Here is a 144,179-nt window from a genome sequence, read left to right as displayed (position 1 = left end):
AAGAGTCAGAAAAGAGAGAATAAGAGTTGTCTACTATAACTGCAAAAATATGTGTACTCAGGGTACTGACCTGGTCACAGTAGTCACTGTTACTGCCTAGTATAAGGTTACAATGACTTAGAAATGAGGGGGAAAATGAAGGAGCTATTAATGGAATGGTGGGAATAGTACCGCATAAAGGGCAAGAGCTGCAAAAATATAGGCTGTTTTCAAGCCTAAAAAATTCACTGAGAATAATATTTTTGAGAAAACATTCCTTCTAAAAACACTGTATAATATTTATAATTAAACATACATGGAACATGCAGAAATGGGCAATTTAGTTGCTAACATCAACCTTAAAAAGCCTACTTACCCCTGTGCATCCTTTATCAATGACTCAGAGTTCCTATATGCCAACCCACCTTATGGGCCAGAGACCGCCTAAACGTCACATTCTCCCCATCTAAAGTGATTTCCAATGTGACCTGTAGTCTTCTGTTTTCTTCCCTCTTATGTTACATGGTGTACTATCCAATGAATTGCCACCTATCCAACAGATAGACGTGGAAACCTGTACCATCTCTGGACAACGCAACTGTGATAAGCCACGGCTCAAAAAATCTTGCATCTTATCATCCTCTTACAGGCCAGAGATGTCACCACAGTGTGATAGAAGAGAGATCCCACTGAAGCCCTCGCCACTCTTCTACTGCAAGTTGGGGGCTTCCTAGTACTCCATTCACTTCCTAATATTGGCCAGAGAACCTGTCTCCTTGGAATGGGCCAGAGATTTACCTGTACCTATACTTTCTATAAATATGGACTTCAGCCCTCATTTCACCTGTGTAACTTCTTCCTGGATTTGAGCTAGGTAAAAGGTTTGAGTGTAATTATTCCATTGTACGGCTAAAGGCCATACTGTTGTAATTCAGATATACTCCAGTGGGTGGCTCTGGGTCAATAAGTGGATGTATGATAGAGCAGTGAAACCTCATACCAGCAGAAAAAAGTGATAAAGAGAGCTATAGGCCCAGCTAGTGCCATGCTGCTGTACCTGCAGCCCATGCCAGGCCAGGAGGATGAAGAAAAAGAGAGAACGTGGCTCAGTTTAGGGCTGACTGGTGAAAAGGCAGGAGATAGCTCTGCCTCTCTGTACATAAGGGGAATTTCACTGCAAATTTGACAGCTGGGACAGCTGCCAAAGGAAAAGCACTAGATTTCTGACTGAGAGAGACTGTTGGGGAGCATCACGCAGTAAGTGAACTTTATTTTTTGACTGTAAGGATATTGTGGGACTAGGATCCTCCAACCATACATCTGCCCCTGACCAGAGGGACCTGAGGCCATGGCATGATGCTGCAAAAGATCCAGGTGGGCCACAACAGAGTATTTGGATGATGGGGCCCTGCGGTAAACTGACGAAACATAGGTAGGTCCTATTCCAGGACAGTGGACTTTGATTGTCTTCTGGAAGAGGAATCTTACTAGTGTTGCTTCACACAGGGCCCTGGACTGGGTCCTGGTGTAGAGGGAGGGCCTGGGTCCCCCTACCACACCTCCTTAAGGGTTGAGGCCCAGATTCAAGTGGAGGCCTAAGGTCAGGAACTAGGCATTTCTGCTGCTCAGTCAAGAAAACAAGGAACCAGACATCAGGTGTGCTAACTGCTAGGTTGCTTGGCTCTCCAACCACCCTATCACAGGAGGGTTTTTGGAAATGTGGGGTATAGTTAATGTTAGCATTAGGACATTAACTGCAAATCCACTCATCTTTTGAGCAATTTTGGGTATGTTGAGGTTTTTGTTTTTAATTTATGATTTTTGTTATGTACTGTAATTGTTAATATGTAGCTGACTGCTTAACCTATGCTAGTGTCTCAGATTCTTTTTCTTGTAGCTGGAAAACACTTAACACTTGTGAGCATAACAGTGAAAAAAACAGAGGCTTCAGAGAATTTGGGTAAATGCCTTTCAATGGGGCTAAGGTGCCTCAGTCACTTAGGTGCTTTTGAATATGTTATCTTTTGTCCCTTGTTGAGACACCTATTTTGGAAGCATATGAGAAATTACATGCTTAATTGGAATAACCAGGAAAAATTGTAGTGTTCATGAATACAACCTTCGACTGAGGTCTCTCTCCAACATTGTACTCATGGAGGCTATATAAACTCAGCTGATGGATGTTATAATTTCCATAAAGGACTCTTATGATTATGGCAAATGCTGACTGAAATGATAAAATTAATGAGATTCCTTTGGTTATGCCAGCAGATAATATAACATTAGTGAAGCCTGAAATGTGATGCTTATGAGGTGAAATGCCTCGTGGAACTTTCAGCATCTGTTACTGTATCCCACAGTGGTTGTAAATTTTGCTAGGCATCTGATGACCTCACAGAGTGGCTCCAACACTAGCAGCCTTCTCCATCATGAAACCTCAAAGGGTGATGCATTCACCTCAGAGAGAAGATGTTGGAAGAGAAAAGTAAGAGTTGCAGAATGAAGGAAATAATAATAATTGCTTTTCATCAGTAGATCTCAAAATGCTTTACAAAGCAGGGGGAACATTCAGCACCTTTAGTCTTTTCTTCTTCTTCACCAGATAAGCAATCATCCCATCAACCCCATCTACAGTGGATGATTTCAATGCATTTCATGACTTCCTTAGGAGGATGGTTGAAACCCTGGAAAAGCCACTAGAAGTGCTTCAGGAAAAATCATATAAACTGTTTGATATTTTACCTCCCATCACATGGAGATGGAGAGGGAGTGTGGGACCATCTGTTAAATAGTGCCTATTAATGAAGGTATTTTAGGCACACACAAGGATCTTTGGCAGACCCACACTTCCATCTTGCAATGTCCAAATAAGTGGACTGCGGATACCTAGTCCCGTCAAAAGGATTTGAGTATTTTTATACTCATCCTACCCCAGGCTCATTGGCTGTGAATGAAAATTGAGATAATTTCATCCATTAAAGTCTATCAAAGGACACGGAACAGAAGAGTTTAGATTTTTGGGTGGGAAATTATAGTTTTGTCTAATTTATAAATCATAATAGCCAATTATTAGTCTTCACTAGTCAACTATGACTTTTTACAGTGGGCCAGAATTTCCCAATTCTTGGAGAAATGTCCAGTTGAATCTAAAGAATTCTGTATGCTCTGAGGGGTAATTAATTGTCAGGATATCTCTGCAAGCAACTCTTGATGCCTCTGATACATACAGCCACAAGATCAATGTCTACTGGTGTCACATCACTATGAGAAGATTCTCTTTGTTGGTTGTGCCTGGTATCCATAAGATATCTATCTAAGAACAGATTACTTAAATTTTGGAGCACTATGATTTATTTAGCTCTAAGACTGATAAGATGTTACATTTACTGAAGGACTCAAGATCAACACCTTTGGTCTTTAGGGTTATATACACCATCACATAGGAGGATGAAATTTAAACTACAGGTGGCTGCAAGACAAAAACCTATCCTCTTCCTATTTCTATAATCAGAAGTCTCCTGACTCATTCAAAAAGAGATCATGCTACCAAAAAAAAAAAAAAAAAAAAAAAAAAAAAAAGGCTGTTGCTTCTTAAACCATAGCATCATAGTCTGCACTCAGCCAGAGACAGCAAAATGGATGGCATGCGGGTTCTGGACTAATCTGTGTGGATCTCTACTCCTCCTTTTGTACCTGCCCCTTAATGCTAGGACTGGAAATACAACAGATCAGTGGGCCCCCCAAGTCATTCAAGAAGGCACTCTTATCCAACTCTAGTCTCTTCCTCCACCTTAATTCCTTCTGTCCTCAGAGAACATTATCATGAGGTTCTGCTACAACAAGAGGTGAATTCTCTGCTTCATGTGGGTGTGATAGAGACAGTGCCTCCTGAGCTCTGGGGGAAACAGGTTCTATCCTCTTTATCTCTTCATTCCAAGAAAGAAGTGAATTTGGCAACCCCTCCTCAATGTCAGGCATCTCAACAAGTTATTAGTGGCATCAAATTCTGCACAGTAACTCTTGCTTCCCCATCATACTTTCCTAGATCCCATGGGAATTCACAAAATGTTTCTGTAGTGACTGAAAGAGGATGACAATCCACTAATGCAATGTAGACCAGAACTAGAGGGGATGAGACACACTCTTCCACTTGGTTTCACAGATATTTGTTGACAGCTGAGGAATGGTAGATTCAAGAATCTTGGGTTCCATTCCAGATTCTGGAGAGGAGCGTGCTCTAGTGAGCACAGACTCTTGTGCCTCTTCCACCTACCCATCCCTGAGCTTGACTCTTTCTGACCCATCCCCTCCACCTGTCTATGTCCCAGATCCATCTCTTCCTCTCTCACAGTTCCATTTCCCATGTCCCAGTTCCATTCTCATTTTCTACTCCTCAGGCTTCTCATCCCATCTCCTTACCCAGTCAATCCTAGTCTCCTACTGAAAACTAACTATCCCAATCTCCTTGCCCAGCCAGTCCCAATTCCCCCCTCCTGGTTCCTTGCCCAATCTTTCTCTCCTCTTCCCTCCACTGGCTCTCAGCCCTAGTCTCCCTTTCTGGGCTCCTCATTCAGTCTCACTCTCCCCACACAAACACTCCCCAGCTCCTTGCCCTGGTCTCTTTGTCCAGCCTGTCTCTCCAAATCACAGATCCTTGTCAGGTCTGTCTCACCCCCCCTCCACTGGTTCCTAGTCCAACCAGTCCCTCCTCTCCCACCATCAGTGTTTCCCCCCCAAACAAATGGCTCTGATATCCTGTACCCCTATCGCTCCCTACTGACCCTCATCTCCATTCTCCTCGCCCAACCAATATTAGCCTCCCCCTCCGATCTCTGGCTCATAATCCCAGTATCCTTGCACAGCCAGTCCCAAACCCGGTTGCTGTCTCTCCTCCAGTCCCACCTGACTTCTTGTCCCAATCTACATCTTTGTCCCCTCATCTAGCTTTTGCCTCCTCTGCACTTGAATCAGATGGCTTCTTCCTCCATGCTGCTGGGGTGCCAGCAGGTGTGTCAACAAGAGCACAGTAAAGAGAAGCTTTCATTTGTAGTGCCTGCCCCCATCATGGCCCAGAGCAGCCATACAAGGAAAGTCTTGCTTTGCTCCCATATCCCTGGTCTGAAGCATGCTCAGTCACTCTGTGGGGAAGAATGGCACAGTCTAGTCAGTACTAGTGAGTCTTGAGCACGTTCAATGACAAAATCTTCAGAGATTGTAGCTACTAAAATTGAAGTTTCTACTAAACATGAACTGTGTGCCCTCCCCCCTCCTATAACTGAGCCAAAGTAAAGCTGGTTTTCACAGGGACAGCAAAAGGCACATCACTAAGATAAAGCTGCCCTCTCCAACTTGTAAAATTTCAAGTCCCTGCTTCAAAGAATGGGGGTGCTGAAGCTGTTAAAAGTACAACTTCTGGAAACATAAAGTAATTGTTGGAAATAATAGTGGAGCAGAAGTTTGAAATGCATAACATTAGCAGGAAGAGGTTAGTGCTTTATCAAAATGTATTCAAAAATGTATTAAAAAAAATTTTTTTTTTAAAGCAACCAGCTGATGTGTTGTCTCTCAAGAGAATGTCCCCTCAGTGTCAGAAATGGGCAGTAGGGATTTGACTGGGCCAGCAAGGGAAAGAAAACCTTTGGCCCATTTAGTGACTTTACTCCCCTCTTAGGTGGCTTAAGGAAGGAGTGTCTGGGGTGACTGGTTGGACAAAAGCTTGCAACATTAGACTTTTGGATTCCGCACACACAAGCCCTGCATTTGGAAGTCCTTCTTTACCCACCCCTTGGCTGCCATTCTGTGCTGGGAAGACAAGGCAGTTGTAAGGAAGCAGGCAGCAGAGACATGTGCCATGATTGCATGTGTTCATGGTGCTCCCAACAAACTCTCTTTGAGGTTGGGAATCTTCTGAAGTATAATGGTGACCAGTGGGTACACTGAAAGGACTGGCTGTAGTTTACCCCAAGTGGTGCAGCTGGGACAACCAAAGCAGCAGTGGAGAGCATGTGGTAACATTACAAGGGCTAGAGCTTACTTAACCATCCTTCTCCTAGTATTTAAACACAACACCCATAGAAAAGCACATGGAGACCCAGAATTCAATCACTGAGGATTTTCAGCAAGGGTTGCACTACATAACAAGGCTACTGCATCAGCTACATACACTATCTTCAGTAATACATAATATAAATAAAACAAAACAAATAAAATCTAGACAGGTTAGTCCCCACAAACAATTAGAAGAAACTCAGGTCTAAAAGCTTAGCTTGAGTTCATCCGAGTCCATCAACTCTCTATATAGTCATTTGAGTCAAAAGCACCACAATATCTTCCCTTCTCTTGCTTACAGAAATCTCCAATTAGAAGCTCATGCAGACTTTCTCCTCCTCCTGCTGGACTGTGAAATCACTCAGTTATCTAATCAGCTAATTAATTAAACTAATCAGCATTAATCAAGTGTGTAAATGAGTAATCCTGTCACAAGAAAAATGAACTGAGAATAGCAAAATGTAGGTGACTCTTTCCCTATCATCACGTTTAAGTAAGAGAAGAGCTGGCAAACCAGACTCATTAAGGCAATTTGACTAAAACAGTTTGGCTAAAATCAAACAACATTCAAGATATACAATTAAAATGAAAGAAATTAGTTTTCCCTCCCAATTTCCTCTTTCTATAGCTAACCTTGCCAAGGCTATCTGTGTTGGAAAACTACCAATATAACCACCCTGTTACAAAATGCTTTAGGGTTAGGCAAAAGCACCCTGCTTTCTGCTCCTGCAGTTCCACTTCTCCCAACCCATGTAGGTCATGGTCCTTTTTGTAAAGCAGCAGCCCTGACTACCTACTCTCAGTGCAGTCTGAGTCTAGCTCCAGGGAATCTATCGGTTGATTCTATCTATTCTATTAGTTGAATGCTAATTGTGTATCTGCCTAGCAACAATAACTCCAGCACAACTCATTCCTGTCCCCCTTCTCCCTAGATCTCTTAAAGAGATCTCTCTGTATTAGGCAGATGGGTTATATATGAACATTATCAGGCAGCTTGTGCTGGGTGGTGTAGCAATGGTGGTGAGGGGCTGGGATCCTAGCAAACAGAAGGAACCATACATGGGGTCAGGTCTCCATAACTGCTTCTTCATTAATCTAAAAAATGGCCCCCAAGGGTCTGGCAAAACTCCTCACCCCAGAATACATGCTTAGGAACTATCCTAAAACAAGTATCCTGAACCCCCTGGATACAACACATTCTGCTCTCATCTGTTGGTTGCTTCCTCAGGGTGTTGCTGCTCTAGAATCACAGCCAGGAAGTCCCCACTACAAGCAGCTGCAGGTGCTGCTGCTGTTTCTGGGATGATAGGAAGAGCTGCCAGTCATGACTGAAAGAGATTCTGTGACCTAGTTGGAAGGGAAGCTGGCACAGTGAAAGGAAAGGGGTTGGTCTTGATGGGGTGGAGCCAATCAGGACTTTGTTCAAAACTGTTAAAATGCAGGAGAAAATGATGATCCCTTTAAGGAGATGGACAAGGTATGTAACAAAGATGGAATAGATGCTAATGAATAGGAATACTGCAAAAGCCTCTAATGATGCAGATACAAACTACAGTACGTACATGGTCATGAAATACTGAGTGGTGCCAAATGTCTCAACTCTCATAGGTCTTAGTGAGAGTTACAGGCACTTAGTACCCTGACAAATGCATTCAGCACCTCTCTAGATTAAGTCTGAAACTTGGTGCAAGAAAGGGTTTGTAGTCAATACCATGACAAAGTCTCCATAGTCATGGGGACATACTAGAGTGATCCTTCTAAACAATGTTCATATTTGTCTGACTGTCTCTTGACAATGTACTGCGCTGCTCTGGACAACCCATACATCTTCTGAAATTGTCAAATACAGTTTTGTTTTTTAAATCAGTCATCTGTGGCAACCAGCTGATGTGATTGAGAGGTCATGCAAATTTCTTCCCAGAAGGTAGTTTGTTCACTTTGCATAATTCATCTAAACATGCATTTCCCTAGAAGGAGCCATGTAAGGCAACAAGTAGTGCATATCAGTTGAACTTCCTATTGATTTACTTACTCCATTTTTGTCTTCTGTTGGAAATTGATGGAATCCTATTTATTTTGCAATTGATATAGCTGGGGGGTGGGTGGGACCCACATTTTTACTGAGAAGGTAGAAAAGAACAACAAAAACAGAAATTAGCACTTCTTGTTATGCAAATATTCAGAACAGATAGCATTTCAGTGTTTTTAAATACAAAGAAAGTAGACATGTAGCCAGTTTCTGATCTCAGATATATTGGTCTAAATAGCCCTCTAATGTAATTACTCTCTATGGACTGATTCTAGATTGAGGCCATTGTAAATCAGATCAGAATCTGGCCATAGTATAAAATATTTTGCATTATGACTGGGATTTTTCTTCTTTTATGTTATATTGGCATACAATCTAAAAAAAATACTTTGGAATAAAGTTAGACTAACCCAGTAGCCCTAAAGATCACAAAATAGGGAATATGGTGTATTGTGCATGTAGTTGCAAAACTTCAGGGGTGAAGAGGCTAATAGTCCTCATTCAGACATTTGATTGACAGCAGTGTTGGAAGGAGGAAAGTATGGTTTTCATTAGTGACAAGCACTGAATGATGTTAATTTCTGGTAAGAAGATTAAGCTTTGCAAGCTAATACTGTATTTGAGTAGGATGGTAAATGGTATGTGTATATGGGTATCTACTATGCAAAACCAAAAGTTTTACTAGGTGATATATTATTTAGAGTTGATCTTATAAATGTTCCTTGAGGAGAGGCTGGAGTTTGTTGGCAAAGCAGCCAGTGAGTAATTTATTAAAACAAATAAAGATGTTAATGGGTTTGCAAATACAACCCATGTATTTTGTGAGGCAAGTTATTAGGAGCAATAGCAAACTTAAGTAGATTGTATTAATGCTCCCATATGTGCAAAAAACAAATCAACAGTGTATTAATGCAATTTTAAAAAAGAATCTTTGTTCCACACTTGTAAGAACATAAGAACAGCTATACATGGTCAGACCAATGGTCCATCTAGCCCATATCCTGTCTTCTGGCCAATGACAGGTGAATTGTAGATAAATCTAGTTCTTATAGAGCTTTAATTTAGCTGTCATAAACAAAAATATTTCACAACCACAAATTCTTCTGATCATCCTTTCCCCTCTGTACACTTAAATAAATAATTGTCTAAATACTATCATTCTTCCAACTACTCTTTCCCAAAGGCACATTTCCCAGCCCACTCTTCACTTTCTTCAGTCTTTAACAAATTTGATTGCATGTTGTAACTGCAGAAGACATCCACATTAGCTCCAAAAATGTCTTTATCAACCTTGTTAATGTCAAAATTCTAGAAGATCCACAAAATGAAGAGTGTGTGTGTGTGCGTGCATGCGTTAAAGAACTAAGCTTTTATTTCTTTTTTCTACCTATATCTTGTTGTCAATGTGTGTCTACAAGCAATGTAAACCTGAAAAATTATTTTGCTCTTGTTTATAGCTAAATAGTTGACAAATAGCAGACATATGATTTACAATGTAAAGGCTCATCTTAGAATTTTGATTCTTGACTTATGAATGTACAAATGTGCAAATTCATCTCTGTGTAACAGAGCATTAATTTTGCCAGAATTTAAACTAGCAATGGGATGGATATGGCTCAAAATGTCTTTATGAGGTGAACACACAGTTTTATTTTTACTTTCTGGTATTAAAAGTATGTTCTGGTAGTAGCAATCTGGAGAGGATGAAAAATTCACTTCTTTATCTATGCCATGATTTGAAGCATAAATTAGTTAGCGTCATTTAGGTTGTGGAACAAAGAAAAGGTTACTGTTGTAAGCAAAGTATTCATTTGAGTGGTTTAACGTAAGTTTCCAGTTATACCAGGTCAAAAGAAGTTTGTATCTTTTTCCCAGATATCTATTTTTAAATACTTTTGCATCTACTCTACTATATATTTAGAGACTGTCCATACACTAGCAAAACCATAAGTAGTCAGATATGGAAATATATGTATGAAGTGACAGTAATTAGTAATTAGCAATTAGTTGGTCAGACAACATTATAATAATTCCCAACATTAATCACATTGGTGTTGTCATTTGCAGTTGTCCTTAACGTGGATAGGCAATTTTCCATAATATACAGATTTTTATTTCTGTAGGGCAACATTTGTTATGGTGCCTGTAAGGCTTTTAAATTAAGTTTTTTTTTTTTATAATGCTAAATAGATACTGTATCAGTGTCTATCATGCCACTTATCATATTATAATCTTGTGTGTCTGTTGTATTGTGTTTAATTCTGTATTGGGAGTACACTGTACGTTTTGAATGTCAAGATGCATTGCACTGGTTTGGGGGTATGTTCTGACTAGCGGTGTATGAATAACAAACAGAAACTAAACATTTCATATTGTTTTTGAGGGGTTTTTTTAAACTGGTTTTTAAAGTAAAATTCTAAACAAAAAGTCATTTTGAATACAAAAAAATCAAAATATTTCACTTAGAAAATGTTAATGTTTCTTTTGAAGGTTTGTTTGGTTTGGGGTTTTTAGACTGAAACAATTTGGTGAATTTGTGAAATGTTTCAGTTGACCCAAAATTAATTTTCTCAGTGAAAAAAAAGTTTTAGCCAAAACATTTGACTAGTTCTAGTTGTGATATCCTTCTATACCATGCTCCCAAATTGTTCTGCATCTGCTTCTCCCGCTGGCTGCCTTTCAGAGCTAGCAGAATGCATCTCTTTCTTTGCATCCTCTGCCTGTGTCTCTCTCCTCCTCCAATGCATGCCCTACCCACTTCCACATGGCCTGGGTTGTCTTCACCACTTACTTATGACTCCGTGCTATTTTTCATGTTTCTTCCTCTCACTACCCAAGCTGAGGTTGACTGCACAATCCACCACTCGCTGAGACAGCACCTTGGTCTACAACCCAGAAGGGAACTTTCAAGAATACCTAAAACTCTTCTGGCTGCTCAAAAAACTAAAAAGGCTAGTAGGCAAGATGGTGTGAGTAAGGAGAGGGGATAGTTTGGAGGCAGTGATAGGAGGGATGGAAAAATTAGAACACTTTCGGGATGATAGAAGGACGTTTTGAGGGCAATGGAAGACAAAATGGAGGAAAACCAAAGTCCCTCATTTTCGATGTCTGGGTCTCTCATTGCAGCATTAAGAAGTATGAGCCTGGTTGTTATTATCTTATTATTATTATACTTTAATGTTTATATTGTGGCAGTGCTTAAAGGCCATAAACAAGTTGGGCATCATTTTCCTAGGTGCTGCACAAATATATAATAAATGATTATGAGTATATGTTTCAAATTTGGTTCTATGCTTTTTCATTACATGGAAAAGGATATAGGGAAATATATATACATTATATGGGAAAGGGACGGTTTATACAAATTAGTGTTGTTTTTTTTTTTTTTTTGAGGGAAACAAACCAGAGATTGTGTTTCCTAAATAATTATATTTACTCATGATCTTGTGCATTTAGTTCCATAGCTATCAGAACATGCACTAAACAGATGGATTTTTTTTTCTTAATTTGGAAACAAGGTCCAGAATAGGAAAGGTCCAGAATTCAAAGATTTCTTAAAAATTAGTGCAGTTAAGAAAGTCAATTTCTAAGCAGTTGCTGAGTAGACATTATTTACCTAAAAATAATTGTCCTAAAAAAACTAACATGGCATAATTCTACATGCAAGCCTGACTTTTGTCTAATAAAATAGCATTTCAAAGAGCACAGAATCTGTTACTCTACACCATTGTACAGAAGTTTGACAGTTGTCCATTTAGGAACACTGATTCACCCAGTCCTGTTTGCTGTCTTTTAAAATCTGGTCCATTTTGCTCATCAAGATCGTTTAAAAGCTCAAAAGGGAGGAATCATCTCACAGCCCAAACTAAAACTGACCAGAAATAAAACATTTAAATTATAATGGGCATTTGTATGCCTATTAGTGGTGGCAACCGTCTTGCTAAAATTTCCTTTGTGATATGTGCGGTATAGGAGGCCAGTGTAAGGCACTGTTTCAATCCAAGTATAATAAAGATGTAACAAGAAAAACTCCCTTGAGAATTGCCATGTCATCATCATACATCATCATCAAGAGACATTCAATGAAATTGAAAAGAAAAAAAATTAAATTGATAGGATGAAATAATTTTCTGCACAATATATAATTAACTGGTGGAACTCATAGCCACAGGTATCATACAGAGCAAGAGCTTAATCAGATTCAGAAAAGACATCAAAAGGATTAGATCTTTATATGGCTAATGGGAATCTCCACAGCTATATTAGACAGTAGAAAAAGGGTTTCCTCTGCTTATTTTTATGTGTGTTTACTCTTTATTAAAGAGACAGAACCTCTCATGCTTCAAGGCATAAGTGAACCACTAACTGACAGGGTAGGAATAAACTGCCCTATGCACAAGTTATTTCATAATTGCCCACTATGGGTTTGTTGAACTTCTTCCTAAAGCAGCAGGTACTAGTCCTGACCATCATAAGAAACAGGACACTGGACTAAATGAAGCACTGGTCTAATCTAGTATGACAATTCTTATGTTCCCCACATTAGTATAATTACTTCTCCCAGAAGAACCTAGAGAGTGGCAATGGATAGTTGTTTCTCTGTCTCAAAATTCCTCATCTGTGGAGTTCCACAAAGATCTATCCTCCCTTTCTACTCCTCAGGCTTTAATTATTTACTTAAGACCTTTTGAAGAGGTCATGAGATGTCACTGAGTCCACCACCATCAACAGATAGATGACAATTTGCTGCATATTTCTGTTTCAGCAGGATTTCATCAGAATGTCACAGTGACTACAAGGGGATCAGCATATGGATAAAGAACAGATGGCTTAAGCCAAACCCATTCAAGACTAAAACGTTACTGGTCAGGAGTGGGAAACATTCTGAGGAACTAGGTGGCATGCTGACCTCCACTCCCATCAAAGGATCTCCCTCTTTTCTCCACTCTGGTATGAAGCCTTGGTGTCCTGCTGGATTTATTACTGAAGTTGGATCACCAGGTAGAACCACTGGCAAAAAAATGCCTTCTTGCACCTTCAATTTTCAAGAACTCCTTCTCAGAAAATTGTGATGCGCATTGATCCAGGCATATGACACCATGCTGGATTACAGTAAATCACTGTATTTTGAACTGCAGATGTAGGCAAGTAGATGCAGAATGTGGTTCTCTATGTTTCAAGAGAATGTTTTTTTGGGAGCATACCATGCCCTATGCTTTTCATCCTCCATTAGTTCCCAATCTGCTTCTATTGCCAACTCAAGGCTCTGGTTTTGATGTTCAAAACGCTCAGAGGGTCAGGACTCATCTACAATAGTGATTGCATATCCATCCATGGTTCTCATGCAGTTGCAATGAAGATCACAATACCTAAGATGACATGAGTGAAGATCAGAGACAAAGCGTTTTCACTGAAAAAGGCTCTGTTATCGTGTGAGTTATCCGAGGAGATGAAACTAGCTCAAAATCTGAGTGCCTTTAGAACAGGCTGCAAAACCCACCTTTTTTATAAAGTTTTCCCACTATAACTAGAAGAGGGGAAAAAACAGCATAAAAATGCAGAACAAAAAATGTTCTCCAGGAAAATCTTTTTAGAACATTGTGAGAAAAAGAAAAAGATACTCTTGGAAGTCCACTATGGGCCTTCCACAGCTGATCTAAATTACCTGGGTAGTGCTTATATACTACTTTGGGATGCCTTATAGAAAACCCTAAGATATATATGTTAAAATATCCATATTTAAAAAATAATATTTTCATAGGATTTCCTTGAACATAAAACTGTTTACCAAAAAAATTAGTGTCAAACAATGTATTTTGTAAATTTTCAAATCAGTAGTTTAGCAGGGTTTACTAGGTCCAAAAAAGCTCCTTAAACATCAATCTAATTTAGATGCTTTTATCAACTTTTTAAAAAGTGTTGGGCTGCATTATTGACAAGATAATTTCCAAAGCATTACTCATGCTATTTCACTTAGTCCTTGCTTTTGTTTTTTATCCCTTTTCGGAGACTTTTAAAAACTGAAATAATTACCTAAATAACAGAACACATGTTTCTAAAGTGTAGAGAGAAAAATTGCTAGTAATAAATTAAGTGTATGGAAAGCAGAAAACAAGATTTACAATATATGTGTGAGCAATTATGGTTGATGTTTGTTAATTGCAGTCTGAAAAGTTTTGATGTAAATTGTGTAAATAATGCAAATCATGGCATATACATGCCATATTTGCAAAATGAGAGAAGGTTGAAAATTGAGATAGTATTAAGAAAGGCTTCAGCAACTTCTTAGCACTATGATAGTTATTTCTATAAAATTACTTCAAATATTTCTTCAAGAAGGAAACAATTTGGAGTTCAAGTTGAGTAGCACAATAATAACTGAAAATGGATATCAGTGCTGTTATTCCCAACACTAAACTGTAGATTAGAGTCTTTGTCAGTGTTGCCATTATAAATCCCTATTCCCATGGGTGTGTAACAATCATAAAAATTTGCTCAGGGCAAAGCTTTGAGGTATGTTCTCCAAGTGATGCATGGGGGATTGGTTTACAACTCCCACTTGTGTTAATAGGAGAGATCTGGGCAAATCTCTTATACACTGATAGGAGAATAAACCCCAGAGCATAAAATGTCTCAGTCTGAAGATTTTTTGGTTTTAATATACATTTTCATTAAAAATGTTTTTTAAAAATAGAACGTAGAACAGAAACCTGGAAGCTAGTGATCTCAGGTATTTGTTGAAATAGCTAACATTCAGAAAGCTTTATTAAATTGAAATTCCCGTGACCAAGTTCACAATATAAACTATTGTCTAATCATTGACTCTGCAGTATTTTCAAATCAATAAAAATATTTTTAATTCATTATGTGGAAAATTCTCTAACGTATCTGATACTGGCTACTGTCAAATTCAGAATACTGGTCTAAATGGACTACTGACATTTTCTCTATTCCTGTAGAGTAGAGACACTGGCAGGGTTTGTGAATCTGCAGCTCGGTAACTCCACTGGTAGCCCCACTTGCACGTGTGCACGTACGCACGTGCACACACACACACACACACACAAACAAAGGTGTACAGCATGCAGCAGTTGAGTAGTGGTGGCAAACCAGCTCACTTGTCCTTCATCATCTGGGGAGAATTTCATTCCTCTGATTTCAACAGCTCAATTGTCATTTACTCATTCAGTGGACCAGTTGAAGAATTTTAACCTTAATTCATGTGCTGAATTACCACCTTGACAAGCGAGCCAATAAAGAATCTGGCTCATTTACACGATATATGTTGTGGCAATGAGGGCCACCAACTTAACCCCTGTCGTCCCTGGATGGTAAGATAGTAAAGCACAGCTGAGACCACCATTGCAAAGCAAATGATAGGAAACTACCACCCAATCTATAACATACAACCGTCCGATCTCTTCTGAAGAAACCATTGCTCAGTGATATCAAGTTCACAAACTAGCATGCAATATTTTACTTCTGTTTCCTAAGCAAGCTAATCCAAAAGCTAGGAATGTACAGGGAGCTTGGCTGAAGATACCTGAAGAAGGCCTGAACTGAGACAGAAATTTCAGGAAGTAGTGATGTGGAGCAGGGCATTCTTAGGATGAGGGCAGGTCATGGTCTAGGGTCCCAGGCTTCCCTCAGTAGAGGCAGATAACAGCCTCCCCTTCTCTCCACATGACACTTTCTGGAGACATATCCCTGCACTGAGAGATAAAGGACCGTAAGTCCAGGGAGGTTAAAGGATAAATGAGCATTACAATAGGGACTGTAGGAGAAGGGGAAAACCAATGTCAAGGTCTGAAGAAACTATTTAGCGTGAGGAAATAAAGCCATAAAACCTGGGGGGAAAAACAGTCCACCGGCTTAGCAATGTAAGTTAGTGTGAACACATCACCTTAGTGCTCCATTATCTACATATTCAAGGCTTCTGTCATGATATTTAAAGCCTTCCATATAGGACTGGCCTGAGCTACCACTGCTCCCTTCATGACCATCCTGGATAGCAGTGCTCCATTGGAGCAATGACATAGTGAAGCAACAAGGGAGGTTCTTGAAAGCAGAAGACAGAACTTTCATACAAGTTAGATTGTTGAGCTCACTCCCACAAGACATAAGAGTGACCACAGACCTCATAAAACTCATTTATTTAATTCAACTCTTATTCGATACATTCTTATAGAATACACACACAAGCAAACAAAAACCCTACCTATTTCTCAAGCTACTGCTTCAAGTGGATGGATAGGAGGACAGAGATTTATTTCTCATTTTAAATACTTGGGAGACACTCAGATATTATAATCATGGGAGCTGTAATACTCTTAACTTTGTAAAATTTACAAAAAATTATTAGGTTTAAAAATTAACACTTAAATAACTTAAATATTTATATCCTGATTTAACTGTATAAACAAAATAAAATGCAGTAGATCATATCTGGAAAAATTATAATGCCTAGCAACTAAATTGTGAAAGATATGACACAAATCAGTACATTTCAGAATGAAATCTGAGAGGCCACGTGTGTTCAATGGGCCTATTCATGTGCAAAGTGTTTGCAAGATTGAGGCCTAGGTGTGCTAACAAATTTAGAAATAGAATGTAAGCCTTGATTTGCTATTTTTTACAATGAGTTTTAGGTTTAGAGTTTTTTTTATGGAACTAAAATGGTACTAAATTTCTATGAGGAAAAGAATTCTGATATTACATGAAATTAAGGCAAAGTTTAAGATTAAATGTTGCTAGTAGTCAGGGGAAAAACATATTTCAATAATCAGGAGAAAATTATAATGACATTACATTTTGCTAACCTCTGGTTTGCAACGGATAGCATTTAACTAAATACATAAATAAAATAATTGTGAATATTTATAGGACATATGCTTTGAATACAGTCTATCAAATTTAAATGAGACCATGGATTAAAATGACAATTTAAAAGATTAAAACTGGAGGGGCTTATTTTTAACCTGAGGACAGCCCAGCATTTAAACACGACCAACTGCAACAGGGAATGTATGAAAGCTTAATTTTATTAATCTCCTTATATTGCTGCTCATTGTTCTGAGTCACCAAAATATGCAGTTTTTGAAGAGCCTGACTCTCTGCTTTTCTTTCCATGCTATATTTTAAGAAATACATATCATGTATCGTGTGCTAATGCTTTCTGTGGGTGGAGATGAGTAATTAAGGCTTGTGAAATCAGCGCAGCATACATTTTTATAACTGATAACATGAATTCAGTGGATTACTGCAATTCAGCAAAGGGCTAAGCTTCTGGTATTTTGTAAATAAGCACAGGAAACACCTTTAAAATTAAATTGTCAAGATTTTCAAAAATTATTAGTGATTTTTGGGTGTTCAAGTTTGAAGGGTTCTGATTTTCAGAGCATAGGTGCTTGACAAAACAGACCCCTTGAAAGTGTCACAAGTAGGGCATCCAAAAATCATTAATCACTTTTGAAAATCTTGGCCAGATGTTTTTAATTAGATATACCTTGAAAAGGGAGGGACTGAACTTCTAAGTTTAAAAAAAAAAAAAGTGGACTGTATTGTTTGTTAAAGTACCTTTAGTAGTTTTATTTTTAGTGTTAAAGTATGTATCTGTAATAGATACATTTAAGGCTAAAAATGACAGCCCTCCTTTTTTATTACTACTCAGTTCCAGCTTGGCTTTGAGCAAGTGTCTAAGAATCACTGACTTTCCCAAATGCTTGTGAGACGTGAGGTAATGTCAATGAAGGTGAGGAAATGGTCTTGCGGCAGCAGTCTAGGGTTTATAAGTAAGCCAGTAGTGGTGACCCCACACTTACGGGACCAAAGCTCTGAGTATCATGAGAAGAGTGACTGGAACCCCTCTTTTCCCTCAGTGGTGACAGATCAAGGTGGCACCAGGTAATTTCAGCCAGTTTCTCTCTGAAAACTGAGAGAATAAAGGAGATTTGGAAGTATAGCTCACTATGGCAGCCATGTTAGTTACAGCTCTGGGAAGCCATGTATGGGGGCTGTTAGCCCCTTTGGATATGTCTACACTGCAATTAAACACCCATGGCTGCCCATGTCAGCTGACATGGGCTCACAGTGCTCGGGCAAAGGGGCTTTTAAATTGCAGTGCAGACTTTTGGACTTGGGCCTGTTGTTTGTTTTTAGGAGATTAATATGATTGTTTATATAATATGGGTTATAGGCTTGCCAGTTAATTGGATCAGAAGGTTCTTGTCCCAGAATCAGGCTACACAGAGTTTTGCAAGGACCCTAGGGATGTATGACAAGGTGGTATACCCATTAAGTTTATAGAGGGCATGAACTTAGGTAGCCCTTTACCTATGCCAACTTGCTGTAGCTCATCATCACTTATCTAAGCTAAAGGCTTTGAACATATGTATGCTAACTCGTCTTAGCTCAACATACAGGATGTGGCTAGTAGGGTTCCTTGTATTATAGCCCAAAATACTCTAATACAAATCTATCAAGCTATTATAATAAAATAATCAAACCAGAAATCAGAAAAGAGATATAATCAGGCTAGCCCTATGGGCTACAGGCTGGATCCTGGGCTCTGGGACCCCGTAAGGCAGGAGGGTTCCAGGTTCATCTACACTGCAATTAAAAACAAGGTTACTTACCAGTAACTGTTGTTCTTCGAGATGTGTTGCTCATATCCCTTCCAATATAGGTGAGTGCGTGCCCCGTGCACGAGCCTCCGGAAGCGTTTCTGCCCCTAGCAACCCCCTGCGGGTCGGCTCCTGCGCCCCCTGGAGTGCCGCGCTCATGTCGCGGTATATAGGGACACTGCCGACCCCGTGGCCCCCAGTCCCTTCTTTCTGCTGACTCCGACAGCGGGGATGGAGGGTGGGTTTGGAATGGATATGAGCAACACATCTCGAAGAACAACAGTTACTGGTAAGTAACCTTGTTTTCTCTCTTCGAGTGATTGCTCATATGCATTCCAATATAGGTGATTAAATAGCCATACCTTGGAGGCGGGTAGGAGTCACTGTCGAGTAGCCCTTCTTAGTACGGCTCTGCCGACACCCGCGTCCTCTCTTGCCTGTTGCATGATGGCGTAATGAGATGAGAAGGTGTGGACTGATGACCAGGTCGCTGCCCTGCAGATGTCCATTAGTGGCACATGCTCTAGGAAGGCCGCTGACGAGGCCTGGGCTCTGGTCGAGTGTGCTGTCACGGTTCCCGTAAGCGGCACCTTCGCCTGATCGTAACAGGTACGTATGCAGGCGGTGATCCATGCAGAGATGCGTTGCGAAGAGACAGGTAAGCCTTTCATTCTGTCCGTGACTGCAACGAACAGTTGGGTTGATCTCCTGAATGGCCTTGTACGATCGATATAATAGGCCAGGGCCCGCCTGACGTCCAAGGAATGCCATCTCTGCTCGGCCTCCGATCCGTGTGGCTTGGGAAAGAATACGGGGAGGAAGATGTCTTGGTTACAGTGAAACTGAGACACCACCTTAGGTAAGAATGCTGGGTGGGGTCTCAGCCTCACTTTGTCTTTATAGAAGACAGTATAAGGGGGTTCCGAGGTCAAAGCTCTCAACTCGGAGACCCGTCTAGCCGATGTAATGGCTACTAGGAAAGCCACCTTCCAGGAAAGGACTAGCAAAGGGCATGTAGCCATGGGCTCAAAGGGGGGTCCTGTTAATATAGAAAGAACTAAGTTCAAGTCCCAGAGAGGTACCGGGTCACGGACCTGCGGATATAGTCTCTCTATCCCCTTAAGGAACCTACAGGGCATAGGGTGAGAGAAGATAGACCTCCCTTCCATCGGTCGGTGAAAGGCTGAGATGGCTGCCAGGTGCACCCTCAGGGAGGCTAGTGCAAGGCCCTGCATCTTTAAGTGTAGGAGGTACTCTAGGATTGCCTGGATAGGCGAAGAGTTGAGGTAAGATCCCCAGGGACTCCGCCCAAAAGGGAGAGGAGGTCGTAGCGTTTCGGAAGTAAATCAGGATGACGCTCTCCATTTAGCCTTATACAACACCTGAGTGGAAGGTCCCTTCCTGCTCCCCAGCAGGACCTGCTGAACTTGTGTTGAGAAGGCTCTCTCTCCCTCCGTTAACCACAGAGCCTCCATGCAGTCAGGTGGAGGGAGTCCAGGTCCGGGTGCAGAAGGACATGACCCTGGTCCTGGGAGAGGAGGTCGTAGCGTTTCGGAAGCGGTATTGGCTCGGCTATGGACATGTCCAACAGCATACTGAACCAGTGTTGCCGGGGCCAGGCTGGTGCAATCAGGATGACATCTGCTTTGTCTCTCTTGACTTTCAAGAGTATTTTGGGGAGTAGTGGGACGGGGGGAAATGCATACATCAGGGGCCCCGTCCAGTCTATTAAGAAGGCAGGTTAGGGCCAGGCTGTTCTGTACATGGGCCCTGGATCTTCCCCGTATTAACCAATCGTCGAGGTAGGGGAAGATCTGGATGCCTCTGTGCCGGAGGTGGGCAGCTACCACCGCCATGCATTTTGTGAAGACCCTGGGCGCTGAGGAGAGGCCAAAGGGTAGGGCCGAAAATTGGTAGTGGGCACCCGCTACCGTAAAGCAGGAGGAAACGCCTGTGCCCAGGGAGGATAGAGATATGGAAGTAGGCGTCCTTTAAGTCGAGGGCAGCATACCAATCCCCTGGATCCAGAGCAGGAATAATAGAGGCTAGGGAGACCATACGGAATTTGAGGCGCCTGATAAACTTGTTCAGACGGCGAAGGTCTAGAATAGGCCTCAGGACTCCCTTTGCCTTTGGAATAAGGAAATACCGGGAATAGAACCCCCTGCCCCTTTCCATAGGAGGAACTTCCTCTACCGCCCCTAGATGGAGAAGAGAGTGCACCTCCTGGACGAGGAGTAGCTCGTGAGATGAGTCCCTGAAGAGGGACGGGGTGGGGGGGGAAGTCCGGCGGGAATGCTGAGAGTTGGAGGGCATAACCCCGTTTCACCACGCTGAGCACCCAGCAGTCCGAGGTTATCCTCTGCCACTCTCGGAGGAAGGGACGCAGTCTGTCTGTAAAGGTTAGAGTGGGATCCAATGGGATGGAGAGAGAGCTGCCCTCGAGCGTCCCATCAAAAGGACCGCTTATTGATCTTTTGCTGGCCTTGCTGGGAGCCCCCTGCAGGGCCTTGGCGGTCTCTGCGGTTCGCCTGCCTAAAGCGGTCTCAGCCCTCCTTGGCGGGGCGGGCCGAGGAGGCAGTCTGGGGACAGGCTGTTGCTGCCTTTGAGGGTGCCTTGTGGCCTGTGGCACGTACAGGCATAACGATTTTAGGGTGGCCCTAGAATCTTTTAAAGCATGGAGCTTAGTGTCTGTTCTATCTGAAAACAGGCCTACGCCATCAAAGGGCAGATCTTGGATGACCTGCTGTACTTCCAGCGACAGCCCGGAGGATTGTAGCCACGCAGATCAGCGCATGACTATACCAGATGCCATGGCCCTCCCTGCCACATCGGTGGCATCGCTCGTGGATTGGAGGGCAGCTCCAGCAACCGTCGCTCCCTCCTGGAGAATGGTGTTATAGTCTTCCGCCATGTCTGGTGGTAGTGCGCGGAGGAACCTCTGGAGGGAAGTCCAGAGATTTAAATTGTATCTGCCAAGGAGCGCTTGGTGGTTCGCTATGCGTAATTGTGGAGCTGCAGTCGAATAAATTTTTCTCCCAAAGAGATCTAACTTTTTATTTTCCTTGTTTTTGGGAGTGCTCGACTGGGCCCCTTGTCTGTCCCTTTGATTTACGGCATCTACAACCAACGACCCTGGGGGGGGGTGATTGTAAAGATATTCAAACCCTTGAGAGGGAACATAGTATTTGCGCTCAGCCGTTTTAGAGGTGGCAGATACTGATGCCGGGGTCTCCCAGAGGGGCTTGACCACCTTAAGAACCCGGTCATGGACTGGGAGCGCGACCCGGGAGGGTCTTGCTGAGCCTGAGACCCCAAAGAGAGGATCCTCCTCCTCTGAAAGCTCTTTTAAGTCAATCTGTAGGTTATCAGCTAACCTCTTTAATAATTCCTGATGTGTTTTAAAATCAGGAAGGGGGGTCTTTGGTCCCTGGATGTAGTGTCCGGGGGGAAGAGGAGGAGGACTGCCGGAGGGGACCCGTGGAAGGACCCTCCATAGGGTCAGACTCTTCATCTGAGGTCTCTGCTTTGTCCTGGCTGGGAGGCGGAGGTGGCGGTTGGACTGCCACTGAGGGAGCTGACGCTGTGCCCTGGGTCGTTTGTTGCGGCCACGGGCCCCAATAGGGCCATTGCCAGGGCCCTTGTACCCCTGTCGGTACCGGTCCCGGTGCCGTATATGACCCGGGCCTGCAAGGTGCTGGACTGCGCGATCTAGGGCGCTTTGTCCGGTCCCTATCCCGGTCGGGCAGTGATCTGCTCCGGGATGATCGGGAGCGGCCGCGGCGGTGTCTATGGTGACGGCGGGGGGGTGATCGGCTGGAACTGGTGGACGAATGTCCCTGGGGCCTCTTGGTTTTACGGCGATTATCTGCCGGCGACCTGGAGTGGTCCCGCTCGCGACTACGCCCTCTATGATAATGCGCTGGAGAATCCCTCGGTGCCGAAGTGTGCGGTGCCAAGGGTTGCACCGGGCTGTGTGTAGGGCTAGTCTTTTCAGATGTTGAGCGGCGACGGTGAGACTCAGAAGCAGTTGGACAATGACGGCTGCTAGTAGACCGGGAACGGTGTCTGGTTTCCCGGGAGTCGGCGCGAGTACGGTCCGGGGATCTAGACCGGTGCCGAGATGCTTTGGTCGCTTGCGGCACCGGGATCCGCGCTGGGCTGTGCACCGAAGATTGAGAGCGGTGCTCGCGCGAACGTGCCAAAGATCTAGGCACCGGTGAATGAGATCGGTGCCGAGAGCGGGATCGGTGCCGAGAGCGGGATCGGTGCCGGGCATCCCTAGGAGACGGCGACCAGTGCCGGGAGCTGCGCACCGAGGATCGAGAGCGGTGCTCGCTTGTGCGCTCTGAGCGTCTTGGCTCCTCAGGCGAACCAGATCGGTGCCGAGAACGGGAGCGGTGTCGGGTGTCCTTTGACGTCGACCGGTGCCGGGAGCTGCGCACCAAAGGTCGAAGAGGGTATTCAGCCTCCCTCGTAGGGTGGTGCCGGGGCACCGAGGACCTGTTGCCCGAGCTGGAGCGGCTGCTCTCGGAACCTCTAGACCGCTCCCGGTGCTGTGGTGTCGAGGTGCTCAACGACCTAAGGTCGGAGCGAGGAGGGGAGTTCCCGCTTCCCCTTCCTCAACCGTCTGGGGGGAGACGTTGATCCCTGTCTCCTCTGCCCACCGGGGTAACCCAGCACGGGTCTACCCCGAGACGCTGTCCCTGACTCCCTCGGCCGAGGGGGGGACGGAGACGTGGGCATGGCCATGAGGGCTCGTGCCGCTACAAACGCCTCTGGCGTCGACGGCCCCTGCAGGAGAGCTCCCTCACCCTCCGGGGTCGGGGGAGGCTCCCTGCGCGGAGATGCCGGTGCCGGAAGTGATTCTACGGCACGTGGCTGGGGCATCTCTTGCTGCACCCCCTGCTGTACCGGTCGCAGGGAGGAGTCCATAGACACGGCCTCCAGCCGTTTCTTTTTCTTCGGCACCTTGTGCATCGGTGCCGCTGCTGGTGCCGGGGGAGCGCTGTGTGCCGACGAAACACTCGGTGCCGACGGTGACCTCGAGGGCTTGGAGACTGGACGAAGCGCCGACTCCATTAGGATAGTTCTGAGGCGGGCATCGCGCTCCTTTTGAGTCCTGGGTTTGAAGGACTTACAAATTCGGCATTTGTCCTTCTGATGGAGCTCCCCCAGGCAGCGGAGGCAGCGATCATGCGGGTCGCTGACCGGGAAAGCCTTAGAGCACTCAGCGGAGGCTTTGAACCCCGTGGAGCCCGGCATGGCTCCGCGTAGCCCGTAAGGGCTAACAAACTTATCTCAACTATAACTAACTAATTTTTTTTTTTTTATATATAAAAACTATTTAAAAACTATTTAAAAACTATGAACTTTCACTAACTACTAACTACTAAATAGGAGATTGCTACTTGCGAAGAGCAAGGGGCAGCGTTCCAAAGACCGTCACGGGCGGAAAGAAGGAACTGGGGGCCACGGGGTCGGCAGTGTCCCTATATACCGCGACATGAGCGCGGCACTCCAGGGGGCGCAGGAGCCGACCCGCAGGGGATTGCTAGGGGCAGAAAAGCTTCCGGAGGCTCGTGCACGGGGCGCACACTCACCTATATTGGAATACATATGAGCAATCACTCGAAGAGAGAACAGCCCCTTAGCCAGAGCCCCACGAGCCTGAGTCAGATAACGTGGGCAGCCATCTACATTGCAGTGTAGACATACCCTTACTGAAATGTAGTGGGTTTTTTGGTAGGCCCTCTCCCAATACCAGGAGAAAGGGGAAAGGCCAAAGAAGAGTCAGGATCCTGAGACTGACAGGTCCCCAGAGACCAACAGGAAGACACCAGCCCTCCAAGTCCGATGGATTGATAGGGTGGGCAGGCCAATGAAGGAGTTGAGAGCACAGGTACTGTCCTCCATGTGAGTTGGGGCTGTTAGGGCAGAGCAGGGAGAGCAGCAGCTCGGAGATGAGCTGCGGGGAGAGTAGTAGCCCAGAGCAGCTGTGACCAGTGGCGCCAATAGTGAGCCAGAGGCAAGCTACGATGGGGAGCTGCAGAAACAGAGCTGGGATAGTGGAAAGTTGGCCCTGTGGAAAGTAAACTGGAGCTAAGAGTGGTGATCCCCTAGAGAGAATGAGGTGGGGATCCTGGGCAGAGGGGACCCAGAATAGTATGCTCTCTCCTCAGTGGTCAATTCTCTGACCCAGTGATCACTACATTGAGTTTAAGCCACTTACAATGTATTAAACAGCAACTGTAAAAAGAATAAAGGAAAAACTGAAAAGGTTAAAAGTACAAGGAACCCCACACTGTGGGCATGGGAAACACTGTAACAATAGTCTCTGAAATGCAAGATACCAGGCAAGAGGGCCTTGGAGGTTGGTCTTGTAGGAGGAATGCAAACTCAATGGGAGGGCTGATACCAGGCAGAAAGGTCACATTACCTAGAGCATGAGGGTGCATAGCCACTACCAGAGCAGGTATCTTATCTGTAGTATCACCAGGGCACATCCAGGTCCTGGGAAGGAGGCCTGGGATGTGTAAGGAATAAGATGTGAATTTTCTTGCATTCCAGAGACTATTGTTATGGTGTTCCCCATGCCTACAGTGTGGGGTTCCTGTGCAACTCTTGATGACATGGGGGGTTAAGTCTCCCCACCCAGGGATCCTGGGCCCAGCCTTATCAGTGGTATGAGAACTCTGCCACATGGAAGAGAGGGAGAGGAAGAGGAATCCTCGAAGGTAGGCAGGCATCTAGGTAAAGGGAGTTGGGGCAGGGACTCAGATCCTTTCGCCATCCAGTTCCACTGTGGTAGTACAGAAGCCAGGAAAATTCCCCATGATAGCAGGACCATTCCCCTGGTTCTGCATTGATAACAGTACTCCTTTCCACTTATAGGGAGAGTAAGAAAGGTCCAGTCTATGGTCTGTCCTGGAAGAGGAAGACAAAAACATTCACATTTTTGTGGGGTTTTTTTTTTTTTTGTTTAACACTGTAAGAAGATGTAGGGTTTTTTTATTAGTTTTGAAGATAATTACTGTGTGTTATAAAATTTTCTATGTACATACCTAGGAATACCTTGATAAAACTGTAGGAGACACTGAGAATAAGCAAATAAAGTTGAATGTAAGACACGGAATCCTTCTCCTATTGAAGTTAATTGGATTTTTGCCAATGATTTCAGTTGGGAGCAAAAGCAAGCCCTTAAGTAACTTTTGTGCAGTATTTGGACACATGTAATAAAATAATGTTTGAGTGAAGTTACATGTTTTCATGGATAAGTAAATGAAGGCATGGTTAAATCATGAAAATGAATGGGAAATTTTAAACATCACAGTACCAAGGATACTAACAGCCAAATCAAATAGGAGATTAGATGAAAATAAGCTAAATCCTTCTCTTTTTCATTCCTACTTAACTTCATTGAAAATACCCATCTGAGAGGATTTGGACCGATGAGTCTGCAAAAACTTTGATAAATATTTTAGCTGAAACCAACATCCATATGGATAGTCCATTTATTGTGGTGAAGCTGCAGGAAAGTTAGAGAGAGTAGATAAAGACATTTTAAAGATAAGACATTTGTAAGATTTGATTATAAGAAGGTCTTCTAATTACTTAGATGTGAGCCTTTCACTTGTAGGTCACCAGTTCAAAGCTGTTCCAGGGGACTAGTAATGGAAAGTTATTACCAACTGGCAACGGTTTGAAACTGGTATGAAACCAGTTGAGGCCTGATCTAGCAATCCTTGCTAGATTCTTTGGTTTTCTCACTCCTGTCACTAGTGGTTAGGTGTCTACATCCCAAAGACCATCATCAAAATTTGCAGCAATTAGTGTTAAACAGACTCAAAGGCTGAAGTACCCTTCTGCTTTAGTGGTGGTCTCTCCAGAAGAGAGGTGTGGTGTGCTGAGGAAGCTTGCCAGCACCACTGATTCTGCAGTTCCTGTTCTGTAGATTAAAAAACAAAAAGGATCTCAGACTTCAGGATTATTGCTCATGCACCTTCCAAGAGCACTAATAACTCATTTAAAGCGAAATTTATCCTTGATATGGAGGGTCAGTCCTTAAGTCCATCCCACTTAAACACTGTCTGGGGGTGAGGTAGGATAAGGACCAGGACAATTGACGTGCCACCTCCCAGATCCACATTTACTTAGTTCCACTGGCCACACTGCTTATCAGAAATAAAAGAGCTGCCATTGCTATTCCAGACAAAAAACGAATAGTAACCAAGTGGGGTGCACAAGAGTGGATTTCACCTCATCATGATTAAAAATTATTTAGTTTTTATCATTTCAACAAGTTACTAAAATGTTGGTTTATGATAGTTATGCAAACTAAAAGATGTGTAATATGTTTCTGAAGGGTAGCATAGGCTTATTTTCTTCCACAGGTTCTGTCTACATAGTCAAATTAATTTTCTGGGCCTGAGTTCGGAATATAGTCAAGTATTGTATGATAAGGTGGAAACTGAGGAGTATTTAGGCATTTAGTATCTTTACTAAAGCTCTGAAAAGCTCACAGCATGTGTAATAAAGGAAGTGAGACAACAGCTTTTATTTAAAAAAATGTCTAATGGAATTTTACTGTGTTTGAGAAATCCATGAGGGAAAAAAATATTAAAAAAAACAGTTGGAGACAGTGCAATTAAAATTCAAGTGAGGTCCTGGAGGGTAAAAAGACAGAAGTTGATAGCCTGATACTATGAAGTATTGAATGCCCTCACCTCCTATTGCTGAGAGCCCTCAGTGTCCATTGACATAAATGGGAGGTGAGGGTCCCTAACGCCTCAAGTGCAGGATGCAACATAGGAATATAAGTAAATCTTGACAGAAATAAAAATATTAAATGGACACAATAGACAAAATATTTCTGTTTGTATTCAGTTTTTCAGTAAATTGAAGATAAATGAGAAGTTTGGTCCACTAAAAAGGAAAGTGGAAAACCTGAAACAGGAGATGAAGAAATGGGGAACTTGTTAAAAAGACAGGTCCAGATACGCAAATGCTTATTCACATGAGTATTTTTATTGATGTGTAAGCAGTGAGTATTCATGAATAAACATCTCTTCTGATGGAGGGTACATATGATCAGGTTCATATTTAACTATTTATTTTTAGATAGAGCAATTCAGTGCAAAAACTTTATTTCCTCGTATGGTAGAGGAAAAAAGCTAGAAACTAGAAAAAGCTAGAAACGGGTCCTATGCAGGTAACAATGAAACCAGTGAAATCAAGGTTTATTCTTTTTGAAAAGTAAATGACATAGTAGGTCCATTTCATATATATCTCTCACAGGTTTCCTTTATGGAAAAGTCTTAGAATCTAATAAGCATAAGCATCCAGCACTAGCTACAGTTGAGGATGAAGGATAATTCCTGTTATATCGAGGACATTCCTGCATTGGGCCCAGATGTACCTGTTTTTGGCACTCAGCCCAGTACCTCTCCTTTAACACTGCACATGAAATACAGCAGTAGAAGCTGGGAAAAACATCATTCATGTAATTCTGAAAGTAGTATGTTTGCACTTTGGTGTTAGAAGGATTGGGGCCTTTGATTCTGGATTTTAATGCTGTTTTGCCATTCGCTATCGATCCTTTCTCAACTACACAACCTCACTCTCCTTGCCTGTTCTTCTCACAGTTCTTTTCTCTCTTTTTCTACTTCTCTTTCACACAATTTCCCTCTCCTGTTTCTCATTTAAACAATTGCTACTTCTTACCATCTCCAGCTCCGAATGCCTGCGCCCCAAACCACTCTTCCCCAGTGTAATAAAAAAAAAATCTAAAGAAAAAAGAGAGAACCATGGAACTCAGATGCATGCCTACCATCACCCTGATCACTTTGCTGGCATATTTGATCCCTGTTTTCCACCTTTCATGTTTTTTGTGGTAAATCAGCATTTAAATGCCAAAGGATCCTTTACATATTGACTTGTCTATCTTGGTACATACACTGTGTGAAACGGATCCCTAGGGGGGCTTCCCAGGATTACCCACTAGCTCTAGACAATGTCCAAAATTTAAGCTGATTACATTAAAAATATCTAACTAAACAGTGAGCCAGTTTGGCTCAGTCTTTGTCTTTTATCAGTGGATGTCACGAGTACCATGGTATGTTTAACTGATTAATAAAAATTTCTCAATCACTTTGGCTCTAATCCTAAAATGTATTTAGGTGACTAACACCCATGAATCAATGGGAATTAGGCACCTAAAAACTTTCTGAGGATCTGGGCCTGTGTGTATCTATTGTAATGTTTTAGTCAATGAGACTATTCATACAATAAGTTAGTACAAATTTAAAGGGGGCAGACTGTGGCCCAATTCATGCATAATATTTTTTTCTATTAGGTGTGGTGAGACTTCTAGGGTAGATAAAACGTACCTCACATGCTTTTATATTGTAGCATATAATTTCTATTTATTTATTGAAATCCAAAGAAAAAATGCAGAGCAGACATGGATTTTGCTTTGAATGCTTTGTGTCTCTGCAGACACGCATTGTACAAGTCAGCACAACTCATCTAGAAGAGACAAAAAATATCCAAAAGTGGGGTGTGACAGTTACTAGCTTAGTAACTTAGTACTAGCTTAGTAGCTGTTTTATGGACCTCTGTGGAGCACTGGGGGGAAGGGAGGGGAGGAGATTTGTCATCTCTAGAGGCTACACAGCCTATGGAACTTGTATTTAGTTATTAGCTACCTGCTTTAAACTGGGATTCTGTCTCTGTTCAAGAGGGAACAGGGGCAAAGCTGAATGAGGTGAGGGTTTGTAGATTATCTGATTTGATTGGGCTTATGGGGAAAAGATAGTGCCCTACAGAATGACAGCTTTATGAAATTTGGGGAGAGGATACTTTCCACAACTGCCCTAGGTAATTTTGTTTCAGTGCTTAACTACCCTTATAGTTGGGAATTTTTTCCTAATGTCTATATTAAATATCCCTTACTGTAATTTAAGTCCATTACTTTTTGTCCTGTTCTTGGTGGTTAAGGAGAACAATTTATCATTGTCCTCTTTATAACAACCTTTTACATACTTGAAAACTGTTATCATGTCCCCCCTCGGTTTTCTCTTCTCCAGGCTAAACAAATCCCAATTTTTTCAATCTTTTGTAATAGGTCATGTTTTCTACACGTTTAATTATTTTTGTTGCTCTTCTCTGGACTTTCTCCAAGTTGTCCACATCTTTCCCAAAGTGTGGTGCTCAGAACTGGACACAGTTGAGGCTCAGTACTCCAGTTGAGGCTTTATGAAATGTAACTATACACTTAAATTACTTACATGCTCTTAAACTCAGATACATACTTTCTGAGAAATACTTAATTTAAAATTAATGAAGTGATGACATAGTTAAAAGGGAATGCATATCTTTATTACTTATTCAATGAAAACAGTGTATAGATTAATGCTTTTATTCACTTTACAGTCTGGTCTGTTGAGAAGTAGTAATTTCAATTCAGTTCAAAGTAGTGTGTTAATTCAAAGTGGTACTGTGAATCTTGTTTTGGTATTTCAGTAGCTTTTTCTTAAGAATTAATGAGGTTTTTGTCTGTGATAAGCCTTTGTTATTATGTGCAGGAGGAGTTTTTAGTGGCCAGTCATTGAATTGGTACCTCATTTCCTGTCTTGTTCAGGTGTCTTTCAGCATAGAGAACACATTAAGTTAGACACATTAAGTTTCTTGTATTCAATTTTGATGCACAGCCTACTCACTAGTTCCCTTTCAAAATGCTGTGGACCAAAGAGAACACAATCCCTAGTTCATATATAGAGTTGTCATGGTCATCAGGACATAAGTTTTTTTTTTTTATGCATCATCTCTTCATAGTACATGAGAAAAGAGCAAAAATGTCTTGTGGTTTCATATTTATAACTGCACAACATTCCTGTGGGTTTAGGTCCCAAAACTCAAGGTCCATAGACTTTCACATGCAAAACAACTTGGGACATCTCGCTTATATTTTCAGGGCTAGATCTTCAATATGCGTAAATGGTCATAGTTCAGTTGAAGTCGATAGAGCTATAACAATTTATGCGAAAATTCCGTGGTTTAAGCAGCCAGTTGACACTTTCCATAATACTCTAGTCTTTGCAAAGCATCTCCTCAGGGTCATGTGACTATGTTGGCTACCTTTGCAGTTTTTTGTTTCTTTTCAAATTGTAATTTCTCTATCAGTAACTTTTTGTTTTTTTTTATAGAAATTTCCATCTTGAAATGTCCTAGTGTTTACAAAGAATCACTCTAGATTATTAATGAGTTTTAATCATTCCACTGCAAAACAACACAAAGTTACTTTATTCATCAACAGTCATAGCTTTGTTTAAGATTGTAGAATGAAATACTTGAGTGTATCTTCAGTATCTGAATCACTACCCTTTATTTTTTTTTTAAGTCTTATTTGACTTATGTTCTGGAATCACTTCCTCTTCTTCTCGTCTGTGTATCTGTGAATTTCTACTTACACAGTTAAGTCTATGTGGCTGTTCAGTTTTTAGCCTTGATTGGTTTTATCTTGAAGACTTTCAATTTGCATTGGCTTTTCAACATATAAATCAAATTTTTCACATAGACTTTGATAGGATATAGATGCTTTAGATACCTTTATTCATTAATCAAAATTTCCTATTTAAAATAAAAATGCATTATTCTGTCACTTGTGATTATGGTCTTCCAGCAACTTCCTTAAACTGGCCCTTGTCATTTCAATAGGTCTATGTTCAGAAAGCTTCAGCTAGCTAAAACTAGATAGATAATTCTCTGCATAGTTTAATCTTTTCCTCTATATGGTATAACTTTAATTTCTTACTTAAGCGGTTGATTTCTTTTATTTCAATACACTAATGAGAGAATATAACATTAAATGTTTATTTCATATGCAAACATAAGCTAGATCACAAAAAGGAAGAAGGGAAGTTATTTTTCCATAAATTCTACAGGAGTCTACAATTAATAGACTGGTTGTTCTTCAATCTGAAAACTCTGGTGACGTATTTTATGAGTGTTATCATCACAGTGTCAGCCATGCATATTCTACACACCTGGGCCTGATTCTTCTTTCACTTTTAGTGGGGTGAGTCAGAGTAACTCCAGTGAAGTAAATTGAGTAACACCAGTATAAAACAAATGGAAGAAGAGAAACAGACCCAGAAATTGCATAAAGTTCAGTATTGACCCTGGCCATATGTTTTATTGCCTGTATTATTTCTGGGGCTGCAACAGGGGCAGGAAGTATGTCATTGTAGTCCTCAGTGAGCATATTGAGGTTTATAAGTTTGCAGTACAGCTAAATTTCCTTTCCATTTTTTTCCAGCTCAGAGGAGTATAGTGTTTGATAAAAATTGGAGAATTCTTCTCCAGTTTCATTCAACTTTCCCCTTGTGTTTCTGAAAACTCAGTTACAATTCTCTTATTCCTTTGCTGCTTTAATTTTATGTTGTCGTAGCCCTCCATCTTTGTTATATTACTAATACGAAAGCTGATTAGCATAACATATGCATTTTTTCCATTTGTCCGTTAGTCAGAATCTACAGGGTTATACTTTCTCTGAAAAATCTTACTATCTATTTCATTACACAGATGTTATCCATTTGTGTTTCTGTACTAGTTTTTCATTCCTTCTCTAGAATTTGAATCCTGAGTTTCCTTTTCACAATTTATATTCAATTTCTGAGGCGCCAGTCTTCAAGGCATTTGATAAAATTCATTTTCTGCCCGCTGAATTTTAATTTACATAAATTATTCTAACTTACTTTTTAAGTGTAAATTAAATCCAGGGTATTTTATTACTTGAGTATTAATTAGACTTCATGCCTTCTGTTACACTAACCTCCATCATCCCATCATGCTATATTTGGAAGAGTCTCCTGTCCTCATTTGCCAAGTGCCCTCTTTCTTCAAATCCCTCCTTAAAACGTCTCTTTTCAGTTATTCCCTCCTTCCTTTCATTCCTCTTTAATAATCCACAGAATCTCCTTCTCCTAGACCATAATCCTATGTATGTTTGGCTCATTTTATCAAAATTGGATAAACTCTTTTGGTCTGGCAGCATTGTTTATGGCTCTTGTGGTATTGGGTACTATACCTTTAAGTGGTTTAGGTTCCAAGGCAAGACGATTGGATGAGAGGTGCTGAAGAAGCCCAAATTCTGTTATGCAGAGGCAGTTGGAACTACATCACTGAATAAAGAGGAACCTTCCATGCAGCTTGCACCAAGAGTGATTACTCAACCCCACTGCTCTGACCCTGCAATCTGGTGCACGTTGACAGGCTGTGGTACCTACACAGGGTCTTATCAATTATAGCTGAGCAACATGCATGTTTCTGGTGCTATACCAATGTATTTAAAATAATAATAGTTCATAATCTTCTCTGTGTATGTTGTTAGAGAGTAATGAAATCTCCAGCATAGTGGGTGCATCATCCAATACGTGTAGACAATGCCCTTTGCTTCACTTGTATATTTAATTATTTAAGCTCCAATCCACAAAGGTACTTGGGTGCATAGGTCTCAATTTTAGGCACCACTATGGTCCACAAAACCCCTGCTCACCTGTCACCTAACCCTGTAGGTGCCTAAACTCACTCGGCACCTAAATTTTTCCTGTAAAAGTTCCCTAGGCTTTTAAGTTTCCGTCTGTGGCCATACACATTGCTGCCTCACTCTAGACACCTATCGCCTACCTAAGCAGGCCATGAACTGAGGTGCACCACCACCTATCTTCCCAATCTCACCCCAAGGCCTGATCTGATAGGCATGCTCAGAGGCTGCCTATATGATTAGATCCTATTCAAAATCTGATAGTGGTACCAGTATCTACCTTATAACTTTAAGCCTGTTGGTGAGCACACTTGTCTGGGATGTGGAGGACCCAAATTCAGTTCTCCCCTCTGCCTGCTAGGAGGCCTGACTTGGTTGATGCAGAAGAAAAGGCCATCCCAGTTAGACGTGCAGCATTGTCCACCTTCTCTGTAAGCCAGTGGAAGCGCCTTTGCATAAGCTCCCTAAAAGCTTTGGAATGGAACCAGGACAGGAGGGGACAGCTATTCTCTGCATTACTATTCCTGCTGACAATGTGAAATCTGATCAAGCGTCAGTGCTGCTTGAAGCAGTGGACTTTCCACTGGACTTTCTCTTTTGTTGCTACTAATGACTATAGGGGGGATCTATTTGGGGAAGAGAGGAGTCAGAGAAGCAGCCATGAGAGAGCATCTCTGTGGTGGGCAGTTCTCTTCAGTGCATAATCTCAAGATCTTGGAGTTGGAGGTAGTACTTCACCTATGGGCTGTCTAAATTCTGTGCTGAAGAGAAGATTTGAGAGAAATCCTGGCCCATTGAAGTCAATAGCAAACTCCCATTGGCTTCAATAGAGCCAGGATTTAACACCGTATCAAGTTGTCACCTTCTGCAAGTATTTCCATGATGGGGTACAATATAGCCCTTAGAAATTAAAGATTGATCAACACATGAATGATAATGCTGTGATTTGGAAATAACAAAAAAAACCTGTCCCATAGATGCATGTATTATTAGATGTCATCTAATTTGCTACGCCACCCTCTTGAATCAAACTATTTTATGCTCTGTTTAGTTACTCTGTCCATTTCTATCTATTGTTCAGACTACAATTACATTGAAAATCCTATGGCCATAAATACAATATATGGGAAGATCTGTACCATATTAAATATATCAAAACTAACTGAGCATAGAAATGAGGACAATATATATTAGTTAATACTAATGATCTGGGGTAAGATCTTGGCCCCACTGAAGTCAACAAAACTCCTACTGACTGCAGTGGGGCCAGGATTTTCCCCATTATCTATGTTGCAGTAGTTACGGATCTTCTTCAGGATCTGGATCTGTATTTTCATGAATAAATTGTATATAATTTTTGTATTAAATGTTATTTTACATGTACGTAATTTTAGCATTATTAAATGAATTCTTCCTTATATGCAAGGTGTGTCTTCTGTAGAAATTTTATCCCATAATTCTTTCCCCCCAGATACTATAAATCCTACCTTTCAGCTGGGAATTGAAACTTGTATATTCCAGGATACTGTTTGCAGAACTTGGGGCCATTGTGATGATGTATGTGAGTTAAGAATACTCAGATGCAGGACTGGATCCTTGCTTTGTATTTTGTTCTACTACTTCATGCAAGTTTAGTGAATTGTTCTTCCATGACAATGTATTCAGAGTGGCACCCATAGTGAAGGCAGAGGAAAAAATAATCAAACAGAAATAGATACTTACTGAATTTTGCAGCATTTCTTTCAAATTTTTGAAAGTGAGAATGGCACTTACTGGTAGAATCAAATAATAGGGGCTGACCATTTATAATTACTTAGAGTTGAACCTAGTAGACAATGGTTGATGAAACAATGAATGAATGATTTTGCAGGCCTCTGGAGAAGTCCTGATTTATACAGAACCGAAGAGCATGAATCTTTGTAAGGCATCCTATATAAGTTATGGGCATTCTGTAACACTCTGTAATAGTATCCTATATCTTAAGCACAAAAGGCACAATATGATTATACCTGGCCTGTGACTGAGACTATATTTAGGCTTGCCACTGCTGTGTACAGTTTTCTCAAATGACTTTGAATTTAGGCCTGGTATTGCTTTTAAAATTGAATGCACTAGCTATCTAGCTCCATCTGTCCTCTGGAATCCCTGTGATTCTTAAACACTGGTGTTTAAACTTGTTCTCTAGGCTTTCACGTGTGCATTAAGAATTTCAGAAGCTTAGCTCATAGCCTCATAGATTTTAAGTTCAGAAGGGACCATTATGATCATCTAGTCTGACTTCCTGCCCAACGCAGGCCACGGAACCGCACCCACTCTCCTGTAATAGATCCCTAACCTATGACTAAGTTACTGAAGTCCTCAAAGAATGGGTTAAAGCCTTCAAGTATAGAGAATCCACCAGCAAGTGACCCATGCATCTCACTGCAGAGGGAGGTGAAAAAACCCCAGGGCCTCTGCCAATTGGCAGAAAAGGACCTGAGGGTTACAGTGGTCAAGAAGCTGGATATGAGTCAACAGTGTGCTTATTGTCAAGAAGGCTAATGGTATATTGGACTGCATTGGTAGAATCAATGCCAGCAGATCGAGGGAAGTGATTATTCCCCTCTCTTCAGCACTGGTGAGGCCTCATTTGGAGTGCTGTGCCCAGTTTTGGGCCCCCCACTACAGAAAGGATGTGGACAAATTGGAGAGTCCAGCGGAGGGCAACAAAAATAATTAGAGGGCTGGAGCACATGACTTATGAGGAGAGGCTGAGGGAACTAGGCTTGTTTAGCCTGCAGAAGAGAAGAATGAGGGGGGATTTGATAGCAGCCTTTAACTACCTGAAAGAGGATTCCAGGGAGGATGGAACTAGGCTGTTTTCAGTGGTAGTTGATGGCAAAACTAGGAGAAATGGACTCAAGTTGCAGTGGGAGAGGTCTAGGTTGAATATTAGGAAAAACCTTTTCACTAGTAGTGTGGTGAAGCACTGGAATGGGTTACGTAGGGAGGTGGTGGAGTCTCCATCTTAGAGGTTTTTAAGGTGTGACTTGATAAAGCCCTGGCTGGGATGACTTAGTTAGGGTTGGTTCTGCTTTGAGCAGGAGGTTGGATTAGATGATCTCCTGCGGACCCTCCCAACCCTAATCTTCTATGATTCTATGAATCTGCCCCAGGGGGAAAATTCCCTCCCAACCCCAAATATGGTGATCAGCTAAACCTTGAGCATGTGGGCAAGAGTCACCAGTCATATACCCAGAAAGAATTCTCTGTAGTAATTCACAACCCACCCCATCTAACATCCCATCACAGGCCACTGGGCATATTTACCACTAGTAGTTAAAGATCAATTAATTGCCAAATTAGGCTGTCCCATCATACCATCCCCTCCATAAACTTATCAAGCTGAATCTTGAAGCCAGCTAGGTTCTTTGCCCCCACTGCTCCCCTTGGAAGGCTGTTCCAGAACTTCACTCCTCTGATGGTTAGAAACCTTCTTCTAATTTCAAGTCTAAACTTCCTGATGGCCAGTTTATATCCATTAGTTCTTGTGTCCACATTGGTGCTGAATTTAAATAATTCCTCTCCCTCCCTGGTATTTATTCCTCTGCTGTACTTATAGGCAGCAATCATATCTCCCCTCAGCCTTCTTTTGGTTAGGCTAAACAAGCCAAGCTCTTTGAGTCTCCTCTCATAAGACAGGTTTTCCATCTGTAGCACTGTTAGCTAAGGTTAAAAAGGCAGAGGAAACCTAGGCATTTCAGTGATTCCTGTTGCAACCTTAACATTTTTAAAATAGCATTTTGTATAGAACTGCAAAAATATTGAACAGTTAAGTACAAGAACAGGAAGGCAGGAACTGAAACAAGTGACTCAACTTTCATTACATTATTATTATTTATTATATGTATTTTATGCTAGATGTTGGATAGCCGCAGAACAAAAAGACAGTTCCAACCCCAAAGAGCAAACCAGTTAAAAATTACCTCGTCTCTTATAATGATAAAATAAAATAAATAATAAATTATAATAATAAATAATTAAAAAAACAACCTCTGCAGAATTTCTTTTGTTGACTTCATCTGTGTATTCCACTACCACTAGCTGCTTCTCTGAGGGCAAAATTTAGCTCAGATGTTTGCAGACCCAAGTCATGGGCTTGTACACCAATGAAGTTTGGTCTTCTTACCAGGCCTGGATTTTTCTTCTCTTTGCCTCCTGCCATCTGGAACAGCTTTCTCATATTTACTTCACTTCCCCCTGCCAATCTCACCTGAAATTATCATTTCTCTTGTCTATCCTCATTAATTTCTCTCTTCTTGTGCTCTGTGACTGCATCTCTTGATATTTTAGGATACATTCTATATGGAAGATACTACACAAATAGAGTTATGCTGCATAGCTTTTGGGCAGTTGACTTTTTTGTCTTTTAGTTCTTTCTGTCTCACTGGGGGAATATGGAATTTTGTCAGTTGTATTTGTTGTTTCATATTTGTTTTAAAACAAAATTAATCAAAGAATATCAGCCTCTTAAAGAATGAAAATGAGTAGGTGATAATCGGAAATATCTTTATTTTGAAGCCTTTCTAATATTACTTTACTACTTGCATTACAAACTTCCTAATTATGGGATTGAAGAAGAATTATGTGAACATGTTACTTTTTGTGTAGCCAGGGGATCCTAGAGGACTTTTTCTTTCTAACTAGTTATTCACTTGCATACTTGCTATGGAATCAGTATGATGGGTAAATTGATAACCTGTATAAGAAAAGAAAGAATGGCAAGCTGATTACTTTATGGTTATTTCGCAAAACTGATGAGATAGCAAGTGATATGCAATCCTATTACAAAGACTAAGCACAGCAACAACCCCCCCCCCGTTAAAAAAATCCTTACGTTCCTTGCATTGGGATTGGGTGATATGATTCTAAAGTTCAGGGAGACTGGAAATTACAGAACATCTGCAAAGAAATTGGTTTTCTGTGGAATACTGATGAATCACTTACTGCCAATGACTGGAAGGAAAAATACTTGTTTATGCCCTTATGTAATGAATTTTTATGAGGTGAAAGTTTGCTGTTTATAAAAAAAATACATTTTAAGCTGCTGCTGATGTAAAATAATAGAATTCAGAATAATGCATTACTGCAAAGACAGTCACAAGTAGAATATCATCTGCTTACAAAACACCAAAAAAGTGCTATTACTTCTATAATGGAATTAATTTTTTTTTATCCACCCGCTTATATTCTTATAAGAGAAAACGCACTAATAGGGGTATAATCCACATTATCAGAGTCACTTACATACCATAAAGTATGACAAATTCTTTCATATTGTCTTTTTGAACCCCAAAATATTTTCTTCTGCTCCAAGAAGTAGGGCTGATATATACTGTAGGAGAAAATTTACATTCCTAAGTAATTATCCAAAAACAAACTAAAGGCAACGGCTCCCTGTAAACCCAGGCATCCAAGTACAAGTACTCCTTATGTACCCCTCACTGGCACATATCAGTTGGCTACGTTTGTGTGTAAGAGGTGTATTTAAATTTGAGACTCTTGCTTTCTTAGACTAATGTAGGTTTACTACAGAAAAATTGTTCTGTAGATGGTTAAAGAAAATAATTTCATTTCTTTTGAAGGCTACACAATTTCTTTGAGTGAGAGCTGAAGTCAGTTAATATTTTTTCTTAGTGTAGAGGGTAACGGGGAGAGACACATTAAGTGATCAAATTAGTCACCTGCAACTAACAGTTGGGACTAATTAGTAACCTCAAATATGCTCAAAAGCAGCATCCTGTACCTTATAAAGTAGGTTGTGAACATTTCAACATGAATTTGGTAACAGTCAGTGGCAGTAGTAGTATCTATATTGTGGAAACTCCCAGTGGTAATTTTGGGGGGAATTGTGAGCATGTATTGCTAATTTTGAGAAGTTAACTGAAAGCATTTTTCACTGTATAATTTTGGAGTTTTGGTTACAGTTGATATCAATTTTTAAACACTTTTTAATAGAACACCACTCAGCTGGGATGCTTCAATGGAAGATTACATCTTTTGGACTTACAAACTGCCTTTGCCCACAGAACCCCATCAAATATTTTCAGGACTTATAAGCAATAGTCAGGAGAAAACGGTAAGGGTGGGATCCACAAAGGGACTTAGATGCTGTGACACTCAGCATTGCACCATCTAACTTTTAAGTACCTAGAAAATCATGAGAACAACTACGTGATCCACAAAGCCAAGTAAGGCACACAGGCTACCTATATAACGAATGGGGAGAGATAAGTACCTTAGAATCTGATCCACAAAAGAGAGCACACTAGGCATGAAGCTGTCTATGCGAGATGCCAATGAGATGGATGTGTACTAAGCCTCACCCCATCATAGAAATAGGCTCCTAAATCCAGGCTGCAGGGAGGCCTGTGATCCACAAATGGAAACCTGCTGCCTAGACTGAGGCGGCTTAGGCATCTAAGCCACCTCTTGCAGAAATGAGATATGAACCTGCCTCTCCAACCAAAACAGCTGGAGGAAGAGCTATGGCTGCCACTGCTGCCATTATAACTTTTAGCTCTATGGTTATAGCACTTGCTTGGGATGTGGGAGACCCAGGTTCAACTCCCACCCCTTAGTGCCAGAGGGGAAGCAAGGATTTGAAATGCAGTCAACTACTTATCAGGAGAGTGCACTAACTGCTGAGCTATGAGATATTCTGGATGGGGGGAAGCCATCAATCTCTCCTGTTGAAGCTGTTCCACTGTGTCCTGAGCACTATACTACAGGTTCATTCTCTTTCTCTCTATCCCTCTCTAGTCCAATGACTGTTTAAATATTTATTCCCAGTGGAACAATCATTGGGTCATAGAGAGAAAATATGATTAGGGCACCCACCTGGGAGATAGGAGATCCCAATCACTCTTTCACTATTTACCCAAAATGGAACAGCTTTAACAGGAGAGACTAAGGGATCCTCATGTCAGAATATGGACCTTCCCTGAGAGACAGAAAATGGGAGATTCCTGTTCAAATCTTTTCTATTCCTCTGGAAGAAAAGGGGAATTTGAACCAGTGTCTCCTACATCCCAGGCAAGTGCTCTAACCACTGGGCTAAATATTATAAAATGGCTACTTCCTCCTCCTCCAGCTGGTAGAGATGCTCAGTGGCCATCTATTGGATCAGGCCCTGCATGCACCTTAAATGGCCAAATGGCTATCTTCCCGTTTCAAGAATTGTTCTGGGACTTGAAGCAGGAGATAGATATCTGGACACCTAGCATGGGATAGCGGTGTGCTTGCCCCAGGGTCTAAAACCTAGCTGCCTAGACAGCAGAAAGTTAGGTGCTGAGTGAGTTTAGGTGCTTTGAGCGTTAGGTGGAAGCCACGCAGGAGTTTTGTGGATCACACTGCTGCCATGCACAGGAACTTAGGTACCTAACTCTGGAATCTAGGTGCCTAATTGCATCATGCATCACATCCTAACAATTATAATTTATTTTCTAATAACTAATTCATTTTGCATTTCTTTAAACGAAACCTCGCGACAACCTACTTACATCAAACATGCTATTTGCTGCCTAGGTTGAAACCTTCAATTACTGTGTTCTTTACATCTCTTCCCTCTTTAGCCTGGCATCTCTACTAGTTTGACATTTATTGCTAATATGTCAGATTCTTAAAAATATATTTATAAATAGTTCTATGAATATGTCATAATGCTGTCAAAATATGTGGCTTAAAAATTGAGTATTATTAGGGTTGGTATGGCAGTCCTGCGAGGAATCAAAATTCTTTTCTTCCCAGGCGAACAGGGAATAGGAGATTAAGTTATTTCAAGGAGCAAGGTAAACTGGCTTCAAAGGCAGCAGGATCCAGCCTTGTTTTGAGAAAGAGAGTGAAGCACAAGTCGTTGGGGGGGGGGGAGGTGAAGAAGAGGCATGGGTGTTACAGCATCTCAGATGAATCTCTAAGAAGTATGGGTAGGAAGAAAGTACAATGTATACAGTGTTCTTTAATTGTAGAATATTTATTTTTCTGTACTTTGGTTGGTAATTGCTAGAGAGACGTGAATAATGGAATTTACAAGAACCTAGCAAACTAAGGGGAAGGACAGCAGAAGTTAGTGCTACTTGAATACTTGAGATAAATGTTAGGTTATACTTTTAGATTACTGGCTTGACAGTGTTCCTTTAAAGGAAAACAGTCTTTTGGCTTATCTCAGCAATATGTAAGTCCCCAAGGTAGTAAGTACTTATCTCTGTTAGTCGTCTATTTAAAAAAAATAGTGTATGTGATGGTTTGGGGGACCTGTCTATGTACAATTTATAAATTCTGTTTAAAATTATGAGTCTCACTATATGAGTCTATACCAAATTACAAACTCCATTTGGTTTTTTGAGCACAATTTTTAATATTACTGTTCTGTGCCTTCACCTTGCTCTGTAGCCACCATATTGACCTGAAACACATAGAAGGGGTAAGGAGAAATTCTTGCACCTAACAAAGGGCTAACAATAGAGAGTTATTAAACCTTGATGACTGTCCAGTCCATTCAAATAGAAGCTCCCTGGGACAAAGAGCTGGCTATTGGCCAAAGGAAACTAATTTTTCAAATCTGGTGGTGACCAAGCAATAGACCAACTGGCGGGGAGACCCTGATCACCTGACAGGGGGTCTGAGGCTTTCCAGAAAGGTCACATGACTGGGTCAACTAGAAATCTATAAAAGAAAGGGTCTCTCACTGGCCATTTTAAAGAAGAGACCAGAACCAGAAGGCAAGGCTGTGTAAGAGAAAAAAGGGTGAGGAAGGATCCCAAACTTCCTAGAGGACTCTGACAAAATCCCAAAGAACACTTGAATAGTGAGAAAACTGAAGCAGGTAACTGAAAACAGATGTTTCTTATTTTACACGGCTCTGTCCATCTTGTGTTATCTAAAGTAAAGGGTGATTAGAAATTCTGCTACAAAATCTCTCTGTCTGCTTCCAACTATCATGCGTCCCTGAAGGTGTAAACTATAAACCATGGTGGCCACAAGGGTGCACTTCAGCTACTGAGAATTCTTGGTAGGGGGTGCAGGGCAGGAGCTCAGCCTGGTCTTGCAGTCTAGGGTGGTTGGATCATGGAATTCCACTTCTGACAAAGACTATGAAGAGTCTATGACCAGAGTGAGCCTAGCAGCCAATTAAAAAAAAACATACTGGTGCCAACACTGAGCAAAGAAAGCTTAAAGCACAAATGTCCAGTGTTGGGATCCAAACACAGTGGCATGGTGACCACAGCTGTGACAGTTCTGGTATATATACAAACTGCAACCGAGAGTGAGCATCCCAGGCTAGGTAGACAGACTCGTGCTAATAGGATTCAAGTTAGCATGTTAAAAATAATCATAGGGAGGTTGTCACGCTGATGGAGGCTTTGGCTAGCCATTGGAGTTCAAGATCATCCTACCCTTTGGGTCTGACGGCATGTCTTCATTTTCAGACTCTGATACAATGAAGTTCATTTAGACAAGTAATAAGGAGTAGAAACTAGCTAAACTGTATTTAGTAATAAAGGCTGATAATGTCTAATAAAACTCAGAAGAGTTCTGGTACAGGGTACTTGTAACTGTTGGAAGTTCTAGGCATTTCTTCATTCCATAGCTGCACTGGTTACTCTGGCAACACAATTGTTCTAGCTGTAGTTGAACAACAGAACTCTACGCAAAGGTTTAGTATAAAAAAAGATGACTGAAAAGACTGACAATAAAAATAAGGGACTCAGACTAAGTTGTGATAGAAAGTATCAGCAGACCTTTTGTTTTAAATTATTATGTACAGCTTTTAAATGATAATATAATGTTTACAGTGACATTTGATCCATACAATAAGTGAATAAACATAAAAAAGGCAGTTATCCTATGGATAGATCACAGATTTATCTGAATTTTTTTTTCATATCTTTAGGCAAGATATATATTTTAGGAATTTTCTATTGTCATAGCAGCAATTAAGATCATATTTGAAAATAACTAACATATAACATTTAAGTGTTATAGGGAAGCTGCCAAATACTAAAGTTTTAGCCGAAAATGTCATCTCTTAAAAATATTAACCCAGTGGCAAATGTCTTCTAAATAGTCAAGGGGAGAATGTTGGCTGCCTCAATGGTTATTTTGACTCCAATGCAGTAAAGATTTCACCTAACTACATAATAAAAAAAAAAAATCTAGAGTTGCTAAGGAAACCCCTCCCCCAAAACATGTTATTTATGAGAGCTTCAGAGTTTGGTACTCTACTACCGCAGAGCTGCACTGATAATTGATGATATCCAGTGAAATTGTGGTATAATGATGGAAATAACCAAAGAGACCCCTGGTCATCATTGTGTTATATGAATGCTATACAAAATGTTTATAAAGGCAACAAAAGTACCCTATAACTTATAATAGGTTTGGGTGGTATCCACTTAGTACTCTGAAAGAGTAGATGCATTTGCTTGAGACAGTCATCAGGGAACAGATTCACTGCAATGCATTTAAACTGACTTAACGCTGAATTAATGGTGCACAGTTGCAAAAACTATTTAAAATGGTACACAGGGTACCTTTTAAATCTATTCCCAGCAGTGAGTGAACATGAATTGTTTTTTGCTGATATATCCTGTTGTGCAGCTCTCCATTTTCTTTAGGTGGTGTCACCACTTTATAATAGATGCTAATGAGTCACTTACCTCAAAAGTAGTTTAGAGGGAATGTTTTCTATAGCGATTTATCTAAATAGGGTGACCATATTTCCTAACGTAAAAACAGGATGACTTGGGGCTTGCCTGAGCTGCCCTCTATCTCCCCCACTGCACATAGGGCTCGCCAGAGCTGCCCCCTCTCCATGCCCAGGACTTGCCACATCCACCTCCTCCCCTTCCAGCAGCTAGGACTGACAGCCCCTCCCCCACGAGCTTTGTGCTGCCTGGAGCTGGGCTGAGCGCTGTGCAGCCCATGACTGAGGCTGAGGTTGACCCCTGAGCCCCGCTGCCCGGCTCTTTGTGTTGCTTGCTTCCCCAACCTTCCTCTGCACCCCCCCTAGGCTGGGGGTGAACCCAACTATTTTGGTAAACTGGGTATTTGTTTATGGGCAAATGCCCATTTATGTTTTAAAAAAAAAAAAAAAATCAGGACTTTTGGGATAGGGCTTAAAAAGGGGACTATCCTGGCCAAAAGGCATGTATGGTCACCCTATATATAAAGGCAGTTGATGAAATATGTGGATTGCTACCAAAAATATAGTCCCATGCATCTTTGATGATTATAATTGGAATAATTGCTAAATTACAGTTTTATATTAGTATACAGAAACCAATATCAATAAGGGCTTTACTATATCACAGATATAGGACAGGGAAAGATCCAACTGCTGTAAACAAAGATGCCTTAATAGAATCAATTAAATAATGGTTCTGAATTTTATACAGTTTACTGTAAGGTATGCACTTCCAATGCACTGCAAAAACTCTAGAGGGTGTGCACTTCTGTCATTTCAATCTTGTATTTCAATGGCTGAAGATTGTGTACCTCTGTACCACACTTAGGACAGGTAAAATACATGTCAAATAAGCAGTTGCTTTTAATACAATAGTAGCAGAAAACATGTGAACAGCCTATGGTATGAGGCATAGTTGGCCACTCCCCACATACAGAACATTCCTTGCAATGGGCTGCTAAAGTGTTTTCACTATTGGAAAAAAGTGCAATAGGAAAAGACCAAGAAGAAATTTTGAGTTTGATCTTTTGCATGTTAATAAGTGGTAGAAGATAGATTAGAAATTCAGCAAAGCCATGCCATAAAAGTTCCCTGTTCATGTATTCAAATCCTATTTGACGAACGTTCTGAGGCCTAGAAAAGACAGATCTAATTCCTAAAATACGTTCTGTAAGTGTTGCAAATTTTCCCCTCTGAAGGAAAATCAGAAAGTTCAGTAGTCCACAAAGTTTTAAAAGTCCAGCTACAAAATTAATGAAATGCTTGGTTCTGTAGAATGACTCTAGTTGACGACTGATGAATAAATCATAGGATCTTTCTTCCAACCACCTTCCGCCAACAGTGCAGATAAGATACCATAACTTCTGGTGTTTGCTCAATGGCTGATATTTCTGTGTTTGAGATAAGTCATTCTTGTACTGAATATTCAGAATTGTCTGTCCCACAGTTGCATTCTTGGAATAAATTGTGAATCTCCACAAGAAAAGCCATAAAAATGCTTTTATTTCTGGTTCAAAGTGAGCCAACAGCCCTGGTTTAAATCCATGAAAACAGCTGGAAAACTGAGACCAAACTAGCTTCTCCAAGGCTTTGTTTAGTTCAAGGGCATCCAGCTGACTTATTCTGAGCACAGGATTCACTCTCTCTGCATTGTTGTCATTGGAAGCCATGTCTTCACCACAGTTTTCTAGGAATAAATATAGATCAGCTTATAGTATAATTTAACATTTCACATGGTTTATACTTGTCTTTCACTACAGTTCATATAAAATTGTGGAATGCCAAAACTGAACAACAAAGTCATCTCTATAGGCAGTATTAACACGAGATTACACACTGCAACCAGCACCATTCAGGAAGTGTTATATTAACAACATAACTTTCATCTTAAAATAACAAACTGTTATTTTTTCACACAGTAGCACATTCATTTAGCTGTACCCTCTTTGAGCTATTCATGATACTACTCACATATTTAGTGCTTCACTGTAAGAGTTAATGCATTGTCTGATGTGAGAAAAGTGATCAAATATTAAAATGAAGAGGATAATTAACAACAGGAATTGCAAAACAGTATGCTGATTTATGGAACTTAATATGGCAATTAGGTATAGTAAGTAAAATCTTGCCATACCAACACATCACAAGTTGCTGATGAACAATATAATATAGAAGGTATTAGGAGATCTGGAAACAATGTATAGAAGAAATATGGAATGGAAACAAGTTGGGGATGATAAAGCCTTTGAAACAAAGACAGTGATATAAATATTCAGCACTCACACATAAATTATCTTACAATACATCAGTGATGCCTGCATGTATTTTCTAATCTCTTTTGACAGGTGCAGGGTTTTGCGACCAGCTGTACAACAATTTTTCTGGCAAGATGATTAATGTATATTGGTAACATCAACTAATGCGTGCTCTTCTCCTGCTTGAGTATTAGAATGAAAAATAAAATTACCCTAAAAAAATAGCTTGGTGCATATGTGATCATATTAACAATTTTGTGGAATGGGAAAACAGTAGTATACAGTGCGAAGGCATCAAAGTAATTTTGCATAAAAGTAATGGAATAACATGTCTTAACAATGCAGGATTTTGCTGTGTGGTGCCTGATGGTGTGGTTCTTTTCACTGAGCTACAACAAATAAAAATGGGTTGGCAGGCAGCCTAGTGATCTAATAAGTGTAGAAGGTGCTCCCACAGATTTTGGGTTTAAAGATGAATTCCTTACAACCCAGGCTAGTAGGAGTTAATTGCACCGTGGAGGTAGTATGTTCAGTTGATTTAGAAAAGTGGGATAGTCTCTCCAGAGAAAAGCCTGAAATGGAATTTACCAATTCCAGAGGGAGCTGCTTCCGGTCCTTATTTGTTGGAGAGAAAGTTGCCATAACAGGTTTTTAAAGAAATGAATGAATTCTCCTTGGGCTCAAACAACCTCCTTGGGGGAGGAATGCATTGCTGGCATAGGTAGGGGATAAAATGCTGGTAAAACTGTAACAGCTCCAAAAGCTTTAACACTGATATAAATTTTTTGTAATTTGGGCTTTGCAGATTTAGAGCAGTATTCCTTTCTGTGCCCTATTAGGAGACAGTGCTATTGCAAGAAACACACTATTGAGACAAAGCTTGCAGTAGATGGGATTAGTTTTTCCATGCATGCTCAAGAGAAACAATATTAAAAGGAAAGGAGACCAGAAAAAAAACTCCAGAACTTTTCTTTAAGGCAACCTTCTCTTGAGAAGATTATCTTTTCTTATTCTGTCCATAATGCATGCAAAGCCAACAAGATGCCTTTCTTGTTGCCTATGGGTATATCTAATCCTCAAGTTTGGGATGCAATTCCTAGTTCAAGGAGACATACCTGTACTAGCTCTGATCCAACTAGCACACTAAAAATAGAGTAGTTGTGGTGGCATGGGCTAGTCAACCCAAATATGTACTTGTCTTAAAGGATGGACACGTACTCAGGAAAACTAACCTTTCCTGCTGCTTGTGCTGCCATGGCCACACTCTATTTTTAACACGCTAGCTCGATCAGCTGAAAATAAACCTCCACCTTGAAGTGCAGTCATAGCTTATGGCAATAGCTAAGAATTCTTCCTTTACGTCCTGGAAAATATACATTATCTAGAAGTACACACACACACTCTCTCTCTCCCCCCACCCCTCCCAACAGATCATGTCTATTAGCATGGGCCCTTATCCAACAAACCACTTAAGCACATGCATAACTTTAACGGAACTATTCACATGCTTAAAGTTATGCACACACTTAAGTGCTTTGCTGGATTGTGGCCATACATCACACTCATTACTGTCCATCACTACAACTATGTTGAAGAAGCCTGCACTTAACTAGGGTTGCTTGGACATTTAGAATGTATATAAAAGGCCAGATTCTGAAGTTGCTCCCATTGATTTCAATGTTATCTGTTTGAGAACATGAAACGGCAGAATTTGAGATTCATATTCCTATCTGAATGATAAATATGTATGAGAATCACAATGGTCGTGTGGCTAACTTTTGTTGAAATAATAAGCCTCCACTCTACTCATTTCCTATGTTGCTGCAGTGGTAGTTTCTTATTTTACTCTGTTTTCATCCACTTTTATTTTTAAACAGTGCTAAAAAAAAAAGTTCTTCTTTGATTACTTTCCCTTTCCCAACACAAAGTTGTTTCAGTGCTTTGTTACACTTCCACTTCGTATTGTTTTCACAGATACTGGCCCTACTGTTGGAATATGCAGCCTGATGTCTATACCAATAAAATAAATAAATACACTGTTTACAAGTATCATCATCTTTCAACTTGTATTTTTTCCACTGTAGTTCTTCATTTCATATTCTTCTATACAGATCTTACAAAAATTTTTGTCTTCCTCCATGCCTCCTAATTAACTTCCATTTCCCCTTGTCCCTACTGCTTGTTATTCTCTTTTCATCACTTTGCTTTAAATCATTTTAGACTAGTGAAGAGACCAGAATTGTATGCCCAATAATAAATAAAAACAAATATCAGTATTTCATTTAAGTATGTCACCAGGTTAGGCGTGATTCAAGGCAAAAATCAAGAAGAGAAAAACAGATAAGTGCATTCTACTAAAGTCAGTGTGATTAACTTGTTACTTAAATATGTCTAAGACAAAATGATTTAGAACTAAATATTATTTAAAAGATCTCCTACTGACATTTTATAACCACTTATTCAATTGCTTTTCTTTCATAGAAAAGAACCTGAAAAAACAGTTTTCCGATAATATAAAGTCTTTTCTTTCCTTAAATAACCCACACTTTGCCTTTTTTAACTTTAAAATACAACAACCACCAAGTGTCTCATGTACAATGCATTCCAAAATAAAACAAATTATTGTATATCATCAAGGAAATAGGAATTTCTCCAGGTATATTTTAGTGCTGTTATTGAGCAGTGTACAAATTATGAATGAATATATTTTATTTAGAAACATTATTGACAGAAATCTATCAATAGTAATGTGAGTATTGTCAAGGTCCTGTCAATATTAATGTAATTATGATTAAGGGGATAACATGGATTTTAGCTATAATACCAAGTAACATCTCCTACATTGCTGCTATCAATATAAGCATTATTATTGACCTGTTCTGAGGCACTCAGTACTAGATGTATTACCATTAGGTATATTTGTCAATGCATTCTGACTACAAAAATTCTATGTTTAAATTTACAGGCCTGTAAACTTTGTCAGCAGAAATGCATGAATCCAGGTAATCTCTAGGTTGTCATTTCCCCCTCCCCCAGCTATTCTATTGTGGATGAGTAATAAACTAATTTCCACTGTTCCAATGTCTTCCATTTTACTCCCACTTTTCTAGCATAATCAACAGAAAAAACTGCATTTTCATATTATTTCTATACATAAGATTAAAGATTTTAAAATATGTAAAAAGTTTTTAAAAATATGTTTAAATTAAAACATTATTACTTCTGAAACTTTGGAATGTGATCCAAATGAGGATTAAATTAGTAGGATCACTCGTATTGAAATAAATGGGTTCAGGATTGAGCCCTTTGAAATAATCTCTCTTCTGCAGCAAATAGAGTTAGTCTTGATATCATAAAAAACATGTCAGACACAAAACAATGGCATCCTGATGGAATTTAGGAGGACACTTGTTCCAGAAAAAACTGCAAATACTGGCATTAGAAAACAAGTTCGTAAGGCTTCCACTACTCATTAACACAAGCCTGCATTGGTGTACACTGGTACTCAGGAGTCCAAGATAAATAAGAAAATATTATAAAAAGTAGCAAGTGTCCAAAAGTTTACATTTTAATAGCTTAACAATCATTAAAATTGCAAAGGAATGCAGCCCACACCATGGGCTACCAACTCGAACTATCAGTCCCAGATAGTGCCTGATAAAACCAGAAGTGAATCACCTCCTCTTGCATGGAAGGGGAACTCAAGCTCCTTTTCAACACTACCCACTCTCCTGGATGCTGCAGAGGCCTATCAATGAGATTGAGCTCTATATGCAGGGACATGGTAGGCCAGGGCATGCTGTGAGGCAGATGAATATCATCTGCATTTTACAAATGGAGAAACTGGTGTAGAGAGGCTAAATAATTGGTTACACAGCAAGTCAATGCTGGAACCAGGTTTAGAACTCAGATTACAGGATTCTTAACCATTTGCACATTCCCATCTTTATTTATCATCATATATTTTTGTGTATTCTGTTATTTCTAGGGCTGTCAAATGATTAAAAAAAATAAATCGCAATTAATCACGAGATTAAAAAAATCATGATTAGTCAGTTTTAATTGCACGGTTAATAGAATATCATTTATTTAAATTTTTTTTGGATGTTTTCTACATTTTCAAATATATTGATTTCAATTACAACACAGCATACAAAGTGTACAGTGCTTACTTCATATTATTTTGATTACAAATATTTGCATTGTAATAAAGAAACAAAATAGTATTTTTCAATTCACTTCATACAGGTACTATAGTGCAATATCTTTATTGTGAAAGTGCAACTTACAAATGTAGATTTTTTGTGTTACATAATTGCACTCAAAAACAAAACAATGTCAAACTTTAGAGCCTACAAGTCTACTCAGTCTTATTTCTTGTTCAGCCAATCGCTAAGACAAACAAGTTTGTTTACATTTATGGGAGATAATGCTTCCTGCTTCTTATTTACAATGTAACCTGAAAGTGAGAACCGGTGTTCACATGGCAGTGTTGTTGCTGGCATTACAAGATATTTACGTGCCCAATATGCTAAACATTCATGTGCTTCTTCATGCTTCGGCCACCATTCCACATGATATGCTTCCATGCTGAAGATGCTCATTAAAAAAAAATAATGCGTTAATTAAATTTGTGACCAAACTCCTTGAGGGAGAATTGTATCTCCCATTGTGTGGTTTTATCTGCATTCTGACATATATTTTGTGTTATGGCAGTCTTGGATGATGACCCAACACATGTTGTTTGATTTAAGTATACTTTCACTGCAGATTTGACAAAATGCAAAAGAAGATAATGTGAGATATCTTAAGATAGCTACAGCACTCAATCCAAGGTTTCAGAATCTGAAGTGCCTTCCAAAATCTGAGAGGGATGAGGTGTGAAACATGCTGTCAGAAGTCTTAAAAGAGCAACACTCTGATGCAGAAACTACAGAACCAGAACCACCAAAAAAGAAAATCAACCTTCTGTTGGTGGCATTCTGACTCAGATGATGAAAATGAACATGAGTCAGTCTGCACTGCCTTGGATCACTATCAAGCAGAATCTGTCATCAACATGGAAGCATGTCCTCTGGAATGGTGGTCAAAGCATGAAAGGTATACAAATGTTTAGCATACTTGGCACATAAATACCTTGCAATGCCAGCTAGAACACTGCCATGCGAACATTGTTTTGTTTTTGAGTGCAGTTATATAACAAACAAAAGAAATCTACATTTGTACGTTGGACTTTCATGATAAAGAGATTGCACTACAGTACTTGTATGAGGTGAATTGAAAAATACTATTTCTTTTATTTTTACAGTGCAAATATTTGTAATAAAATAACATTAGCACTGTACACTTTGTATTCTGTGTTATAGAAATCAATATTTTAAAATGTAGAAAAAATCCAAAATATTTAATAAACAATAATAGAATATCAATTTAAATTTAACAGTGTGATTAAAACTGCAATTAATCACTATTACTTTTTTAAATTGAGTTAATTTGTTTTGAGTTAATCGCTTGAATTAATTGTGATTGACAGCCCTAGTTATTTCTTCTCCAGTTCTCTAGAGTGAACAGTACACTGCTCAAAAGATTCAGATTGTGGCTTTATTTAGTGCCAGACCAACAAATTCAAGACATAGGAAATCCAGAGTACCATTCCAACTTTAACTCATTAGCCTAGATGTTGTAAAACAGGACACAAAATTAGCCTCTATTCTGAGGTGCCTTAAATAGCTAGGGACTGCAAGGAAAGTTAGAGACAAGTTGGTTGTATTATTTTTCATAAAATAACTCCACCCACTAGAGTCAGAACATTAGGGTTTCAAGTTCCATAATCAGAAAAGATTCATAGTAGCCAAGACTGACATTACAGTAATGAAGGGAATTGGGAGGTGCTGCACTATTAGAAGCAGTTCCTCAGTCCTCTTTGTCAATAATGGATGGAAATTAAAAATCCCACATTAGTTTTTAAAGAATGGAAGGAGAACATCAATATCCTGGACAACTTTCTCTTGATGAATTGTAGTAACCACATTTGAGTTCCCAATGACTAAAATGGAATTTGTGGTTAGTCTACACTTTTGAAAGTCAGGCCACTAGTACTGAATGTCTTCTAGATTTCATTGCATAGTCACTGTATAACCAGTATTTACTATATTACTTTGTAAAGTCTGTATTGTAAGAGTTAAGATTATAAAAACTCCTAAAAAATTATGACTATTCTCTTTTGTGTCATCAATGAATGGCTCCATTCTGGAGTTCTGGAAAAGCCTTCCAAGGTGAGCAATGGGGGCAAAAAACATAACTTGGCTTCAAGACTGAGCTTGACAAATTTATGGAGGGGATGGTATGATGGGACAGTCTAATTTGGCAACTAATTGATCTTTGACTACTAGCAGTAAATATGCCCAATGGCCTATGATGGGATGTTAGATGGGGTGGGTTTTGTGTTACTACAGAATTCTTTCCGGGTATTAGGCAGGTGAGTCTTGCCCATATGTTCAGGGTTTAGCTGATTGCCATATTTAAGGTCAGGAAGGAATTTTCTTCCAGGGCAGATTGGCATAGGTCCTGGGAGGGTTTCACTTTCCCCTGTCGCATAGGTCACGGGTCACTTGCTGGTGGATTCTCTGTACCTTTAAGTCTTTAAACCATTTTTTGAGGACTTCAATAACTCAGTCATAGGTTAGGGGTCTATTACAGGGGGCGGGGGCGGCAGTGGCGATGGCTTAAGGTTCTGTGGCCTGCGTTGTGCAGGAGGTCAGACTGGATTATCATAATGATCCCTTCTGACCTTAAAGTCTATCTCACACAACATTCCGGACACAATCCCACATTTTAATTTATTTTAAAAAACAGAACTAACAAAATGAGTATATACTAATAATAATCATATGTTCTTTCACTAAAGACTGCTTTCCCCATACTCCTTCCCCTCCCCTCTTTTTTTTTTTTCATCCCTTACTACATTATGTCTAAATTAGATTGCAACCTCTTCTGGGCAGGGACATGTCAGTTTATTTGTCTGTAAATCTCCCTGCATGTCCTATTGCCTTAAATTACAGTGAGAGCTTTTATGACCCTTATACTTAATGTTGTATAATGATTTCCATTCCAAACCGTCGGCCTCCATTTTTAGTCATTTAGGCCTTTCATTTTTCAGGTTGAAAGGTTCTAAGCTTAGTCTCTATTTGCAAGTGACCCAATTCAGTATAGAATTTAAATACATGACTAATTTTAAGATTATGAAGAGTCCTATAGTCTTCAAATGGGGCAATATGAGCAAAAATAATATAGGTGTTTGAGAATATTCTTATTTAAAAAAAGATCTTGTGACCTCTATTTGAGCAGCTCCACATCTCAAATGGCTGGAAAGTTGAAGTTTGGTGTGGAAATAGTCCTTACTATGGCAAAATAACATACAGTATTCCAGTCAAATATGGGCTTGAATTGACCAAGTGACTGCCTTTTAAAACTTGTATGTTGAACATCCATAATATACTTGAAATGCTTCCCCCGCAACAAAGCTTGTGAAGTATGCAGCTGAGGAAGTGTGTGCTGTACACGTGTAAAGCGAACTTATCTGTGTACTAAAAAGTGAACTAAAGGTCCATTAATTGATCACCTTAAAAATTTTTTACAGGAGGGAATCCAACTTGGGATTTAGGAACTATGGCTCTCCTAACGTTTCCAGGACAGAGCCTCTCTCCTTCACACTTCCAAAGAATCTCTTCTGGATCTCCTAAGGCAGGGGTCCCCAAACTTTCTGCCCCACCCCCAATGTAATCCCTGGAAGCCATGGTCAGGAACAGTGCTGTGGTTAAGGCTGTGGCCAGGAGCCATGGGCTGGGGAGCAGAGCTCTGGCTAGAATGGAGCTGGGGGCAGAGTAGGGTTGGCTGGTGCTTTCTCTCCACCATGTGTGGGGGCTCGCTCCAACCCCTCTGCACTCCCTGAATATTCCTGGGGTGCACCCTAGAATTTGACGATCACTGTCTTATGGTGTGTGTGTGTGTGTGAGAGAGACAGGGTTTCAGGGCTGTTTAGCCCAGTGGTTCTCAACACATGTATGTAAAAGTCTTCCAGGGGATACATCAACTCAGTGTTTCTTAACCTGATTCGCAAACCCCAGAGGGGTGTTGCAGTTGGGGTGTTGCAGTGTAGGGCCAGCATTAGAGGGTGGCAAGAAGGCAATTGCCTTGGGCCTCACTCCACAGGGAGCCCCACGAAGCTAAGTTACATTCTTGAGCCCGTGGTGGCGGGTTTCAGGCCTCAGACTCTTGAAAGAGGTACAGTAGTCTGGAAAGGTTGAGAATTACTAGTTTGGCCAAATAGTGCCCAGATACAGAATTTATATATACTGTTATCAATAAGGCCCTACTTAACTTGCGATATTGCATAATATTGTGGATTCTGCAATATTAGGCTTCCAACACAATTTTAACAATGGGACTCTGCCCTGTACAGGGCTGAGAGCTGGAGTCCCCGCTCTTAGCCCTGTGTTCCTGCTACAAGACCCAAGCACACTGTTACTTTTCTACAATTTTCCATGGCTTGTCCGCAACTCAGTCGCAATTTTTTGACAAACATCTTGCAATTCAAGTAGGGCCTTAATTATCAATTTATTGAAAGCCAACAGAGCTTTGAAATCCTGGAGAATGAAATTCCTTCTTTTTCATTTTTCCATGTAATACGGCAGTAGATATAGTAGAAAAGGGATGTTTATTAAAAGTCTCTTATCCATTAACTAATATGGAACTGGACTGTCATAAAAAGCAAAAGAGCAATATTAGTAATTTACATTGCAAGAAGAGACTTGTGTTGTTCATAAGTAGGAAGCAAGCAGGAAGTAAAATCAAACTGGCATAATCAAGCAAATAAAGCACCACTGAATGCAACATCTACAAGTTTTTCTGACTTAGAGTGAAAATATCCTAAAATAATCCATCTTTAATTTACACAACTGCAGCATTTGTGCAGGTAGTGGGCCAGATTCTGCTATAAATCCAAAATATGTTCACTCAAGTGAACTCTTCTTGGCTAGTCGATGAAGCACATTGCTTTTAGAAGTACAATACTTTCTTTTAAATAAGTAATGAATATCTGTCCATTTAATCTTTTTTTGTTTTTGAACATATATTTATTAGGATATGATATCAAAACTGCATGTGTGCCTAATTTGGGCTTGGAATCACCAGTCAGACTTTAAACTGGCCACTTGTTTACATATGCTGAATTTATTCCTCTCTCTAAATGCAGACAAAAATTAGGTGTTTGCGCACATTTTTAAAAAAGGCTATTGCAGCCACTGCCTGAAATGGTCTCAGATTGAGTAGTAATCACATGATATACTTATTTTGACCCAATACTATCTGCTGGTGATCTTTTGTTTAATGTTGATTGGTTTAAAGTGGAAGCTTAATGATCACTTTTTTCTCTTGATATGCATGGCTTTTGTTGGAATTATTCTCAGAAAGAGGGTAGATTTTAATAAAGGTAAGATCTCTTCCCTCCCCCCCCCCCACTTAATGTTTTGTTTCAATATAGCATTTGTGTGGCTTTAAATTCGCATGACAAATACATGGGTGAAAATGAGATCCGGGTCCCACATTTTTCCCCTGGTAAACTAGTTTTAAAAGGTATTCACTTTGTACGTTTCCTTAGGTTTCTTGGCATTGATGGAGTGTGGTACATAACCTTGTTGAACTTCTTCTCCCCCCTGCCCTCCCTGTATTCTCTTTCAAGATGCCAGTGGCATAAAACAGTAGCATTTAGTAATTTTCTGAACCCCCATTTTAATCTTCTATAGACTCACCTGATCTTCCCCGTCTTTAAAAGGCTATCTTTTGACTTGCCACCATAATGGTTAATGTTATCAGTACAGGAGGTGGTCCAGGGATTAAAAATGGTAGCGTCAACATTCAAATGTAGGAAAGTGCTTCTCCCATCCTATGCTAAGAAGTCTCTGGAGAAGGCATTATAGTATGAGTGTATAGGTATATAATACGAGTTTTAATTTAATTTTGTTTATTAATTGGTCAACAGGCACGCTTGGCTCATATGAATCTTGTATTACAATAAATGTCATCGACATTTCTCTGCATATGAGTCATTGACTACTTTATGAAGAAAGTTACATTTGAAAAGATTATATTCACAAAACATTAACAGTCTCAAGAACATTCTGATTCAAGGTGAAAGCTTCCTTTTTAAACACCTTGTGTTTAGCTGCCTTATCAAACTGGTTGACCTTGCAACACTTAGCTTTTGTTCATCTTAAACTCTGCTTCTTTCTTTGTTAAATGGTTTCTAAATGCATCAGAAGAGAGATGTTTTCTTTTTTAAATGTGACCATACAGAATTCAGAATCTATTAAACAGTCGGTTCTGAATTAGAATTATGTGTACCTGAAAGTGAAATATCTGTATTTCAACCCTCAATTTTAAGCCCAGTGGTTCTCAAAAGCGTCACCTGAAAAATAATTCTCTTTTAAGGAATGAATATTATTATATGCTGAGTTAATTTGGCACTAATTTTTTTAAATTTTGGACCACCAAAATCATGTAGTGTGGACCCAGCTTCTAATGCCCAATGGTCCATTATACCTACCAGATAGCCCTTTAATCCTTGAATAGTTCTATAATGCATCTCAAGGCCCAGTATTTGATAAGTTGAACATAGCTTCCATAATCTTTAGTTTGAGCAATGTTATAGTTATCTGGACACACTTTGCCATACCAAAAAGTATTAAGCTTCTCAAAGTGAAGCTAGATTGAGTTGGCAGCTGCCATTTTATCATCAGTACAGGTATTTGCATGCCCTGGAAAGGATAAAGGCAACTAGTTTGTCCGGATTCATCAAAGTGCTTAAACATGTGCTTAATTTTAAGCAGGCATGTAGTCACACCAACTTTAATCTTCCTTGGTAGTCACTCTGTCTACCTTATATCGGAGAAAAAGTATTTTTCCATTTGTAATCTCTGCTCTTAGACATGATCATGTAGAATTCAAACTTCTTCTATTCCTAGCAGTGACAGTTTTGCGTTTTTGGAAACAAATAGGTATTTAAATCCCGACAAACTGGTGGATTTTATACATAATAAGGATTTCAATGAATAAGCCACCTTCCAGAATCAGGACCTTAGGAGCTGATGCAACTCTCACAAATCTGTGAAGAGACTTATATTGCCTTTAATGGGAGTTAGGCTACAAAATGAATTAAGGGCCAAGAAACAAATATATATTACATTGATATTAGATCTAGAACCATCATACATTTTAAACTCCTGTTCGTATTTCCCTCCTCTTTGGTTAGTCAAATAGTTCTCCATTAATATTTGTTCCATTTAGTTTATACCTGTTTAATATTCACACGGATCATAGATCATCATCTATTGAACACATAACCTAGATAAGCAATATAATGCCTGCTTCAGCAGATAGCTAAATTGTACACACAAATATTGTTAGCAAGAGCCAAACAGTCTGCACTGAATGACATAAGCACAATTGTTTCTAGCCAGTGTTGTTAACCTTTGTGTTGCCATTTTCTACACTAGCTTAAAGCAATGGGATTGTGTGGGTAAAAGGATCTCAGAACTCTATGCAGGATCAGAAACTATTTTAGTAGCCTCTGAGATTTTCTTCTTAATTTTAAAGGCCATCGTTCCAAGTTGTGCACATGGCAGTGCTTTTGGCACTACACCATTTTACATGCATAGCTCCAATTTAGTTTCATTTTAGTAATATTCAACTGCTTGTTTTTACTGTTTCTTTGTGGGGCACCTAGAATACCCGAAACTTCACTTTAGAAGAATACTGCCTAGGTTGGTAGGCGCAAAAGAGACATAAATAAGATGTTTGCAAAGTCCATACAATTGTTTTTATATCTAAGGACATACTTTAAGGGAGGTGCCATGGGCTTAGAAGAGGAAGAAGAACATGCCTGTACATCTAGCCCTAACTCATTTTCTTCTTGGATTAAGACAGAGCATTGTGCACTGGACATTACGCTTCAAATAGGCTGGTTCAAAATGATGTACGTGAAAGGAAACATCACTAAACTTAAGAGGTCTGAAGACAAGGCCACTGCGGAGAAGCTAAATGAACTCTTTGCAGTGGTCTTCACTGAAAAGGATGTAAGGGAGGTTCCTACACGTTGGCCATTCCTTTTAGTTGACAAATATGAGGAACTGTTCCAGATTAAGGTGTGCAATAGAGGAGCATTTGGAACAAATTGATTAATTTAACAGTAATAAATCACCAAGAGGTCAGATATGAAATTGAAGAACAATTAACTGTGGTGCATAACCTGTTGCTTAAAATCAGCTTCTGTACCAGATGACTGGAGAATAGCTCCAGAGACAATCCTGGCAGTTACAGGGCAGTAAACTCATCGTCAGTACCAGGAAAACTGGTGGAAAATATAGAAAAGAACAGATTTATCAGACGCATAGATGAACACGATATGTTGGGAAAGACTTAACATTTCTTTTGTAAAGGGAAATCATGCCTCACCAATCTATTAGAATTCTTAGGGGGGGGATGTCAATAAGCATGTGGACAAGGGTGACCCAGTACATAGTGTTCTTGGGACTTTCAGAAAGCATTTGATGAGGTCCTTCACCGATGGCTCTGCCAATTTAGCTTAAGTAATGGGATATAAGGGGAAGGTCCTCATATATCAGTAACCGGTTGAGAGATAGGAAACAAATGGTAGGAATAAAAGGTCCGTTTTCACAGTAGAGAGAGGTAAACAGCAAGGTCCCCCAAGGATCTGTTCTGGGGCCAGTGTTCAACATATTTATAAATGATGTGGAAACAGGGATAAACAGTGAGGTGGTAAAGTTTGCAGACAATACAAAATTACTCAAAGCTAAACCCAGAACTGATTGCAAAGAGTAAGAAAGGGATCTCACAAAACCAGGTTACTGGGCAAAAAAATGGCAGATGAAATTCGATGATAATAAATGCACATTTGAAACCATAATCCCAACCAGATATACGAAATGGTGTCTAAATTAGCTATTATGACTCAAGAAAGAGATCTTAAGAGTTATTGTGGATAGTTCTCTGAAAACATCCACTCAACAATCAGTGGTGGTCAAAAAAGCTAACAATATTAGGAACCACTAGGAAAGGGATAGATAATAAGCTATGCACTTAACCCAGCAGAAGAGTCTGTCTTGTCTCGGGGACTCTCTTTCTGCCCCACTACCCCACACTTGATACAGTTCTGCAGTGACCTGGAATCCTACTTTTGATGTCTCCGACTCAAGGAATATTTCCAGCACACCACTGAACAACACACTAACCCACAGATACCTTCCTACCAACGCTACAAGAAGAAGAATTCTGCATGGACTCCTTCTGATGGTCGAAACCCAGACTAGACTTTTACAGAGTGTTTCCGTCGACGTACACAAGCTGAGATTGTAGACAAACAACATCGCTTGCCCCATAACCTCAGCTGTGCAGAACACAACGCCATCCACAGCCTCAATTACAACTCTGACATTATAATCAAAGAGGCTGACAAAGGAGGTGCCGTAGTCATCATGAAGAGGTCGGATTACAAACAGGAGGCTGCCAGACAACTCTCCAACACCACATTCTACAAACCACTACCGTCCGATCCCACTGAGGAATACCAAAAGAAACTACAACTACTTAAGAAACTCCCTAAAGAAACACAGGAACAAATCTACATAGACACAGACCTGGGAATCCTGGATGCCCCGTCATCTCAGGCATTGGCACTCTCACAGCAGGACTGTCAGGCTATGTGGACTCTCTTCTCAGGCCCTATGCCACCAGCACTCCTAGCTATCTTCATGATACCACTGAATTCCTGAGAAAACTACAATCCATCGGTGATCTCCCAGAAAACACCATCCTAGCCACTATGGATGTAGAAGCTCTCTATACCAACATTCCAGACAAAGATGGACTACAAGCCATCAGGAACATTTTCCCTGATGATGATATGACACACCTGGTAGCTGAACTTTGTCCTAACCCACAACTACTTCAGATTTGGAGGCAATCTATGCCTTCAAATCAGTGGCACAGCTATGGGCACCCGCATGGGCCCACAGTATGCCAACATTTTTATGGCTGACCTAGAACACCGCTTCCTCAAAACTCATCCCCAAGCACCTCTTCTTTACCTATGCTACATTGATGACATTTTCATCATCTGGACCCATGGGAAAGAGTCCCTCAAAGAATTCCACTGGGTTTTCAATAATTTCCACCCCACCATAAACCTCAGCCTGGACCAGTCCACACAAGAATTCCACTTAAAGGACACTACAATACAAATAAAGGATGGTCACATTAATACCACCCTATACCGAAAACCAGCTGACTGCAATACATACCTTAATGCCTCCAGCTTCCATGCTGGACACATTACACGATCCATTGTCTATAGACAAGCTCTAAGATACAATCGGATTTGTTCCAATCCCTCAGACAGAGACAAACACCTATAACATCTCCATAAAATATTCTTAAAACTACAATACCCACCTGGAGAGGTGAAGAAACAAATTGACAGAGCCAGACGGGTACCCAGAAGTCACCTACTACAGGACAGACCCAACAAAGAAAACAACAGAACACCACTGGCCATCACCTACAGCCCCAAGCTAAAATCTCTCCAACACATCATTAAGGATCTACAACCTATCCTAGCAGATGATCCCTCACTCGCTCAAGCCGTGGGAGGCAGACCTATCCTTGCTTACAGACAGCACCCCAACCTGAAGCAAATACTCACCAGCAACTGTACACCATACAACAAGAACACTAACCCAGGAACCTATCCCTGCAACAAACTCCATTGCCAACTCTGCCCGTACATCGACTCTAATGACACCATCACAGGTCCTAACCACATTAGCCACACCATCAGGAGCTCATTCACCTGCACGTCTACTAATGTAATATATGCCATCGTGTGCCAGCAATGCCCCCTGCCATGTACATTGGCCAAACCAGACTGTCACTACACAAAAGAATAAATGGACACAAATCAGATATAAAAAATGGTAACATCCATAAACCAATAGGAGAGCACTTCAATCTCCCAGGACACTCTGTAGCTGACTTGAAAGTTGCCATACTTCTACAAAAAAAACTTCAAAAACAGACTTCATCGAGAAACTGCAGAGAGCTGGAACTCATCTGCAAACTTGATACAATCAGACTGGGTCTGAATAGGGACTTGGAATGGTTATCTCATTACAAGAAGTAATTGTCACTGTTTACACATTCTCACCTTCTCATCAATGGTTGTGAATAGGCCTCATCTACTCTAACTGAATGGACTTTGTTAACACTTGCCCTCCACATTGTTGTTTCTTACCCTTGAATGTACATATATATATACACCTCCTATCTGTGATTTCCATTTTATGCATCTGACGAAGTGGGTTGTAGCCCACTAAAGCTTATGCCCACAGAAATTTGTTAGTCTTTAAGGTGCTACAGGATTCTCGTTGTTTTTGCTGTATACAGACTAACACGGCTACCCCTCTGGAACTTTTCAATTAGGGGTATGGAACAGCTTCCAAATGAGGAGAGATGAAAAAGACTGGGACTGGTTCAGCTTGGACAAGAGATGACTAAGTGGAGATATGTTAGAGGTCTATAAAATCATGACGACTGGTGTGGAGAAAGTGAATATGGAAGTGTTATTCACCCCTTCACATAACACAAGAACAGGAGTCACTCAATTAAATTAAATTAAATTAAATTAATAAGTGGCTGGTTTAAAACAAAAAAGTACTACTTCATACAATGCACAGTCAACCTGTGGAACTTGTTGCTGTGAAGACCAAAACTGTAACAAGGTTCAAAAAAGGTCCATCAATGGTTATTCACCAAGATGGTCAGCGACGCAACCCTATTCTCTGGGTGTCCTTCAACCTCTGACTGTCAGCAGCTGGATGAAAGGGGATGATCCCTCAATAAATTGCCCTGTTCTTTTTGTTTCCTCTGAAGCATCAGCACCTACCACTGACAGCACACTGGGCTAGAGAGAAAATTGGTCTGACCCAGTATGGCTATTCTTATATTATTTCTTTCTTCAGAAGCAATAATAATGAGAATTTTTTTTGTCTCCAAGATGATGCTTTTAAGGTACATCTTAATAACTGTAGTGGATTTTCCAGTACCGATACTACAGTATTGCCTATTTCCATGGTGGGTGTTTGAGTGGTGGAGTTAAGTCATAGATATCAAACAGCTGGCCTGCATACTAGAACCAGTGCTCTTGATGTATCAATGTGGCCTACATAGTCTATTGAGAATCTACTGAAACTCAGTTTTACTTTTTAATAAAATGAAATTCTAGACATCATGGTTATAAAGCTAACCCTTTAACAGCCAAGTAAGTAACTGATGTGATATCCTCATGAGTCTGCCACCATTAATCGAACTGGAATATTAATTCCAGAGACCAATGCTGACTCTTTAATACAAATATTAACTATTTCATTGATGGTCACTTCATCAGATGAGCTGGTGAGGATGGAGCCCATGGATGAACAGAAATTGGGAGCTGCTGCAGAGAAATTAATATGGAAGATGGAAAGAGGAATAGAAATAGAGAAAATAGATTGGGAAAAGAAGAAAAATGTAGAAATAGATTCTATAAAGGATAGAAATAATGATGGTCTTATATGTGAACATTTTCCTACTGTGTGATGTTGATTCACTCGTTAATAATAACTGAAATATTAATAACTACAAACAAGCCATTTTCCCTGCACAAACAGTGGACCTCAACCTTTGTGCATGTTTATTGCTGATTTTGGGGGCAGAGGTGGGTAGGAAGAAAAATACGATGGTGGTTGCTAAGGAAATGTACAGTCCTAAATTTTTTAACCTATAGACTATAAATTAAAAATAAAATTCAACTGTCTCCAAAAATAAGTTTAATTTTTGAAGGTTAAGGGATAAAACTGTATAACACCCATAGCCCACTCAACTGGTCATAAGAAGCCCAAGTGCTGTCTTACCATCAAATGAAACCAGATGGCAGTCACCCTCATCAGATAGCATCCCCAATGTGTAATGAGCATACCAAAGACTACAACCCCAGCATGTAATGCCCCATCTTAATCCAAAAGGTCTAGTGCAACTGTTCCCAACCTGTGGTCCACAGATCCCTGGTGGTCCACAAGGCTACCACAGGGGTTCCACGGAAAAGAAAAATAATAACATCCTCACCAAGAAAATGTACAATTTCAAATAAAAAATAATTTCATGTAGTTTCTAAAACCTACTACTCTAATTTATGTTACAACTAGTAGCATGTGGTGGTCCACAAAATGTTTGGAGTTTGAAAAGGGGCCCACACACTCTAAAAGGTTGGGAACCGTTTGCTGGTCTAGTGGTCAAAATCTACAGGATCTGGATTGCAGGGGGCCTATAGTGGCCACTTTGGACATGGCGCAGTCCACGCTGAGCCCTGTAGTCTCTCTCTAAGGCCTCCATTAAAGAGAAATGGGCAGGAGACCAGAGTGCACTGAAGAGCCAGAATAAGCTGTCCTATCACCGTGTGACTGTTGTCCCCTTGGCGCTGCCAACCAGTCAGCACAGGCGCTTTCCTTTCCTCCAGTTTTCTGGGCATAGTTGGCAGCATATAAAAACTGATGCCAGGCCCAAGTCTTTGACTCTGTCAGGGGCAGGGACCGAGCACTGCTAGTCCCCCAGGCAGGGACAGTTCTGGGAACTTCTAGGGAAGGGGGTTTCCTTCCTAAGTCTGAGGAAGAACAACATAAAAATAACTAAACAGCCCCCCTCAAACCCCCAAAGACACTTCTGTTCCAGGCTCCCCCTCTCCCTCCACAGCTCCGCCCCTTCCACGGCTGCCCCGCGCCCCGCCGCGTCCTCATTCTCCCCCAAACTCTTCCCATGGCTCCCCCGTTTTGCCCCAGGGGCCCAGACTGACCTGTGCTGCCGTCCTGGCTGCTGCCCCCAGAGCTGCCCGGCGCGGAGAGCCAGGCTCCGCAGGTCCGGTCCGGTCCGGTCCGCTCTCCCCCCTGCTGGCTCGGAAGCTCCGGGGAGAGGAAAGCCTGCGGGTGGGAGGCAAAACACCCGGTGACTGAGTCGGCTCCCACTCACCCCACCGTGCGGTGACAGGGCTGGGAGGGACACGGGGACACCGTCTCGCTACCTGGCCTGGCGCAGCTATTATAACAGCAGCAGCAACCCGGATCATAGAGACCGCCCGCGCCAACTGCCTAGAACGGCCGTACACACACACAGAGTGCGACAGATACCATAGAGGTAGATCCACCCGCCTAGAGTGCCACCAACTAAACAGGAAATGCCAACGAGCTAGAGCCGACGTCCTAGCAAGGCTTCTCCACTGTACAGAGAACGTCTGTCCCTAGCTCGTAAGCCCAGGAGCCAGGCTAGCGGTTCCTGGGTTTGACGGTTGGGGCTCTTTGACTGACAAGCCCTGCAACCAATCAGAAGAAGGAGAGGAGTGGGGCGATTGGCCAATGAAAGGTATCTCCGACTCCCGAGGGCTGTGTGGTGGGTCTGATTGATAGTAAGCGGAGGGCGGTTGTGTGTAAGAGGACCGGGCACAGCGCGTGTAAACGGTGGGAGGAGGGGAAGGCAGCGGGGCTACCCGAGCACGGGCCTCGAACGGGCGTTGCCTTAATGTGGGGTCCGTGTTTTATTCCTTCTCCTGCCCCCTTTTAAAAACGGACTTTGCTTTTTGTAGCAACGCCCCGCCCCCACCAAAATGTGCCCCGGTCCTCCCGGCCCTCGTGAAACCACCCCCGGCATCAGCCCCCTCGGCCCGTCCTAACTCCTTCCCCACCCCGGCAAAGTCACCCCCGGCTCCTATCCCTTCCAAATCAAACCACGACCACCCTCAAATCTGGGATATTTCACCCTGGACCCCGCAAGCCCCCCCCCTCCATCCATCCCACATCCTGGTGCTGGCAGGATAAGCGAGCACTTGTCGTTCTGCTGCAGAAACTTTCCTTGAAACCTAATCCTAAACCCACCCGCCCCCAGCCCTACCTCAACTTAACCTGCAGCAAGAGCCGCTTTCTCCTCTCCCCCCTCCCCCATCACTTTACCCCCATTTGTCTCTGGATTGTTTAGGTGGAAAAGGCTTGGCATGTGTGAAATGGTTAATTAAACTGGTGAGAGTCTTCGGGGGCCAAATGTTCATGATTTAGGAGGTGGCAGAGACAAAGTAGCATGGGAGAGACACAGAGTAGGGGATACAGCAGCAGATGCTTGTCCAGGACTCACCAGATGAGCTACTTACTGAAAAAGTTCACTGAGAAGCTCAGCAGACTAGAGAGGAGAGATGGCAACAACTAAGAAAGAGGTGCCAAAGGCAAGTACAGTGCTTCAGCACCACCCCATCTATGTAAACTGTTGATAGATTTGTTAATGGTATTATTTTACCATTACATAGCCCAAGATACTTGACCTGTCACTGAAATGCAGTGGGGTGAAGTGTAATATCAGTTTAACCGTGCACAGCAAAACTGCATAGAGGATAAGGGCAAGGAGTGAAGAATAATAGTATGCTGTGGAATTAAATGTAAATACTAGAAATAGACTCCACTCCCTTTCCTGGCTTGCATTACAGGAAAGGGACTAAGCCTACAAAGTTAAAAAAGAATTTACAAGGCGTGAAATCTTTGTCCAGTTTTAGTCTCTGTTTTGTTTCAGTTGTATGTACAGCTTGGCCACTTTGCACACTTGGTCTCTGTAAACTGTTCCGTTTTAAGAAGTTATGGGCTATGGCACTATTGAACATAGGAAATCTTAGTCTGCCTGTAAAAATGGCATTGGGGGGGAATCTACATAGTCTCTCAGTTACAATATATCCAACAGATGAAGTATACCAAATATAAAATCAAGTGAATATTTTTTTCCCCTCAGAGTTGGCAATTTCCTAGGAAAAACAAGTTTAGGAGAGTGCGCTGGTAAATACCGACTTATGCCCTGTTTAAACTGGGAAAAATAATTGCATCTGTGTGCAGAGAGTTCAGCATGCATAGAATTAATCTTTCCGCACTTTGGATATAGCCATCCAAAATTGAGGAATGGGTTCTATCTATCCACTCTACATCAAAGATAATCTTCTGCTACACAGCGTTTCATGGCCAAATGGACTGGACCTGGATCGCTTAATGCTTCAAGCCTACAATTCTGCATTGACATTTTCATAGAATCATAGAGTTGGAAGGTACCTCAGGAGGTCATCTAGTCCAACCCCCTGCTCAAAGCAGGACTAACCTCAGTTAAATAATCCCAGCGAGGGTTTTGTCAAGCCGCAGCTTAAAAACCTCTAAAGATGGAAATTCCACCACCTCCCTAGATAACCCATTCCAGTGCTTCACCACCCTCCTAGTGAAAAACTTTTTCCTAATGTCCAACCTAGATCTCCCCCCCTGCAACTTGAGACCGTTGCTCCTTGTTCTGTCGGCTGCCACCACTGAGAACAGCCTAGCTCCATCCTCCCTGGAACCCGCTTTCAGGTAGTTAAAGGCTGCTATCAAATCCCCCCTCATTCTTCTCTTATGCGGGCTAAACAAGCCTAGTTCCCTCAGCCTCTCCTCATACATCTTGCGCTCCAGCCCCCTAATAATTTTTGTTGCCCTCCGCTGGACTCTCTCCAACTTCTCCACATCCTTTTTGTAGTGTGGGGCCCAAAACTGGACACAATACTCCAAATGCGGCCGCACCAATGCCGAATAGAGGGGAATAATCACTTCCCATGATCTGCTGGCAATGCTCCTACTACTGCAGCCTTCTTGGCAACCAGGGCACACTGCTGGCTCATATCCAGCTTTTTATCCACTGTAACCCCCAGGTCCTTTTCTGCAGAACTGCTGCCTACCTCGTCAGTCCCCAGTCTGTAGCTGTGCATCGGATTCTTCTGTCCTAAGTGCAGAACCCTGCACTTGTCCTTGTTGAACCTCATTAGATTTCTTTTGGCCCAATCCTCCAGTTTGTTTAGGTCCTTCTGTATCCTATCCCTACCTTCCAGGGTATCTACCACTCCCCCTAGTTTAGTGTCATCTGCAAACTTGCTGAGGGTGCAATCTACCCCATCTTCCAGATCATTAATGAAGATGTTGAACAAAACCGGCCCCAGGACCGACCCCTGGGGCACTCCACTTGTGACCGGCTGCCAGCTAGACATGGAGCCATTGATCACTACTCATTGAGCCCTATGCTCTAGCCAGTTCTCTATCCATTTTATAGTCCATTCATCCAACCCATACTTCTTTAACTTGCTGATAAGAATACTGTGAGAGACCTATCAAAAGCTTTGCTAAAGTCAAGGTATATCACGTCCACCACTTTCCCCACATCCACAGAGCCAGTCACCTCTTCATTGAAAGCAATGAGGTTGGTCAGGCATGACTTTCCCTTGGTGAATCCATGTTGACTGTTCCTGATCACCTTCCTCTCTTCCAAGTGCCTTAAAATGGATTTCTTGAGGACCTGCTCCATGATTTTTCCATGGATTGAGGTAAGGCTGACCGGTCTGTAGTTCTCCGGCTCCTCTTTCCTCCCTTTCTTAAAGATGGGCACTATATTTGCTTTTTTCCACTCATCAGGGATCTCCCCCAATTGCCACGAGCTTTCAAAGATAATAGCTAATGGTTCTGAAATCATATCAGCCAACTCCCTCAGCATCCTCGGGTGCATTGCATCCGGCCCCATGGACTTGTGTATGTTCAATCTTTCTAAATAGTCTTGGACCTGTTCCTTCAGCACTGCGGGATGTTTACCTCCTTCCCATACTGTGCCACCCAGTGTAGCAGTCTGGGAGCTGACCTTGTCTGTGAAGACACAGGCAAAAAAGGCATTGAGTACCTCAGCTTTCTCCACATCTTCTGTCACTAGGTTGCCTCCCTCATTCTGTAAGGGGCCCACACTTTCCCTAATCTTCCTCTTGTTGGTAACATACCTGTAGAAACCCTTCTTGTTCCCATTCACGTCCCTTGCTAGCTGCAACTCTAATTGTGCTTTGACCTTCCTGATTTCATTCCTGCATGTTCGAGCAGTATTTTTATAATCCTCCCTAGTCATCTGACCAAGCTTCCACTTTTTGTAAGCTTCTTTTTTGTGTTTAAGTTCACCAAAGACTTTTTATTAAGCCAAGCTGGATGCCTACCATATTTGCTATTCTTTCTGCACATCAGGATTTCATATAATGAAATGTTTTTTACTTTTGTTTGTATAATGTTGAAAACTGAAATGAGTCCTGACATGAATAACTTTTTTTAGAAAATACCAAACCAAAATATATACAAACATTCCGATGTTCCGTAATATATTAATATTACACTCACTGCAATTTTATTTTTTATTTGTACAACCCTAAATTAATCACTGAATCTACTGCTTTATATAGCTACAACTTAATTTTAGTTGCAAAGTAGAGTGTAATGTGGTGTGTATTACTTAAACAGTTTTTAAAATAGAAAATGACTTAAACTGGGACTAACTAGTATTTCCTGAGGCATTTAAAAAGCATGATTTTACTTGATTAAAACCACCTCTGTTAAATACCATGCCATTACTGCTGAGAGTTCATAGGTAATTTTAAAGCTTTGATCCTGCAGTGGGATTTGCTAGCACATACTACCATGCCACTCTGAAGTGCCAATGAAGCCATTGTGGGACTCTCCATGAGCACAGATGTCTGTGCTAGTGGCTCCCGAGGCAGGATTGGGACCTACTTTTGTAAACAGTTCTGTTAATTGATTCCCAACAAGGTTTGTAATCTGCTAGGTTATTTGTGATGTTACATCTGTAATAAAGCACAGAAAAAAATAATTTTTGTTCTGCACTAAGAAGACATGACTCTAAAGGAACAGATTTGTTGAATGTGCAGGTGCCATTTTTACACAGCAGATCTTTGAGTCTGCTAAGACTTATACACATGCTTAATTTATGCACTGTTCAGTTGATTTAAATAAAACTATTCACAGTGCATAAAGTTAAGCACATGTATAAGTTTTTGCTGTGTTGCGGCCACATTATAGATTAGAACTGCACTTTAAGCAAACTGAGACGGTTGTTGTGTTTATTTGCATATTGTACACTCTATGCTCTTTCAGATCACAATTAGTTCATAGCAGTATCCACATGTGAACTCCAGAAGAAGACCAAAATGTGTGGATAAGCTAATGTGCGCAACAATGTTTTTTGTCATTGCTTTGGAAACAAAAATAATGCAATGATTTCTCTACTTCAGCTTGCTTAAATAAACTGCTTAAAAATAACTGTTTAAATGTTTAATTGAGGTATATAATTAATCTTATTATTTATATATGGTAGCACCTTTGAATTGCAAAGATAAGGGCTCCATTATATTAGGCACTGTAGAGACATGTTACAAAGAAGACAGTCCCTGTGTAAGATACTTACAATGAGGCCCACTTCTTCCCCATAAACAAACAAAAAACAAACAAGTTGTTGTTTGGCAGGTCAGACATGCATTCTCACTTCTGTTTTCTTCTGACACCTGTAATTGCTCCTGCTATCCTTCCTGATCTGTTAGTATAGAAATCAACCTGGCAGCATGAGAAAATGTAGATCCACTGTCTAGTAATATAACTCCACTTCAGGACACAGCATGTATGAAGATGTGCATCTAACAACTCCATTCCTGATAAGAGCAGTAAGTACGTTATTCAGAATGAAAAGCATGCAGTTTTGTAAGTTTATCACAAGAATGCAACTACTGAATCCTTATGCAGTTACACTTATCTCTGTGTCATTTGTATCTGACCTAAGATACCATTATGTTTTTAACAACTCACATGCTTTTCCATTACTTAGCCTATCACAATGTTTTGACCAAACCAAACCAATCTGAAAGTACTAACACACTTGTCTGATGCTGAGTTACCTGGACAGATGTGCAGACCTTCTAAAAATTGACAAAATTCTGAATAATGTTTTGGGTAAAATTTTCAAAAGCTCCCAAGTGACTTAGCTTAAAAGCTCTTCGTCACTGAAAAAGAAGGTGTGTTTTTATTGTGGGAAAACTGACGCGCTATAAAAACATAGTGGAGACAAGGCACTCTAGTTTTACTGGGAGGTAATCTAGGCAAAGTCAACCCGAGGTGGGGATATAGTGCTGGCCTCATCTAGCCACTTCTGGTAAATACTTCAAGTGCCCTAGGTACAGTTTATCTTGCTGTAAAATCTTATACAATGATTGATATCTTGCTATATAAGAGCATCTTATAAAACTGAAGACAAATCTAAAGTCCCATTTTAAGAATGATTTAGGTAGCTAGGAGCCTTTATTCCTTTGACTTTCAGTGTGACCTAGGCTCTTAAGTCTCTTAGGCGGGTTTTGAAAATTTTACCCCACAGTTTTACTTCTACAATTTTCCACCATTTTGGAAATAAACAGAGATTCAACCTTCTTCACAGAGATAGACTTGGGGTACAAATCTGGTTCTTAAAATTTAAATTTTAGAAGAAGAGGAAGGAACTCAGGATTAGATTGTGTTCCCCACATTTCAAATTTTCTTCCTGTCCTGGTTTCAACTTCTGTATTTAGGATAAGCCATGTTGCTTAAGTAATGGAAGGAGTAGCATCTCTGAATTGTCTTTTTTATTTTGTCTTTTGTCTTTGTGTGGTTCTAGTTCTTTGTTAATTAGATCAAACCAGATTTCCATTGAGACTGTTACAGTAGTTAATTTGCCTATAATCTGTCAAATCCCTAAGATACCTCCTTTAGTTGTTTATGTAAATTTATTCAGGTTTGGCAGTTTCCCAGGAAAAACTAGTTAAGGACAGGGTGCTGGTAAATACTCGTTTAAACTGGGAAAATTGAAAAAAAAATAAAATTTTAATTAAAATATAATAATGAAAATGACTGAGAAATATTTAGCAATTTGGTAATAGTTTTGCAGTGATATAGTCTGTTTAATTTTAATTAAGGAAATAAAATAAAACATAAAAATTCAAACAGAAACTGGAACTTCTGAATTTGGGAATTCCCCTTTCTCAGAAGGGGAATCGGCAGATTCATAAGGTTCAGTTTCTGTTTCAGGTAAGCCAAACTAACTGTCCAGTGCAGTATTCTGTCTCTTGATCTGACTGGCTGCGGTGCATCTACTGTAACTGAACTCAGTGAGTACAGTGACTCAAAACAAAATATTTCAACATGAGCAAAGATGGAAGACCACTTGACCCAATTCTTGACTATTTTGATAAATTTCTTGAAGATGGCAGAGTCTTAGATGCAGAAATTGGAAAGAAAAAGTAAGTCGGAAGGCTGACTGTATGAGGGAACATTTTGCAAAATGCAGTGGAAAGAACAAAGGGACTCCAGAACCGCTGACTGGCTAAATGTGCGCAAGCAGAATCAGATTCTGAGGATGAAGATACTGATAATACTGCATTGCCAAACACATCAAAAGGAAGCCAAAGACAAGGTGGAGGAAGAATCATGGCTATGGATATGTTTGTAACAAAAAGTAGACTTGAAATTGCAGATTTTTTGTGTGTTAATATTCGCTCCTCTGTTATTGAGCATCCAATTTTTCAAGCAATTATCAGTGCCCTAAGGCCAAGCTACAAAGCTTCCAGTCAAAAGAATGTAGTAGATGAACTGTTAGATACAGTTAATGATGGCTTAAAGGTGGAAGCACATAAATTACATGGAAAAACAGTTACATTAATACAAGATGGCTGGAGTAATGTGCACAATGACTCAGTGATACAGAAACCACTGTTAGCTATCAGTGGTTGATTTTGGAAACAATAAGAACAAAAAGTACAGTGCTTCACTGGCAAGAGAATCCAAGGCATTAGCAAATGAACTGTACCATTGTGTTACGAGCTACCTGACAGACAATGAGAAAAAGATGTAAAGTATGAGAAGTGATTTGGAAAAAGATGAAGATACTTTGGTTATGTATGGATCTGCATCACGTTGGCTAAATCTACTTGGACAAGACCTTACATCAAATGCTTTGATGAAATATGTTGTAGATTTACAAAAGCATTTTCATAATTGCCATCAGCCTGAAGGCTGGTTAAAAGAATGCCAAGTTTTGTAAAACCCCAAATCCCTGGTGATGTACAATGGAACAAGCAAATAACATGCCTGGAAACATATGTTTAAAAATTGGTCTGATTATCTCAGGATTCTGAGTGACCATGAGTCAGAACTTGAAGATAAAATGGTCAGAATAATTAATTACTGAGAAGCAAATAACTTGATCAGACAATTGAAATCAGTTGCTGTGAAACTTCACGCACACCAAAGGGACACAACAATTATAGTATGCAAATATGGTTGGATCTACTGATAAATGAAGATCTTACAACACATAAAAGAAAAGTACACGAGATTTCATGAGGCAATTACTCCTATACACATGTTGGCCAACCTCCTTCATCCAAAATACCCAGGGCAGAAATTTGTCATCTGAACAAAGCCAAATTGCAAGGCAGTGGTTGCTCAGCAAAAATCCTGACTTTCTTTCATATTTAGTTTGATTTAAAGTAAAAGAATCGCTGTATTCAAAAACATTGTTTTCATATTCTGTCAAGAATAAAGTTTCATTTTAACATGGTGGAAAAATCAGTAGCATCCTGATATTCCAATTGATTTATGGTACAATTGCATCAGTGTCCAGCAAGTTCAGCAAGCATAGAAGAGATCTTTTCAAACTTTGGGTACATCCATCCAGAATTGAGGAATAGGCTTGGTCTATCCACTACATCATAGTTGATCTCCTGCTACACAATGTTGCATGGCCACGTGGATCTGGACTGGTAATCTGCAACACTGCATGCTTCTGATTGCTTAATACTTCAAGCCTACGACTTTGGATTACTGTTGTTTTTCATATAATCAAATGTATTTTATTTTTATGTTATGTACTATTGAAAATTGAAATGAATCCTGACATGTATAACTTCCTTGCGAAAATACCGAACCAAAATGTATTCAGAATTCTGACGGTAAGTATTGTACTTACATATGTTAGTATTATGGTTGCTGCAGTTTTACTTTTTATTTGTACAATCCTAAATTAACCTTCTATTCTACTGCTTTATGTAATCACAATTTGAATATGTAACTAAAATAAAGTGTAATGTGGTTCTAATATAAGGCATCAGTGACACAATTTTTAAAATAGAAAATGTCTTAAACTGTGACTAACTAGTTTTTCCTAGCATAGTAAAAGTCATGATCTCACCAGGTAAAAACCACCTCTATTAAATACCATGCCATCCCTGACTTTAGTACCTCTCTGTAAAATTCCCTGTTTAAAATGTGTACTATGTTTTGATCAGAGTTTTCCTTGTATAAATCTTACCAATTAATTTGGTTTAATTTCTCCTGTTTTCATTTTAGTAATCTAGAACTGCTCTCTCCCCACTTAAGGAAAAAAGTTATTCCTCTTCTGTGTTATACCAAAGCGGTAAGTAATTCTATTATAAATACATTTTTTTCTTTTTAAAATAAAATTTAAAATGAAAAGTGAGTTTAGTCCACTTGAGTCTAGTTTTTGTATAGCTGCTGATCCATAAAAGTAAAGTAGAAACAGATTCATTGTATAAATATGACCTACAATGAATTTTTAATTCCCATATTTTATGTTTTATTTCAGTGGCATTTGCTTTCATAGTCTTTTGCATAGATAAATGCGTGAACACATGCATACCAGCCTTCCAAAACTGTCATGAAAGTTGGACATATCAGGCACAAAATCTTTTTGTGGAAAATGATCTTATGGTTAAGGTACTGCTTGCAAGCGACATCCACGCCACTTCTCTGTGCGTGCTGGGAAGAAAGCAACATGCCCCAGGATCTGAAAGATGCAAACATAATTACTTCATACAAATGTAAAGGGGACAGAGCAGACTGCAGCAACTCCCGGGGGATATCTCTACTCAGCGTGGTCAGAAAGGTGCTTTACAAGGGTCCTGCTAAAATGACTCCAAGTCCTTGCTGAGAGAGTTTATCCTGAGAGCCAATGTGGGTTCAGAGCGGGACACTCCACAACTGATATGTCCTTCACAATGCGCTTGTTGCAAGAAAAATGCCATGAACAATAGGCACCTCTCTTTGTAGCATTCTTTTATCTTCGTTCAACTTTAACAAGCTCATTTAGTCCTGCTACAGAACTTGATGAGAAAATCGGCAAAGCCTCTGTCACCTTTGCGTGTCTGGAATAACAAGCTGCTAACCCTGAATACAAAGGTATCTGTTTATCAGGCTTGTGTCCTCAGTTAGTTACCCTCCTTTACAGCTGTGAAAGTTGAGTCACGTACTCCAAGCAAGAGTGGAGATTGAACAGCTTCCACCTTCACTGTCTCAGAAAAACCCCTGGAGTCACTTGGGATCAATGGATCATGAACAATGAGATCCTTGAGAGAACAGGCCTACCGTCTATGCAGGTTTCACTAGCTGGGGCATATGGAGCGCATGCCTCAAGATCGTCTGCCGAAGGTTGTGCTCTATAGTCAACTTGAGAACTACCTGTGACACAGAGGAAAGCCAAAGCTCCGATACAGCAATATGGTCAAGCAGGGTCTCAAGAAATGAAGCATTTCCACTGACAACTGGGAGAGCCCTGCCCACAATCACTAAGTCTGGAGAAGTCTGGAGAAGTCGGGTCATGACTGATGCACTGAGGCCCGTAGGTGAGTCAGGAAGCAGTGTGTGCTCCATCCGCCATCTGGCGAGTGGACCTGTAGCCACTGTGGGAAGGCCTGCTGCTCGGGGATTGGGCTCTTCTCCCACACTACTGCCAAGCACCATTGACTGACTGACTGTGTCGTGTTTCCTTTCATCTGTGAAGAAGTTGGATGGCCATTTGGACTGGGACTCAGAAGATTTGGGTTTAAATCCCAGTTTTGCCACAGATTTCCAGTGTAACCTTGGGCAAATTACTTAATCTATCTGTGGTTTAGTTCTACATCTGTAAAATGGGAATAACATTATTTTCTTTCTACTATTCTTTGTCTTGTTGATAGATATTATAAACTCTTGGGGACAGGGACAGTCTCTTTCTATGTGTTTGTACAGTGCTAATCACAATGGAGCTCCAGTCTTAGTTGGGGCCTCTAGGTGCTATAAGAACAATCCCACACCCTTAAAATGATAAATGAAAAAGCTATATTTTAATTCTTGTCTTAAAAACAAAACAAAAACAAAGGGAATGAACAGAGCAGGTAATCATCAAGTGTTCCTCCCGTTGCCCTTTCCCAGCTTCTGGCAAACAGCAATCCCTATCATCTGGTAATAGCCATTGATGTACCTATCCTCCATGAATTTACCTAGTTCTTTTTTGAGTACTGTTAGTGTCTTGGCCTTCACGACATCTTCCGGCAAGGAATTCCAGAGGTTGACTATGCATTGTGTGACAAAATACTTCCTTTTCTTTGTTTTGAATCAGCTGCCTATTAATTTTATTTGGTGACCCCTAGTTCTTGTACTTTGAGGAGTAAATAACATTTCTTTATTTCCTTTCTCTACACCAGTCATGATTTTATAGACCTCTATCATATCCCCCCTTAGTTATCTCTTTTCCAAGCTGAAAAGTCCCAATCTTCTCCTATGGAAGGTTTTCCATACCCCTAGTCATTTTTGTTGCCCTTTTCTGTACCTTTTTCAGTTCTGATATATCTTTTTTGAGATGGGTGACCAGGTCTGCATGTAGTATTCAAGATGTGGGTTTAGCATGGATTTATAAAGAGGCAGTATGATGTTTTTCTGTTTTATTATCTATCCCTTTCGTAATGATTCCTAACATTTGTTAGCTTTTTTGACTGCCGCTATACATTGAATGGATGTTTTCAGAGAACTATCCACAATGACTCCAAGATCTCTTTCTTGAGTGGTAACAGCTAATTTAGACTCAATCATTTTATATGTATATTTGGGATTATGTTTTCCAATGTGCATTACTTTGCATTTATCAACATTGAATTTCATCTGCCATTTTGTTGCCCAGCCACCCAGTTTTGTAAGATCTCTTTGTAACTCTTCATAGTCTGCTTTGGTCTTTTGCCACCTCACTGTTCACCTCTTTTTCCAGATCATTTATGAATATGTTGAACATTACTGGTCCCAGTACAGATCCCAGGGGGAAACAACTATTTACCTCTCTCTATTCTGAAAACTGACCATTTATTCTTACTCTTCGTTTCCTATCTTTTAACCAGTTACTGATCCAGAAGAGGTCTTTCCCTCTTATCCATGACCACTTACTTTCCTTAAGAGCCTTTGGTGAGGGACCTTGTTAAAGGCTTTCTGAAAAATCTAAGTACACTATATCCATCCTGTCCACATGCTTGTTGACTCCCTCAAAGAATTCTAGTAGATTGGTGAGGCATGATTTCCTTTTACAAAAACCATGTTGACTCCTCCCCCCAACAAATTGTGTTTGGTCTATGTGTCTGATAATTCTGTTCTTTACTATAGTTTCAACCAGTTTGCCTAGCTTGAAGTTAGGCTTACTGGCCTGTAATTGCCGGGATTGCATCTGGAACCTTTTAAAAAAATTGGTATCACATTAGCTATCCTCCAGTCATCTGGTACAGAAGCTGATTTAAATGATAGGTTACATACCACAGTTAGTAGTTCTGCAATTTCACATTTGAATTCCTTCAGAACTCTTTAGTGAATACCATCTGGTCCTGGTGACTTATTACTGTTTAATTTATCAGTTTGTTCCAAAACCTCCTCTAATGACACCTCAGTCTGGTACAGTTCCTCAGATTTGTCACCTAAAAAGAATGGGTCAGGTTTGGGAATCTCCCTCACATTCTCAGCCTTGAAGACTGATACAAAAAATAAATTTTGTTTCTCTGCAATAGCCTTATCTTCCTTGAATATTCCTTTAGCATCTTAATCATATGTTCTTATGTAGAATAAAGGTTGTTCCTCGCTATTAACATATTCATAATGAAGTTACCCATTGGATGAATTAGTATATTAAAAATACCTAAATTATCATGACTTCAGTATCGTGTGGCCAATGTCTTAAAGCACCTCCAAGTAGTTAAGGAAGTCTTTGCATTTGACTGTTCGTACACTTTGGATATGTGTATACTAGAAACGTAAATTGACCTATATTAGGTCCACATTAATTACACCACAGTGACCACCACAGTAATTACTGCATGGTTCATGTCCACACTACACTCCTTAGGTCGGTGGTGCATGTCCTCACCAGGAGCGTTTTCACCAACCTAAGAGGGACAGTGTGGGGAGCTGGTCACTCAGGTCTTGGAGAGCCCGGTCTTTCAGCTCTGATGGCAACTGCCCCTCTCCACTTCCTGTTCCCCTTGGAGAGCAGAGGAAGCCTCCAGGGCTTCTCCCTGCTCTATTCCCAGCCAGGGAAGCCACCAAGGACTTCTTACCCCGGCTCCCAGCTGATGGGAGAGTGTCAAAAACTGCCTGGGCTTCTCACCCTGGATCCCAGCTGAGGGTGTGCATGTGTCCAAAGCCACCCGGGCTTCTCGCCCCAGCTGGGAGTGGGGTCCAAAGCCCCTCCAGGCTTCTCGCCCCAGCTTCCACCTGGGAGCAGGGTCCAAAGCCCCTCCAGGCTTCTCGCCCCAGCTTCCAGCTGGGAGCAGAGTCTGAAGGCATAAGGCATAAGGCAGCTTATGTTGACCTAACTGTGTAGGCCTGGTCTATACTGCCAGCAAAATTTGGTGGCAGTCGCTTGTGTAACTCCTGTTGACTTCGTAATTTCCATTTAGCGTGCCGTCTCCATTGTGCGGCGCCGATGGGAAATGTGTGCTCGTCGATGCAATGCTGCTCTTTTTTTGGAGATGGTTTTACTAGATCGACTTCTGGATCAATTGAGGGGTCTTCACTTCCACTCAATTGATCTGGATAGATCAGCTGCCCTCAGTGTAGACATACCCTGTGTCCTGTAGACCAGTCCTTAGTTAATACACATATGTATTAGGCGTTGCACATCCTTAAGAGCAATTGGTGGGTTTGATTTGGGGGGATGGGAATGACGTTCAGTTGTATTCTGACATTAACAGTAACTTATCACATTGACATCACATCAGAACAATGTTTTATAGCCTCTGCCAATTTAAAAATCAAATTGATGTTAGATCTGTATAGAAAAACACTTTTGACTGACAGGAAAGGCAGTTATATATAGATGTTCTGTTCTATCCATGTATAATAAGGTTTTTGACTGACAGCTTAACAGTGGGACAATTTCTATCCCTTATATTCCAAATGATTATTATTGTCGTACAAAAACACTTTTCCACTAGCTCTGTATAGAGAATATGTATACTTTTTTGTGCAATAACATTGAGTCTTTTGAAAGTCTTACAAATGGTGACAATTAATGAAGGCACTATCAGGTAATTGTAATCAATGTCAAGGACTTGTATTATGGTGTGTGGTGATGTGGAAGCCATTCGGTACGTAACTCCCAGTGGAGGATCAGCACAGCTCTTTGACGTATTCTTCACACTGGATGAAATGTCTATGGAGAAGTGACAGCAATATTTCTTAACCTGAAGGTGTCTTATAATCTCTTTTCTGCATTGCATTTCTCTACATCACTTTAAAATGCAATTTTAATCTGAAAAGTACCTATGTAAAATGGCACCTCTTAATGCAACAGAAGCATGCTGTGTGTCAGGGCCAACAATTCTCTAATTTCCACATTCTGAACCCTAAGGTTGTTCAAGGAAAGGATAGTTGGGCATATGGAAGGTCTTTAGTGTTTTGGTTTACCTTTCTCTTTTTTGTCCCTTTCCCTAATAAACTTCTCATCCCTAGGCCTTTCACTATGAGCTCTTACTGTTTGTATGCTGACTGGTTCCTTACAGGATGGGGACTCTATCCTGCAAAGCAGTGACGCTGAAAAGAGCTTGGGAGTAATGGTGGATAATCAGTTGACTATAAGTTCCCACTGTAATGTTGTGTCTAAAGAGTGAATGTGATCCTGGATGTGTAAGTGGGAATCTTGAGTAGGCGTAGGAAGATTATACGTGTGACACACTGTACCTCATAGCGGTATACTTTAAACCCCTTATTCATCATTTCTGTATGGTTGTAATAATTCATATTAAGCATGCCATGTAAAATATCTAATGAAAGGTCATAATCTGCTAAAATCCATTGTGCTGTCAACGTATGCATATCGCTAGTATGTATGAAGTTATAAGATTTTGCTGTTATAGGTTATAAATTGCTAGTAACAGCAGAGAAGTCACCCCTGCCCTGGAGGGGCTCAGCAGGCATCAGCCAACAAAGGAGTTGTAAATAAAGGATTTACAATGCAATGACAGTTGCACAAGACAATAAATTAGAGATTGTTCAACTCTATGACTCACTTGAACAGGAGGGATTGAGCAAACTTGTGACTCAGCAGGGCCCACCTGGACATGCTTGGATTAGTGTCTAGTGGCCACATTGTCAGAAGATATAAAGGAAGGAAAAGAGGCTGTGGACTTAGTCCTTTCTCTTCCTCCATCTATGCTGAAAGCAACAAGAACGCTGGAAGACTAAGAGATTGAGCCCAGGCTTGAGTGGTGCCTGTATATTGAGAACTGGGACATTCAAATGGGGTGAGGAAACTGACTAATCTAGATGCGGCCTAATGTTGGAGATTTAAGATTTAGATTGCCTGTTTATCTTTATTTTCTTTGTTACCTATCTCTAATCTCTTATGTCTGCCACTTATACTCACTTAAAGTCCACCTTTCTGTAGTTAATAAACCTGTTTAACATTCTTAACTAAAACAGTATGTTTCAGAGAGGAGTTTGGGGAAAAAAAAACCTACTCATTTAACAAGAACTGTTGTGTCTTCTCCACGCTGAGGGAGGGGCCAACTGGTGATAAACCTTCTGATCAGGGCAGGACAGGGCAACTTCGGGGTGCAGAGCAGGGAACTGGGTCAGACTGGCTAGGCTCTTTGTGAGATTCGTGCGTGGCTCTGAGAGCATTCATGCAATCTAGCTGGGTATAGGGCTCCGCCTATTGTTGGTCTGAGTGATAACAGCACCTGGAGGGCTTTGCTGCTTGTCATCAGCAAAGTTGTGTGGGAGACAACCCAGTCTAGGGAGTTAAGGGGACACAGTGTCACAATATAACCTCTGTATTTGACACTGTTGCAACTGCTCCTGGAATACTATTTCAAGTTCTGGTGTCCACAGTTCAAGAAGGGTGCAGATAAATTGGAGAGGGCTCAAAGAAGATCAAGGAGAATGATTAAAGGATTAGAACACATGCCTTATGTTAGTAGACTCAGAGCACAATCTGTTTAGCTTAACTAAGAGGTTAAGGGGTGACTTAATCACAGTCTAGTGGAGAAAGGTAAAATAAGACCCAATGGCTGTAAATTAAAGCTAAACAAATTCAGACTAGAAATAAGGTGCAAATTTTTAACAGAGTGTAATCATTCGAACAGTTTACCAAGAACTGTGATAGATTCTCCATCACTGGCAACTTTTAAATCAAGATTGTTTTTTTTTTTTTTCTAAAAGTTATGCTCTTGGTGAAACAGAAGTTAATTCATGGCAGTGCTACAGCCTGTGTTATAGAGGAGGTCAAACTAGCTGATCACAATTGTCCCTATACGCTTAGTAAATAAGAGCTCTGTGTTTGACTGAAGATCTTGTGGGAAGAATTGGAACTTTGTTTTTCCACAGTAGAATCATTCTGATGGAGAATCCCAGGGAGAAAAGGTCTAGCTGTGATACCGTTGATTGTTTAATAGAGAAGAAGAAGGAGATGTAGAAAGAAGATCAATTTTCCCAGCTAGTGGAGAAGCTACTAATCACTAATTATGTTTAGATTTTTTTGTTTGGCTGTATAAATTGGGAGAAGATTAAGACTAGATTCTGTTTTTACACTATTGTTTTGAAGGAATGCATTTCTTACTGGTTTTTATGAAAAATACAGTTTCTTGTTGAATTACAGGTTAAGGAAATCCACTCAACTAGTCTGACTACCTGTGAGCCTCACACTGCTAGGCAGGTGATGTTTTAGAACTATCTGAAGACATTTGTTAGCATCATTTGTATAGAACTATAAAGCAATCTGATAAATTGGAAGCAGAGTTTGTAGGTTGTGTCACAATTCTCTGCTGGTGGCCTGTAGACTTAAATTATAATCTTGAAGGTAGTGCAAGACAAGGGTAGCAATTCCAGCTGCTTTTATGAGGAGCTCTAGCTTTATAAGTAGAGAAAATTTCCATCATTATGAGTATCCCACAGATCATCTTGTATTCCAAACCAGAGCCTTTAATCCATTTGGACCTCAAAGTAATATAGAAAATAATTTGTGAATTATATATAGGAAAAATGTGCATCTTCTCTTGGGCAAGACAAACTCAACTGATCTACCCAGACAACAAATTCTACTTAACAGTTTATGACATGAAGTGAAGGGTCCATACTACTCAGAAAACATTTTAGATGAACAGAAAATAATTACTCAAACCCATATTATGTAGATTTTCTTAATGTAATTTCTTAGCTTTTAAAAAAAGAATACTGACAAAACCCAGAAATTCTGTCATGTGGAACCATATTAACTTCCACATGGTTCATCAGCAGGGTTAGAAACCTTTAGATTCACAGAACAGACCTCTGCCGTTTCAGTTACTCCTATTAACACCTGAAATTCTGCAGAGAAAGGGAGACCCTGGCGCACTCTACGTAGAATGTGTCAGGTTGCACTCTTTTGACTTCTCCAGAATCATTACTGAGCTGCTCCAGAACCTCTTTCTGGCTGTACTTCTCCCCACACCTCCTGATTTTCATGCACAACCCATCTGTTACCCTACAAAGTTTTGAGACCTCCTTATCAATCTCCTGCTGGAGCTGGCCAAGGTGGCCAACCAACACACAACTGGAAGGAGAGGTCAGGGCAGTGGGGCCTTTTTCCATTCCCTGGTTCAATCACGTCTCTGTGCAAAATTCCTCTGGGCAATATCCACTGTATCCTTTGACGCTGTGGGGGGTTCTTTGCTCTTCTCCTTCTAGTTTCCCAATTGTCATCCTATGACCTTCATTCCCATCCCTGTTTTTAAATTTGTTGTTCTCAGTATCCACATGAGGCCTGGGTACACTGTTTTTCCCCTCTCCCACTGAGTTAAGGGGGAGGGCTTTTAGTTATGGGCAGACTTAGGCCTGCCATCTCCTGACAAACACAACAGGTACTTTATTAAGTTATAGTAGTGTAGGTTGTCATCTTGTATGTAAGCCAGCCACTAAAGGGAGATGAGGCTCCCGCTTTACCATTGGTTTTCACAGCTATCACATCATAGAAATGTTGAGACTCTGGAATCCTGGGTTCTATTCTGTATTCTGAAAGAGGTATATTCAAATAGTTACAGACCCTTCTGTCCCAGTCCCAAACTCCCCTCCTTGTCTTTGCATTCCAGTCTTTTTCTTCAATCCCTCCTTGACCTAGTCTTAGACTCTATTCCCCTGCCTCTCTTCAGTTCTTCCTAGTGCCAGACTGCAGTACTCTGGAGCCCCTCAATGGCTCCTTGTCCCAGTTTTCCAGATCCTCTACCCCTCCTGCCCTCTGTTCTTTCCACTGCTGCTTGTCAGTCCCATCTCATTCCCTTCTCTACCCCCTACTGGCTCCTTCTCCTAGTCTTCTTCCTCCATCTCCTTTTGGCTCCTCATCCCAGTCCCAAACCCACAGCTCCTGATCCTCCTCCAACCCCCACCAAACTCAGTTCCTCACCTTATGCATTCCTGTCAGGTGGCTTCCTTGCAGCCTTGGCACCAACAGGGGAAACATTGAGAGCACAGGAGAGAGAGTGTCTCTCTGTTGTTGGCTCCTAAGCTTAGTGTCATGTCTGGAGTGGCTCACGACCAAGAATGTCAACCTCAGGGCACATTGTCAAAAAGCAGGGCACACACCCCAACTGGTGGTATGTTCTATAATTAGATTTCACCAACCCAGTAACAAATGTGAACTCCCAAAGTACTACAGTAGTCTTATAATGGAGTCATAGACAGTCCCATTAGACAGCCTGGTCTATCTTGCCATTCAAGCAAGCTGGTCTATGTGATAAATGGTCACTTACACCAAAAATCACAAAATATTCAGGTTCCACCTAGTCCCAGGAGACCGGTCCCAGGAGACCAGTCACTTACCCAGGTCGATTTGCATCCTAGATCTTACACCAAAAACAATACTAGTAGCCAATAGTATAATAAACTAAGATTTATTAGTTAAGAAAAGGAATGGGAGTTATTGAGAGGTTAAAGCAGGTAAAAATATAAGTTCAGCTGAGTCACAGGGTATGTCTCTTTGCTGCCGTCAGATTGATCTTTCTGGATTGATTGAGCAGTCAGTGTAGACCCGCTCAATCGATCAGGAAATCGACGCAGTAAATCCACCCCCTCAAGTGGCGTAGCGCTGCATCGACAGAAACACAGTTCCCATCGAGGCAGTGCAGTGAAGATGGTCTGCAGAAGGGAAGCACAGCAGTCGATGGGAGTTATGCAAGCTACTCTGTGTAGTTTGCGTAATTCCCGTCGACTGCCACCAAATTTCCAGGTAAGTGTAGACCAGGGCACAGTCTATAATTTCAAAAGGTAGCAGAGGTGTAGTAATCTGCTAGTTTCCTAAAAGTCTTTTAGGGCTACCCAATGTAACTCTGGAGATTTCTGTCTTCTCATTCAGTTATTCTGCCCTGTTAGAATCCATACAGTTCAGAGATGATGGATTTTTCCTTGTGTCCATATGTATAGCTGCTTCTCACAGAAACCAAGTGGACTATCTTTCATGATGAGGCAAGAGGAATACACTTAGGGACTTTGATCTTTGCTCTCACACACAATGACTATGTGCAGGAATTGGCTCTTTCGATTATTGTTCTTCGAGGAATGTCCCTGTGTATGCTCCACTTTAGGTATCTGTGTGCCCTGCGCCTGTAATTGGAGATTTATGATAGCAATGCCTGGTTGGATCATACATGCGTTATCACTGCCTTGCACTGCCTCAGGCGGTTACATAAAGGTGAGGGACCAACTGTCCCTCGGTTTCCTCTTCACCCCTTTGGCTTAAGTAGATGCCCTCAACAGTGCCTCTTTTCTCTACTTAGTACGTAGATATTTTATAGTTATTAGTTAGATAGCAGTTTGATAGTTAATTCTACCCTTCCTATTCACCTTCACTTTTTCTTTTCCTTAAAAGAAAAATTACTATCTCATTAGGCAAATAAGTTTCAGTTTTTCATTTTTCCCTGTTACTATAGTTTTCCTCGTCCCCATCCCTCAGCTTGGGACAGAAAACTCTGACATGCCCAGTTCTCTGGGATTCAAGCACCGCCTAACGTGCAGGCTGTTGATACCTGTTTCAGATGGACACACACAGTGTGTCTGCTGCCTCGGCAAGACACGTATTCCACAAAAGTGCTCGCATTGCCGTAATTTAAAGGCCAGAGCAAGGAAGGTGAGAGACCTCCAGCTCAGACTCCTCATGATGGAGAAATTCCTGCAACCAGCCTCAGACCCCACATCAAGGATCACCCCTGGCCAATGGTCATCGGCAGCCTCTGACTCAGGTCCTGCCACAAAAGCTCCTACTAAGGAACCCTTGCCTAAAAAGGCTATAAAAAAGCACTCTCAAACTTCACCTCTGAGAGTGCTTGCTAAGAAAATGTGCTCCTCAGCTGTCGAGACCTCATCAGTATTGTTGGCACCAAGTGCGTCAGACTCTGAGACACCAGGACCATCCCGTATCCCCAGTACCCAGAGAGCAGAAGGTCCTAAGCGGACAAATTCTGATAAAGTCTCAAAGGGCAAAGCAAAACTCTAAGCCTTGGTACCTATGCAGCTGAAAAGACACTTGGCACCAAGCAACTCAACCTCACGGCTGTCAATGGCACCACCTACGGTACCTCTGGGTGCATACCACAAGATCTTTGGCCCTGGTGATGACAATTCATATGTCAGTAATGCCAGTTGCGCCAGCATCAGTGCCATCTCTTCTGGTACCACAGCAATTCCTGAGATAGGGAGACCTATTGGTTTCATTCACTCCAGAATCTCCGCTCTTTGGTATTGATGTTACTCCAACCCGCTCAGTACCAAGTTGCCTGACCACTCCACCCAGGTCTGCCTCTCCCCCCAACTCTCTAGTGAAGATGATGAAGAAAAGGAAGGACAAATATATTCATCCTGTCATTCTTCACTTGCTCACTCACCCAGACCAGGACCATCCCACCAGTCAGGCTGTCACTCAAGCGCAGAAGCATCCAGCTGGTATGGGCACCTTTGGGTGCCATATCCCATACCATTCCCACCACAATGGCCTACTGGGACCTCTGGGCTGTGTACAGGCCACAACATCGTAAGCCCCCAGCCCATCATGATGGAGGGCACCACTATCTCCACCATCACCCATACCAGGTTTCTCAAAACCTCAAGAGGAGGTGACTAAGGAGACGGATGACGCTTCTGATCAGGAAGCCTCACCATCACCAAACCTATCATCATCTCCAGATGAAACAGTAATGCCCCCACCACCCAGCACGGGGGATGATTTCAAACAATTTCAGCAATTCTTCAAAAGGGTAGCACAATTCCTAGACATATCCTTCAAGAAGTACCTGAGTCTCATCATAAACTGCTGGACGCACTCCAAACATCTACATCAGCAAAGATAGCACTGCCAATTAATGCTATTATGGAACCTGCCAAAACCACCTGGTAGACACCAGCAACAGCACCATCATTGTGCAAGAGGTTGGACAAAAATATCTTTTCCCTTCTAAAGGAAGCAAATTCTTGTTCCACGCACCCCACATCAAATTCTTTAATGGTGGATGCAGTAAATGAGAGGGGGAAGCAACAGCATAACACTACAACCTCCTATGGCAAAGTCTTCGGGTGAAAGACATACTCATCCACTACCATGCGATTCTGGATAGCAAATTTTGAAGCTTTTTTATCAAAATATGTGCACAGTTTCCTCTGTAATGGCAGATTTTATTGAAAGCTTGCCAGACCACAAAAAAGAACAATTTAAGAACAATGTTAACAATTTAACATTACTGATGGTCACCTAATTGCCAGGGCAGCACTTCAGGCCTCACTCAGCTCTGCAGACATGGAGACACGCTGCATGGCTACATCAATAGTCATGCGCCATGCATCATGGCTACGTTTTTGAGGGTTCCCTAGAAAGGTGCAGTTGACAGTAGAGGACCTGCCTTTTGAAGGTCCAAAACTATTCACTACCAAAACTGATGAGTCCCTTCATGCTTTGAAGGATTCAAGAACAACTTTGACATCGCTAGGCATCTATATGCCTGCAAGTATTACACACACAGATTCTACCTGCCTTACGCACAGCCACAAAGACAATACGACCAACATCGTAAGTAGAGACAAACCAGATGACTACAAGCACCAAACCAACCTTCGACGTCCCAACAATCTACCTCGAGACAGCAATTTTGAAGGGGTGGTTGAGAGCATCAGATACTCACAAATTCTAACGCTGGAAACACGTCATCTCCCAACTATTTGGAGATCAGTTTTCCCTTTTTTATGAAGTCTGACAGAACATCACAGCAGACAAATGGGTTTTGGAAATTATTAAAACTAGTTACTCCGTCCCTTTTATCTCCATCCCACATACCCATGCTCCCTTCCTGTCCTCCTTCAGGGACCCCTCCTATGAGTACCTGCTGCAACAGGAAGTAAACTTTGGTTCAAGCGACCATGAGCTAATTCAATTCATACTAAATGGAAGGATAAACAAAAATAGATCTGTAACTAGGGTCTTTGACTTCAAAAGGGCTAATTTTAAAAAATTAAGGGAATTAGTTGGGGAAGTAGACTGGACTGAAGAGCCCATGGATCTAAAGGTGGAGGAGACTTGGAATTACTTCAAGTCAAAGTTGCAGGAACTATCTGAAATCTGCATCCCATCAAAGGGGAAAAAATTCATAGGCAAGAATTGTAGACCAAGCTGGATGAGTAAGCATCTCAGACAGGTGATTAAGGGAAAGCAGAAAGCCTACAAGGAGTGGAAAATGTGAGGGATCAGCAAGGAAAGCTATCTCTTTGAGGTCAGAACATGTAGAGATAAAGTGAGAAAGGCCAAAGCCACGTAGAGTTGGACCTGGTAAAGGGAATTGAAACCAATAGTAAAAAGTTCTATAGCCATATAAATAGGAAGAAAACCAAGAAAGAAGAAGTGGGACTGCTAAGCACTGAGGATGGGGTGGAGGTTAATGATAATTTAGGCATGGCCGAATATCTAAACAAATACTTTGCCTCCATTTTTAATGAGGCTAATGATGATCTTGGGAACAGTGATAGGGTGGCTAATGGGAATGAGAATATGGAGGTAGAAATTATCACATCCGAGGTAGAAGCCAAACTCAAACAGCTTAATGGGACTAAATCGGGTGGGCCGGAAAATCTCCATCCAAGAATATTAAAGGAACTAGCACATGAAAGTGCAAGCCCATTAGCAAGGATTTTTAATGAATCTAAACTCAGAGGTTGTACCGTATAACTGGAGAATTGCTAACATAGTATCTGTTTTTAAGAAAGGGGAAAAAAGTGATCCGGTTAACTATAGGCCTGTTAGTTTGACCTCAGTAGCATGTAAAGTCTTAGAAAAAATTTTGAAAGAGAAAGTAGTTAAGGACATCACGGTTAATGGTAATTGGAACAAAATACAATATGGCTTTAAAAGATAGATCGTGCCAGACCAATCTGATCTCCTCTTTTGAGAAGATAACAGATTTTTTAGACAAAGGGAATGCATTGGATCTATTTTACCTAGATTTCAGTAAGGCATTTGATACGGTTCCATATAGGGAATTATTAGTTAAATTAGAAAAGATGGTGATTAATATGAAAATTGCCAGGAGGATAAAGAACTGGTTAAAGGGGAGACTACAACGGGTCATACTGAAAGGTGAACTGTCAGGCTGGAGGGAGGTTACTAGTGGAGATCCTCAGGGACTGGTCTTGGGACCAACCTTATTTAACCTTTTTATTACTGACCGTGGTACAAAAAGTGGGAATGTGCTAATAAAATTTGTGGATGACACAAAGTTGTAAAGTATTGCCAATACAGAGAAGGATCTGGATATCATACAGGAAGATCTGGATGACCTTGTAAACGGGAATAATAGAAATAGGATGAAATTTAATCGTGGAAAGGTCATGTATTTAGGGACTAATAACTATAAGCGGGGGATGCATCAGTTGGAAGTGACAGAGGAGGAGAAGGACCTGCGTGTATTGGTTGATCACAGGATGACTATGAGCCATCAATGTGACGTGGCCATGAAAAAAGCTAATGCAGTCCTTGAATGGATCAGATAAGGTATTTCCAGTAGAGATAGGGAGGAGTTAGTACCGTTATACAAGACGCTGGTGAGACCTCTTCAGGAATAGTGTGTTCAGTTCTGGTCCCCCATGTTTAAGAAAGATGAATTCAAACTGGAACAGGTGCAGAGAAGGGCTACTCTAAGATGATCTGAGGAATGGAAAACCTGCCTTATGAGAGGAGACTCAAAGAGCTTGGCTTGTTTAGCCTAACCAAAAGAAGGTTGAGGAGAGGTATGATTGCTCTCTATAAATACATCAGAGGGATAAATACTAGGGAGGGAGAGGAATTATTTAAGTTCAGCACCAATGTGGACAGAAGAAGTAATGGATATAAACTGGCCATCAGGAGATTTAGACTTGAAATTAGATGCAGGATTCTAACCATCAGAGGACTGAAGTTCTGGAATCGCCTTCCAAGAAAACCTAGCTGGCTTGATAAATGTATGGAGGGGATGGTAAGATGGGACAGCCTAGTTTGGCAATTTACTGATCTTTGACTACTGGTGGTAGATATGCCAATGGGCCTGTGAAGGGATGTTAGATGGGGTGGGTTTCGAGTTATTACAGAGAATTCTTTCTTTGATGTCTGGCTGGTGAGTCTTGCCCACATGCTCAGGGTTTAACTGATTTGCCATATTTGGGGTCAGGAAGGAATTTTCCCCCAGGGCAGATTGGCAAAGGCTCTGGGGGGTTTTCGCCTTCCTCTGTAGCATGTGGCACATCTCACTTGCTGGTCGATTCTCTGTACCTTAAAGTCTTTAAACCATGATTTGAGGACTTTAATAACTCTGTCATAGGTTAGAGGTTTATTACAGCAGTGGGTGGGTTCTGTGGCCTGCATTGTGCAGGAGGTCAGACTAGATGATCATATTGGTCCCTTCTGACCTTAGATTCATAGACTCTATGAAAAGATAACCCTTGTACATTTAGGTGCAGTAGAATCAGTACCACCACAGAACAGAGGGAAAAGTTGTTATTCACATTACTTTCTAACACAGAAAAAAATGGGCAGATGGATGCCCATTATAGATCTAAGAAAACTCAACACATTTGTCAAATCCCAATATTTCAAAATGATGACATTAGCAACTATAATTCCAGTGCTAGAAAGGGGGGATTGGCTTCTCTGCTCTTGACCTCCAGGATGCATATTTTGATATAATGATCCATCCATCCATCACACAGAAGATTCCTAAGGTTCACCTTAGGAGAACAATACTTCCAATACAAAGTACTCCCCTTCAGTCTGTCTACTGCCCCAATGGTTTTCTCAAAAATCTTAGCAATGGTGGTAGCACATCCATGCAGATATGGGATCATGATATTCCCACATCTGGACAACTGTCTAATAAGGGCACCAACAGAACACAAAGTGATAGAGGCCACTCAAAGCACCATAACCCTCTTTACGAACCTAGGGTTACAAATAAACAAACAAAAGTCGACACTGATCTCAGTCCAGAAACTAGAATTCATTGGGGCTTATCTCAACTGCCCGAAAACTACAGCCTCCTTACCTCAACAACGCTTCACCACATTTGTGAATTTAATGTCGACGGTTACAGACAGCCCACAAACATCAGCCAGAACGTGCCTACATCTAGTAGGACACATGTTAGCAACAACATTTGTAGTCAAGTATGCCAAACTACACATGAGATGCCTGCAGGTATGGCTTTGAACAGTCTACACACCACACAGGCACAGTCTCAACAGACACCTCACAATGCCGCACAAGGTAAAGGATTCTCTAAAATGGTGAGTCCAAAGAACATCTGTACAGGAGTTCTCTTTCTACAAAGAACTTCAATAATGACAATCACCACAGATGCCTTCCTAATAAGCTGGAAGCATATCTACTCAACAACATGCTCCAAGGCTGATGGTCCACGCTGGAATCCAACCTGCACATAAACTTGCTGGAGCAATGCAGTCAGCAATGCATGCAATCATTTTCCACCACTGATGAAGGACAAATCGATCAGGATCCTAACGGACAATGTGGCATGCATGTTCTATATAAACTGCCAAGGGGGAGCAAGATCACACTCCCTGAACATGAGAGCAATACTGCTTTGGAATTTTTGCATCAACATATCAGCATCTTATTTTCCAGAATGTCAGAACACAACAGCAGATGCACTAAGCACAGACATTTCACAGAACCACGAATGGCAAATGGAGTTCTACACATGATATTCAAACAGTGGGAGTTTCCTATCATAGACCTCTTTGCAACAGTACAGAACACTAAGTGCCCACAATTTTGCTCCAGAGCAGGACTGGGACACAACTCCCTAGGCGACGCTCTCATCAAATGGGATGCACCCTTAATGTACGTTTTTTTTCTGATACCACTCCTAGCCTGAGTCATGCACAAGATCAGGAAGGACAAATCCAGAGTCATCTTAATAATACCTATATTCCCCAGAAAAACTTGGTTTCCATACCTCTCACCGGTGTGAGTGTGCCCACCTCGAAATCTTCCTCTAATACCTCATCTTCTCTTCCAAGATGTGGGACACATCCATCATTCCAACTTGATGATACCACAAGGCCTGTTTACTCAATGCTCAGAGAAAGTGAAACAACCTGCTCACAGGAAGTAAAAGACATCTTATTAAACCACTGTAGACCAAATACAAGGAAGACATATACTCATAAATGAAAATGTTTTGCAGCATGTGCAGAATCTAACATATTATACCAACTTCCTCTCCTTTACCTTCCTCTTCTTTACATATTAGAACTTTAAAAATGGGCTCTCTACAAGTTACATCAAGATGCACCTGGCAGCTATCATAGCTTTCCATGATAAAGTGGATGGGGTAACCATATTTGCCCATCCAACATCCAAACAATTCCTCAAGGACATTACAAATACTTACCCTGAGATAAGGACCTCAGCTCCAACGTGGGACCTCAGCCTGTCCTTATGCAGACTTGGAAACTCCATTTGAGCCACTCACCACTTGCTCCCTTCATCTTTCTATGAAGGTGGCCTTCCTCATTGCCATCATGTCTGCTAGACACCTCGGAGAATTGGGTGCCCTAATAGCACACCCTCCATACACATTTTATTTAAAGACAAGGTCATCTTAAGATCACAGCCTAAATTCCTACCTAAGGTCGCCTCCCCCATTTTATTTAAACGAGCCCATCCACTTACCTGTGTTTTTTCCAAAACCTCACGTGGACAAAAGAGAGACAGCACTCCATACCTTGGACGTTTCGAAGAACATTAGCCTTCTACATAGACAGAAAAAAAACCTTTAGAAAATCACCGAAACTGTTCATCTCTACAACAGAAGGATCAAAAGGGGAAGCCATTTCAAAACAGAGACCATCCAAATTGATATCAGGATACATCTTCTTCTGTTATCAAAAACATCAGTTAAAAGCCCCAACTGGGACCAGCACACACTCTTTCAATATCCACTGCCTTTCTCTACAATGTCCCCATTATGGACATTTGCAAGAAGCCCTTGGATGTCTGCCCACACCTTTACAAAACACTACGCTATAGAGCAACAGTCATCTTCAGATGCCCTATTTGGACTCATGGTTTTATCATCCATTATGAGCACAACTCCAAAGTCTCTTCCTTCCACTGAAGATCACTGCTTTACAATCACCTAAAGCAAAGCACCCACAGGGACACTCCTCGAAGAAGAAGAGAAAGTTACTCACATTGTGCAGTAACTGAGATTCTTTGAGATGGTTGTCCCTGTGAGTGCTCCACTACCCTCCCTTCTCTGGAGTTTTATGCAACTCATACTCTGTGATAGAGATGGGACTGAGGGATGGTTGGTCGTGCAATGCTATGTAGCTGCCTGAGGCAGTGCGAGGTAGTGACAACGACCCATGTGTGACCCAACCAGGCACTGCTGACATAAATTTCTGATTACAGGTACAGGATGCATGGACACCTAAAGTGGAGCATCCACAAGGACAACCATATGGAAGAAGGTCAGTGAGTAACCTTGTCTTCTTCTTTTGCATTACACAAGGCTTCTTTCTTGTTTGATGGGTTACTTAGTTACAGGGTTGTATACAATGCAAATGTTTGCTGTTACATTGTAACAGGTGTGACAAAGCTCTTCCTTTACCTTGGTGGGTCCTGCACTTCCATCTAGCGATAGGTCAGGGAACTGCTTCATCCTTTAGAGGTCTTCCACCCTATAGTGGTGGGGGAAGGTAATACAGCCTCTCTAAGATGGCCGCTCCCTGCTGGCTCCTGGTCCTGTCTCTGATTCTCAGAGGCCCCTGCCTCTTCACTGGGGCTTTTGCCCCTCCAGTGAATGGCCAGTACAGGGTGGAGTGGGGGGGGGAAGCCTGGTCCCACCCCCGTCTCCGGGCCCCAATCCAGAGACCCTACAAGTGGCAATCTCGTGCTTTGGCTTCAGGAAGCTGCTAGCTTCCCTGGATTACTTCCCTGTGCCCCTTGACTTAATGTCCCATACCCTGCCCGAACAGGGTTCCTTCCTGGCCTCTTGGCCAGGGAAGGCTTTTGGCCCTTGACAGCTTCACTGGGCGTGGTAGTGCCCAAACTAAATGTCCAGTTCAGACTTTCCCTTTTGGCAGGGTCTCTTCCCTTAGGCCTCCAGGCCTGGGAAAGGTTCTTTGCTGTCTTTGGGCAGGGTTTTCCCTCCTCCAGTCTTTGTACCTGCAGTGTTCTCCTCTGCCAACATTCTGCTCCTTCTCCTAAACCCTCCTGGTTCTTGACAGTGTCTTGCCTCCTCATACATTCTGGTAGCTCACCTCACTCTCATAACTCCAGCTACACCCTTCCTCTGGTGGGAAGTCCTAATCAGGGCCACTAAATACATTGCTGTACATTTTAACATCTACTTTGAATTATACTAACACACAAGAGAGCCTAAGTGATTCAATCAGCCCTCGGGATATTTGGTAACAAAGTGTTGGGCAGCTTCAACTATAGATGATGGTACCTGCATCACTTATAAACTTTTGTGAGGGAAATATGAGCATATATACTTTGTGTTGTACACTATTCCTGATTTTTTTTCTCTTTCCCTCTCTGGAGAGGAGAGTGCTTGAGGGAGAGGTTTCTTATGTAAGAATAAAAATAGAGTTGACTTCAGAGCTTTTAGAAAATAATATTTGATTTTGCAGGGAGGAGTAATGAAAATAAGTTAACAGGTTTTAGTATTTATATTAATTGGCATTATTTTTTTTAGTTTAACTTTTTCTGTTTGAATATCTTGTATTTTCAATATATCTTTAAAACTTACTTTTTAACTCTGTATTTCAATTGTCATGGAAAACTCTCTTCCATCCTACTCCCAACTTGAGAGAAAAAAAGGAAAATCACTTTACAGTGACACTTGGGAGGCTTGAAGATATTATCTGTCTTAATGTATGAAGCATTAGACTCCAATTTGCCCATAAAATAAACAAAAACAAGTTAATTTAAAACAAAACTACATACCTGCCAAATCTTGGCTCTTGCCTAAGACAGTCAGTTAGAAAAAAAAAATCAGTCTATTGAACTAAAAGGGAAGGAATTTCTTTCCATTACAGTTTTTGTTCACAGGCAAGACAATTTCCTATATAAAATAAGTTGACAACCATCCACTGCCATAGAAGTGTTTGAAAATAACATATTTAAAACAAATATTTGTGAGGTTTGGTTTATTTTTAAATAATTATTTTCACAATATTTTGATAGTTAAACATTAGGGAACAGGTTCTTAACTTGGGGATTACAGGTAGGGATGTAAGGGGCTAAAAGCTGCTTACCGTTTAAACGATCTTAATGTTTATTAATTAGTTTAAACGTTGCCCTGGGGGAGTGGGGGAGGCGCTGAGCTCAGCGTGGCTCCTTGTGAGCGAGAGCTGCCCATCTGCGGCTCTGCACATGCATGGGGGGAGCCAAACTGGGCTTGGCTCCCCGCGAGTGAGTGCTGCCCAGCTGCGGCTCTGCACACACGGGGTGGGGGGAGGAGTTGCGCTGTGCTTGGCTCCCACCTCATACACATGCAGAGCTGCAGCTGGTCAGCTCTTGTTTGGGAACTGAGCCCAGTGCAAGAGCTGCCCAGCTGCGGCTCTATAAGCATGCACCTGGGGGTACCCGTGCTGGGCTCGAGAGCTGTCCAGCTGTTTCTCTTCCCCCATTTAACCGTTTCAACATCCAATTTAATCAGGAAGAATTTAATCACTAAATGTGAATGATAATTGGGTTGGGATTTGTTTAAGGATGTTTTACCCATAAAGCCACAATTGAGGAAGAGGGCCATATTAGTTAAAACACAGACCAGATTTAGAGGGGAAGTGAAGATGGCTATAAAACACACATACATATATGATAAATGGAAGAAAGGGGAAGCTGATAGTAATGTAAATCAGAAGCTAGGAATTGTAGAAAATTGATAAGGGAAGGAAAGGGATGTAAGGAGAAATCTATGGCCAGTAGAGTTAAGGACAATAAGAAGGAGTTTTTAAATCTATTAGGAACAAAAAGAATCCTAAAAATGATATTGGTCCATCAGTAGATGGACATGGTAGAATTATCAGTGATAAAAAAGAAAAGGCAAAAATGTTCAAGAAATATTTCTGTTCTGTATTTGGGAAGAAAAAACATGTAGTAATTTCATACCATAACACTCTTTCCATTCCACTGGTATCTCGGGAGGATGTTTAAGAGCAGCTACTAAAGGTAGATATTTTTAAATCAGCAGATCGGGGTGACTTGCATCAAGAGTTTTTTAAAAGTTGTGGCTGAGGAGCTCATTGGACCATTAATGTTGACTTTCAATAAATCTTAGAACACTAGGAAAGTTCCAGAAGATTGGAAGAAAATTAATGTGCCAATATTTAAAAAGAGTAAATGGGACACCCTGGGTAATTATAGGCCTGTTGGTCTGACATCGATCTTGGGCAAGATTATGGAGCGGCTGATACAGGACTCAATTTATAGAGAAATAAAGGAAGGTAGTATAATTAATGCCAATCCACATGCGTTTATGGAAAATAGATTTGGTCATACTAACTTGATATCTTTTCTTTATGAGGCTACAAGTTTGGTTCATAAGGCAGTAACGCTGATGTAATATGCTTAGACTAAGGCATTTGACTTGGTACTGCACAAAATTTTAATTAAAAAACTAGAACAATATAAGCCATGGCATACATTAAATGGCTTAAAAGTTGGCTAAATAATAGTTCTCAAAATGTAATTGTAAATAGGGAATCATCATTAAGCAGGTGTGTTTCCAGTGGGGTCCCTCTAGGATTGGTTCTTGGCCTTATCTATTTAGCATTTTTATCAATGACTTGGGAGAAAACATAAAATTGTCACTGATTAAGTATTCAGATGACATGGAAATCGGGGGAGTAATAAAAAATGAAGAGGACAGTTTACTGATTCAGAGTGATGTGGTTCACTTGGAAAACTGGGTGCAAACAAACAATATATGTTTTAATGTGGCTAGGTGTAAATGTGTATATTTAGGAATGAAGACCGTATACCATATCTACAGAGTGGGAAACTCTATCCTGGGAAACAGTGACTGAAAAATATTTGGTGGTTGTGGTGGATAATCAGCTGAACATGAACTCCAAGTGTGACAGTGAGGCCAAAAGGACTAATGCAATTTTTGGATGCATAAACAGGGGAATCTCAAGTAGGAGTAGAGAGGTTATTTTACCTCTGTGTTTGGCACTGATTCGACCACTGCTGAAATTCTGTGTCTTGTTCTGGTGTGCTCAATTCAAGAAGGATGTTGGTAAATTGAAGAGGGGTCAAAGAAGACCTCGGAGAATGTATAAAGGATTTGAAAACATGCCTTATAGTGATAGGCTCATAGAGCTCCATCTGTTTAGCTTAATAAAGAGCAGTTTAAAGGGTGACTTCATTACAGTACCTACCGGAGGAACAAATATTTAATAATGGGCTCTGCAGTCTGGTGTAGCAGAATTATAACATAATCCAATGGCTGGAAGTTGAATCTAGACAAATTTAGACTAGTAGGAAGGTGGTAATTTTTTCAGTGAGGGTAATTAACCATTGGAACAGTTTACCAAGGGTCATGGCAGATTCTCCATCACTGGCAATTTTTAAATCAAGATGGGATGTTTTTCTAAAAGATCTTCTTTAAGAATTATTTTGGGGCAATTCCATGGCCTGTGTTATTCAGAAGGTCAGACTAGATGATCACAATGGTCATTTCTGACCTTGGAAATTATGAATCTATAAAAGCAACAGAAATAGGAGAGGAGAAGCCTAACACCCCCACCATAGTCAGATCCAGTGCAGTGAGTATGAGAGAAGAAGAGGCTTCTATAAAAAAGAACAACTGCAGAAGCAGTGTCAGATAAAGGTATCCAGGTCTCCCTGAGAGCCAGGATCTGGTGGGAATTAGATATGAGGAGGTTATGAATTATCTTTTTTTATGATCTGTCTTTTTTTAAATGGAGACATCAAGAGAAGGGGAGCAGGGATGAGGGAAGAAGGGGGATAATCATACAGTTAGGAATGGTGACATGAGAATAGCAGTAGTGTTGATGGGGTTGGGTGTAGGAAGTGAGGATGTAAGGAGGGCCAGAGTTGGGGCAAATGTCATCAGAGGTTAGGAGGAGGCTGTGGATGTGGGACCTAGATTTGTCTTGGCTGGAGGATGGAAAAGATCAGGGTGGACAGGTACACAAGGTTTTCTATGTGAACTTCTAGATCTGGCAATGTAGATGATGTTTGATGTGCTTAAAAACCTCTATATACCTTATTAATTACACAATTAAGATTTACTTATTTGTATTGAAGTACTCTTAAATAATGTCCTGTGGGTCAAAGTAAAGACACCTTTGTGGATGTTTAAGGTGACTTTTCACATGAAAGCTGAAGTTAACTGAATATATGCACTGTAAGGATGACTGAAATTAGGTAATAGTGTAAACTGGTCATTCTGGTCTCTTTAATTTCAGTTATGCAGTTTGCATTAGGGCTGTGTGAATTACTTTAGTAATCTTAACTCTAAATTAATGAGGTTTTTTTTTAAAAGATTATGGATCTAAAATGTATTAAAAGAAAAATTAATTAAAGAACATTTTCCTCAGTTATGGATTATCTATGGATTGTTAGAGTACAGAGAGCCTTTTAAATCGTGTGGGCCATCACAACTTCTGTTTGTGAAATTGCCCTAACACAAACCTATCTAGCAGGAATAGTTAGTAATATATCCTACACTAGGTCTGATAAACATCAGATGGTATATGTCCTTTAAGGTTGGCTTTTTTTTTTTTTTTTTGGAAGGTTGTATTGGAGTGTCACATCAGTCAATCATTTTATCAATGGGCTTTCCCATCTTTCCTTCTAACGTTGGTGAGGCCATACTCCACAAAGTGGATTTTACAAAAGGTTTTGATTTCTACTTTGAAGAGATATAGACTTTTGAAAAGGCCCTACTTTATTTTCCTTTTGATACCAACATATTAGGTTTATTAGAGTTCAGAAGCTTTATTTTAAAATACTCTAGTTGTCTTTGTGTGTTTCTCTGGATTGTCACTTGAGGGTTAAATTAAAGCTCATTTTACCAGAATTGTGGCAACAATGACCAGTCTCAGGTCAATTTCACCCCTTGAGGGCAGCAACTTGGAGTCATTACATGCTTTTACAAAGCAGTAATGCGTTGGTTGCATCAACTTGATTGTAGTATAAAAGATGGTTTTCCTGTTCGCTCTCCACATTTTTACTCTCTTTCTCCTTATGTTTGAGTCTATGTTTCATATATCTAACTATCTGGTTGTATTACCATATTGGCACTTGTGCCTTTCTGGTTAGACAGGATTTTCTGTAGTAATACCTACTTCTCAGCACTATCATTAATAAGTTTATAGCTTGATCATTAAAACTTCAACTTGGATTGAAACCAGTATTAAAAAGATATAATTATATAAAAAAGAATGTTGTTTGTTTTTTGTTTTTACTATTGACATTCTTGTGAACCACTTTCAATTTGTTGAAATGGAGAAAACAGAAGTGGAAATGAAAATAATAAAGATTGGCTTTATTCCTCTTTCCAGTCTAGTTCTTTAATATAATACTGTTTTTAAAAGAATAAACTTAGTAGAAAAATGCTTCAAAATAACATAAAGGTTGTGACAAAATAACAACAGAAATTCCACATTTCTTATGCCTTCCTCTGCTCATTTTTCTGTAATTGAGGGTTCTTAGAAGTGTATCATTTTAGACAGTGTCCGCATCCTAGAGACTTTACAGTGATGCTTCAGATGAGGAAAAGGCACTGAGACTACTCTGTTAAATGGATGTCCTCCTTCTGGCCATAGAGTGGGAAGATTTCAGTTCTCACAGTGTGTTGGGTATACAGTATCTGCAGTTTATTTTACAATCAAATCATGAGTGCTGTAGACTTGCATTCATTACTGAGCTACTAAAGTAGCATTGTATGGAAAGCACTATCTTTTTTTCTTATACAGATGTCAGAGAGTTATTATGTGTAACTCCTCCTCCCAAGAGTCTTCACTTTTAGATCTGCACAAGAATGAATCCTGTCTTCATCCCTTTTCAACATTTATATGAAACTTCTTGGAGAATTTATTAAATGCTACAGGCTCCAATGCCATCAATACACAGACAACACTAGCTTTAAGTCTTAGTTCCAGTGGATCTATTGACAGATAACAATGAAGATATGCTGATTCTTGTCTAGACCCCAGCATATTCTAAAACTGAATGAGACAGGTTGAAAGGTTTTGGCTTTGTTTGACTTTTTTTAAAGATTAATTAAAAAACTTCTTGATGCAAAAAATCACAACAGATCGACCGACTGACCACCCACCAACAACCCAACACCCAAACAAACACAGAAAATTCTAAAACCTTTTGAGTATTTTTTACTCCCATATCCTTTCCATCTTTACTGGGTCCTAGGTTGTCTGGTGGGGTTGCACCGATGTAGGATCTTCACCAGAAATCTACCCAAATAATTTTCTTCCTCTGAAAATTTTCTTCTTCTCTTTTGTTGCATCCTATCTAGCCATTGTAGCTGGCATGGTGGTAGACTTCAACAGCAAAAATGTTACTTAAATATATTTGGAATCTTTACAATAGGATAAGTTCATCTCTTCATTTTAATCATTATAGTTCTTCATGTGATTGCACATGTGCAGTCCACTGTTGGTGTGTGCACACATTGAGCACAGTTGCTGGAAATTTTTCTCTCAGTGGTACATATTGGGGCAGCTCTATCACCCTCTGGTGCCACGTGCTCAGAGTGTTGGTACAAAGTGCCCTGCTGACCCTGTGCACCCTCAGTTCTTTCTTACCACCTGTGGTGGTCACTGGAACTGCTACCTTTGCTTTGTCAAGCTCTCTTAGTGGTCTTTTCTTTCATATATTTGTACTTAGTTAGTTAGTTGTAAATAGTTTTAGTCAGTTTTAATATAAGTTTGTAACTTACAGAGTTAGAAAAGTTTTAGTCCTTTACTCTATGCTGAGGCATGCCTTGGTCACAGGGCTTCAAACGCTGTACTTCCTGCAACAAGGCTATGCCCCTGAGTAACCTGCACCCAATTTGCCTGAAGTGCCCGAGAGAAGCTCATGTGGGGGACCACTGCCAGATCTGCAGAGCCTTTAAGCCTCACACGAAGGAGGACTGGGAGGCCAGGATGAAGTTTTTGCTCATGGGAGTACCACTGAGACCTCCATCTGAACCAGGCCAATATGACTCTGCACGGAGTGCCTTGGTGTTGGTAAGGAGTGCTCCTCCTACCATACCAGAGTCTTGGCACCGTTCACCATCCCCAGTCACTTGGACAAGGCACAAGAAACAGCCAGCCGAGGGGGACAATACCCAGCATTGAAGATGGCCAGGAATGGGAATTAGAGTAGTGTGCAACCTAAATCAGGGCACTCCTCTGCCTCGGTAATGCAGAAGTCAGCACTATTGACTCCAGCATCTATGTGGGCACCGTTGAGTCTTTTACCAGATGAGTCTACATCTGTGATACAGCATGGTACCGACACTTTGGTGCCAACAACATCGGAGACGTTTGCTGCTGCCAGAGACTGCTATTGGTACCAGTATCACCAGCAGTACAAGACTTGGTGGTATCGGTGCTGGTGGTCAGAAGGAAACCCATTGGTTCCAGTCATCGTTTGGTACCAGACTCTTTGGTACCATTAACAGGGAAACTGGCTATGCAAGCTTTGGCGCGGACATTTTCATTATGGCACCGATCTTGGCACTGGTGGGAACTGCACCTCCATGGTCACCAGATAGAGATTTGTCGTCTTCTGAGTTGGAGGTCGAGCTTTACTCCTTTCGTTCAAGGAATCATCTCCGCTGCTCCCCCAGACACTCCTACCCTTCCATGGACCCAGGCATAAGGGGTACCACTGAGTGCATGGTCAGGTCATCACTAGGAGCTATGCCGTTTCAGTGGCCCTTTTGGAACCCATGAGGTTTCCCCACAGTTTCTGGAGCTTACTTTAGGCACTCCTATACAGTGACCTCAGAATGAAGGGCACCACCATCCCATTGGGCTGCAACTGGGCAGGTCTCCTGTACCAAGCTTGGCACAGAACTACAGGAGCCAGCTCAACAGGATCTGCCAAGGAAGGAAGAGTGTCCACAACCAGTGCTGGATTCTTCCTCCTCCTCTTCCCCTGACAAGGCTGTTTCAGAAGCAGGCATGTCACCTCCCCTGGACTGGTTATGAGGCTCACCAGGAGTTGTTGAAAAGGGTGGCCTTAAATCTGGGCATAAAGGAATCTTCCCACAGCCTAGTTGACCTTTTAGCCAGTGAAAGCCTTTCAAGGGTGGCTACGTCTCTGAATGAGGTCATTATGGACTCTGCTAAAGCCTTGTGGCAGACCCCCGCATCCCTCCCTCCACATCAAAAAGGGCTGAGTGAAAGTACTTTGTTCATGCCCAAAATTATAAATTCTTGTACGCCCATCATCTGTCCCCCCACACTTGAGTATCCCTGGTAGTATCAGCTGCCAATGAAAGAGAAAGGCAGAGTCCTAAGGGTACAACCTCAAAAGCAAAGGACTCCAAGAAATTGGATTTTTTTTGGTAGAAAAGTTTATTCTACTGCAAGATTACAACTCTGGATTGCAAACTAGCCGGTGCTGCCTGGCAGATATGATTTCAACATGTGTGACTCCATGCAGAAGTTCAAGGACTTGCTCCTATAAGAGACAAGTTGTCCTTGCTGATGGACAAGGGAAAATCGGTAGTGAGGGCCTCATTGTAAGATGCCTTGGATGAGGCTGACTTGGTGGCCAGGTCCATGGCTTCGGCAGTGGCCAGGATTTCATGGCTTCCATCCTCCAGTCTTGCAGGAGAGGTCTAACAAACCCTTCAGGATCTGCCTTTCGAGGGAGCTTTGCTCTTTTCAGAACCAACTTCAGTTCTTCAGAACAAGCTTCATGGGTTAAAAGACTCCAGGGTGACCCTTAAGTCACTTGGTTTGTACACACCAGCGACTTCAAAGAAGTACTACAGGCCCTAACAGCCTGTTTAGTACTCTACCCCACCTGTCCATCAGGATCTTCAGAGAAAAAGAACTAGGGGTTTTAGAAGTAGGCCGCCTCCCCATTCTACTTTGATATGAGTGCCTGCCCCACCCAGATCTCCAGGGGGTTCTAAACAGACGTTTTGATGGGACACTTGAGGACGCCATACCAATTCCCTTGATGCCAGACCCTGTTTCTTCTTTGTTTACAAATTGCCTTCTCCCACTTCCTCAGTGCATTGTCCTGAATCATCATGGACCATTGGATGTTGAGCACAGTGTAAGTGGAATACACCCTCCAGTTTATTTCCACTTCTTCTCCCTCTTCCTCTCCGTCCCTCTTCAGGCACCCCTCTCACAAAGAATTTGTGGTCCAAGAGGTTCAATCTCTCCTTCAGGTGGGTGCCGTGGAAGGGGTTCTACAGAATTTAAGAGGGAAGGGGTTCTACTCCCGCTAATTTCAAAAGCCAAGGGAAGACTCAGACCTATTCTAGATCCTATGCCATCTCAACAGCTATTTCAAGAAAATAAAGTTCTGCATGATCACTCTGCCATCCATTATCCCCTCCCTGGATCCTGGTACACCATCCTCGATTTAAGAGATGCATATTTTCATATATCAATATACAAAAGTCACAGAAGGTTCCTCAGAATTGCAGTGAACCACTTGCACTACCAGTTCACAGTCCTCCCATTCGGCTTGTCTGCAGCTCTGCGGGTGTTCACAAAATGTATCGTGGTTAGTGGCAGCCTTCCTGAGCAGTTTAGCGGTGCAGATCTACCCTTATCTAGATGACTGGCTAATTAAGAGCCGGTCCAGAGCTCAGGTAGCATCCAGCATTCAACTCATCCAGTTAGTGCTCAAAGCCCTAGGCCTTCTGATAAATGGGGGAGAAATCTACCCTTTCACCAGTGCAAAGGATAGAGTTTTTTGGAGTGGTGTTCAGCTCTACTCAGGTCAGGGCCTACCTCCCATAGGAACATTTCCAGACAATCACATCTCAAAGGTCATCCCATCACAGTAGCCCAAAATTGCATGAGGCTTTTAGGGCACGTGGCCCTCACTTACATGGTACAACATGCAAGGTTACAGCTTAGGTCCCTCCAGACGTGGCTGGTCTCAGTGTACTCATCAAACCACCATCATCTGGACACCATGCTTACAGTATCTCCCTGGGTCCTCGACTCCCACAACTAGTGGTTGGATCTGCTCACTGTTTTCCTGCTCACTCCTTTTATATGCCCTGAACCAACAATGACGCTAGTCTCAGGTGCATTAGCGCTAGGGCGGGGAGCCCACCTGCAGCCCCTCAGAAGTCAAGGCCCTTGGTTTCAGGTGGAATTTTCACTTCACATCAATCAAAGTCAGGGAACTCAGAGTGGTTTCCCTGGCCTGTCAAGCCTTCCTGCCCCACATTACATGCAAGAACTTGTTTGTTCTCATGGACAATGCTGTAGCCATATTCTGTCTCAACAGAAGCTCGCTCTTTCCCCCTTTGTCAAGAAGCAGTGCCCCCCTATGGGAATTTTTCATGGTCTACTCAACGTCGAGGCCTCTTACTTTCCGAGAGCACAAAATGAGCTGGCAGATTGCCTCAGCAGGACTTTCTCCAGTCACCACAAGTGGTCCCTTTGCTAGATGTGATGAGGGGTGTTTTCTAGCAGTGGGGGACTCCCCAGATATACCTATTTGCGACCCACTACAATGGAAAGAGTCATCAATTCTGCTTCCTATGAGACCAATGTCCGGGGTCTGTCATAGACACCTTTCTGCTACTATGGAAGAAACACCTTCACTATGCTTTCCCCCCTATTCTGCTTGTGCATAGAATACTGCTAAAGATTAAGCAGGACCGGGACTGGGTCATTCTGATAGTCCTAGCATCTCCCCATCCACACTGGTTCGCCACTCTGCTAGGCCTCTCAGTAACAACCCCAATCCCACTTCTTTTACACCCGGACCTGGTCTCTCAGGACCATGGTCAACTGCTCCACCGGAACTTGAAATCCCTTCATCTAACAGTCTGTAAACTCCATAGCTAAATCCCAGAGAGCGTGCTTACTTGGAAAAGGTTTGTTAGGTCCTACTATGTAGTAGGAAGTCCTCCACCAGGGCTACTTACCTTTCAAAGTGGAAGTGGTTTTCTGTCTGGGCATCCCAATGTAGGGTCTCACCCATGTGGTCATCCTTACAAGAAATTCTCGTGTATCTATTACACCTGAAGTAACAAGGCTTAGCTATCTCTTCTCAAGATTCACCTTGCAGCAATGTTGGCCTTCCATCCCCAGTCTGTGTTTTCAAATGACATATCTATCTGATTCCTGAAGTGCCTAAAAAGGATAGAGAGCCCTGGGACCTGAACTTGGTCTTATCAAAGTTCATGGGACCTCCATTTGAACCACTGGCAACGTGCTCCTTATTGCAAAAACAACGAGAGTCCAGTAGCACCTTAAAGACTAACAAATTTCTGTGGGCATAAGCTTTTGTGGGCTGCAACTCACTTCACCAGATGCAACCTTATTGTAGCCCTCCTGGAAAGTGTTTTTTCTTAATGGCCATCACTTTGGCCAGAAGGGTCTCAGAGCTCCGTGCCCTCACATCAGGGCCTCCATACACAGTCTTCTTTAAAGTGAAGTTATGTCCTCACCCCAGTTTCTTCCCGAAAATAGTTTTGCAATATCAAAGCAATCAGGCAATCTACCTTCCTGTCTTTCACCCGAAGTCTCATGCAAATAGGGAGGAACAGCTCCTTCATTCACTGGACATTGGACGAGCCCTAGCTTTCTACATAGAAAGGACTAAACCATTCCAAAAGTCCACCCAACATGTTTATAGCGGTAGCAGACAGGATAAAGGATCTCCCAATCTCTTCACAGACAGTTTAATCTTGGATCACTTCATGCATTTGTACTTGTTACAATCAAGCGAGTGTTCTGCCTCCAGCTATCCTGACTGCTCATTCCACAAGGTTGCAAGCTTCCTCAGCAGCATTCCTAGTGCAGTGACCTGCTCATCGGTGCATACATTCTGCTCCCCATCACTCAACAATCCAGAGATGATGCGAAATTTGGTCAAGCTGTCTTGCAGTCAGTGTGTCCATGAACTCTGATCCCTCCACCTATTTGACTGCTTGGGAGCCACCTAGAGTGGAATGCACATGTGCAATCACTCAAAGAAAAAAATGGTTACTAATCTTCTGTGACTGTTGTTCTTCGAGATGTTGCACATATCCATTCACGATCTGTCCTTCTGCCTCTCAACATCAAAATTTCCAGAAAGTGGGTGCGGGGTCATCTGGGTGCTATATTCCGGTGCTTTGAGCGCCATGCATCAGAGAGTGCTTGAGCCACCCCAACAAGTACCACTGAGGGAAAAAATTCTGGCGACTGCTCAGGACATGCAGTCACCTAGAGTGGAATAGACGTGCAACACATTTTGAAGAACAACAGTTATGGAAGGTTAGTAACTGTTTTTTACATTTTTGACCAAATGCTAGGCAGCATGTACAGCTTAATGTAAAAGCCAGTGACTGCTACTCAGTGTCTTCTGTTATAATTTTGAAAAGAAATAGGCTTTTATACCTTGGAGACTGTTTTTATAGACATAGAATTGACTTGTCACATATTTTATTTGCACACCTTGGAGATCACTTGCCACTCTCCAGGCAATCAGAAATAGGATTTGAGTTCACAGAAATGATTAATTTACAAAGCAGTGCGGTTAGTTAGGGAGTTTGTAGAGTTGAACATTGACCAATTGGCAAAGAAAAGATAGGACTGTAGGGGTCCACAGATGGATCATGAGAGACAGGATTAGCAAATATGGATTCTGGAGAGACAAAACATGGACTGAGGAATATGGGTGTTTCAAAAGATGATAGAATGGGTCTGATTTCGGGAAACTAGAGTAAATTTTTGATGAATAGCTAGTGCCAAGGTCAAAGATGAGGAGAAACATAAATAGTATAAGATATTTATGTTGAGAGTTCCCAGATATTAAATGAGATTATAAATGGATAGATCAGCAGTTGCTAGAATTTATCTATTCTTTATTTTCAGCAAGAAACATTATCCTCCTATCTGGAACCTGTCAGATCGCATTCAACCCTGGGCTAAACAGATGCAACTCCTATTGAAATAAATAGGAACTGTGCCCCCTTACTCCAAGGCTGAATTTAATCTATGGTCTTTAGAGGCCTTTAACCCCAACACACTAACCAAAGTGTTCTGGGGAAGGGAAGCACCAGAGTGAAATTTACCAGAATAATGACAATTCACTGAAGTTCCTGTTGAAGGTCTGCTGTCAGTATGTGCAGAAGCAACAAAAGAAATTAGTTCTGTCTTTGTCTGTTCTTGGGTAGAAGGAACCAATAAAGGAATGATTTTGTTTGTTTTTAGTTGGGTCATAGCTCTGGGTATCTACATGAAAAGTGTTGTACAGCTGAATCATTGCACAATAACATAAAAAAGTTAGTATGTTTCTTTTCTCAAGTTTTGTAATCAGTCAGACTTCATATTTCTTGGAAACCATGTCTTTGTATTTTCTGACTTGTGTGTTTAAGTAAATGCAACATGGTTGAGAATGTATTTTTTTGCATAGTGTATAGCATTACATTTATACATTTAGCTGTTATGATATGAAATAGCTAAAGTAAAACATTATCCTCTTACACTGTTCTCACTGAATTTGTATTGAAACAAAACATTACTAATTCTAGGTGATGTTATGCAGTTGTATTATATATAATAGCTATAATCTGTGCTTACATATTACTTTTTCATTTCTGACTGCTAGACTGGCTCTCAGAATAAAACTTAGTGATGTCATGAGCAACTAAAACCTGGTTTTGACATGACTTCAGCAACTCATCTGATTCTTTGTTTTTCTATCCTTATGGTACTTTTTTCCAGAAATAATTAGTAACATTTTAATTCAATCATTTGTCAGGTTCTTAGAGGGAAGTTTGTTTTTCATCTGATTAATTTATTTGATTAATGTGCAGAACCTAGAACTTGCTTTTACTGTGTACCAAGAATGTTCGCCTTATTTTACAGCCTTTTGTTGATGATTACAGTAATTAGGAAATAACAGTAGCTTCTGTACTATAGGCATAGTTTTTCACTTGGGAAAAAAGAGGGGTGTTCCAAGGAGAACTGATCCTGCAAAAGCAACATACCTAATGATCCCCTTATATGAGTTCAATTTCCTTGCATCTTTTCTGTCTGGAGGATGACTTAGCTGTAAAAATATTAAGCCTATTTTCCATTTCCATTGTGGTGGCCATTAGGGGCCTGATTAGTTGTGTAGTCCTTTGTTTGTACTAGGTGAATACAAAACTACCAAATCAAAATGATAGCTTTTTGCAAGGTATAAATTAATACACAAATGCAAAGCAGTGGAAAATTAGGCTTCAAGTGTGTCTTCCAGGATCAGTTTGAACCATACCTGGGGTTTATTAAACATTTTACAATATAATAATCCATCCATTATTTATTTAATCTGTAGTTTGTGGGAACCTTGCAAAAGGGACAAGGAACCTACCCTAAAGAGTTTGCAATCGAGAGTTAGAATGAATGATAGTGAAAGCAAACTTATGAGGGAAATAGGACAGAGTTGGACTGGGTTATATAAATTGTATGATGTGATATAGTTATGATTCAGTTAGTAAACAAATGTATTAATTTTATTCACTTCTAGGTTTTGTGGAAGAAATTAGTTTAAGAAAGGGTTTTGTGTTAGCAAACATAGTTGCTTGACAAACAGGCTTTGAATTGTATAGGAGTTAAAATTTGTCTTGCTCAGTTTCCAAAAGCTATATCCTGAAGGAAACCTGGGTTACTAATACGCTATAGAACCTTCAGCCTCTAGTTCAGTCTAAGCTTCTAATAAAAGTAAGAAATGTTCTTTTTGTTTTTCAGCAGTTGCTTGCTTGTGGCCACTCTTTTAAAAGTTTGATTTCCGTTTTATTTTGATAAATATTATGTTCACATATGAATTTGTTGAGTGGTTAGAAAAATTAGAAATGTAAACATATATAGAATATTGGCCCACAGAGTTTGATGGAGAAAGAAAAATGAGGATTTTGACCGATGGTATTTTGATGTTTTGGAATAGATGATATCATGCTTACTTTGAAAGCCTTGATTTTACATGTATTATTCTCATTGCAGGTAAAACAAAAGATTCTTCAATTCTACATAACTGGTCTAAGTGATCAAAATAGAATTTTGCTTCAAACAATTGAAGATTTCAAAGAAGAAGCTAATGAAAAAGTTGCTCATTTGGATGCTAAGCTACTCAAAGCTGACCAGATAATTAATATAAGAGCCTTGGTAGTGAGTTGCTTTATATTAACTGTTTTTGTAATTTTTTTTACTTAGGCCTGGTCTACACTTATAGATACAAATATATATAAAATATAATGTATTTGGTTTCTCATTTTAAAATACATTATCATTATTGACTCTTAAAATAGTCCTTAAATTAGATTAATTACCATTCTTATTTCCTCCACACAAAATATTTTCATAAGCGTGGTTGCACTACTTTTGGACATGCAAATACAGTGAGAGCTACAAGAATGATTCAAGGTGTGCAACCCTACCTCACAGTCAGACACTAAAGAATCTCAATATATTTAGCTTCCCAAAGAGGAGTTTAAGAGGTGACTTGATCTTAATCTATAGGGAGAAAAATAATGATAGTAGAGGGTTCTTTAATCTAGCAAAAGTATAACAAAATCTAATGGCTGGAAGGTGAAGCTAGCTAAATTCAAACTTGAAATAAGATGCAAATATTTTATAGAGCGTATGTAACCATTGGAACAAGTTATGGAAGGATGTGGGGGATTTTCTATCATTTGAATTCTCTGAAAGGCATGCTCTAGCTCAGCCAGAAGTTATGGATTCCAGCAGAAGCTACATGGTGAAATTCCATTGTTTCTGTTATGTAGGAGGTCAACTAGATGATCACAATACTCTCTTAAATCTTAAAATCTATGAATCACTGGTGTAATTTAAATGGATCACAAAATGGAAGATATGGACAGAAGAAAGGTGAGTAATAATGGATAAAAGTGACCTAAATAATGAGGTAGTCTACAAAGCCATTTTCCAGGCTCTATTTGTGCACACTGCACTGAGGCATAAGGCAAGGGCTATAGCACCAGAGACTTGCCCTCTCTATACTATAAGAGTCCCCTTCCCAGAGCAGGGCCTTTTCCACGAAGACCTTGTCTTTCCTTCAGAGTTATCCTGCTAAGGAGTTTATAGAGCACATCTTTCAAATATCACTGAAAATGCTTGGAATCTAGGTTCCCAAAAGCCTTCTCACTAAAATCTAGGATAAATTATAACTAAAATGATACTTGGGTGGAAGAATTTTCAGGGAAAACAACTGCATTAAAAATACTTTCTGTTACAGACCAGGAGGGTAAACAAACAAAATTCCATACACAAGAATTTTTTCCTCTTTATCTGGTGATTCTTCCCAAAGGAATAAAAAAAACCCCTACAGCGAAATCCAGAATGAAGTCCCTTCTTCAGAAGAGGGAGAGCTAAAGCTCAGGTTTATGTCATGAGGACTGATTCTAATTCATTATCATCTAAGAAATTTCTTCCTCTTTTCCCAACGACTGATTCATGTTCTATATACTGTAGATTGTACAATGGGGCTGATTGAGGTGATTTTATGCGTGTTTGTTGACATTATCTTGGATATACTCGTCTTCTGTTAAGTGAGATTCCCCTGTGTTAAAGTCAACACGGATTCTTGTTTTCCTTGAAAACATAGTGATCTTGGAATACCTTTGAGAACAACAGGTCAATTAATTGAATTTCCATAGATTATATTGGGTTTAAACTACAAGCTAGAAAATTTCTCATCAGTATGTATTTATACCAACTTCCTGACATTCTGTCACAACCGTCATCTTAAACAAAACCAAAAAACCCACCACCACCTAGATAGAGTAGGACCTCTTAAGAACTTGTGACTATAATAAAAAATTCCTTTTGAAAGGGAGGCTTAAATCAGCAGCCATTGGTATGAAGGCCATATCCTATACAGTATAGTTACTGCAGGCACCTCCTTCACCTGGTTCTTTAGGGTACTCTGATTCTTAAAATGAAGATAGGAAAGGAGACTATAAAGTAACTGAAATCTCTCAAATCTGTTTGCTCTCCTTCATATGAAGCAACTTTCATGATGTTTGTAAAGTGCTTTGGAATTCTTGTATAGAATATGTTAAATAAGTGCCAACATATCATAATTATTATTTACTGTAGCTTCCTTTGCCTCTAGGTCTCTATGTTATGTAAAGCCAGGCCCAGTGAATGTATAGTTTAGAGTTCTAGATATTGATCAAGCTCTTAAGAAAATTCCTGGAAAAAGCATGGAAAAATTGTTCTTTCTGTGATTCTTTCAGAGATTCAAGTTACATTGGAAAACTCAAAACTATGACCAACTGACAATCCTTAAGCCTTTTTCTGCTACAAAATCCATGAAATATTTCTCTAACTATTCCAGCTACAAGTCTTTCTTGGCCCTTTGTGGAAAATAGGGAATAATAATGCTTACCCAACCATACAGCATATTCTAACTTCAAAGTGCTTTACAAATATTAATCTTCACAACTCAACTTTAAAGTACATTGTTCTACTCCTTTTTTACAGATGAAAGTACTAAAGCAGTAGGATTAAGGTATACGTTTTTAAAAGTGCATATACAAAAGTATGCTTGCATTTCTGTATGTGCAAAACCTCTGGTGTGTGCAAGCTGAGACAGCTTACTTGTGCAAAGGTATTCAAGCAGTTTTGAGGTACCAGTTGCTGCAGTCCAACACAAAGTTTTTGACATTCTAGAGAAGTAGGGCCTATCTATAAATGAGGGATGAATGGATGTAGATGGGAATGTTTGGAGGTACCTGGCTCCAATATCACATGCCGTACACTAGACAACCTCCATTATCCACTTGTTACATTTTCAAAAGACCGCTGTTGTGCTTCCTTCTGTGCTGCCCCTTATGCTTGGGAGATACTGCCTGTAAATATTCACAGAGCCACTTCATTGTTCTCCATCAAATCCCTCCTTAAAACTGTCTGTGGCTGTGTTGCCTACAAAAAAACATGACAACAGTTAGGCTGTGGTGTGCTGAGACCACAGCCCATCATGCTGACATGTATAGTCTCATTGTTTTTCTTTTCCCCTGTTGGTCTGTCTATATCCATCTGTTGTCTCTTGTCTTATGCTTAGATTGCAAACTCTTTGGGGCAGGAATTGTCTGTGTGTTCTGTGTTTGTATAGTGCTTAACACAATGGGATCTTGGTCCTTAACTGGGGTTCCTAAGCACTACAATAGTACTAATGATACCTGAATGCTAGTGCTAAGTCTCACAACTGGATGGTGATTTTTTTGTTGGTTGGTTGTTTTTTTAAGCATCCTGCCTCAGTGTATGGTCTTGGTTGCCTCAGAAAGGGTTGGCACAGATAGACTTTTTAAAGACCATTGCCCAGGATTAAGAGTTCTGCTGGTTCAGTAACAGAAATTTCCACATCTTGATAGAAGCACGCAGGAAGTGTAGTATCTTTAGTTTGTGCTATGAGTTTACTATTATCAGTACAAGATATTCTCCTTTGACTTGCCCATAGCGCTCGATTTTTACCAGTGTCTGGCAGTAGTAGCCACACACTTTACTTGACAAGGATTGCAGGGTTTTTTTCATCTTAACTTGAATGATTGATTACTCGTAGTGGGTGATTTAAGCTTTCAACTGTCTTGCTCATTGTTTCACAGTCTAGATCTCAGGATTAGCTAAGGAATCTATTTTACAACAAACAGTGACTTAAATATGTCTAGGGAGCCATCCTGAATTCAAGGATAGTAGCTATGTTTCTACTGTGGGATTGTTTTCTAGAGCAACAGAAGGCAGTTGTGCCTGAAAGGTAGCAGCCAACAGGAATAGTCAGAACTTCCCTTAGGCTAATGGCCTCATATACCTTTGTGACCTTATAGGATGTTGAAAAATCAGATCCCTAGTTATGGAGAGAATTTCAATATGTCCAAATTCATTCCTTTCCTTGGTGAATGTTCATCTTACTGCTTTGCTACTTCACAGCAGCTTCCTGGGGATAGGTGGATGTCCAGTGTATGAGAAAATGAACATTGGTTTTTCCAACAGTTTTGTTTTCTCATAAAAAATACTTCCACCAATCCAGAATAACTGTTCTAAATTAAGATGAGAGAAAAGTGTCAAGGCCTGGATTACTAAAAATTTGTGAATATTTTACTGTTGCATAAGTTTTTACTTGGTTCCATGTTTGGCAGATTGGAGGCAGTATGGTTGTGACCGTAAGAGATCCTACTGGAGGTGCCCACTGGAAAAGGCTTCACTATCATGTAACTGTGTGACCCAGAGCACCCAGGTATTCACACCCTATATGATATCATTGTAACCTTTGTACAAAATATGCCTTGTGAGATATCATTTGAAAACTAATGACTCATTAATCATTAATATTCTTGTCTAATGTATGTACATGGTGCGTATTATGAGCTATGGATCTATGTTGAAATTATGACAAATGTGTGTTTAAGCCGGGCATGTCAGGGGGAGTTTGTAAACAAGTCTGTCCTAAACAAAGGAATGTGAGTTTACCTCAATGTACATGTAAACAGGACCATGAAGACAGCAGGGGAAGGAGATTGCAGGAAACAACAATTTGCCTTTTAGCAAACAGCAGTGGGAGTGAGTGAGGCGGGGGGTAACACAATGGAACATCCTTTTCCATGACACTCCATGTCTTTTCACTTACAGCTTGAATAAACTTTACTTTGAGGGGTAACTTTCAGAAGAATGCATTTCATAGGTTCATGAGAGTATAAAACAAATGGATAGAAAACCCCAAGTTATCTCTTCCACCTAAGAAGAAAAAGGAACAGCACTTCTGGGCATCTGGAAGAGAACCTCTCCCTGGTGGGGGGTCAGCCACCATCTTGCCAGAAAACTGTGGGTGAAAAAAGCCATCTTGAACAAAATCTCTTCCTTGCTATATTATGTTTTAGACATTTGGGCGCGCGTTTTCACTTTTATTGCTTGTAACCATTTCTAACTTTAACTCTCATATTTGAACTCTCTTAAAAGCCTATCTTCTTTGGTTAATAAACTTGATTTACTACTAATCTAAGACAACAATGCTGTGTTTTGAATAAAAGTGAATCTTAACTCCAGTTAATGTGGCAAGCTGGTGGGTTTCTCCTTTTAAAGGAGAAAACAGATCTTATTATTCCTCTGAATGTTGCAGGAAAAGGCTTGATGTTTCAGAGCATACAGGTTTGGAAAGTTCATGTCTGGTGGCGTGTTGGGGTCATCTGCTAACATTAACCACGTCTGGTAAAGACAAGAGTATGTCGCTGATAACTGCTGGCCAGTTATTGGATTCAAAGTGGTTGAATCAGAGCAGGATAGAACAGAAAATGATTGAATCAGAGCACAAATAGCAGAAGCATTTTGGGGAACTCAGGGTTATAAAACAAGTAGTGACAAAATCTCTCACTCCACCCCAAAATGTGACAGACAGCAACTTCTATCACGCCTGACAAATTCACTACATGTAAAACGTTGCTGTCATGCTATGTATTTGTAAAGAATGTTGTGTAAAATATCAGTTCAAAACTTATATCCTGGTTATCAAAATCATTGTGTGATATATGTATGGATAACAATTAAAAAGTTTTAGGTGTATACTGAAAATACGTTTAAACCAAGCAAACTAGGCAGGGTTGATAGACAAGGTTTTCCTAGAAAAAGTAATGTGGATTTACCTGTCTGCCTAGATCTCCGATGTAAATTGAGCATGATAAAAGCCAACACACAGCAAACTTTGATTGCATGCCAAGTCAACAAGAAAAGCAAATTAACAGAGGGATGAGAAGACAGCGTGTCAAGTGTAGACAGAATGTCATCTGTACACCAGCAGGAGAGAAGAACTTTGTCAAGGGATAAACTTCAGAACAATACATGTCTAAGGTTTTCTGGATTATAAGAGGAAGAAGACCAAATCCCTGAGTTATCCATCACTGAGGGAACAAAGAGGTCAGCATTTCTGTATCCATGAATGGTGGATCACCAGCCATGTGGGTTGGTGATTCTGAAAAGTGGCTTTAGGTGAGAAGCCATCTTAGACAAGGTTGTAGCTGTTTAATTTAAGTTTTAGTTATTATAAACAAGTTATACTCTTGTTTTATTTGTACCCATTTTCTGTTTCTGTTCTCTTTGCTTAATATCACTTAAATTTTTGTTCACTTTTAATAAACTTATTCTTGATTTTACTATGAATTAATCTCAATGCTGTAATATTTAAGTAAAGTGTGAATCCTCAGCTGAGCTAACAGACTGGTGTGTGTACTCTCTCTTTGGAGACAGCAAATTTGGTCATTTCTGAGAGTGTCCAGTGACGGCCAGAATTCTGCAGAGAAATACTCTTTCACAGAGTTCAGGAACCGGTGTGCACCAAGTATTACATGCAAAACAAAGTAAGGTCTGAAAGAGTGTTTGGCAGGTTAACTAACTGGGGGGGCGGGGGGGGGGGTGTAACAGGGACTTGTCACTCAGTTTAGTAGCAAATCTCTCTTGCTAAAGCAGAGGGCTAACAAGGTGACTGACAGTTCTGGATGCCCTGAGAAAATGTCACGTTGGTCTAGTAGTTAAGGCAGATATGAAGTCAATCTTCTCTTCCTGACTCTGCAAATGGCCTTCCGCTATGATCTTGACAAATCACTTAACCCTTCCATGCCTAAGTTTTCCAATATAAAAACAGGAATAATATAATTACTATTCTTTTTATAATGCTTTGAGATCCTTGGATGAAAGTTGCTATGTAAGTACAAGGTAGTAATAATAGTAATTATGTTTATGCAGTCATCCACTTTGAAATACATTTTTGTGGCTTTGCTACTTCCACTTTGTATCTTTAAGGGGTATGGGTGCTAACATCATCTTCAGCCTATAGTAAACTATAGCAGAGTGTTCCTGATTTGAAGAACTTATTTAAAGCTCTCTCATAATGGAGACAAAATTACATATAAATAACATTTCAATCTTTATATATAAAATTAATATTTTACAAACATGCATCACTTGATGTAACTGGCCTTGTTATTTGCAGTTGAAAATACATCATTCTGTATTGTGTAATTTAGTGGCTGTTTTTGTGGATTGTCCTTCTATGTATGACATCACTTGGGCATTTAACTGACTACTAACAACAACATATAAACATTGTTTTTAAGCATATATTACAGGTTTTTGTGCATTATATTTCATCATGGTGTATCACAACTTCATATAGTTCAACTCATTGCAAAAACATTGCATTGCATTAAATTTTAAAAAGTATGTTAGCAGAACCTTAGGAACACTGTTACATAATACATTTTAAGATTGCTAGAGTTTTTAAAAAAAATTTAAGTAGGGGACCTGAAAGTAGGGTTTAAATAATTTATCAGATACCAACCAGCTAAAAGACTCTAGGTAGAGGTTGATGATTAAAATGAGGATGAAATGGAGATTCCTCCAGCAAGATCCAGAGATCCTTGTGAGAAGTGCAGAATGGGGAGGATACTGGGATTTCTACCATATCCTGTTCCTGGTTGTGGATTCTCTCTTTCATTTCAGCCTCTAGGTATTGAGTATCTTACAAATGTGAAGCTTTCTACTCCTTCTTACTTCTGCAAACGAGAAGAAGCTTTTTGTCTCTTGCCTTCCCCAACCTTCAGAGCTTTCTGTCTGCTGAGGAAAAAGAGAGAGTCTGTCCTACTCTACCTGTCTCTTAGTATCTACTTATTGGGTTATTTTCCTCAGTGAATAACTCAAGTACATGCCTCTGCAGCTGATCATACCTTTGCCAAACTGTGGCTATGTGAAATTTTTTTAAATATGTTGCTGCTTGGTAAAACTGTGAAATATAACAGAAGCACTGGACCTGTTTACACAGGTTCACTACAACCATAAAGCCTAGATTTTTTTTTTTTTTTTTGCAGATAAAACTAATGTAGGTCCCCTCACTCATAAGCCAAGAGGATGAGTGAATTTTTTCAAGCCTGAAATAAAAATATTCTGATGCTTAGCTATTTTGGTTCTTAAATTTGTCCTAATTTAAATGTTTAAAAAAAAAAACAAAAAAAACTTTATGACCTCTGACATTTGGCAACATGGATTGATGCAGTCAGACATGAAGGGATGGAGTAAAGAGAGATTTTGAAGATAGAGTCCATTCCTATGGAGTAAAACCAAAGATGGAGAGTTAAGTTATAGCCGTATACTCTTACTCTTTAGTACTAATTACAAATCTGACTAATAAGTCTGTCATAGTTTCCATATTTAAGTTGCTGATTTTGGTAAACTGCTTTAGTTACACTTTGAGAATAAGGTAAATAAAGTACTTGTAGTTTAGTATTTATCATTACATGTCTAAAGCATATAGAATCTCTGCTGTTCAGTCTATCAGTTATATTTAAATATTTATTCTTGTTCTTAGTCCTCTTTTCTAAGTCATCATTGCTCCCTTGCAAAGTACTGATTTTCAGAATAACTCCTGGAGCACAAAATAGCTATGTGCAGTTACTGGGAATAAGTAATTTAAAAAACCAATATAAAATCCCAGTTCTTTTGTGTTCCTCTACTCTTCACAAGTGGTAATATAGAAAAGGTATATTAAGTCAAATCTTTTGGGACTTATGTTGTATTCAATGGATAATTTATTTGATATTCGAATAAATGTTTACTATTGTATGCTTTAGAAGATTATAATTTTGTTGCTTATTATGAAAGTTTTTCTATAACTGCTGTTTTGCATTTTGTTTTAGGTAGGCACAAGATTCATTTTTAGTAGATCTTATCTCTTTGTTATTGCTTTTTTTCATTATGTATTTAAAAAGAAATAGTAGTGATCGTCTAGGGAGATGACTGTCTTGCTTACCTTTTGCACTGCCAGTCTGTTCATATTGACTAGCTTAAATATTGGCATGTTTTCGCTAAGATCTCTTTTTAGTGCGCAATTCTCTTCCCCCCCCTCCCCCACATTTTTGTGGAGCAAAATTAGTTTTTTCATAGCATTGTTTAAGATTAAAATGGAAATATAAGAAATCTCTTTGAAGCCCTCTGGTTTCTCAAATAAAGAACTACTATAAAGAGAAATAAAAGTTAGTATTTTTCAATACAGATGTGATAAATCCATATTTTTGATGTTTCCTGAAATACCAAATACCAAGCTTGTATTTTGTTACAAAACACAATATTTAATTGGAAGTGAAAAGGAACAATGTGACAGTGAGGGGATTGCCCTGTCTATGAATAAAAACAAAAGACTGATTGAGTATATCACAGACTGGAGAGAGACATTTTGTATCTTTTCATTGAGGAGTTACCGTAATGAGAGGGGATGCTTCTTGATGCATCCTAGCTCCTTGGTACTAGTAAGAGCTGCAAAAGGCAGAACTCGGGGGTGAGAATTCACTTTATTAAATAGTAAAGGTAACTTAATAAATATAGGCCCTCATTTGCATTTTATTATTTTGTTTTGTTGTATGTAATCATTTATTTTCATCACTCATACTTATTTCTGTTTGAATCTCCATCTTACTCCCCCTTGTCTGTTTATATAATACATTGCAGTGGAAAGGTCCGTCAACACCTGAATTGATAGACCTTTTATTAGTGGCTAAATTAATCGCTCTTAGCTCCAAGACATTTATGTGATCCAGTGATTTTTTTGTTGACTATACATCATGTATCTAAAAGAAGTCTAGATGACCCCTTCAGGTCCCCCATTCCATTCGGAATACATCAGTTATCAGAATCTTGGTGGGACTCAAACTCTGAAAATAAATCCATTGACACACATTGTGTAGGTTAAACAACCACACTAGGGATTATTGTAGAACTCACTGATGGATCTGTACACTTTTTTCCATAGACTGAATACATGATCTGTACACCAATTTGATCCAAGACTAAATAGGTCTCATTCTGAGCCTGGTGAAGGAGGATCTAGTTAATAGCCATTGACGGACCTATCCTCCATGAACTTATCTAGATCTTTTGGAAACCCCATTATAGTCTTGGCCTTCACAATGTTCTCTGGCAAGGAGTTCCACAGGTTGACTGTGTGTTGTGTGAAGACATACTTCAAGATCTCAGTATGCTCTTCTCGAGCATCTAGCAATTTACACAGACCCTGTATCTTTGATTCTTCTGGACCCAATGCTGCTCAGGGATGACATGACACCTGCTGGTTCTGAGCTCCGGCCATGGAATGGAGGCTCTGATACCTTAGCATGTTATTCACCGGTTCCTGTCCCAGGTGGACAGTGACAAGGCACACGGTACCATCGGCTCCGCCAGAGGCATCAGACAACTCCTGCTCTTCATATGAACAAGAGCAGCACCAACAATTTCCCTGATGGTCTGCCAAAGAGCTATCAACCCTGACAAGGTTTCCAGAGCCACACAGATGCTTCTGCACCCTCGCAAACTGCATTGCTGGTCAAGGAACCTATGTAGTACCCCCAATGAGGAATATATCCTTCTGCTTATGATCCTTCTTGCCAGCCTTATTGGCACACATGGGATCCATAGTTTCAGGGACCACACTTTGAGGACCCTAGGCATTCTAACAATGAGTGACAGTCCCCCCAGGAGCACTTGGTTGAGAAAGACCAACCAGTACCGCCAGATCCACCTCAGTGCATGTGAAGATGGCTTCACAGTTACAATCCTTGGGCACCACAAGGAGGTCCAGGCAATGGTCGAGGACTTTTCTTTCGAGGGTAACAGCCTTTTGAGCAAAAAGGCAGTAACTCAGTTTGCTCCCTGAAGGTCTTTCATGTTCCCCTCCGTTCTTTGGGGGTATATATTCTAAAACCTCATAGGATATATTCCAGGCTACCCCCTCATAGATACCACATGGCACCTCAGCCTTTCTTTCAGGGCAGTGGGTACCACCTGCATACAGTTATTTGGTTAAGCACAAAGTTGCAGAGAGCCATTCTTCTTTTAAACAAAGAACACAGGGGCATCTGTGGAGAGGTAGAGTGCCGGATAAAGCCTTTGTCTAGGTTTTCCTGGATGTACTATCTTAAGACAGCTAGCTCCAGCTCAGACTCAGATATATGTATCCAAAAGGAATTTTAGCTCCAGGTTGAAGATCTGTGAAACAATCATAAACATGGTGCTGGGGTAAAGTGTTTGCATTTTGTTTTAGGAAAAGATCCTGGTAGTCTTGGTATTTTATGAGGAGGCATGATAAATCATGAACAGATAGTGTTTCTGGATCCAATAGAATGGCACCCATAGGAAAGGATCTCTGGGTTCTCTAAGCAGGGTTCTCTGGCTTGGATTCTAGGATTCTGGGTTCTTGAACCAGGAGGCAGTTCTCCATACAGAAGCTTGACGGGAAAGAGAGAGTGTTCGGACCACAGAATATGGGGGTTGTGCCAGATTAGCCAGGGTGCCCCCAAAATCAAGGTAAAATGTGGGGAGCTAATAAGACTGGTGTTTTTTTGGTGTTCCTCAATCACCACTCTTGAATGTCTGATCTCCTGAGTAACTGAGCCTGATGTCAATGGAGACCAGTCTCCTATCTCCACCACATCCAGAGTGATTTTGCATTGTATCAGGAGGCTGAGAACCCAGATTATGAAAGTCAAACAGGGCCCATTACATGGGAAAGGCCTGCTTGTCCTGTAGGATCCATAATTGAAGGGGAATTTGTGGAAGTGGAAGGAATGAAGTCCTCCTATTTGAACATAAGCTTGGCATCTGTTGATGGCAATGCCCAGACTGACTCCAGCTGAGCCTGGATCTAATATTTTCTTGTCATTAAGCTAGCAGAGATTTTGGCAAGGCACATGGATACTGCATATCCCGCTTCCCCACAGTAGAAACAGAGGTTTTCCTGTCTTTGGCGCACTTGCTTGCGTGGGGACAGATGAGGCTGCACCATGTCTATTGACATTGGCTCGATTGGGGCTCAGCTTCCTTGAGTCTCAGGGCTGAATCCTGGGAAAGTGCAGACCGTAGATGGGTTCTTCCTGCGTTCCATTTGTCGTTCATGAAGCCTGGTGTCTATCCTGATACACAGGTCCATAAAAGCCTGCCTACTGGCAGGAGGGTCTACCAGTGCTTGTCTTTTAAGTCATCACAGAAACTGAGCCAAAATTGATGGAGAAGTGTGACATCATTCCAGGTGGTGTCTGCAGCCAAGCATCTAAAGTGTGTGACATAGGAAGGGGCCAATCCCAGGGTTTTATGAATCTTACATAAGGTGGTCTTTGCTGTGCAAGCTTAATGTGGGTGGTCAAAAATGGTAGTGAACGCTTGCAGGAAAGAATCCCAGCTGGTCAGCACCAAGTGGTCCTGCATTAAGAAAACTTCCTCAAATGTATAATAAATGACACTGATAAATTTTCTTTGTGGTCTGTATTTTAATAATATTATCATGCTAAAAGCATAAGAGCCAAATCCTGAGGATGTCAGAAGCTGGGAGTGGACAATAGGGGAGATCACTCGAAATTGCCCTGTTTTGTTCTTTCCCTCTGAAGCATAGCACTGACAAGTCAGAGACAGAATACTGGGGCTAGATGGACCACTGGTCTGACCCAGCTTGGCTGTTCTTATGCTGAACACCTCTGGCTCTCACTGAAGTCGGTGGGAATTGCAAGTGTTTAATAGCTCTAGGAATTTGGCTCTAAGTCAATAAAGATATAGGTGGATCATCATGATAATAAAATTAGTGCAAATGTGCAAGGATGAATAAAATATTACAAAGTTCTGAAAAGATTACTAATGTGTTTGATTGTAGAAAAACTGTATGAAAACCTATTATTTGAAAAATCATTTGTGATCATGTAAATAAAGGTGGCATTGTAATATATATGCCCAAGGAGTATAACTGAGGTTTGGGGTTGCAACTCTGACTTTGGCATTTCCTGATTTTTGTCCCTTTGCATAGAACTTTAATGTTCCTTTAATGCAGTGTTTTGTATGGAATCAATTGTAAAATGTTATAGCATTAACAGCTGTTATAATATCTATGCATTGTGAGATTTTTGCATAAATTGTGCATTTATAAAATGCTGTTGTGTTATTGCACTCTAAATACTCTACACCATGCTTAGGATGGAAAGTTCTTGCTGTTCGTCAGTAATTGCCACCGCCAATTTATGGCACACACCAAGTAAAATTAAAAAAAAAGTTCTATGAGAAATGGTAGTACTTGATAAAGTCCTCAGGAGTTGCAACAGACACAATTAATCCTTCCAATCTTGGATCTGGAGAAGCAATGACTACAGAAATGATAAATGGCAGGTAGCCAGCCTCCTTTTCGTTATATTTCTTCCATTGTTCTGGTGTGGACAATTACCATGTCAAAGGACTTCACCAACTACTTTAGAATGTCATTAATTTTCTTAAATGAAATGTATCACAGAAAATAGCTCTAGCGCTTAATTTCAGATGCCTGGATAATATACTATGGGCCTGTCTTGGGATAAGCAGTCCTCTCACATTTTGTTTGCCCTTGAGATTTAGAAGAAATCATATCTATAGTTTTTATAATAAGTAGCAATTTAACCAAGTTTAAATTAGATGTGAATAAATGGATTAACAAGCACCTCATTAAAATTTTAATTTCCATTTCATTTATCACATTTAATAGAATCAACTTTGTTTCAGTCTGGGTGAGGATTAATTTCCAAGTGTAACATTAATTTCACTTGTTTTTATCGATAGGTTGGAATTTTACTACAATAATGTATTTTGGATAGTTTAGAAATATCTCAGATGCATAACAATTTTTACACAACATAAACTATTAAATATGTAACAAGTTAGGAGAAAGTTGTGTTTGCTGGAGAGTTCACCTGGAGATTTTTCTAAAATACTTGATATCACAATACTGTAATCCTGAGGAACAATCAGGATATTTATCCTACTGTAAATAGTATTTGTGTGATAGATTTTGTTAAGAAAAATGTAATCAGTTATATACTGGAGGAGTGAAAAATATATTTAACTAAAAGAGCACTAGCAAATATTTCACATCTGAAATTTGACTTCTAAATAATAAATGAAGAGTCCGCCCCAAACAGATGTTGTAAAGCATTTTGAATTCCTTGAATGGAAACTAAAATAGTAGTGTGACAAATATTTTGTGTTTTAAATAGTCTAAATTTAAAAAATCCAGCTCTATCATTTAGAAATTAATATTCAAAAGTATACTCCTCAAACAAAAACATTTTAACTTTTTAATTTTATTAACCCAGTCATTTTCAAGAAGAGAATATTAGAATGTATTAGACTGTAGAAATCACATGAACATAGAAATAGGTGTACCACTGGACAAATACAACAATTTCAGTACGCTCTCTCTGACAGTGACCAGTACCAGGTTCATCAGAGGGTGGAAGAAATCCTGCAATAGGTAGTTGAGGATTAGGAATAAACTTTGGCCAAATTATTCCATAAATGCCTAATGCAGGATCTCTTCCACATTCTTCTGAAACAGCCGGTAACAGTCATTCGCAGAAACAGAATACTTGAGTATATGGACCATTAGTCTATCTGATATGCTAATTTCAGTATTTCTACAAGATAGGTTAGCGATTGGGGTGGGGGGCCAAATCATGTTGTGACTTTTCAAAAGTGTTCAGATTGTGATAGATTTTTTTTGAAGGTCCTGCAAGCATTTGAGAGACTCTTGTAATATCTCTCTCTTGAGAAAAAAACAAAGAAAAAGGGTGAAAGAAAGGAGTTTACTTATTGTAGGATAGGGAAATTTGTGCATTAAGGGTTTTGGAATCCAGTTAACAGTTGTAATTAATTGGATTAGTAGCTTAAAGACATTCAGAAATAAAACTTGTTTTCTCAACCTGAAATCAAATTTAAAATATTGAAATCTAACTGCACCATGATGTTATACAGAATCTTAGAGCAATCTTCTCCTTTGAATTACAAACTGAAGTATTTATGCTTGAAGTGGAAGGGCCGCTGGTCCTTGCTGTTTTGCAGTATTTGTAGCCTTTTATACAATTTAACGTCAAATGCAGTTAGCCAATATTGAGACGTTAAGTGCATCTTAGCACTTGTGAAAAATGTCAGATCACCACCCCTGAGGTACACATACAAGTGTTCAGTATAACAGCTGCTGTGAGAGCTTTCTACGAGGGCTACCTCCCTATTCTGTAGGGACCACCAATAGGTGAATATAGAATAATTTGGTCTATGTTTCCATTCAGTAGTTGGCCTTTGTGCTGAGGCCACCAGTTGCAATGTAAATAGTTGCCTTCTAGAAGTAATACTAATTTCACCATCTCATTTTACATGCCTTTCTGATACCCATCAGAAAATAACTGTTTTCTGTCATTACCAACCTGGGCCAGCACAGATTTGAACATATTGTCTCCTATGCCATCCAATTCCACAAATTCAGTGCCTTTTAAAGATGTTGATGTTTAAGTGAAAGACTTTATTTTTTCAGATTGTATTATCCAAAATAATGAAAATAAAATAGCAATAAACGAAGAAAAGAGTTCAAATTAGGGCTATTGTTAATATCAGGCACATAGATATATCTTATAATTAGTAATTACAAAAATTAATTTCTTAATAGCTGTGTTGTGGGCAAAAGAACTAAAACCAATAAGAGAGGGCATAAAAATATTTATTTGATTTTTAAAAATGTTTTAAAGGAAATCAAGTAGTTTCCAAAAGCTGTAATAAGAGTATAAAATAATTATTAAAATATAACACCCATTTCAGGACTGGTCTCCCCACCCCAACAAAAAATCAGACAGGATAGTATATATAATACTCTACCACCCTTAAATCCTATCTTCATATAATAGTAGCATGAAGAGAAACAAAATGCAAACTTGTTTAACAACATTGGATACAGAACTTATTTATGGTATACAGAGCGCTAGTAACTATTTAGGATTTGATTTGCGATCAGTACAGATTGATGGGGAACATTTACCAGGATTTATGGAAATTAAGTTAAGTTCTGTGGAACATTTTCATATTAGATGCACCTTCTAATTATTGGAAAATCAGATCTCCACTGTTTTCTCTGCCTGCCTCTCTTAATATGCAGTTCCTTAAATGTAGTTCTGCAACCTAAAAGGAAATGTAAACATAAATATGAGACATTGCACAGAATATAAAAGTAAAAAGGGTATAAAGGTCAATGTCTAGTGTAATATTACAGCTCTTTATTTGAGGCTAATTTCCATGCAAAGTATGTGGATGGAGTGTCTTATGTGGACTAGCCCTAGTCTCCAGTATCCAGTCATGGATTGAAGTGTCAGAGTTATTATGCTGCTCTACATACATTTCAAGTGAAACTCTCCAATAAAGTGTAGGGTTTGAATGCCTTAGGATGAACAAAACATCTGAAGGGGATAGATTCATGTAATTTGTCTAGACCTGATTAATCTCTCAAATAGAATCTTCATTGAATTGAATAGCCATGGTAGGTAGACTGAATTTTCTGGTGAGAGCTCTGCCTCAGAACATAGAATTTATTCATTTTAGTCTTCATTTTGGACCTTCTTATTTGAGGCATTTAGGCCCATGGTGACGACAAAAGTTTTTCTTCTTACTTTCTTTCAAGGTGGCAATACTGTTGTTGAAATAATCTTCCTTTGTGGAAGATGAATAACAGGCCTTTCAATACTACAGTAAAGATAATTGCAATTATAAATACATGTGTCCAAAGTGCTCCAGTTATGCGTTAGAATCTGGTTCAAAAGCCATTCTCTGTCCTTTGGTGAGAGCTAAATTGGTCAAGTTGACCCTTTCTGTTCATCTGTAAATATGGATGGATGTGTCCATTTTGTAATGTTCTGTATGTGCAATTTGCAGGGTTATGCTGACAACTACTGCCCTGCTCTAAATACTGGTGGAAAAGTGGTGACTATTTGGAAAAGTTTATTAAAGAGCCTGAAGGACAGGAATATCTCAAGTGAAAAATTTTGAAATAGGGAATCCTTTTTTTTGGGTCCTATTTTGATAAGATCTCTGTGGTAGACTAAGAAGGTCAGAGAGGCTCTGATGTTGAAGAAACTGCTTGCAAAGTTAATTTCAAAAAGAGAGAGAAAGAGAGAAAATGATTTGTTGAAGGAGGCAAAGTATAATAGAAGCAATAATAAATAAATGCCCATGTGGAAAACACAATAAGCAACTTCTGTTCATATTTGCCAGTTACCAAATACTGAGCTTGATTTGATGGGAAGGTGCCAGTAAAATCTCACTTTATTTTAAAACTTTTTTGCTTATATTTTAGGTTTCCAACCATGAAATAAATTGTTGTAATTTTTCCTATCAAATATGCATGAACTAAGTATCTTACTCTAAGCTAAGTTTTTCCTCAGCTTCTTGTATCCTAAGTGAGTCTGTGTGTAGAACACAAGAAAATTACTTCAGGAGGTTATGACATCAGTAGGGAGCAAAACTTGACTGATCTAAATCTCTAGAAAGGAAGCTGGTATATTGTACACTGATGGTATGAAACACCTGCAAAGATCATCTGGCATCTCAACTCATGGAGACCAGGAGATGCAGGTTAAGGAAAACAAAAAATTGAAAAAAAGAGAATAAGCAAGTCAGCCCTAACAGGTTCATAGGCCTGTACAATCGGGATCCTCCTAACCCTGTCCACCGCTAGCTTCCTCTATGCTGTTTGGGAGGTAACTTGGAAAAGAAAAGAAACAGAACTGTATCTTAATACTCCTTCACCCTGGCTCTGTTGTCATGTTCTGGGATTGATGCATCCTTTCCGAAATCTCTGTACTCTCTAATTCTGCCTCCAACATCAGAAGATCTATTTTCAGTGTGCACTTGGTTCTGTTTGTTGCCCTGGTGTCCCCCAAGGTACATAACTCCATTTATATCATAGTTGTGGAACTGATATGATATATGCTATTTGGGAAGCATGTCATGCTGTTGTAGTTTCCTAAGTAGTGCTTTGACAGCTTCTAATCAATCTTCTTTCTCCATTTTGGTGGAGTCAGTGAGATATGTCAAGATATTAAAGGATGCTTTGGAGTGTTAAGGTAAATTCACTTTAGTAATTAACTTGCAGGTACGAGGTGAAGTGTGGGACAAGGCCACTAAAACCAATTGAAATTTTTATTATGTATTTCTGACTTGCCTTCTGCATCTAGCAATGTAGGCCATACTTATGGTATGGGGACTCTGTCCTGGAAAGTAATGACTGAAAAAACCTTGGGGTCAGGATGGATAATGTGGTGAATTTAAGCTCCCAGTCTGATGCTGTGACCAAAAGGACTCCTATGATCCTTGGATGTATAAACAGGGGAATCTTGAATAGGAGAATCTTCCAGAATCCATAAAATGGATTAAAAGTTGGCTAACTGATAGGTCCTAATATGTAAATAGGGAATCATTGAGCGGGTGTGTTTCTAGTGGCGTCCCATAGATATTGTTTCTTGGCCCTAAGATATTTAACATTTTTATCAAGGACCTGGAAGAAAACATAAATTCTTCTTTGAGTGATTGCACATACCCATTCCATTGTAGATGTGCACGTGCCCCATGCACTGATATTGGAGATTTTTTTTGTCAGCAGTATCTGTCAGGGTGACTCAAGTGCCCTATGTCGCCATGCACCACTGCATGCTGGTATAAGAGAGTAGAGCCACTCCTGACCCACCTTAGTTCCTTCTTACCACCAGTGATGGTTGTCAGAGTAATCCAGACTTGTTAACTTAAGAACTTCTCTCACTTCTTTCTGTATATAGATCCTGTCTTTTTCTTTTTTTACTAGTTTTTGTTCTAGTTAGTGTTGGACAACTTTTAGTAGTAGGTGTCTGTTTTTGGTGTTTTTTGACCACTTCTTATCTTTCAGGACTGGGACCAGTACTAGAATGATTGCCACATTTGCCAGAGTTTGTCTTGCCAGACCAGTGCAAAATCCATGTCCGTCAGCAACCCACACCTGGTCTGCTTGAAATATTTTGGGGGAATACCATGTTGGTGACAAATGTCTCGTTTGTAAAGGATTGAAGCCCCTGCTCAAAAAAAATAAAAGATAGGGCGGCAAGGCTTAAGTTGTTGGCAGCACTTCAATCCCCTGACAGAGTCATCATGTGGGAAGTGCACTCCAAGTACATCAACTTTGGCAAGGAGCTCTCCACCAGAGATGTCTGTGACTTCTCGGGACCATTCCTCACATTCGGTTCCTCACATTCGGTTCCTCACTTGACTGCATCAGAACCATACCCAGACAGAGGAAGAGACTCAAAGAAGCATTCAGGGGAGAGACCCCTCCCGTGAATGCTCATTGCCTCCCAAGAGGGGATCACTGCCTCTGGAGCCTGTACGAGGTCCGTTGAGGCTGACCCCTGAAAGACATTTGTGGAGCCAACAGATGGTGCCAATCCCACCAACCCCAGAGACATATGCTGCCACAAGAGACTTGCTTAGACTCTCGGAACCAGTATTACCGGGAGGGGAAGGTCCACAGCTGGTACTGATGCCCATGGTTCATACTTTGCTGCATTGAGATCTTACGGTGCTGCTATCCAAGCCTCAACAAAGGCCCATGTTGTCTAGAGGAAAGTCTCCCATGATTTCCCCGGTGTCTCTAGGCTTAAGCTACCTCTCACCAGTCCGATCTAGATTTGCACCTCCACTGTCAGCAGCATCTGACTCTCTTTTTCACAGACTCCGAGTTGTGGTACCTCGTATCTCACCCAGGGTGGGGAACCTACCCCCAATCAGAATCAATGGGACCATGGGCCATGCAGATACCCCGAGCACTGGGGTCCTTCTAAGGGTCTATGGACTAGGCAAGGATAGGTCCCAGGGCCATATTAGTGGCAATTCTGGAGACCATCAGGTGCCCCCCATCCAGCTAGGACTTATCCTCAGCCATCTCACTTGCTGTCATGGAGAGTGCACTGGAGACCTTAGTACTGACAACATCATTGCCCAGTACTGAGACTGGTACCGAGTAGCCAGAAGCAACTCAGACACCCTCCCCACTGCAAACCGCAAACCAACCACCACCTCAGTTGCCTGTTGCATCCTTGTCCTCATCACCAGTTGAGGCTTTAGAGCCGTCAAATGACTCACCACTGCCAGAGGACCACAGAGTTCATCAAGGTCTTTTAAAGAGAGGCCTCTACTTGACATTCAGGCAGAATAGGTACATGAAAGCTCTCACAAATTGATGGACATCCTGGTATCGGTTACCCCAGCCATCATTATTTGGCAGATGGTGGCTCTACCAATTAATGAACCCATCATGGAGCCAGTTAAGGCTCTTTGCTAGACACCCTCTTCCTTGTCCCCCAGAGCAAAATGAGCTGAGAAGAGGTACATTGTCTCCACCCACCCTGATTTTTTTGTGTTGGCAGCTGCCAAAGAGTGGGAAAGACAGGGACAAAAACTTCCATGCCAAAAGACAAAGTCTCAGAGGCTGGATCTGTTTGGTTGCAAGCTTTTTTTTAATTTTATTTTTCAGGAAGCTTGGAACTCAGGATTGCAAATCAACAGGCTCTCCTGAATCTATATTACTTCACCCTCTTGGAGATCATGAAATTTAAAGACAAGCTATTAGAGGACAAGACAAGAATTTGCAGTAATGGCTGAAGAGGGTAAACTGGTCACCAGGACTGCCTTCCAGGACAATTTGGATGTGCAGACTCAGCTGCTTAAACTATGGCATTGGCTATTACTATCAGATGGTGTTTGTGGTTGCAGTCGTCTTTAGAGGTCCATCAGACTATCCAGAACTTTCCCTTCAAAAGTCCCTCCCTCTTTTCAGGGAAAACAGATGACAGGCTTTATAGCTTTAAGTATTACCAGGGAACACCCAAATCCCTTGGGATTTATAAAAAAAGGAAAGCAAATTCATCCACAGTTGCTATACTGACCCCAGGGGTCTGCTCGCTGATCCCAGTATCCACTGAGGAAAAAGGGCAGATGTTATAGGAGTTGCCTTCTACTGCCCTCCTCTTCAGCATCAGTGTGCTTATCCTGTCCAGCTGCCTTGTTCAAACAGGCATTTTGATAAGTTTGTCAAGAACAGTGTACCAGTCACCACAGCTCCATCTCTTCCGCATCATTTGTCTACCAACTGCTTATCACTAGGAAGTGCTTGGGCCCACATAACTTCAGACCTTTGGATCTTTAGCATGATGGATCTGGGTTATGCCATGCAGTTCATTTCTATCCCCATTTTCCTTCACCATCCCTCTTCAGGGACCACTCTCATAAGATTATCATTCAATCTCTTCTTCAGGCAGGTCTCATAGAGAAAGTTCTATTGAACCTCAGGGGAAAGGGCTTCTATTCCCACTGTTTCCTAATCCCCATGACAAAAATTCTGCATGGTTACACTCATTTCTTCAATGATTCCTTCTGTGGAATAGGGGGATGCTGCCCTTGACTTCAAGGACACTTCCATGTCAGAATACTCCATGACCATCAGAAGTATCTCAGGTACATGGTGATTGGCTGTCATTATCAGTTCACAGTGCTTCGGTTCAGTCTGTCAGCTGCTGCTTGACTGTTCACGAAGTGCATGGCAGTTGTAGAAGCTCACCTATGAAAATTAGGTGCCCTTTTGTGTTCCTGTATCTGATCAACTGATTGATCAGAAGTCGTTTCGAGAATCAAGTCCTATCCAGTGTATCAACTGTTCTGTTCGTGTTTGGTGCACTGGGACTCCTAGTAAATTGACTATCCTGAAACCGATACAGACAATAGAATTCATTAGGGGCAGTCTTTAGACTCCACAAAGGCCAAGGCCTTTCTACAACAAGCCAGTTTTGAAACTTTAAAGGAGTTAGTGCTGCAACTGAGAGCATACTCTTTCACAGTGGTGTGCAGCTGTCTCAACCTTCTATGTCACATGGGACCATGTATTGATGTAGTTCAGCACAACAGATTACACCTCAGAAAGCTGTAGGTTTGGCTAGCATCAGTGTTTTCCCTAAGTCATCACCATTTGACAAAGTGGTTAGTGTACTAATATTAGTTTTGTCATCTCTTGACTGGTGGATGGACCCTCTGAAAGTTTGCATGTCCGTCCCTTTCTCCCCAGTTATTAACCCTCACTCTAGTCACAGATGTGTCTTCTCTGGGCTGGGGAGCTCATATAGGGTCCCTGCAGACTCAAGATATTTGATCATTTCAAGATCCAGAGACTCATATAAGTGTCAGGGACTTAAGAGTAGTATATCTAACCTGCTTTGCCTCCCTCCTCCAAGTGTACAAGACCCCATCAGTCCTCGGTATCTGAACTTAATCCTTGCAAAATTGATGGGATCTACCTTAGAGACCCTGGCAACTTGCTGTCTCCTTCACATTTCCATAAAGGTAGCATCCTAGTGGCAGTCAAGGTGGTGGAGTTGAGAGCTCTGTTGTCAGAGCACCCATACATAGTTTTCTATAAGAATAAAATTTATCTCTGCCCTCACCCAAAATTTCTCATGAAAGTAGTCTCAGATTTTCATGTTAATCAAGCAGTCTGTTTGCCCATGTTCTTTCCAAAAACTCATGCATGTAGGGATGAAGAAAAGCTCCACTTGTTGGATGTGCAAAGGACTTTAGCTTTCTACCTGGACTAAATAATTTAGATCCTCTATGTAGTTGTTTGTAGCAGTTGCAGACAGAGCTAAGGCCAATCAGTTTCCACTCAGAATCTCATCCTTGATCGCTTCATGCATTTGTTTATGCTACCAATTAACTAATACAATCCTGCCAGCTAGCATGTTGGCATACTCTACCAAAGCACAGGCAGCTTCTGCAGCTTTCTTGGTGCAAGTAAAACAGCCAGTTGAAAGGCATTATGCCATTTCCTGTCAGTCCAGAGATGATGCCAGTTTCAAATGCTTGCCTTACAATCTCTGTTCAGCTTGACTTCAAAACCACTTCCATGTGTGTTTGCTTGGGAGACTTCTACAGTGGAATGGACTTGTACAATCATTTGAAGAAGAAAAAATGGTTACCTCTTGTCAATCTGTCTGGAATGGGTCAGCACTGAGCGAGCCAGTCTCAGGTCAGGCTGCGAGAACTGGGCAGACACTCCCAGACTGGTGGTATATTCTATAATTAGATTTAACCAAGCCAGTAACAAATTTATGCTCCTGGGCCACTATATTGGCTCACCAGGAAGCCATTGGCAGTCCCCTTAGGCACTCCATCCTATATTATATTGAAAGGTTATTAAAACCAAAAATTACCACACATTAGGTTCTTCCAATCCCAAAGGATTGGTCACTCACCCAAGTCACCATATGCTTACCAAAGACAATGCTGCCAATCAATCACTTTAGTAAACTCACTAAAGTTTACTAGCTAAGAAAAAAAGAGAGAGTCGTTTCAGAGGTTTAAAGCAGATAAATTACATTACAGGTGAATTAAAGCTTGTGAATCCAAAATGCTACTGCAGGGATGTTATATGTGCTAGTTTTTTTATAAATTTCTCTGGATTTGCCCAAATAGTATTGGGGACCTTAGTCATTTCTTTCAAATTTCCTTTGTCAGAGTTCATCAGTTCAGAGGTGTGTTAGGAAAGAGGTAGTCAGGGGCCTTTGTTCTTGCCTTTTATATATTGACCCTCTTTCTGAAAAAATCCTGGCTGTGCCATAGAGTAAGGCCTTCATTGCCTATGTGTTGGGTTACACAGCTCCAAAGTCTATGTGTTTCATTCAAATGCTTCATTCAAATTGCATATTTTCCCCCTGCCTCTTCTGCGTGGAATGTGATGTATGAAGTGTCTCTGGGACTGACAAGCAGGAGTGTTTGTTTATAGTGCATTTGTTACTCCTGAAGAATGAACCTGTGGGTTTTTTCCAAATTCACTACAGGTTTCAGTTACAACCACATAGCAAAATTTCAGAACTCCATACACAATGTTGATACACCCATTATAACGATAATATACAGCAGATAACTTTTCCAGTGATACTTTAAAAAGTACACTTTGTACAAGATTTATCACAATTTTGTAAAAGTGATGACCATATTAGTGTAGACGATTAACTTCCCCATTATATAGCATCATACCTGTTGTTCTTTGAGATATATTGCATATATCCATTCCATGACCTGCACACCTTCCCCTCTCTGTCGGAGTCTGTCTGGAATGAAGGATCTGGGTGGAGTCAGAGGTGTCTCTGTTCTCTTATACTAGCATGCAGTGGCACATGATGACAGAGGATTCTCAAGGCACCCCAATGGATACTAAGGGAAAAAATCTCCAACATCTGTGCACAGGGCATGTGCACACCTACGGTGAAATGGACATGTGCAACACATTTCAAAGAACACCAGTTATGGAAAGATAAATAACCATTTTATCATTACTGATAAAGTTTGCAAATGACACAAAAATTGCAATTATGGTAAATAATGAAGAAGACAGGTCATTGATACAGAATTCTGGATCACTTGGTAAGGTGGGCACAAGCAAACAGTATGCATTTTAATATGGATAAATGTAAATGTATACATCTAGGAACAAATATTGTAGGCCATACTTACAGGATGGGAGACTTTATCCCAGGAAGTAGGAACTCTGAAAAAGATTTGTGGGTTGTGGTGGATTATCAGCTGAACATGAGCTCCCAGTGTGATGTGGCCAAAACAGTTTGGATGCATAAGCAGGGTAATCCAAGCAGGATTAGAGAGGTTATTTTACCTCTGTATTCAGCATTGGTGTGACCACTGCTGGAATACTGAATCCAGTTCTATTGTCCACAATTCAAGAAGAATGTTGATAAATTGGAGAGAGTTCAAAGAAGAACCAGGACGATGATTAAAGGATAAGAAAACATGCCTTTAATGAACTCCTTAAGTCTATTTAACTTAACAAAGAGAAGGCTAAGGGGTGACTTGATTAGTCTAGAACTTCCTACATGGGAAACAAATGTTTGATAATGAGCTCTTCTATCTAGCAGAGACAGGTATAACGTGATTCAATGTTTGGAAGCTGACGCAAGACAAATTCAAATTGGCAATAAATCATTAATTTTTAACCCTGAGAGTAATTAACCACTGGAACAATTTACCAAAGGTAATGCTGGATTCTCCATCACTGACAATTTTTAAATCAAGATAGATGTTTTTCTAGGAATTATTTTGGGGAAGTTCTATGGCCTGGCTGTATTATATAGGAGGCCATGATGAAAATAGTCACTTTTAGGCTTGGAATCTCTGAATTCAGTGGTGTTTGTGTCATGTCTTAGAAAGAAACGAATCCATTCTTTCTGCCTGGATAGCAGAGATTCTCCTGAAGCAGGACTGTTTTAAGGCCTGCAAGCCTGTCTCTTTTGCAGTCAAAACACCAGTCTGGCAGAGAATGAACCCTTAAAAGAACCTAGCATAGCTTCCCTCTGTTTGAATAGCTATCATTTCTGATAGGCAGGGTTAGGGGAGAAAGGCATGCATTAAGGTGTTTGTTGATGTTGGATTTATATGTAGAGAGTTAGGTAGAATTTTGGAGTGCCATGTACTGGGAAAGGATGGGGAGACTGAAGAAAGTGTAGGTGAGGTTTGTGGGAGCTGGGGGTAGGTGAATGGAAATTGAAGACGGAAAGGATTTGTATTAGATGACAGTGAAGAATTGCTTTCCTAGGGACTTCATTCTTGACTGTTCAGGATCTTGACACATCACTCTAGACATACTAACATGGACTGCATTGTATGCAGAAATCTGCTCAGCCCTAGTACTTGTAGGGTAGGAGGTGAATACCGTTTTTAACTTTCAGGGAATCTGTTTAAGGAGGTTGAGTGAAGTTTAGGGTTGTGCTTCTGTAACCCACGTGCCTACTAGGGAGATATCTTTTAAAGAGATCTATTTGGGGTGAGGGTGGCTAAGTAGGAGTGAATTGTATCTGGGTCATAATTGCTATACAGATTTAGTACTTCACATCCAGAAGTTTCTAGAATTGGGGGTGCTAGTTTTGGGTATGCTCCAATAGGTTTCCTGTTGCTGGGGTGAGACTCCAGGAAGGTAAGCAGTCAGGCAGCTGCTTTACAAAAGGCCATGTGCCCTGTGTGAGTTGGGAGCAGCTGAGCACAGGAATAGAAAAGCAGGCTGTTTTCCCCAACTCTGAAAGATTTTGCAGCAGGTTAGTGATATTATTAGCCCTCCAACAGGGAAGCTCTGGCAGTGTTAATTATAGAAAAGACAAAGTTGGGAGGGAAAAATAATTTCTTCTATTTTAATTGTATGCTGTGAATTTTTTTTTTTTTTTTTTTTTTTTTAAAGCCAAACTGTTTTAGTTAAATTGTCTCAACTAGTATGATTCACCAACTTTTCTTTAAATATAGTAAGGGGGAAAGCGTCATTTATATTTTGCTATTCTTAGTTTTGTGTTTTCAAAAAAACCTATATACCTAACTGAGTGGTTGGTTAATCAATTAGCTGACTGGCTAACAGATTTCAGCAGAGAAAGAGAAAGAGTATTCATAGATTCCAACCGAATGTTCCTACAAGCAAATGGAGGGAAGATTTTGCTTTTGACTCAGCAGATTGTATAGATTTGGTGATGAAAGACACTGACTGAGACTCAGGTGAACTCAGCCTAAGCTTTTGGGAACTCTCAGTTTCTTCTCACTGTGTTTCTGTGGGGACTGACCTGTTTAGATTTAATTTGTTTTCTTTATTTGTGTTTATGTATAGCTGAAGATAATGTATGTGGATTATAAAATAGTTTTATAATATAATCTATCTATCTATCTATATATTATATTATAAAACTATTTGTTGTAAAAATTATTTGTTATGTTTCTTTATCATAAAATGTAATACAATTATTACTTAATTAAATCTTTCCTGTCATTCCTTTTCTCACTTGAGTATGGGGAGGTTGACCCTGTGCAATCTTGCTGAAAATCCTTAGAGACTGAGTTCTGGGTCTCCACCTTCTTTTCTATGAGAGTTGGTGTATTTAGGCATTGGCGAAGGGCAGTGAAATGAACTCTAGCCCACCCAAAGGTTACACTTCTTTTACCATTTTTTGGGAGGGAATTGGGATTTGTTGTCCATATATATATATGACCCTTTCCCATATCTACATATCTTTTCCATCCTCTTCCAGTCCCTTAATTGTCTCATACTCTCCCTTCTTTCAGTCCATTACTTTCTCTCTTCCTGTGCTAGTCCCTCAGTTCTCACCTCTGCACTTCTCCTTTTATTTGTTTACTATCCTCTTGACTGGAAATGGGCTTCTTACTCAGCAGTTGCAGTACCTCTTGCCCCTAGATAGGTAGCTGCCCCTTTCACACTGTCCTTTTCATGGTAGGTGCTCACCACACCTTGTTCTGAGTTTTACCCAGTGAATTCTGAATGTCTCATTGGAGGAGTAGAGTGTGGTGAAAGGGCAGATGCAATGGCTGGGAAAGGAGGGTCTAGAGTGTTTTTGCCACTTCCTCACCTACCATGAGAGGCAGGCAAAAACCCTAGACACAACAGGGGAGACTGAAGAGACAGAAAACAGACTAAAAAGCTGAGGGGTTGATATGTCTGTATAACTCTTTCTCGTTAGTGTGAGACCACAGTAGATCTGGGAATAGAACGCAGAAGTTATGAATCCCAGAACTCTGTTTGTTTTATGCACTCTATGTTGATCAGCGGCCTACTTACTATTCTGTGTGCTTATTAGGCTGAATTAAAAAAAATGACATACAATATTCCCTTTTGCATTAATGTTGGGGTTTAATCATAGAATCATAAAATATTAGAGTTGGAAGGGACCTCTGGAGGTCATCTAGTCCAATCCCTTGCTCAAAGCAGGACTAATCTCAGTTAAATCATCCCAGCCAGGCCTTTGTCAAGCTGCAACTTAAAAACCTCTAAAGATGGAGATTCCACCACCTCCCTAGGTAACCCCTTCCAGTGCTTCACCACCCTCATAGTGAAAAACGTTTTCCTAATATCCAACTTAGACCTCCCCAAGGAACCTCTGGGACTTCTTCCACCTGGTTCCCCAAGAACTCATTTCGACTCCAGGTTTCTTTATTTGTCATACAGCAAAGTTAGGCAGGGTTGATCAAACTCAAGCACAGGGGGTAGATACGGGGCATAGCACTCATCCAGAATTACACAGCAAATCTCTTCCTTTATATACATTTACACATTACATTGCATTAATTGTACATTGCATAACATGTTTTGGGTTTGGCTTCTTCACTTTGTAAGAACCAATCTTTGACAACATGGTCTGTCCATGCACTGTCCATGCATGACTTACTCTTTACTTCATTTTACATTCCAGGCTTTTCTTATCCACTGTTATCTCGTCCATTGTAAATGGTTCCCTATGCATTCCCCCATACCCAAATAGTACAGAAATATTCTGTTTCCAATCTGCTGATCCATTTACCTCCTTAATCCTGTCTCCCAAAACATGAGAACTCACCCATGTACAATTACTCATCTCAAGTCAGACCTACAATTAATAGTTTTTAATAATGTTGCATTTGAAAAATCAATAAAACAAACTGCATGATATTGCTGGTGTTTGCATACTTTTGTTACAGTTTTATAAATAATATTTTTAATCAATCAGTTATTTAATCATATATATATTAAATGTGGATAACATGAGAAATATTATTTATCACCTATTCTGTAATTTGTCTTTGTATAATTTATAATCCAGAACATAGAGTATGACAGCACCTAGTGTAAAATCAGGATATTTTTTCTTGTGGATTTGGTTTTTCACCTATTCATTTTAAATATTATGGGATATTCTTAATGATGATTAATTAGAAATAGAGGCGTTAAATCATGGAAACTGCTGATCCATTTATTTTCAATAAATTCCTTTTTTAATAAAAATTAAATAAGGATAATATATTACAGTATGTAATTATTTGGATCCATATAAAAAAGACTGGCCTTGTAAGAGAGGTCTAAAACTGCTCACTTGCTATTACAGATATTTCAATTTAACTGAAGAGTTCATTATAATTAAAATTAGTTTTTGAAATTTTATATTTTATCTTTTGCCATTGTCATTTGTTACAAAATATCAGTAATTTGCTCTTCCTCATATTTTACAGGTACAGGGCTAGATATCTCTTAACTATGATCTGTTTCCCCTGAGATTAATCTTAATATATTGTTTTTTTAATTTCCTGTAAAACGTAGTCTTCTAGTCTCTAGTCTAGCAGCCCATGACTTAATCATTAGATTTATACTTCCTGTCCAAAGAGCATTTGAAGAGGTCAGTGGAATCAGAAAACATTGTCTTTGGCCATCCGTTATGAGTCATGGACCCTGCCCTACTTTGTTGAAAGGAAGTATCAGATCATCTAAGACATATTTCTTTAAAAGCTGGAATTTTTACTTTGTTTCCCTCATAGGCAATAGAGTAAAATCTCCTGAGCATTTCAAGCTTCTTAGCAATTTGCTGAAACAGCAAGTGATCCAACTGACCTTGGCCTTCTATTTTGCCAATTCTTTTGAAGAAAAGCTGTTTTTGTTCAGGCAGACAATGTCAGGATAAAACTCTTGGATTTTTTTTTTACACTATCACCTTAAAGAAAGAACATTAACATTTGAAATTCCATGTAATTTCAATCAGTAGACATATTAATTGGGGAAGCTCAGTCTACTAATAGAAATGTAGTTCACTGATTGGTTACTTTCTATATTTGAAATTATTAGTCCCAAAGAAACATGTTAGATGTTGGTATAGCCCTGGCTCAGTTCCTCCTGGTGAACAGTCACCAGGCTACTCTGTTGGATCCATTCTTTGGATCCTGCATGCTTCAAAGTCTGCTGGATCTGAGCAGAGTCCAGACACTGTCTCTAGAGGCTTGTCTACATTGTGCCACAGGTTGGACTATGGGGGTCTGAGTTGCAGCATGCACTAAAGTATAGTGCTGTAACTGCCCCATGTAGACAATGCTGGCGTGAACTAAAATATACTTAGTTTGCGTTAACATAATCCTGTGGACTACATTAATGTGAACTAGGTACCTTTTAGTTTGTGCTAACAGGGTCTACATGGGGCAGTTACAGCACGACACTTCAGCATATGCTGCAACTCTCACTCCCGTTTTCTGCACTGCTGGGCCCTGTGGACAAACAATAAGTCTGGCCTTGCAGGCACAGTCTGAGGGTGCAGATGCTCTGTCTGGTACCCTTTCTTGGGATGTGGACATTCATGGCCCATCTGTCCTAGGCACCAAATGAGTGCTGAACTCCCAAGTTTCCCAAGTGGCTTACACATGCTGACTATTCCTCCATCCTCATCGGCACTCTGGCTTACAGTTTAACTTTTTGGGAGGCACATGACATTTAAAAAACACATAGGTTTTGCAAAAGAACTTCTTCAACACATGCGCTTTACTGATAAAATCACAAGAGAGTTGAAGAGAGTCACCATACATGAGAGCCTTCTGGGTCTTGGGAAATGTCCTACAGGAGGGGCCCATGCCCCTTCTGCCATCTCTCCTCCTCCTCAGTCTTCCCAATCTGAGAATGGTGACTCTTCCTTGCTTATAAAGTATGTCCCTTTTAAAAAAAAGTTTGGACACCTTTTCTTGTTTCTCTTAGGCCAGGTCTACACTACAAACTTACATCAGTATAACTACATTGCTCAGAGGTCTGAAAAATCCATATCCCTGAACGATGCAGTTATATCGATCTACCCTCCAGTGTAGACAGTGCTATGTCAAGGAGAGTGTTTCTTCTGTCAACATAGCTTTCACCTCTCACAGAGGTGGATTAACTACACTGACAAGAGAAGCTCGCTCGTTGGCATAGTAGTGTCTTCTCTGAAGTGCTGCAGCTCTGCCGCTGCAGCGTTTTAAGGATAGACCTGCCCTTATAATGAGATTTTCCATGCTCTAGCCTAGGGGTAGAATTGTGCCCTCAGATGGGGTTGCTGGTAGAGGGTCTTTTAAAAGTTAATGGCCCTGCTAGTAACTCTGATTATCTCAGCAGGGTAAGGCATTAGAATTGCTGCTTACCCCTTAGTGTCCCTGTCATTCAAGGACAGACACCTATGCGCCAGGCTCTCCTATTTCCTAACATAAGAGGGATGATGCAATCTACCATGATAGTTACAGTATACAGTGAAGCACGTAATCAAGGTGATACTCAAAATGGAGGTAGAAATGCAACATGAGTTTCACCAAATTGAACTGTGAATAGAGACACACACTCTCCCCCTGCACTGTCAAAGATGTAGATGGGACTTGTGAAAATAATCTGTCCACTATTCAACAGATTGAAAATAAATGTAACACTGTAATTAGGTAATCCTAGATTTCTTTTCTGAGAAAAAATGCATAATTGAGTAATGATTTATTGTCTTTTTAGTAATTTAATTCTCTTGGAAGATTCCCTATACCCATTTTGTGTAATCCCTTATGGTTTTCCTTTAACTGAATTTTAGTGCTTGTGAAAGGTTAAATTCTGACAATACTAGAAATGGAAACCTCTATCCACAGAACATATTCAGCAGGGTAATAGTGGACCAAATTTCTTTTGCCTCTTCTCATGTGACCGTTATTTGACAAGAAGAGACTATGTGTAGGGGTGAAAGGTGTCATTTTCCACATTGTCTGAGTACTTTGCCAACAAGGCTGCTAACTCCAATGGTGTGTTTCTAATGTGCTGACACTAGTTTATTAGATGAATCAGTAATTTATAGCTCTTTATCCCTATTGGATTTTAAGAATATAAGTTTTACAAACGTGAATCCTCAGTAGTTTTTCAGTTCTGTAGTTCATCCAAAGTCTCATCTAAATATAAATTATGTTTCATGTCACCATTTAAAAAAAAGTCAATCATTTTTCCTGAACTTTCCCCAGTTCCAGACACTTTAGAGACAGAGCTCTGAGTTTTGAAAGTGAGGGCAAAGCAAAGGATGCAAAGCTTTTACAGATTTTAAACAGGGAGGGAGTGGCCTGGTCAGAGCAGAATGAGGAGGATGACTTTGGCATCTCATTATTAAAAAGATACTTAGAGATTGCTGTTCCTTGTCTAACTTCCAGTGTGGGGGACTTCTCCCTTTTAGTACTTGAATTTGGTGCTGATAAGAGTTTGTGGACTGTCCTTACTATTGACAGAATATTTGCTTTTTATCCAGAAATGGTATTCCTAGTGGGTTTTTTTATCAGTCATAAGAGTGAGTGAGATACAGGTGCTTACCCTTTCACAGTATTTACAGTATTTTATGGGGATAAGATAGCCACACCCTAAATCCTTCCTGAAAACAGTATTTAAATTTTAACTGAATGAGTTAATCAATCTACTAGTCTTCTGCCCAAGACCTCATAATTTACCAGAGGAGGCTAGGCTATCTAAGTTTGGTGTTCAGAGTGCGATGGGGTCCTGGTCCATGACTAGGGGTCCTAGTGCTAGCGTAATACAAATTATAAATAATCAGTAGGTAAAACAAAACCTTCATGCATGTCTCCAAGGTGGTGGTAAAGTGTCTCTGTTCAGAGACTACCTAAGTGGATGAGACGGTCTCAAATTCTATTAAATTCCTGCAGGGAGCTAGTACCAGATGTCTAAGAGCCTGTTCTCTTTGGTCTAAGGCAACATTCATAGCATGGTTGGGGAGACTCTCTTTATCAATGAGCTCTCTAACAGTGCCATATAAATGGAGTTTCATTCACATTTTTCATAGATTATAAGGCCAGAAGGGACTACTATGTTACACTGCTCAGTTATCAGATATCACTTTCACACCACTCTCTTGACTTGGAAGTCAGTTTAGGTGCCCAGTTTGGGAAAACAATGCTGAAATCTTTATTATGGAGGAACCCTCATAGCCCCATAGTTTCAGGCTATGTTGGCTTTTACATTTAAGGCAGGGTTTCAATCCATGGAATCGACATTAAAATGAGTACATCCCATAGGTTTTTAGGTCTAATTTCTGAATAGCCCAGTGCTAGTATTTATTAACTTGATGTCCTTGGTAAACATGAATTTTTTCTTGATTTTAGGAATTAAGAAGAATGAAATCAGAAGTTGAAAAACAAGAAAAAAATAGTAGCTGAAAATGAAAGTTTACAACAAGAGATTACTGTAAGTTTACCCTCTTTTGGTATATAAATGGAATTCAAATATCAATATTTCTATTTACATATTAAATATATGAATCTGTTTTAGAAACTGCAAACACAGCTTTGTGATGTCTGGAAGAAAAGCATATACATTTTAAGCTAGAGATCAATTCCATTTTCAGAGTACCTTGCAAGCACAATATGGAAAAGAAGTTGATGTAAGTGACACTGGAATTGTGTGTTTCCAGTATTCAGTAACTTTGTTTAAAAGATGTTACTCTGGGGCACTGAATGATGCAGAGTATTGGTAATGTCATACTAAGGTCTTTGTTGCTTTAGGTCATTCATACAGATCCTGTTTAGGATAACAGTGATGTTGTTTGATGGGCATTCAGTGTCTATGTGACTTGAACTGGTGGTCTCATTTTGGCTCCTTGTGGATAGATTGTAATTGTAAGAGTCTGTGAAAAATCACTGGCGTTGTGGGGAAAAATACCAAGTTGTTGATTCACATATTTTTGTTCTTTAAACATTGGTAAATGTTCACAAATTAACATGACTTTTTCTGTAGGGATGAAATTCACCCTCTTCCCTGAACCATGTAGAGTGAGGGTAACCCACAGTCACTGGGTGGGTGAGAAGAAGGAAAGATTGAGGGGAAACTTCAGAAAAGAAAAGTAAAGGGAGAAATGATGGGTAAAGAGGTTTGGGAAGGAGGGAGAGGTTGTTGGGATGAGAAGACGTGAGAGAGATGGGGGAAAGGAGAGAACAGGAGGAGAGAGAACACGATGCAGAGAGAGGAAGTAAAAGGGAGATCTAAATGAGAGAGGAGTAAAAGAAGGAAGACCATTTAAAATGAGGAAAGATGCACTAGATATCTGAGAAGAAAAAGTGGCATTAAGGAAGGAATAAGATCAAGAGAGACATAATAAGCTAAATATTTAATATGAAACTGGATGTAAGGGATGGCACTCATGCTGTTCAGCTCCATAATGTTTTCCTGTACTAGAAAAAATCTAGTTTAAAACTAAACTAGTTAAGCACTTACTCACACCAAACTTCAAGTACTGAGGCACATAAGCAAATACAAATTTCAAATGCTGAAGCACTTTACTGACTTAGCTCTATACCAGTTAGCTTCTACTGACCTAAACCTTAATGGAGCTAAATAGTGTGAGAGGCAACCCTGGGACCCCAGTTTCTTGGGGAACTGTTCTGGTCCCTTGGATATATTGTTGCCCCCTCTTAGCTCTTGCTGCTTTGGAGATTTCTGAATCCTGTGGTGCTGGGGAACCTGATGAACTAGGAATTCTGCTGGGAAGCGAGAGCTGAAGGAGGGGTAGCCTGTGGGAGCATAGCTGCTCCACTGGGTACTGGAAGTACTCAATGATCCAAATAGCTCCTTAAAATTCTCTGCTTTTAGAAAAAAAATGAGTTGTAGCCAAGTTTTTATGTAGTCTGCTTTAGTTCCGTTGAAATGCCATTAGTTTCTGAAATACTTGGATACAGTACAGTAAGAACATTCACAACAGATCCCAGTGAATTAAATATTAAAAAGAGTAATATAATCAGTAGAATGTGCCTTGTGTAACTTAATTTGATCTTCAATCCAGTTTATTTTACACAGCTCCTCAGTTTAAATTTGCTTTGGAATTTCAGTCAGAAGAATATGTAATTGCATTGTTGAAGTTATTTTGGGGCTGTGGGCAGAAACTGGAGGTTTGTGCAATTAAGGTTCAGTCCTGCAAGGTGCTGAGTACTTTTGGGAGGTACTGCTGTGTGCTCTCATTTGCTGTTGAAGATGGAGCCTTTGATTAGTCAGAGAATTTTGCACCAGGGAAGGAATGAGTGACAATTATGGGTTATGAAATAAGCACACTAGTTGTGGAAGTTAACAGGGTTTATGGAATTATTTGATGTTTAATTTGTTGTCATTAGGTTTCTGGATTAACATCCAGTTTAGATGAATGGGGTAGTCCATGATTTTCTTGGAGCTATTATTTTTAGGCAATCTTCTGGCTTGGGAAGACCTGAAGCACTAGGAATAGAATTTTCCATTTTTTTAAAAAATGAAAGCTTTGGACCCTCTTTAGTACACCTGGAAACATCATTTCCTCCCCCCAACATTCCATAATATTTTCAGAGATGGTCAATAGACTTTGTCTGGGCTACTTGAAGGTTCCAGTCTACCCTTGATCTTTCTAATTGCATGTAGAATTTAAGGAATATCCAATGAATAACTGGGTTACAGAGAGGCTTATTGGAGTTCAGAGCTAAAAATCAACAGCCTCCTGGCAAAAGAGAGCTTTATAAAAAGGAGTCAGAATATTAAATAGAAGGTAGATCATGAAATAAAATTAGTATGCTTATGCAAATGACCTTGCTATAACTTCATAATTTGTAATGGTATTCAGCTTGACAGTGTTTACACTTGTTAATGACTTCCTTTATGAGTGATAATTGATCTGCCTCATTATCATATTAAATCCTTGATCATATGCCATTAGTTTGGAATGTAATAAATGGTCTGTTTGATTTCTAGTGTAATGAACTAATTAGACTAATTAAAATCAATATGTGTGCCAATATTAGACTTTGAATCCAAATGCTGCTGCTGTCTGTGTCGGCTAAAAATCAGCAACGCAGTAAAAAGTGGTCTAATACTGATTTATGAGAACTTGATGAATGTGACATAGAATAAATTGCTTGTAGTGGTAGAGACAGCATTAGTGAAGTACAAGATACTAAGTGCATTGTAAGGTCGATGATAAGGGCATACTTACATATGTAGTTATGTGGCACTTTAAACCTCTCCTAATATATCAGGTCACCCTACTGAAATTATTTAGCTTAACTATTAAGTAAAATACTTTATGTGTCTGTATGTGTAGAAAGACAGACTATATGCTGCACGGTGTATAGATATACATAAATAACTTTGTACATATTTATACATTTTAAATATATTTCTATTTACTACAGTTGACCATTACAGAAATATAAGTATTGTAATAAATGTTGACATAACAAATGAGTAGCATCTGCCAATTTAGTAA

General features: G+C 40.4%; 1 protein-coding gene and 1 long non-coding RNA gene across 2 annotated transcripts; one reads left to right on the top strand and one right to left on the bottom strand.

The window, feature by feature from the left end:
• Positions 1–44,349: 44,349 nt before the first annotated feature.
• Positions 44,350–64,637, bottom strand: PEX2 (peroxisomal biogenesis factor 2). The gene is made up of 3 exons (XM_067553586.1): positions 64,383–64,637; positions 64,158–64,281; positions 44,350–45,633 (listed from the first exon to the last, which is right to left on the bottom strand). Exons 1-3 carry the CDS (start codon positions 64,425–64,427, stop codon positions 44,699–44,701), a joined length of 1,104 nt encoding a protein of 367 aa, XP_067409687.1. The 5' UTR covers positions 64,428–64,637; the 3' UTR covers positions 44,350–44,698.
• On the top strand, positions 64,574–114,427 carry LOC137156689 (uncharacterized). Its single transcript, XR_010920855.1, has 5 exons — positions 64,574–64,720; positions 73,594–73,660; positions 108,226–108,390; positions 112,380–112,477; positions 113,889–114,427. It is a non-coding gene; the product is annotated as an uncharacterized lncRNA (long non-coding RNA).
• The last annotated feature ends 29,752 nt before the right edge of the window (positions 114,428–144,179 follow it).

The sequence above is a fragment of the Emydura macquarii genome, unplaced genomic scaffold, assembly GCF_026122565.2.
Source record: "Emydura macquarii macquarii isolate MOO-44397 ecotype Brisbane River unplaced genomic scaffold, CSIRO-AGI_Emac_v2 contig_1477, whole genome shotgun sequence".
Taxonomy (NCBI): Eukaryota; Metazoa; Chordata; order Testudines; family Chelidae; genus Emydura; species Emydura macquarii.
The sequence above is the reverse complement of the archived record's forward strand: the minus strand, read 5'-3'. Positions and strand labels throughout refer to the sequence as shown.

What these genes read in the sequence shown, in the direction of transcription:
- PEX2 (XM_067553586.1), bottom strand. Translation starts at nt 64,427, where the DNA reads ATGATCCGGGTTGCTGCTGCTGTTATAATAGCTGCGCCAGGCCAG. An exon ending in TAATAGCTGCGCCAGGCCAG is followed by an intron (nt 64,282 to 64,382) that starts GTAGCGAGACGG and finishes TCCCACCCGCAG; the next exon opens with GCTTTCCTCTCCCCGGAGCT. An exon ending in CAGCCAGGACGGCAGCACAG is followed by an intron (nt 45,634 to 64,157) that starts GTCAGTCTGGGC and finishes ATTTATTCCTAG; the next exon opens with AAAACTGTGGTGAAGACATG.